Source organism: Vidua macroura, chromosome 3 (genome assembly GCF_024509145.1).
Source record: "Vidua macroura isolate BioBank_ID:100142 chromosome 3, ASM2450914v1, whole genome shotgun sequence".
NCBI classification, from domain to species: domain Eukaryota; kingdom Metazoa; phylum Chordata; class Aves; order Passeriformes; family Viduidae; genus Vidua; species Vidua macroura.
In genome coordinates, this window is record NC_071573.1 from 90,844,874 (window position 1) to 90,979,689 (window position 134,816).

Consider the following 134,816-nt stretch of genomic DNA (forward strand, 5'->3'; position numbering starts at 1 on the left):
ATTCAAACAAAATTAAAACTAATCACATTCAAAATAAACTTAATTAATCAAATGCTATTATAACAAGACAATACACGTGCTATTCATGGTAACAGCTGAATAAGAAACAGCAGTCCATTATTTTGTGCTCACCAAAACCAGATTGTTACAAAGATTTAACAAAGACAACTCACTGGTAGTAAATAGAAGCTTAAATCTAGCAAAACAACTCAGCTATAGAGAGAAATCCAGAGCTCATAGCCACAAAATGGGATCCAGAATGGTGTTTAGGGACCATGACTCCCAGTACAGTGCAAGAGGACAATTAGGCACTTCGTGTCTTGCCTAGAGACAATGAATAGGAAACACAGCTGATGAGATGGGTCATGGCTTCTCTCTTGAGAAGCAGGCACTTCAGACACAAGTAAGTGACTTTCTCCACTGGGCATTCAGACCAAAAAAATGCTTCTAAAGTTATTGTATTCAAAGTGACAAACCCCACTCATTTCTTTTAGAAGCATATTGGAGGAGAAATTAAAAACATTTTCATCAACATTTTGGAGTCAAAGCATTATTCCAGAGAGTCATTTTAGTTCTTAAGGGGGTTATAATCCTGATCTCCTCCTACCCATCAAACTACAGGCAGCTTTACTGTGACTGCTGCTTCGGGTACTTGGTACCTGGGAGCACAAAACTGCCACATATGTGCTCTTTATCAGGTCTCTAAAATGTTTCTGAGTAGATTTTTTTTATTTCTTCCACATGAGTTGAGATCAGAAAGGGTGGGCTTCAAAGATTGCCATTGTTGATACAGCATTTATACCAGTGCCATGTGCATCTAAAAATGTAGGAAATGTACAGCTCAGGACAGATCTGTGATGCTACACAAGTAAGAGAGGATGCAGTTTTACCATTTTTACCCCCTTTTTTCAGCTTTTGAAAGGCTAAAAATAAGCTAATAAATATAAAAAATATTTTGCATGCTTAACTACAAAATTTCATAACTTATAGAAGTTTTTCTAATATATATTTTATTATCACATATGTACAACAGGCTGGCTTTCAGGAATAGCCTTAAAAAGCATAAGCAACAGAGTAGTTCATCTGTGACTTTTATAATGGGCCATAAATGTTTCAGAAGAATGGTCTGGCGAGGGACTTCTTGACTCATATTTTGTTCTGCAGGCTCTGAAAACAAAGAATGTGCATGTATTTAACAATAAACTATACAGCTTTTGGTTTGAACTTTGGCTTAATTGAAATCAGTGGCAAAATTCTCTTCTTTTTATGATGAACACTGTGGTATAAAATAATCCCCTTTGTTGTTATTAATGCATTGTTCTTCCATTTTCTGTATTCTTTAAATCTGATTTTTTTTAATATGCTGATATTCTTGTAACTGCAAACCTAAAGGGAAAGCCTCTGTTCCCATATATCTTTGACTTGCCTTTTGCATTTTTCTGCAATTCTTCTTTGATCTGCCTCGGAATTTAATAATGAAATTTGACTCAATATCCCTCCCACTATATATAGCTCCTGCTACATCATGTTCTGTTACCTATCATCTGACAGTGTAATTCTTGAAATCTAGCCATTTAATTTGGTCCAAGAAAATGTATCATTTAAGAAAAGGCCATGTTCATTTAACTAAGTGAATGCACATTTCTGTTTTCTTACCAAGCATTGGTGTATGGGCAGTTTCTCATATGGAGGGAGGGAGGGAGGGAGGGAGGGAAGGAAGGAGAGAAGGGGGAAAAGGAAAGGATGGCAGGGACAGTGGGTGTTGTTTACAGACTCCTATGAACAAAAATGGCATTTGGCAAGAATATTAACTACAATAGCAGCATTCACAACTTGGTTTCTAAATATGTTATAATGCAGAATATTCTCATTTCCTTTTTGCATTACCCCTGCCTGCTATGGGGCTAGGAACGTAGTCTCACAGAATTTTTGAATTCAGATTTCACCTTCCCCTGCCATGGGACAGGAAATGAAACCTCCCAAAGCCTAGGATCTCTGCATGAATGGAGGGCATTGTAGATACATATCGTATTTCACTCTTCCCTGCTGACACCCGCAATGTCAGTTCTTTCCATCACTGGGGCATGCTGGACTGTTTTTAAAGACAATCATAATGTCCGCCTTTTAACTAAGTCAAAACGTTTTATTTTCTGTTTTTTCAATTTCCTAGAACCAGTGATTAATATTCCTATCAAATTACCTGATCTTTAGGAGAGTCAACAGGACTATTCCTAGGATAAGAGCTATGCAGGAGGAGTAAGCAATAATGTAGACAGTTTCACCTAAAAATAAAAACAGAAAACAGAAATGAAAAATTTGCTATTTTAGTAATAAGAATCAGATTTGAGATCTGTATTGGAAATAATACATATGTGAGCTAAAGTAGCTATCAATTTTGACAAAAGTAATTAAAAGGAGGGAAAAGACCTACATGTATGTCAGTGGGAGGAATAACTCTACCTTTGCCATTTCATCCAATGTAATTTTCAGTCTTCTTTTAGTAAATACCACCTCCAATAGCGCTTCATATATATAGCAGTACCTTTCACTCTGCTACAGGGGAACAGCTTGTTACTATGATTTTTATTTTGGAATATTCTCCCTATTGATTATAAAATGTTAATTTTATTCTGTGTATCACAGCAGACTTGGCTCTTACTTATCAACTAGACTTATTTTTCTTTTTCACATATTACTGTAATTACAGTGTGAAGCAATACTCCACCTAGAATCAAATTAACATGAAATGGGATCTAACAGTGTTTTTCTGGGCCCCATTCCCAAGGAGTTTCCTTTTTCTATTAGGTTTCTCACCAAAAAGTCACATAGGTGGCTTATGTACTAAAAATTCCAACTGTTGAAAAACTGGGAGCTGTTACAAATTTTATTTTCCAAAGGAGGAGTAACTCTTTTTCCCCTGATGTATTGAATCCATTGGTTTTGATCATGTATCTGAAGGAAACATTTCAGTTGAGAGTGCAATATAAGCCCTGGACACAGGACAGAAGAGGTGTGACAAGTGGCCACAAGTGCAGAGCCACAAGCATAAAACATGAGACCTTTTTGTGACTTTCCTGTTGCACTGATTCTGTTGTTGTTGTACAATCAGATAAGTTTTGTTTATATAGGAATTCAAATGCAGAGGGTCCTAGCTGCTCCTGAGCTTCTCTGTCTTACATAGCCAGTGAAACATTCACTAAGGAAAGGATGGATCTCTGGACTCATCACTGAGCCACTTATCTGGGCTGTGAGAAGGCCATCTTCTGGTCTCTGAGTAAGTTATCAGTTATTATATGGTCCATGTCTTATGTATGTGCACTCACAAACCCTAAATGAGACATTTCTGTGTACACTGCATACATGCAGCAGGTGTAACATATCATATAATACAGGTACAAGTGGTGTGGATGCTGGAGGAGCCCTGGGAAGAGAGAGTGAATATGTTTTCCACAGCAGTGAAAACAAGGAGCTGAGCAGGGCGTTGGACCTGCCTGGCCTTCATTGTAGGACGGTGCTCACTTTTTCTCAAAAAACTACCCCAAGTTCAAGTTTTCCAATGTAAGAAAATGAAAGCAGTGAGTGAACCACCACAGTTTTCACAAATGGAATGAACATTCCATTTATTCCAGTAACCTACTGGAAGATACCTAATATGGTGAATTTTTGAAGAAAGAGGGGTGAGGTCTATCTTAGAGAAGGACTTCTAATAATGTATATTAAAAACCACATCAGCAGTTGGCCTAGCTCTCAAGGTACAGCATTTCTTTAATATGATGGGTTTTAGCAAAAGAGTAATTCGTAGGCCCTTTTTTCAGTTTTGGAGTCTGAATTGTACATGCAGCTATTTTTGAAAACTTTTTACAAGTGTAGGAGCAGTTGTAGGGGCAAGAGTTTCTTACCTTTTTTGAAGTGGAAAGTGACTTTCACACATATTTTAGGCAAACAGAAACTTTTAAAGTATGTCACCACAAAAAATATTATATCTAACAGATTATATATTGTACAGTCATGGATGGTTAAAGATGGGCTAATAAATTTTCAACAGAACATCGTGATCTTTTTCTTATTAAATTCGTAAAAGGTGCTTCATTTCAATCAAACAAAACACTGAAGTGATTTTTTTTCTATTTTTTTGACAAAAGCTGAAAAAAATGCTGTGTTTTTGATAAATTGCTGGATTCAGTTGTATCAAGAATAAAGAGGGATTTTGGTGAATCTTACTCTATTGTGGATCTACCTGCTTAGGTATAGCTAGTGCATATTCATTGAACAGATTAATCCCAGCCTCTGCTCAGAGGTTTCTTGGCTACCTGTAGCTTGTCACGGGCTTTTTTCTACATTTATAAAACTGTCAGACTGACAATGTTTGATACCTTACACATTAAAGTCACTGGAGCTGAACTAATCTCAGTTCCCACAGCAGCTGGTAGACTTACAGATAAACCCTGCCAATTACTTGTTTATCAAAATACTCTACCCCTCCGTAGGAAATATATGATAACACTACAATTTAAGATGAAATTTCAACAGTTTTGGATCAAGTCCAATTTTATTGTATCTCACAAGAATAGGGTAAGTGTTCTGTATTTCTAGCTTCCTCTTCCATAAACAACGCACAACTTAGCCTCAAAGCTCCATGGTGATGAAAATAAATCTTTATCTTCCCACATGAATCATTTTTCAAAACAAAGTGCAGGAAGCAATCTTTTAAATTATCTGGATCTGTAAATCATTGATATCATTTGCATAGGATAAAGCCAAAACCAGGCTGAAGATGCATAATTAGGTAGGCATGTTAGAAGTTTAGAGAAATTTTATTTGATTTATAACTTTTTGATATTGTTTCCAAAATGAGATCAAATTCAAGCTTACAGGAAAAGTCTCATTAACTTATATGGTTCTGACTCTGCCCACATCACATCTTGTTAATAGAGTTGTATCAGCCCAAAGATGACTCTATGGGCCTGTTCCCTCCTGAGAATGTAAAGAATGTAAATGTGTTTAAATCCAGTCCAGATTTTTACAAAATCCTGGTATCACATTTTTTCCACCAAACATGGAATAATAATTTTTCAACTTCCATGGTTCTATTTATTTACAAATATATTCAAATATATATATATATATATATATATATATATATATATACACACTTAGATTTATTACTTATTGTGAAAGACTCCTTATATTAAAGCAATTTTATCCAATTGAGTGATTTGCAATGCTGCTAAGTAGAATAGAGAAATCTAACTGTTTTTTTGAACAGTAAGCTATATTTTAAAGTATAAGCCTAAGAAAAAGCTGAAGACATCAGCTGATGACTGAGTTTCTTCTGACCATATTCATCTGTAGATGGCCATTCATTTCATCTGGTAAAAGAGTTCCTTGTATCTTTCAATTAATAAGTAAAGGATCCTTCTGAGATTTTAATGTAGACACATCAGTAGATTTTATCTCATGGTTTTTGAGAAAAACATAGCTAAGAAGCAAATATCTTCAAAAGTCTTCACACACATGAAAGGCCATATTTGACAACTTTTTTGCCTCTGTGCCCTGAATTCTTCTTGGGATTTGATTTCCTGAAAGATAAATACTTTGTGAAGATGATAATTCCCTTTGCAGCCTGAGTAATGCACATTTATTAGCATATGAATCTAGGACACTAGTTAGATTTTTGACAGTGGGATTTATGAAACAATTTGCAGTATGGTTTTCACCATCAGGCAGATATCCTGAATCAAATTCTTCTTCACCTGGCTTCCTATGAGACTTATGGCTTAAAGTTCCCATCTCATGTACATGACAGCTACAATAGAAAGAATATTTTATTTTATGGTTTAGGCTGGTCAGCATTCTTTTTATTTTTCTAAAACCATCCAAAGTTATTTTAAGACTTCAAGGAAAGGTTTTTGGAAAGTATTCAGACTTCAATGTGAACAGAATTAACTGGGTGCAGGCTGCTTCTTGCAAATATTTATCTGAATCCCTGAGTGAAACATAAAATGCATTTTACTCACTGAAAAGGTCTGCAGTTAGAACTAGTCACAGGGGTGCAATATCTCACATTTTGCATTTTCTCACTTAGTGCAGTATTTCTTGTATTATGATCTGCATTATTTAACCACTAGAGTCTCATTCCAACTAGGGATTCAGGCTCCCTCTGTAACTGGCAAGGAGAAAATACTTTCATCAAATGCAGTCCAAAAAGATTGGACTACTCCTCCTTTGAGGGTTCCTGACTTTCTTCTCTGGCTACACAGAGCACTTGGATGACATGCATGATTCTTAAGTAACTTTAATGCTAATGCTACAGCCAAATGCTTAATTATGCACACACAGGTCTCAGGAATCCCATTCCCTTAATTCATTTTTATATCCTTTTTATCCCCTATCCAGGTTGCCCACTTCAGCAATAGTTGAAGGATGGAGAGGTTAGAAGTCATCGCATTTTCTACTGCATGCAGAGATTGAATTATTTTTTTTCACAGTTAAAAGTGTTCTGTAGGAACAGTTCTGGGAACTAATTTGTAGTATTAGTCTAGAGAATTGTAATCTGCCCTGCACAAGGTAGAACAGGTCATTCTCATTAGAGGTGATATTTGTGCATTAAGCTCTTTAGAGTTCTCACTCTGTAATTGGGACCCTCAAAAAGAGGTATAAAATAATATTATTTCAGCAATGAAAACATTTGTATATTAATTCAATATCCTTTAACTTTATGTTGCTTAATTTCTTACTGTAAATGCATGGAAATAAAAGCAGTTGCAGCTCTTCAGCCCATGGGATACTGTGTGCCCTTCTGTTGTGTAAGAAGGTAGAGTCTGATGGAGTGTAACTCAAGCCCCTTCTCAGACCATTTAGTGTGGCTTCTAATTTTGTTGTTGTAACTACTACAGAAAGTCAAGAGAGATAGAAGTAGGTGTGACATCAAAGATAATAATTTGTATTACACATTATGACTACTACTATCTAATGACTGTACAGAGAGTCAGGCTCTGGCAGGCTTAATAGCTTAATTTCCCCCAATTAGAATACAGCAATTGTGAGACATCTATTTCAAAACCATTTGTCAGAGTAATTGGTGTAGTCTGCTAAACTTTATTTTGTGGATATATAAGCTAAGCCAAACAGGTAGGGGGATTTCCAGGCCAAATGAAGGAGCAACAGGTCGAGCCCACTTGCCTGAACCCACCCAAGGAGAGCAGCGCTGCGGAACTCATGGAGTGACTTGCTCAAACTCACCGTTAATTGCAGAAGAATGCAGCTGTGCTCCGGAAATCTTTTCCCCTGGCATTTCTGTATTCACCCAGTGAAAACCCTTCTTCTGAATAGAAATTTGACCTGGACATTGGAAAGAAAATATCCATTTAAAATATTACATTAAAATAATAATATAAGTGAATATTTGACATTTTGCATCCACTTCTGCTGGATTGGTCTGTGTCTCACAAACGGGACGGGACCTTGACTGGTTGTAGACTTAGGATTTATTATCTGTCCGTACCATACAAGCAAAAAGAAAGAGACACAGGGAAATAACAACATCTATACAAATCTAGATTAGAGACAAGAAGGCAGCTTATGCAAAGCCTTTTTCTACATATTTTTTGAACTAATAGCGTAAAAGAAAAGGTGTAAAGTCATTATACTTTAACTAATAAGAAAAGGACTTACGTGATTTTAACATTAACAAAAGGACTTCTATGAACTTCAAACAATACACAATAATTCACTATTTAAGATTGAAACTTTTTCTATCTTTGCAAAGCATATATCCAGGACTTTTCACATCTTGAACTATCAATAAGTTTTTATTCATTCTTGTTCTTTATGATAAATATAAATGTATTTATTTGGCTTTAAACTTCCTAGCTTCTCATGAGAAGGTTTTGAAATCTTTTCTTAGCTTTCTGTCTACTTTCTGGGGCTTTTTTGCACTTAAAGTCTTTTACTTTTTTATATTCCTACAATAGCCACATAATTTATAAAGGAATCTATTTGAAATATTATTTACTGATATTTGATGAGCAAATTGAAGGAGTGCATAATATTTTTTCCTTCCACCTCAGTTTTTCCTTATGGATGACAAGCATGCTTTGAAAATATTCTCTGCCACAAAAGAGCTTAAATTCTCTTTTCATAGAAACTGTTTTAAAAATAGGCCCATCAAAAGAATTTGGTCCACCAAACCATTACAGAAGTGGTGAGAAAGGGGTAGCAGTCTGAAGTAATTTCCACAAGGCAGAGTTTATTCTCCAGCTGCGTTGCTAGACCTCAACAAATTTTTTCAGAAAGGTCTGTCCTCTCAGTGGGCATAATTTCATGAATATATCTGAAAATACATATCTTCTGTTGAAATAAAAAACAAGAGGTTTACGTAAGTAGTATAGTTTATAGAGTAAAAGGCTAAACCATCTGCTCACTCACATGAACAGCAAGCTGAGAAATTTTTGTAATATAGGAAAGGCACATATTTGCAGCATGGAACAGTGTCCAAATAACAATGTACTAAACCTACCTGTAAGTTGAGTTTTCTTCTGTGAGATCCAAAAGTACAACTGAGACTCAAAATATTTTGGAAACCTAAATTTTTTCTTTCCCTCACTGACATTTTTTCTTATTCCTGTTGAGACAATGATCTTACATTGGCAATGATCCACACTGTGTTTCTGCTTCACACTGCAGTAGTCAGTCACAATTCTTGCCTTTTACTGAGTCTGCAGCAAATGCAGTCCTGTGAGCACAGCCTCGAGAGCAAACACTTGTAGCAAAGGCAGTGCCATGCAAGGGTAGGAAGATGAGATGGTGTGAACACCACTTGTGGGTCTGCTCACACCAGTTCTAGAGGCAAAGACCCCCTTCTCAAACCCTGAGTATTTACCTAATCAGAAATATTTCAGAGTTAAAGATCACTGCCATTGTAAGAGTGAAAGTCAGCCAAAGATCACCATCAGGCCAGAGGAATAAGTCAGCACATGCAATTGGGTGGGCACTGTAGAGTAGTCACTCCACATCTCTGTACTGCCATGCAGAGAATGGCATTAAAAACATGCTTTATAAGAAAAACCATAATCATCACCATCATTAGTTTAGCTGCATTACAACTAGACATCTAGGGGAAAAAAAAAACAAAAACACAAGAATAACAATAGCTGGAAGTGATCTGTAGCGTACTGTTCTGAAGAGACCGTTCTTCAGTCCCAGTTAGATTAGGGGAGTTTCAATCACAAAAACCCTCAAACCATTTTATTCTGAGACTGCTTCAGGGAATGGCAAAAGCTCGTCAGCAATTATTTAATTATTCAGACATGAGGATCATTTTTTTTGCTTTGTAGGTTAAGAAATAACTAACACAATGATGTGTTCACTCATTTTGACTGTTAAATTTAGCCCTAAAGCAAGCAAGTAAATAATATTAATCAGCAAAATCACTGTGAGAAGTCTGAAGTCTCAGTGTGTTACTCCCCTTTTCCAGGGGAGTTGTTATAACATTTTTAATATTTTCTTTGAGTCTGAATTTGAGTAATGATTAACTAAACTAAGAGCAATGTTTCAGCAACTTGATTTTAATTTTTGGGTAGCCTTTGAATGACATGAAAAAAAATGACAACTTTAACAGTGGCACCGTTTCGGTTTCTAGAACTAAAAGAGTAGCTACTTCATTCAATGAAATGCATGCATGCAATCCATGTATGTTTTCAAAATACTGTCCATCAGTATTTTGAAAGAACCATTACTTTTCAATGAAATCTTTAGGTATCGCCACTTCTCCCAAGTTAGTTTAAAAATATATATATTTTTGGAGTATACATGTAGAAGATAGCTGGTATAGGGCATGATGCACTAGAAAGTAATATTTTCTAAAAGGATTTATATTGCAAAATAGTTAGTGTGATAAGTCAGAGATTTGAGGAGAAGAGAATATTTTGGTCTTTGATCTGGGTAATTGGACCAGATGTTTGCAAGCAGCTGGAGCACTGCAGAGGCTGCAGATGAACCTTCAGGTTCAGTTTATACTGCAGGAGACCAGGAACCAGCCTATGATAGAGAACCCCCCTGTGATATGACCCGTGACAAAAGTGGGGACAAAGAGGAGCTTTGCTTTAAAGGCACTTTGCAGATTCAGACTAAAACATTAATATTTGCTCCCATATTGCCATTTATTGCATTGACAAATCTCTAAACCAAAGGCTTGGCAAGCACATGTATATTTAACAAAAATATTTAGCTTATTAAGCACATGAAAGTTATTACTGGATCTGAGAAAGTACATATAGTTCACCTCAATTACACCCAGTGTTTTTACTGAAGACTAAATCCTAAAGCCTGCTTTAAACAATTGAAGCTATTTTCTGCAGAATGAATTCTGTTGCTAAATATGTGTAAGGTTTATTAATATTCAGACTCCAAGAAGACAAGGAAAAAACCCCAAATGCTAATTTGTAAAAACAGTGTACTGAAGTACAACATTAAGCCAAGAACAGGATGACTTTCGACTTTTCTAATCTGTATATTAATATAGACTCTAGAAATTATTTCTTTATTTCAGAAAATTCAAGTAATGAGATGGGTAGTCAATTTCATTGGTTTACTACTATTATAATTTTTCCCCATAGTAGAGGAAGAAAACTCTATGTCCAATTTTTGTTTTGTTTTGTGTTTTAAAAAACCCACAGCTGTAGATCTTACTGAAGCCAGTGGTAGCAAAGATATAGCAAAGATTTGATGTAAATTAGGATCTTAATTCTCTTTAAAACTATTTATTCTGTCAAGTTGTAAGTGTTACTCACGTAAGTCACTGAAGCAGGATTTGCTGTGCAGCATGTGATGGAAGAGCTCACACAAAGGCTGCTCCACAGGAGGCAGATTTTGGCAGGTGCACTCCATGTGCAGCATCGTGCCCCAGTTGCTCATATAGGCTGCTTTGCAATCAGCGCTGGCAGAACAGGGCATGTCATCCTTGAGTAAAGTTTCAAGACAAGCTTCATCATTATAACATTTTTTTGTCACATGTCTCCAACACTTTGACTGAAAAGTTGTGTATTTTTTCCTGGTAGGGAAAAAAAAAGGGAAAAACGAAGTGTACAAAGACACTTTAACAAATGTAATTTCATAAACAGATATTTAATGAACACCACTAAAAGAGAGTGTATTTCCAAGGTACCACTTAAGCCTTAAAAATCACAATGTTCAGTAATAGCTGTCATAAATTCTGCTCTGATTTTGAGAAAAAGCAACTGCACTTCTAATCAGTACCTGTTTCCCAGAGTTCAGAAAAAACAGTGTGAATTCCAATAGTCTCAGATACTTAGAGAAGAAATGTGAATACAGGAATTAGACCAGCCATCACAACAAAACCACACCAGGTGACGTTCTAGGGAATCTGTTTTTGAGCAGTGTGAAGGAAGAATAAACATTCAACTTATTTTGCATTAAATAATCTACATCCAATGTCAGCCCCTTGGCCCCCCAAATGCTCAGGAAAAGTACAACTCAGTGAACTTCAAGATAAATTGATAGCAGAGATAAATTACATTAAGAAAAAATGTGTTACCCCGTTCAATAATCTCAAATTATTTCCATTTATTTGCTGTTAGGATGGAATAAAATGGGCCTTTAATGCACTGTATATGACAATAGAAAATATCCATTATAAATTAACAAAAAAATATGTAGGTAATAATTAAAAATATATAATGTTAAATTTTAGGGGATAATAAAGGTAAAGTCTAGTATATTTTACACTAAGTTATTAAAATATTCTTCCTTAATCATATAGATTGGTTATTAATTTGCTGTTGATATTGTGTAGTAGCCACAAGTATGTCACATGGAAAAGCATGGACAGTTGCAATACTGGCTAGAAAATGTTTGTAAATATTTTCATTCCACAAGCAAAGGTTTCAAAGCAGATGCCACCTCTGTTCTAATGGAATTATTTTCATTCACTTCCTTATTTATGGATGTGACTAGCCATAATTTACAGACTAATTTTGCTAATTATATGCATTTATTGTTAGTGCCAGGAAACATTAATGTTCCCAAAATGATGGGGAATTCAGCTATAATGACATTACATGTCTATACATGTACAGACATACATTTATAGCCCTGACATCAATCTGAATAATCTGCACAAAACCAAAACCATCTCTTGTCCTGGTTTATTGACTGAAGGTTAATTTGAGCACAACTTTGAGGTAAAATTCAACTGTAATCCACAAGGTGACTACACTGAAAAACAGAGTGGGCCAATTGACCATCCATAAAAGGAGGCAATTAAGTTGAACTGCAAATATGGGTAATAATGTTGCATGTTTAAAAAAAAAAAAAGCCTTTGAAAAGGCATTATCCTTCATGAGTTTGGTGGTCTGTGCATGTTTCAGGCCAGATTTTTGAAAGCTTTTTGCAAGTATCCTTGAGAGGAAGAGAATAAGATAAAAGTTTTTTGAACAGGCCAAGCTGCTTGCATGGCTGTTGGGTACAAAGGGTCAGACTCTGCCCTTGAAAGGTAATTGCTTTTACCAAACAAACTTTGTCTGGTCTGCTGCACAACTTGGGCAAATTGCTGGAGGGCAAAAGTGCAGACAGGCAGGTGTTATCTGAAGAGAGTGGTAATGAAAATATGCAATAGCACAGTTTGTCCAGCAGAAGTGGTGTTAAGTGTCATGATACAGGCAGAAGAAAAGCCCACACTAGATTCTAAACCTTTCTGAAAATTAATCACTTCAGTTTACTTGTGGGATTACTTCTGGAATTACCACAGTTGAACCAAACATCTGTGAAGATGTCAAACACAGCAGATACAGTGCAGAAAATAATTTTGTTATACCTGGGATATATAGAGTGTAATAAAAATCACTTGACCAAATCATTATTGAAAAGCACCTTAGTGGGCAAAATACTTCTGCTCACCTGCACAATTCATTCTCTTCACACATGTGGATTACATTCAGACATGATGGGGGTGGAACTACTGTAACTGCACAGGCCTTGCCATGGAGAAGTTCTTTGGCTCTGTGGCAGGATTCATCATGCTGGATACAGTCACAAAATATCATCATTTGGGCAACTTCAAAAGGCATGTTTCGATAGAAGAACCTTATGGCTGCTTGACATCCTTCCACATTGCACTTCTTATTTACTGAGCAAACTTTAAGGTACAGGGACAACTGTTTGTTACACACTTCATCTTCAACACACTCCCTGTTCACATCCAAACAGCTCCTGTTTGTTGTGTAACCTAAAACAAATGACAGTTTTTAAAATAAAATCTCAAGAAAATTTTTCTCAAGTGATGACTGGTAGGTATCCTGTCTACAACATTTCCTGTAAATCAAGCTTGAATCCCAAAACTCTGATTCAGTTCTTCCTTCTTTCTTGCTTCTTTTAAGCCTATTGAGTAACTGCATACTTCTTTCTTGCACTGCTTGCACTGCTCACAAGCAATCCTCCTGAAACAGCTGAAATCTTCAGTGTGTAGTCTTATGCTAGGCTAAGTAATAAGTAATGAAGAGAATATAAATGGCATTTTTGTGTTTCTAACATCAGTTTAGGTATTCTGAGACCATGAAATAAACCTTCCAAAGTTATCTGGAAAGTTCTAGACCCTAAAATGCTTATGGGATAAGATTTGCCTCTGTAAATCTGACAGAATCATGATAGTTACCTGACTTACATTTACATTACTTGATCGCTACCTGTTACATTTTTGGGTTCTTCTCTACCCAGTACCTTAACTGAAGATATGTTGGATCTATTAACTCTCTGCTCATCCATTTGAATGAAAAGTATGAATTTTAATCTGAAGGTACGTTGTACACTGCCTGAAAATTGAGCTAAAATTATTTATTAGGATTCATAAGTAAATTCAGACTTACCTTGTTTGGAGAGAGTAGATAAACCCCACTGTAATTTTGTTTCCATACTAATATTGTCTAGAAGAAAGAGATACAGGTACAAGCATAAATTGTAAGTAATATCTTAGCTTTTTAATATTAAAGTATTGGCTGTCTTGCTGGCATAGTGCCAGGAGTAAAAAGAAACAAGAATAAAACAAATTCATTTCACCAAATAGAACCCACTAACAAATTATAAACCCGCTATTACATATATTCATAAGTTTTGGGGTAAAAGCACAGTTTATCAAAGGCTGCTGCTAACATTTTTAAAATAATAATAGATCCTATGAACTCAACAAGTTTTTTAGAGCTTCTCAGTGTATTATAAAGTCAGATTTCTTGTGAATAAATAAAAGCTAGGGTACTTAATGTGTTTATCAGTTTCCAAGTTCAACTAACTGCTTCACATGACTCACAGTCAAGGCTGGCAGACAATTCTTGCTATTAGAAAATTATTTTTTCTAAAAATAATGTTTCTAGTTATAGTGAAAAACTAAAACTGACTGATTTAGATCAGGTTGTATCAAATTAACACATTGAAGAACAACAGTATTTGCACTCAGGCTATCATTTACTATCAGATTGTGAATTTATTTATAGATAAACTTCCTAAAATTATCTTGTTTCCAATGTTGAATTGCAAATGGGCAAGAAAACCTTTTTCATAGACTGGACACTACTGCTATGTACAAAAGCATTCAGACTGCTGGAAGAGCACTAACCTGTGTCAGTGATCAGATTTTTCTCACCATCAACATCAGCATTATAGTCATCATCACTGCCATCATTTTCACTTGCTCCTGAGGCTTGGCTCTCCTGAGAGTATTGTAAACAAGGGTTGTTAAATATTCCCTTCCAGATTTTAATGCATCTCGTCTGAAGTGGCTCTGAGCACGTGCACTTCCCCAGAACTGTTTTCCTCAGTTCTTTCCAGGCTGACAAACACTTTGCAGGCACTGGGAAGCTGCAGGTGTCTGCAGCTGCCTGGCACGCCCGCTGGAAGCTCCTGTGCGCGGCGGAGCAGCGAGGCTCCTCCCGGCAGCGCCGCTTCGCAGCGCTGCACTCGCTCTCCGGTTCCTCAGAGCGACTTTGCTCTTCAGGGTTTCTGTGCTGCCTAATACTCAGTTCGGTGTCCGACCTTGAGAGAGACTCCAAATAGTCTGCAGAAATAGATACAGAGTTATAAATTGAATGGATGATGGATCATCATCACAGCACAAAAACTCAGGAGAAGGATACTTGTCTTAATGCATTACAAAGAGTGAAACAGCCCTAGTTTCATTCTGAGTCTTACAAACTAATGAATCTGTGTGCTGTTAGCTGTACAGTCCACTCTAACAGCTCAGCTGCAAAACAGTAGTAAAAAATCCTCACTAAAATTACTGCATAAAGAGTTTAACTTCACATAATTTTAACCACCTACAGTTTAGACATATAATGGATTATCATCTTAAGCAAATGCATCATTTTTAAAGAGAGAATGACAATTCCAGAAGATGGTTGATTCATTACCTAAAATAAGAATTTAAGTTAGACAGGGAGAATTACTCCTGAAAGTGCCTAGCAACACCATATGCTATCCTTTGTAGGTAAACTCAACACTACTGTAAGTCCATCCAAACTTGTTTCTACAGCAGTGAGAAATGTAATCTCAATTGGCAAAAAAATAGAACATTACACCATTTTGCTAGAAGCAAAAGCAACTGTGACATCAACATTAGGCTTCAGATATCCATCCTTCTTGTTTGAGGCAAGGAGTTTGGGGCAGATCAGGATGTTATTATTCCCTCTTCAATAAGGCCATATAGCCTAGTACTAGATGAATGTCTAGTCTAGTACTATGATCAATGCTGTGTGATGGCAGTAGGGTGTGATGGAGCAGTGCCAGGAATCAGTTTGAAACTCACTTTGCAGACTCTCATTCACCGGCTAATTTTATCTCTCTTGTGTCAGCTTTGCTAATCATTATTCCAGGAGACTTTGGACCAGAAACTGCAACTTCTTCATGTACTAAGCAATTCTAAATTACAGAGATAAACTTTCTGCAGGGATTAGAGTTCTCAGAAAAATAAAAATAAATTGAGTGGAGCTTGGCCCATTGATTACAATAGAATCTTTAAAAGATGCCCTCTATATATTATGCACAGCTTTATGCAGGTGGTGACTATGATGGTTTCACACATCCAGTAGCCTCTCCAAGATGTAGTGAAGGTCCTTCTGCAACACAGTGTGACTCAACTACACCCCTGTGCATCCCCATTCACTCATCCTCCCATTCAGAAGTTACTGAATGTATCTATCTACACAGCCTAGATCCATTGGCTCTCAAATTTCCCTGAGCATTGAGTAAGCCTCAACACACATTGTGTATTAACTCTTGCTTTCCAGTGGATTCAACAAGAGTTTTAAAAGCCATTTGAATTTCACATATGCATTTTATTGCTTTTGTTCGTGGCATTTCTTTCATATGCATGCTGGAGCATGAATATCACAGAAAAGACAAGAGTAATTTTTTTGGGGCATTTATCAGACTTCAGAATGTGCAAAGAAAGTGGAATCCACTTAAAATGGTGGTTACAAAATTACTGGGTTTGATCTTCATAATTACAACTTTATATTTAGTTACCTTTATTAATGCCACACAGTTTCCCAAGCAAAGTTGTGATGCTACAGATATCGTCTGTAGTGCAGACACAGTTTCTAAATTCTGGGTATTCGTCAGCCAGGACCTGGATTATTCTATTACATCCAACATTGTCTTCTGCCGTGCATCTATTACCTAGAACTCACCATTAAAATTATGATTTCATTAATGTTTATGAATGCTTAAGGGATATGGTTACATAAAACAATTCAATTAAAAAACAAAAATAATATGCTTTGTCAAGAGAAGACGGTTTGTCATATTTTACAAATTTTAAATAATATTCAAAGTAACATAATAAAGCTGTGGATACATATTGACTTCTTTTATTTGATCTAATCCATGGCCAGAAAATCTGCTCTTGTTTACAAAGAACATAAAACCTTAAACTCACACCTTTTATTTTAGGCAGGTAAGGCATTGAGACCAAACTAAAAAGGTGCATAGGAGTGGAAGGGGCACAGCCTGAAATGAGAGACTTATCTTGTTCCTGTGTAGTAGAAATGAGGTGCCTGGTACAGGGACAGGAACACACAGTGCAGGCTTGAGGCATAACCTGTGATGGAGTGAGAGACAGGACACAGAAGGCAGACCCAGCCCCATGATAATGGTGATGAGAAGCCCAGGCTGAGGAGATGCTTGCTCTGGGTCAGATTCTCTCTCTCACGTGAGGATGGTGCAAGCCTGCAAATGCCCTTTGCATATTCCCTTGAACCTCTACCCCACAGAACAACTTCACTGCCTAAGTTTAAGAATGAAAAGAAATTTAAAGTAGCCCAAGAACAGTCTGATTTTTAGGATTTTTAGAATAAAAATAAGGGAGAAGTTAACATAAAAAAAAAAATGTGCAGAAACTTCAGTGTGCTGGCCCAGTTTCAAGTCTGTTTGCATGTGCACTTGGACTCAATGGTAAAGACACTGACACATTATGTCAGGTCATATTTTCCACATATGTGTGGTGAAAATAAAGAATGTGTACTAGTTTGTGGTACAAAGGTAAATCAATCAAACCTCTACTTTATGACTTAAAAGCTTTTCAAAAATCTTATTATTATGATGATAGTGGGATTGAGTGCATGCTCAGCAAATTTGCTGATGACACCAAGTTGTGTGGTGCAGTTGGCATTTTGGAGGGAAGGGATGCCCCTGGAGGGACCCTGACGGGCTTGAGAAGTGGGCCAATGCAAAGCTTATGATGTTCAATGAAGGAAAGTGCAAGGTCCTGCACCTGGGTCATGGCAATCCCAGACACACCCGCAGGTTGGGCAGAGAAGGGACTGAGAGCAGCCCTGCAGAATAAGATTTGGGTGCAAAGGTTGATGAAAAACCCATCATGAGCTGACAGTGAGTGCTCACTCAAAGCCAAGTGTGCCCTGGGCTGCATCAAAAGCAGAGTGGCCAGCAGGTGAAAGGAAGTGATTCTACACCTCTGCTCTCATGAGACCCCACCTGGAGTGCTGCATCCAGCTCTGGTGTCCCCAGAATAAGAACATGGAACTGCAGGAGCAAGTCCAGACAATGGCCAGGAAGTTGGTAATAGGACTGGAGCTCTTCCCCTACAAGAACAGTCTGAGAAAGTTGGGGCTGTTCAGTCTGGAGAAGAGAAGGTTGTGTGGAGACCTCACAACAACTTTCCAGTATCTGAAGGGGCCTAAGGAAAGCCTGAGAGGGACTCTTTGTCAGGAACTGTAGTGACAGAACAAGGACTAGTGGATACAAACTGAAAGAATAGAAATTTAGGTTAGATTTTAGGAAGAAATTTTTTACTGTGAGGATGATGAGACATTGGAAGAGGTTGCCCAGGGAGGCTGTAAATGCCCCACCCCGGGCAATGCTGAAAGCCAGGTTGATAAGGCCTTGAGCAACCTGGGCTAGTGGGAGGTGTCCCTGCCCATGGCAGGGGAGATTGGGACTAAATGATCTCTAAAGTACCTTCCAACCCTTAACATTGTATGATTCTATGATTTATTATTGCTTAAGAAAGTTACACATTACTTAAGAATGTTACATGTGAAGCAGTTTAATTTAATTTAGATAAGTTTTATTTTCTGAAAGCCATGATCTACCTTGTCAAAACAGGCATGTAAGTGCCCAAACCAGCTCATTTCCTCTCTTTTCCTCATAGAAATTAAATGTCTGACAATATGTAAGAGAAGCAGTATGCAGCTTACAAGATCCAGCCAGGTCACAGAGCAGCATGAGGATTGGTTTCAGTCTACTGAGCACACAGGCTGATGTCTCTGCCCTGCCAATGGTGCTGCCTGGTTCCTGCCTTGCTGCTTCTCCACAGATGTGGAGCAGCAAAGACTCTGTACTCAGTAAAACTGCAAAGTGTCAAGAAGTCCTGTGTCAGCAGCGCCATGGGCAAGTTTTGATGTGATTTTAAATCACTTATATCTTGTTGACACAAATAGCAGTGGAAAGCAGTGGAAGCAAAGCTCTGCAAGAGGAAACAGTGCATTTTGCCAGTGCCTGAAGTATTGAGAATCAGCTATTCCTGACTTCACATGCCTGTCCTGATCCCCTTCTAAGGAGGGTTTGGGGGATATATCAAATAATACACTACTAGTGCAGAATGTCATAGGCCAGCAAGAGCTGCAGGTCCCAGCCTCTGCTCCCACTCCACCTCTTGCATCAGCAAAGAAGGTGATGATGGCTGGGATTGCCTGTAACTCTCCAACCCCATCTTCAACTTTCCTTCTGCTTTTTCAGAAGTAGATCATGACCCCTACCCCTTAGCCCTCACAGTTCCAGAAATCAAGGAACTCAGGAGATTTATCAAAGGTCACAGACATAGGATTCTCCCTGACCATAAAAATGGGATGGAAAGGATGTAGTGACATGGCCCATGAAGATGAGTGTGTGGATATTCTACTCTGTATTTTATCAAATAAGTAAGGGATAATAAAAGAATTTCAGGAAAACATATTCCAGTAGAAAGAGAGCAATAAAGATCAGGAGGGACTTGTGTAAAAATTAGTTTATTCACAAAATTTATGACTGTCTTTTTCAAGGTCTAGAGTAGACTTCAAGGGTGAAGGTGAGTAGGACTAGAAGAATAAACCCCCATACCCCAGTATATTTTGTGCAGCACCCCAGCCTCACTCAGCTCACCTGTCTTCATGACACTGACCAGTCGTGGCCAGGAGTCAGGGGCTTGTTCAGTGGCTCCCTGCGCTGTGATCTCATTGTGCTGAGTCAGCACCTGACAGCTGGGGCTGGGGGAGAGGTTGTGGGGCTACCAACATGCAAAGGGCACAGACAGAATCAGGAAGCACATCAGATTTATGGGGCTCCCTTGCATGACTTCTTGAAAACTGTGTAGAAATAAGCTATTATCAGTATTGCTGTGTTTGTACATGGTATTGATTCAGCTGTGACGAACAGCAGAAAATATTTTATTACTGGTTTTCAATTATTGTTGCTTTACCAGGGATTAATTCTAGGTAATATATTTTATCTTATACATATGCTTCTAAGGCATTTACAAAAAAAAAAAATGCGCTCTCAACCTAATGTTTGGCAGCCATTATTCATGATTTGATTTATTTGTAGGTACATAATTCATGTACACAGGGCCACAGATAGAAGCATGACAGAGTAGAAGCTGACACTGCTAGAGTGGTAATCTCTGCTTTTGCTTAATTAGCAAAAGTCATCTCAGTGGGAATTGAATTTGAAGACTGTGGTGTGAGGTTTTCTTCTCTAGCACTGGTGAGACCACAGTTTGGATAGATCGCCAAGAGATCCCTCTAACCTCAATGAGTCTTTTATTCTAAGAAAAGTAAACTCATCTAGATCTAATGCAAAATGTGATTCCTTAAAATTTAAGTGATCTGAGTTGTTTTTTAATTTGGAAAACTTTTTCTGTTTCCCATTCAGAAAAGTTAAGAAAATTAATACTTATGGTTAAATAAGAGTTCAGAAATATGGTTTTTTTACACTGAAATAACAGAAGGAAAACAAACAAATAAACAATCCTACAAACAAACCATAAAAGCCCAAATCTAAAAGTCTTCATTCTGCAATGCTGAAAATCTTTTGATCTTTTCAAAAAGAAAAATCTTATTTCATCAAAATTTAATATTTCTGTCTTTTCTATCCTGACCTGGAAGCTGATTCATGGACATTTTCACAATCTGTTTTTTTCTTTTCACCATATTTTGGCCACAGAGGCGAAAGAAGGATTGGACCCTGAAGATTATAAACTGAGACTCTGGAAATGTTGCTGTAGTAGTGGGGAAACAGTGATAGAAAATTTGACAGGAAAAGGAGTGACTTAGGCAGTAGTTTGGAGAGTGTTCCCAGACCTGCACTGAAGAGCAAAAGATGGAGGTCTTGATAATGTACACATTTAACTTTGAGGTTACAGTCTGACGGACTGAGTTACTGAACTTGTACCCCAAAGGAGTTTAATTATAATTTGTAGTTAGGTTTTGCATAAAGAATCTAACAAAGCAAATATTTACCCCATTGTCTATTGCCTCCAAGCAACATATTTGTGCTCAAAGGATATTTTCCATTCCTACAGCTCATCCATGAAGTTTCTAGACCTGCACATGACAGACAGTATAATGTTATTCTTACTAATGACGCTGCTGGTAGGTTTTCTATCACTGTTTCTGTGGGCTGTCTGAGAGGTACCATCAGCTGTCTGACTGGATTTACATGCTCTGGGATCATGGTACCTAATAAGCACATTTAGTATAATTTGTCCTAGACCCGACACAATTTCTGAGTTCTCTGCAATGCTGGAGAGTCCTTGCCAAAAGCTATTATCCTAAGGAAACCTACAGATGCAAATCCAAACAAGCAATCACAAGAGTAATTATTTCTGGAAGGCTTCTCTGGTCCAGTTACAAATATCATTAATATCAGTGAATAAGTACATAGGACAATAAGAGAGACAAATGTCATATTATAGGACAATGTTGTACATCCAAAGGGGGGCCACAGAAGCAATCATGCTGGCCCACTTCATCTGGCTGCAGGGTATCAAGATTAACAGGCTACTGCACAAATATATATCTTTGTGGTAAGTAGTCCTGGTGCTAATGTGCTCATTAATCATGTGAGGGAAACAAATTCAGCTTGTTCTGTTTTGATTCTACAGAGCTCATCTTTAGGGCACTTGAGCCAGAAAGTACTGCATATTATCATGTATTTTTCATTTACTTCATCTGTTCTTAAAAGTATTCAGCCATTCCATGCAAAGCAGATATGTGTCTGGAAAAGAAGACACTAAGAAAGAGCCCTAAGAGAATTTTCTACTCTAATTATTTTAAATATTGTCTTGTGACTTGGGACATTTGGGACATCAAATACATGCAACTGATCAGACAGACAGAGGCATTCATTCAGGTAGCTCACAATACAGGTGAATGTTTTATCTGTTTCTTATTCTAGTACAAGAATTAAAAATTACTCTAAGTAACTACTACATTGTTTTGGGTATCATGTTAGATTATAGAACCATAGAATGGTTTCGATTGGAATGGACCTTCAACCCCTCTGCCATTGGCAGGGACATCTTCCACTAGACCAGGTTGCTCAAAGCCCCGTCCAACCTGGCCTTGAACACTGCCAGGGAGGGGGCAGCTCAACTCCTCCAAATTGTGTAAAACAAAGTTGGAACTTTTCCAGTTGCATGCAGGCTTTATTTAACAGGATCCCACAAGAGCCTAATTTCTGCTGAATTCAGACTTCTTGAGTTGATTCAGGGTCTGACTTTGTTCATAGTTCAGAAATTTCATTTATCACTTTCTTGAAGAGACAGTGTGACTGTTACTAAAAGTAACATTGGCCATTGTAAAAGATTTCAGAAGCTCTTTTGCCATAATTTTTCTCTTTGAAATCTCTCTGACTTCATTTAGTTACCACAGCAATATTGTAATAAACTATGAATATGCAACCATACAGCAATTCAAAATTAAGCTGTGTACACCATACAGAATTACCTGAAATATTGCAGGCCTCTTCAACCACATTCCAGACACTCTCACATCTGCTTCCAGCATTAATACATTGCTCCCTCAAGTGCAGACAGTCAGTAGTCTGGACAGTAGATATACATGTGAAGTAAATGAACAACACTGTAAAAACAGAATATAATGACTATTTAAATCAGTAGATACTGTACTGACCCTTTTCCTTTAAACATCGATTTTAAAAATATAATTTACTATAGATTTTCTATAGATTCAAATTTGCTATCAAATTACATTTTAGCAGAACAAAGCTTTTCCTCTAGTTTGCAACTGGAAAATTAAATTTATATGTTCAAAGTTTCAGTGTGGCATATTTTGCATTGGTTTTACGCCAGTATTATAACAGCAACCATAGCTGTATATGAAATCAGTTCATGGATATATAGAAATTGCTGCAGTTCTGAAATCCACAATAAATTACAGAAAGGAAGACAGTATAAGTTTCAGAGGAAACAGCATTTTATTCACATGAAATCTCACCAAGCTAGGCTGTTTAGGAATTCCTATGTATAGAGTGTGTGAAAGAGATTCAATAACTACACAACTGTTAGATAATAAATTTTATTTTATAAATACAATACTCTTCACCCTCTTTATTTTTACTTCACAGATGCATCATTTCTTGAAAGTAACCCCCACATGTATATCTTTATCTGCTTTCCTGAGTGCATTGAGCCTGCTAATTACATAAAAAATTCTGGAGGTTCCAAGGCAAAGTATTTTAAAGCAGCACTGCCTGTGACTTATCAGTGGAAAATTAAATTGCCTTATTAAGAAATGGTAAATCAGCTGGATTTTATCTCTTTCATTAACATTCCCATGGTAAGACAACCTCTAATTTGTAATCATGTGTCTTTATTTTCTATAAAATTAAGTTTCACGCACTGATTTCAGGCCTTATCAAACTACCTGCTGAACACCTGATGTGTTTTCTTTAGTTGTTGAAGAACACAGCATCTCTCTGACAAAATACCTTTTTTTTTTTGCCCCCCTGATGTTCAGGTAAGTTCATGTGGAATTTGAGTGATTTCCAGCATTGTTTAATCCCTTAAACATAATTTGCAAGATGCATAACATATTGCTTCAGGATTTGTTCAGACTCTATCCAAAGAAATTAAATTTTTCCAATGATACATTTTAGAATAAGAAATTATATATCAAATGTTCCTCTTGATAACCTCAAAGAGCCACTACTGTTTAGAGGTGATGCCATCCCTTCTGGAAATTATTTGCCAGTGATATAATAATGCTGCTGTACGGAACACTTTTTGGATGCATGTCGATAAATATGAAGCAACATTTAATACTTTATAATTGACATGTGCAACAGCATCTAGTGTGCCTACGAGACAACAAAGAGGCCACATGTGCTTATTATAGCTGGTGCTAATCCTTCCTCAGTTGTGCATATTCCTGGCAGTTCTCAGATCTCTGCAGGACTGGTGGTGATTTCCAGCCTGAAACGCTCCTAGGCTGTGTCTGTTCATCAGCCTTGAAGACTTTGATAGGAACAGCTCCTCTTGACCTTGAGGTGTGTGCTGCTGACTCTATCCATAGGGACAATTATGGCTTATTATGACAGCATTTTAGTTCTAGGACTGTCTCCAAAGGTCATTACTCACTATTTATTCAGATGACAGAAAAAAAAAGGTGCCAAATATCTTACAGGGCAAAATGACTGCATATATAAAACAATACAAAATTATAAAGCCACAGATTTATTAAGAAAAGGTATTTTACTGAAATAAAAAAAAAAATTTGCTGGATAAAAAAAATTATCTCTTTTTTAGGTTCTTACACAACAGAAGATTTACTCATCTGACTAGGATTCACAGCACAAAGTCTCTGTGCTTTCTTCCTCATATTCAGACAGTTTTCAAACACCAGTGGCTGAGAAAGTCAAAACAGGACTGATTGCACAGCCTTCCTGCTACTTTTTAGGGAGTATTTCACACTGCTGCTAATTTTGAACCTACCTGGAAACTGGCCCCAAAATAGGAGATGATGTTTTTGCAAAATAAAGAGGTGAGTAGCATAATCTATGATTTAAGGCACTTCAGCCAAAGAAAGGGCTTCTTTAGCTCTAATGACATATTATGGATGGGTCTTTGATTCCTCAGCAGTACAGAGGGGGTACACTGCCAGAAACCTACATGAAACAAACTGTCCTATATGATTTAGGAGTCCAGGGCACTGTAGCTTATGCAGTTCCTTAAACTGACAGTTATTACTTTAGTTGCTCACTTTACTTATTTACTCTAGTGTTTGGAATACTAAGTGATTCTGCATAGAAGAGCTGAGGGTATCTAAGAGTTAGCTTGTAGCTAAAATTTTTAGAGGGATCCATATTGACAAGACATACATTTAAATTTCTACAGATATCTGTATTTTTATGCAAAGGCCTATTGATTCACTGGGTAGGTGTAAAATTCTCTCTTCTCTGTAGAATTTGGTGCCTAAAGGTAAAAGGAGGAAGAAAAAGGAACATTTTAGCACCTTCATTTTGCAGATTGGGAACTGAGGAATGGAGGAATTACATTTTCCAATTCTGCAATCCCTAAACAATGTAAATAAGCAATAATGAATATTGGGAAACCAGGCTGTGGTTTCTATCCAATGGCAAGAGCAGTGGGATAACCAGCTCCGAGGGAAAAACAGCAAAGTATAGCTGAATATACTTTGAATATAGTTGAAAAGTGATAAAAGATAACTTTATTTTAACAAAACCTGGGGCAGAACTACCTAAGGAATACTTTTAACACAGAAATATAAGTTTAGAGTAGTGGGGTGTTAAAGAGAGAAGCAGCATGTATACAGTATATAGTGAGGAGAAAAGGAGAATAACAAAAATTAAAACATACTTGTCTCATCATATTCCCCTGTACCAAATCCTTCTGTACCAGCTTCGTTGATTTTCCGCTTTTCTCCACTCAAACCCAAAGGAAGTGTCAGCAGCCCTGCGCGCAGCACTGGCAGCACCCAGCGCTCCCCAGCCAGCAAACAAGTGGCTGCTCATTCAGACCCGGCGTCCCAGCCGGGCTGTCCCCGCGGTGCCTCCTTCCCGCCGCCCTGCCCAGCCCTGCCGCACAGCGCTCCCGGGGCTCGCCCTGCCGAGGGGCCGAGCCCGCGCCGCGAACCCCGGGCCCCGCGCCCTCCTGGCGACCCGCGGGAGACGGAGCCGTGCGGGAGAAGGAGCCGTGCGAAGGGAGGGAGGGAGGGAGGGAGGAGGGCGGCCGGGGGCGCGGGGCGAGAAGCGGAGCTGCCCGGAGCTGCCCGCCCGCCGCACTTACCGGGGCCGAGGAGCGCGGCCATGGCGGCGCGGGCGCTGCCGCTGCTCGGCGGGGCCGCAGGTGCCGGAGCGGGGCCGCCCCTTCAGCACCGGCCGGGGGACAGCGCCCGCCGGCCCCGCCCGCCGGCCCGGGCGGCTCCGTGCGCGGCACAGCCGGGGCAGCGCCGGCACCCGCCCGCACAGCGCTGCCTCTGCCTCTGCCTCTGCCTCTGCCTCTGCCTCTGCCTCTGCCCACCTCCTGCGGCCAGGGGCAGGGAATGAAGCTTCCCACCCCCGGGAGCGGCCTTGGCCGCCACTGTCACACCCTCTGCTTACATTTCTTCTCCTGCCACAAACGCTGAGCCGGACCGCGTCCAGGTGAGAAGCATGAGTTCTTCGGCATCTTCCACGGGATCTGGCACTCCCTCCGCACTCAGTTCTCATTTGATCTCCAGAGAAACTAACAGAGCAGGACTTTGGCTGCTGCCTATAAGCTCCTTGGAAAATGCCTGTTGCTATGTCCTATCACCTTCTGTAAGCACTTTTCAACGCATTTTAGAAGTGAATTTGTTTGTTTTCATCTCAGATGTGGAATGCAATCTTGATCAGTTAAGGAGAGACAAGACCTTTGGAATATGTTGGACGGCAGACCAGAGGAACAAATAATTAATCTATAGTCTAGTCCCAGACTGGACTATGAGTGTAATCTCAGGTGTTTCACTAAAATACCTCAAAATCCAGTTTGCCATACAAGTCAGCAGCTGACTTGGTACTTAACAATGAAGCAGTCAGCCATAAAGGATGCAATCATACACCTGCTGGCTTCAGTGTCTGCTCTTTGCTTTTGCAGTGGAAGGAGGAGGAAGCAACAGATCCCTTCTGATTTCTCCATGCTACTCATGAATCTTGTTTTCACAAATTTTTAACTGTATTTGATCCTTAAATGCCTAAACAAAAAGATGTCATAACATTTCCAGCTTATCTATCAGAGAGACAGATATAGTGGTTGAAATCCTGTCCCTACTGACAAAGAAAAACTTGACCCAAGTCCAGATTTCTGTTATTTTTCTTAGCTCAGGAAAAATTGGTCTTGCATGTAATTTCTCTCTTTTTTTTTTTTTTTTTTTTTACACAGTTTTTTAGCTAGTTTTTAAAACTGCATTATTTTTGTAAACTCTTAATGACAAAATTACTAAGTATTTGTTTGTGGGCTTTTTAAATTGTTCAATAAATAATATATTACTTCACCCAATATATCCAACAGCCACAGAAAAACATAATTGTCAAGTAGAAAGAACAGCCTGAGAGATTAATATAATTTGAGCTGTGAGACAAATTCTAGGTTGGAAAGCTAAATTTGCCTTTGCCTTGAGCCATTGCATTATGCAGCAGTAGGTTATAATATGTCATAGAGTGAGGGCTGACTTAAAGTAATGTTTGCTGCATTCTCCATTGTATAAAACATTCTCCAGGTTAATAACACATACCAATTTTACTAATATCAGAGAATGAGATGGTTCTCTCTATGTAGTCCAGCAGAAAAGGAAAAACATAGTGTTTTGGAGGTGGAGACGGAGATATTATCTTGCATTCATAGTGACTGCAAGGCACAAGCTTATCACTACAGTGACAACAGTAAAGGAGAAACAGGTCAGGATATCAGACCTTCAAGACTGTGAAATATGTTGAGAGACAAAGCACCAGAATGATGGTGGCACAACAACTTATATCTGCAGGAACAAATATGCTGTGATTTAAACCCTATGTTTAATGCTGCTGTGGACAAGCAGAAACAATGGCATGAGAAGTCAGTTTCTCCATTTCTCTCCATTTCCATAGTGGAAATATTAGAATAACAAAGCAGCTAGAGGTAACAAAACCCAATTAAGGCTCAGCTTTTAGATAACATTCAGTATTCATATGCTGGATAAGAAATGTTCATTCATTATATCCTCTCTTCTCACAGCTATTTCTATCTCCATTGCTGGCTATTGCTCACTATTGGGTTTATTTCTCCCAGTGATTATTTTAATTAAAAAACATATTTCTTGAATTTTGTAAAACTAAAGAAATAAAAGCATAAGAATATGTTCATCAAAAATATTTATTTTTGAATGAAAAATATTTTCATAAAAATAACCAGATATTTATCTTGATAACCATATTTCACCAATATTTAGCTTGATAACCACAGTCTATGGCAAAAACTAGTTAATACTCTCTAGCTAGCCTTGGAGTTTCAAATCTGATATAACATCTGATTGTATAATTTGTGTCTGAAAGATATGCTGCTTACTCAATAGAAATTGTCCAGAGAAAACCCAGAATCATTTTCTAATGAATGTCTCATATTTTATTTATCTTCTCCACACAAAAAGTACTGCTAAGTTAAAGTTGTGGTTAAAAGAAATTCCTAGAAATGTTGGAACATTTTAATTCTGGAGATCTAGGTGAAAATAAGAAAAGATAAAAAAAGAACCAAAGATATGCTTTCTCTTAGACAAAATTAAGGCCAGAACCTCCCTTTCTAACATGGCACAGAACACCTCCAAAAACTGCCATTGACCTTTAGTGATGTTCTTGCCTCAGAACTACCTCAGCTAATGCAATTTATCCCCCTGGCATTAAGGTAGCAGCAAAAAGAATACAAATTGTGTCAGCAGGTGATATTCACCCCCTCTTTAGAAAGATGTTAATTAGGATTTTTCCTTGAGCATCACTAACATCAATATTTTAGTTCTTTGCTGGCCCAGGTTAGGGGTATTGTACCCTTTTTATCTCTGTTCATCTCACAGGGATCTGGGCAGCACACCTGACAAGACATAAAAATTTTGCTGGTCTTCCACAGTGACCCATGACCTTCTATGCTTCAAAAGTATCCCCTCATACTCCCCTCATGCTCTCCAAGTTTTCTTAAATAACATTGCTTTCTATATTCTTTCTCTTTCTTCAAGGAAACGTTAAAAATACATTTTCTGAAATAAAAATATAGCTTTGCCAAATTTGGGCATAGTAGACATTTTTCAACCATGGGCTGAGATATTTTTCTGTCTCAAACAAATGATAACTGATAATTATTTTTCAGCTGGGTTGTTATACTAGTCTTTAACTTTTTGACTATTTATCTACTTACAGCTAAACAAAAGAAAAAATTAAATGACTTTCAAAATTCCATTTTCCCATATCTGTAATGTTTTAATTCAGCAGCTGTTTGTTCAATCATTTCAAATTATATAGAAAAAATACATATCTTGTTCAACACTCTCTAACAATTCTGCATTTTCCATGGTTGAAAAGTAAAAATAGCCTTCTCATGGTAAAGGAATTGCAACATCTATGAAATCAAATCCTGCTGTGCTTTCCACAGTTATTTGAGTTTTATTTTCTTAGAAAAAGAAAGCAAAATAATTTCTTAAAATAACATTGACATAATATCTATACTTAAAAATGAAGCTTACACATAGGAATATTGAAATTCCTATTATTTTATTTGATATTTAAACATACTGTCCATTTAGAGATTTTTCTTTATTCTTGTATAATTAAAAAAAGAGTATTCTCCTCTCTTCTGTTCTCTTTAAATAGAAAACTTTAATATACAAATGAATGCAAATCCCTTTCTCTCATTTAACACCAATGTAAACTAGGAGGAATTGCAACAATGTCAAGTAAAACAGCTGTTGGGGAAGGTTAAAGCATAAAGTGATTGAGGACTTCATAAAACTATAGTTGCCATGATACATTGCATGACATTAGGATAAAGAAAAAACTAGAAAAAATATTTACAAAAGATAATCAAATAACACCTAGTTGATTAATAATTGGCTTTATAGAAACATTTGAATACATGAAACTGTCTTCTTTCTATGCTAAATCCTTTTTAATGAAAAAAGTCCTCCCTCTCATATTACTTATTCTTTTGAAAAATCTGTACTGAAATGCAAGAATAGTGCCACAGGGAAATTGTATCTCAGGTTCTGATAATTAGCCTTTTTCTAACCAATAGACAACATTCTTCTAGAAGACTAAGTCTCCACTGATGCACCATGTTCATCCTTTAAGGAGAAAAAGACAATACATAATAAGAAGCACTAGGTCAGAGAGATTTTCCCATGAATAGGTACATAGATTTGTAAATTGATTGTATCTTTAGTATTAAATGGCAGTTGAGAGAGAAGTCATGAAAACAAAAGACAACTAATGTTTCCTAAAGATTTTCAGAGATCTTCTGGAGCAACACTTACACATTCCAGACTAAAATGAGCTACCAAAGTAGAAATGTCCAGTCCTTCAGAGGTGCTGACACTTGTTATTCCTATTGGCCTGAGTAGGAAATTTGAGCCTATAGCACCTTTAAGCATCACATAAGTTTTCTTTAAATGGTTACTTTTTAGGCACCCGAATCTGGAAAAAAAAATGCTGTTTAATTGTAATCTAATGAACACGTATGACTTTCAGCACTTTGGATTCACATCTTAGAAGTTGGTCTGTACTTAGATTTGGACTCTCTCCAAATCAATCTGAAGTGAAAGTTCCATAATAAACATAGAACTTACTACAAGTGGATTTGCAGAAAAAGAAGTGCAAAGTAATGCCAGAATATCACTAGTGCATAAGTAAGCATTCCTTGTACATGAGTCACTCATGTATAGAAAGAGGATATAAATAAATGATGTTTGAGCCTTCTTTCAAATACTTAGATTTCTTTATATGATACATTTTTGAACGTTTCACAGCATCTAAAATATATAAAAATAAATATCTACAATATTTACAAAGTATGATATAGTCCAATCTTTAAAAATAATTGTAAAGACATGTTCTTTAGCTCATACTGAGGTAAGTAGGTTTCTGTAAGACTGAGAAGAAAGAGGATAGGCAGTTACTTTGAAGGAACCCCTTTGTCCAGTTGTAGTCTGTATCACAGCTAAAAGCATGTGACACTCTGGCAGTTGTAGTGTATTGAGCCAAAGTCATCCTTGCTGTAACTCCATTGAAGTAAGTTTAGTTATGCTAGGGACAAATTTATCCCACTCTGCATTCTCTGGTTTGACAGTGTCTTCTGTAGAAACCCTCATGGCTTCATCTATATTTGAAGTCACATTCATCCCAGGTATGTGGAGATGCAGTTCTGCTGACTTCAATGGGCTGAGCATAGCTGGAATATCTGTAGATAGAATAAAGATTTTAAGATCATTTTACTGCTTGTATCAGGTGGCTGGCTAACTGACTCTCTGATTATCTCTCTCTCTGAACACTGTGCAGGTGATAATCTATTAATAAAATGGTCTTCCAGAGAATGTTTCAAATTGCATCTGTAAATTTTAAGTGAAAGCTTCTTGACTGAAAACTAAGGGCATTTCTGATGCATAAATCTTGATTTTGTTTGTTTACTTTTCAACATTTTCACGTGTTCTACTACTTATTAATATGCACTACTTAGTAAATTGCCCTGTGGTTCCTTATCCAGATGCCTTTCTGACCAGCAGAGCACCACAACATCCTGTTTACAAGTCTGTCATGGAATCATTGATCGTTTGGGTTTGAAGAGAAGTTTAGAGACCATCTAGTCTAACTCGTCTGCCATGAGCAGAGGACAGAGAGAAGAGAATGATGATAAATGAGAAATAAAGGGTAAAACATTACAGCCACATTGTCATATGGGTCCCATATTTGTAACTTTGCTTGTGCCATACATAAAGGAATGGCAATACTACTGAATTCAGTGAAAAACCCCATTCCTTCCACATTAAGCAAAAAGTGGCTTCCCAGCTGTTCCTGAGAATGTGCAATAGCCTATCTAACATGAGAAAGAACCGAAAATTTTGGAAAAAAAATTAATATGAATTTCTTATTTGATCAGCCTAACTCACACCAGAATGCATGCTAAGCAGGTAATTTGAAATAGTAAAGGACATTACGGTAGTTCAATCTCTACACCGATTTTGATTAAAATATTTGTTATAAAATATACCACAACTTCAGCTAATTAGATGAAAGTAGAGAATACAGCTGTTCATAAACACAGTCCAATGATAGGGAAAATAATTTTCATACTTTCAGGTATTTGTTCTTTATTTACTTAGGAGTCTAAAAGAAGTAGAAATCAAAAGAAAATATTTGTATAAAATATGACTGCTTTACTTCCTCCCTATCTGCAACATGACTTTTGAAATAAAAGTGATTAAATTTTCTTTCCACATTATATAATCAAAGTTATGGCATATTCTATAAAATATTTTTTTTAAATTTTCTTTTCTTACATTCAGTTCTTAATTTTAAACACCCTTCTCTCTTTGTGCTCAGATCCCAATATTGATGGATGCACAATTAGAATTTACTTCCATGGGATCAAAAGGCATAGGGACAAGTATACTAACAGTGGGTAATAGATGCAGTACCATTTGATGGAATTGTGTTTATGTTGGTCAATACAACGTGTTCTGAAAGTTTTGAAACGTTATCAAAATTGCTGATCTGGGTGGTCAAGGATTTCCGACTCTCTGTACTGGCACGACCTCTGTTGAACCGTTCGTCATGGTGGCTGCGAATGCCAAAGATGCAACAGGAAAATGCTGCTTTAAATTCTTCTCTAAATTTCCCTGTCAACCACAAAAATGACTCATGAAAAAATTGTACTATAAACCGCATTTCATCAAACTTTATCGATTCGGATATAAAGGAGTTATCTAAAGCAAAATTAATGTGAACCACCCAGATGCTCTTCTAATGCAGAAGCAGAAAATCACACTTTTATAATCTGGGAGAAAGACAGAAAAAAGACAAACTTTCTAAGAAGACATGTGAGGTGTGATGTGAAGACTGAATTATTCTTGGCTAGACAGAACAAACTAGAATGATTAATGAAACTACCTCATAGATAGTCTGCTGATTATTTACATATGTAACAAAAAAAAATTGAGTAAATATAGGCTTGAATCCTTACTGATATGTGAAATGAGAGAGCATCGCTAATTTGTGTTTTATCATAAAGAGATTTTAAAAGAAGATTCACAATATTTGACAGTCCCATGCTTTTGGGGCTTAGAGGATATTGTTCAGATCATTCTCATACTACACACCACAAAAAAACTGCAGTGGGCCAATAAGTAGTGAGGATCAATAGAGTTTTGCCTCCCTGTGTTTAGCTGCAAGTCCCGATTCTGCTCTCCAAGCCAAATTACACAAACTAAGACAAATCTATACTAGTAAGTGAACAGCATCCTGCCTGGTTCTTTGAAGCTGACCCTACTTGGCACCGTCTGGCCTTGCAGGTACTATTAAAGACTCACAGCCTCCAAGTCCCAATACTTGAATATAACACGCCAGGTGGGGACAGGTCCCGGACTGTGCTACCTGCCAGAGAGCATCCAGGAGTGTTTAGAGGAATGGCAATTGTTTCAGGTCAAAGTCATGCCAGGAACTTCTCTACCACATTAATATCAGAGTCAGTCACACTCTAGCACTTGGACTCAGGCCCTGGCACACTCTAGGTTACTTATTGGTAGACAGCCTGAGGGTAATGGGATACTTAAGAAACTTCTAGGAAGAGGATCTAGCTCCCACCGGAGGAGCTGAGCTGAAGTTACATGGTCATTAATTTTTGCTATGGCTCATTGCATTGAAATTATACATTAAACTTGAATTCTAGGTAACTGTAACTTACCACTGAGGAAGTTATAAATAATAGGATTGGCTGCACTGTTTGCGTATACAAGCCAGTGTGAGAATGTGAACCAGGCGTATACAGTTTCTCTGTCATCAGCATGATTAAACATCCCCAAAACCCTACAGAAAGAGAAGAGAAAACCTGAAAGACGGCAAAATTAGAATTCATTTAAAAGGATTTTACAACTTCTAGCCTGATTTTATATCTGATGACTTATTTGCAGTACCACAAAAAGGCTGATTCAGCAGTGCTCTCTTACTTGAGAGACAGAAATCCCCTCCCCAACCCTCAGCCTCCTGTCTTGGTGGTTTGGCACAACTGAGACTTTACTATGGTGAAGAGGCACAACTTTTCTGCCAAGTAACTAAAGTCATCTGGTGTCAGATAAGCCAAGGAAAGACAGGAAAAGTTGCTTTTGATGTACTCTTGTCACTGAGATTCCTGGCTCTAGGCCCACTCTCCAAGACACTCTCCAAATATCTCTGGAAATGAAAAGGCATTGAACTGGCCCCAAACCTGAGGCTACCGTAGCAGCTGCTGCCCTCCAGGGAAATCTGCATCTCCCAGACTCTGCCATTTAAATGAAAATATAATTCTGAGCTGACTCTGCTCTTGTTGAGGCAGCCTGTGTATTTCCTCTGTTTCAGGCTGTAGGTGGCCTGAAATAGTTTTCTCTCCACATTTTCTACAAAGGGACTTGAGAATGAAAAGTATTTAAATTAGGCCTTAGAGAAGGGCCAGAATTGAGTGGAATGTACTTAAACCTTGAAACTATCCCTTAAAAACTAAAATATTCCAGTAACACTCCAATTTAAAAAGCACCAATAATATGCTCATTATTTTTAGGATATTCAAATCTTCTGCTATTATTTATTGTTATTCCAGAGGGCTCATGAGGTGTAACTTTACCAAAGCCTCAGTCTTTGAGGCACTGTACAAAAACCAAGAGTGTACATAATTACATACTAAATGCACAGAGAGAAAAAGAAAAAAAAATAAAATACGGCTTCATAGGACCAATGGAAGGGTTAGCCTAAGGTCTCAAAACTGTACAGGAGTAGCTTAGGTTTGAACTCAGCATTTCACAGTCCTTGGAGCCAAGCCACAACACTGCTCTCTGCTGCTAACCTTCAGCTGCTGCTTTAGCTGCTGCACTTCCACGGGGGCATTTACAGCAAACAAGCTGTAATCCCATGTAAATGATGAGGTTTAATGAGGAGATAGGTTAGATCATTTTCATGAGGCAGATCTTGTCAATAAGAGTTCCACAATCTGGCCTCTAGTTTAAGTAGTAGGGAAGGGTTATATATATACATATATATGTTATATATAATATTTTCTTGCAATGGTATGATTATTTTCCACTTCTTTATCATGCAATAAGTAAGCTTATCCTTCAATAGTATCTGCTGAAATAAAAGGAATCTTGTAACAGAGATTTCTGGTTTTAGACAGAAAGTTTTACCAAGTGTTTATATTTTGAGATAAACTTTACCTTTTCAAGACATTGAGGATGCTAATTGGTAGGTAGCAAAGTGCAAAAACTAGAAGGACGACCATTAGCATACGTGCTGTTTTCCTTCTTGCACGAATCTGTTTTATTTCAGCTGCCACAGCACTAATCTTTGACTTTGTTGATTGTCCCAGCACTCGGGGCTGTGCTGAAGGCTGCTGAGGCTTCCATTTCTTCTGAACAACAGAAGAAGTTCCTGGGATCTAAGGCAGACAAAATAAGGGGCATTTTGAAAAACATTTTTTAAAACAAATTTTATCTGCAGGTATAACAAGAAAGATAGATACCTTGATATACACAATGTAAGTTCACATGGATAAAAAGGATTTTTAAATTAAATTATTTGATGTAGCTGCAGGAAACAAACTGAATTTCAGACACACTACAGGGAGTGCATAAAAAATTTGTTTTATACACAAATATCAACAGATGGCCTCAAATTTTCTTTACTTCCCACATACCTTGTCTTGCTTGTGTCTTCAGACTATCAAAATGACCAACCCTATTGCTGCACTTACATAGTTATAAAGTTCTCCATTAAATTATTTGTTGTGTAGCAAAGTAGTTTTTCCCATTAATATGCTGCTAATATAAGATACTAAACAGTTTTTTAATACTGGAAAACAAGGATTTAAAGCCTGCATATCTTTAAGTGCCATAAAACTTCCATACATGCAACCCAGATGACAGTGAAGTAGCTAAAGAAATATTCACAGCTGAAGTGTGGATCTCTCTGCAAAGTTCTTCTAAACTGAGGGAAATCATGGAAAAGTGCCCAAGACACAGGAAGAATTAGATTAGTCAAAGACATGTTGCAATGAGTTGCATGTAGAACCATGCTATTAAAAAAGAAAAAGTTTTTTGTTTTCTGTGCCCTCACATAAAACAAGCCAAGTAAAACAATTTTACTTCAGTTCTTTTAAATTACTTCCTGCCTGCAGTGAAATGTGAAAGACTGCAGATGTCAAGAACTTTCTTAGAGAACCCTATTACAATTACATTTATAATATTTTCAATGTCATAGAGTGTGAAAACCTTTTGGCTAGAAATACAGTTTTATTTATGTTTAGTACAATTGTGTGTAGGGTGACTAATCTCATGTGAAATATTTCAAGTTCAAAAGCATCTGAAAAGTTCACATTGTCTATTTTAACTTTTTTTTTATATAGGGCTTATCGAGACATACTGACCAGAAAATAATGAAATTTTTTGTATTTATTTAAGAAAGATAAAAGTAAACTAAAAAGCATGCACATTCAGAATAGTTCTAGAAAACCTACTATGTTGGGGTTTTGGTGGGGTTTTGTGGGGTTGGGTGGGGGGTTTTTTGTTGGTTTTTGGTTTTACTCTATTTATTTATTTGTTGGCTGGGGGATGTGATTTTGTGTGTGTGTGTGTGTGTGTGTGTGTGTGTGTGATTATCTTCAGACAAGCCCTTAGTTCAGCTTTTATGTACACCCCTAAACATGATTTACAACTATTGGAAACATTTTGGCAAACTTGCCATGTAATGAGCAGGAAATCCCTGAAGCAAAACTGGGGATAAGTTATAGCATATAGTTTTTACTAATGTATCCATGGATTTAAAACAACTTAGCCCCTTGCACTTCTACTGTGGATTCCCACTCACACAGCTGAAATCAGTAATTACCAGCTTGACAATTGCACATCAGTACTATTGCAAGGGATTTACCCTACTTGGCTGTGGGGTGTAGCAGAGAAGTGACAGAATGAGAGGAAATGGTCTCAAGTTAAGCCAGGGGAAGTTTAGATTGGATATAAGGAAAAATTTCTTCACAGGTAGGGTAGCCAAGCCTTGGAACAGGCTGCCTAGGCAAGTGGTTGAGTCACCACTCCTGGAGATATTTAAAAAATAAGTAGATGTGGCACTTAGGGACATGCTTTAGTGGTGGACTTGGCAATGTTATGGTTGTTATGGTTGAATTCAATGGTTGTTATGGTTTAATTCAATGACCTTAAGGGCCTTTTTCAAGATAAATGTTTCTATAATTCTATGATTATGTATGTACAAGTATACACAATTGGACACATGGGAGCATAATGCACATATTTGCTTGTTGGTAATTAATCAATCAGAGAGATAATTTTGAAGCATTTGTGTAATTCCAACATTTTATGAAAAGCCTATTAGCTGTGAATAAACAAGTACTAATATTTAGAGTTTTACTTTCTTATGCACCTTTTCTCTACCCCCTCAGAGAGTTATCAAGGGGCTTATAACCAAAGAAAATCTCAAATGTAGTATCAACTTGCAAAGATTGGAAGGGTATATTTCAACTACCAAAAAGAAAATGGATAAAGTTCTTAATTATTAATACAAATGTTCTTTAGTGTCAATGCATTCGGACATCAGAAAATTGAAGCATACTAGGAACTTGATATCACAAATTGTATATCAACATTTTAATCATATTCAGTTAATTCAGTTCTATTTGTACAGAAGCTGTTTTTAATCTACTTAAAATCCACACAAGAACATGGACTACTAAATTACTAATTCCTTGCTAATAATTAAAATTAATTACTCAAAATTTCTAGTATTTTTGCATGATGGTACTTGTCTTTATAAAGTTGAATCATTAATTCAAAAATCTGCTTGATTTATACAATCAGAAATTTTAAGAGCTATTACACAAAGTATGGCAACAATAACTTGCAATTCAGTCTTCTATTTTTCATCTGAAAATTTGCATGCACAACACATTGCATTTAAAAAAATAACCTTTAGAAAGAATGTAGGGCATAGAAAGCATCTACTTTTTGTTATGTTTTTTTCTATCACGTACATCTGGAAGGCTCATTGTACCTTGCAATAAGATCACTATATTTAACTGAATTTCTGATAAACAGCATGTTTTTTTTATTGAAACTGTTACCAAAGAATACATTAGAGCACTTCTATAATTTGTGCTACATGGCTGATTACAGCACACCTGCTGCACTTAGGAAAGTGCCTGATGCCTGCAGCCAAGTCACACTTGATAATAGATGTGCGCTTGTTTTAATTTCACTTAGTGCAGCCTCTTATACACAGTGCTACCATCCATGCCAGGCAGAGAGACAGCTGTAATTTGGCAGCACTGGTAGCACTAAGCCTGTAGTAGAATTTCTCTTTTTGTCACTGAAAAACAAAGGATCATTCTAACCTTGCCAGTGTGCAGAATAGGGAGAAGAAACATTGTGAAGAACAAATAGACCAGCTAAAACAACTGGGGAGTGGAGGTGGGGGGAAGCCAAAAAGAAAAAGATTGGTTTTCAATCATTCAACTTCTGCTCTGCTTCTGAGCCAGCAATTTCAACTATGTGTAGGTTAAGAACAACTGCTTTGCATTAACTTAGTTAAATTAAGAGCTTGAGGGGGTAGGCAGATTGTAAAGAAGGTATAAAAGAGAAGGCTGAAAAGGATTATGGTGATAAAGTCATTGGGTGATACAGGATAGTTTCAGCAAGGCAGAGCATATTAGAACTATGTTTAGACTGAACTTAATAACAAAACTAAGCAAGAAATCCTTTGCTCTGGAGAAGAGTCCCCTCAAACTGTAAAGGTTAAATTTTATCTCCAAGCCATCTTGTTATTTAATCTTATGAACCTAAGAAATTAAAAGCAAAAATAATAATTTAAAGCTGACAAACAGGATAAAAAGCAATTCTGGTTTAACCTAATCTGATTAGAAGTGACATATATGACTTATGGATGGTAACAAAAAGTCTTAAAGTGGATTTGGTATTTCCTGTATATGAGTTACTTGTGAGATATATATTCTGTCATTATAAGATTTAATTTTTAATTTTATCATATGTATATTCAGAAATATAAAGTCTATCTGTGATTTCTCTGATGGATCAATATGAACTGCATGAAAAATGTTCCTGATGGGCCAGGTATTATCCCCTGCCCAGGACAGCCTCAAAATTGGATGGTATCAAACATGCTGGTGAGAGAGAAGTGATTCATGCCCATATGTCAATGGAGATATGAACTAAGTTAGAGCCACTTGAGATGGAATATCTTGAATTATTTCTTCAACAGGATGAGTATTTTGTCCTTTTCAGAATGACAGGGCAGCTAGTGGTGGACTACAGCTATAGATAAATCCTGGACAAAGCAGAAGACATCAGAGAGCACCATAGACTGGTGCATGGCAAATTACAGTTCACACACACAAAATGATTTTTTAAAGATTCCTCAAGAAAATGGCATCATTTTTCGCCACCTAAATTCAAAATTTCTTTCTTTGTCTGCTTGGTTGTTTTTTTGTTTATTTAGTATTCTTGGGTTTTTTTCCCTGTATTTTTTTATTTGAATCTTAGAGAAAAAAGATGTTCACATTAGAAATTGTGTCAATTATTTGCCATTAATTCACATCAAATGTTATTGGTAGCAGCCAGCTTCACATCAGGCAATTCCAGTCTTCCAGTACTGATAGTTGGATCTTCTAGTTTACATTTTGTTCAGATTGGACCTGCCATCAACCTGAGTAAGAAAAATAAAAATAAAACTAACAAAATGAGAAGGTCAATCTTAAATTTTGACTGCTACAAGAGATTTTAGCAGCATAAATAAGGTCACCTAAGGTATTTTGGTAAGCATTTCAGATACAGTGAGGGAGATTTTTCTTCTACCTATAATCAATTTTTCAGCTGCCTTTTGCTTTCTTTCTCTCTAAGAGAAAGCCCTTCACAGACACGAGAAAGCGGTTTACTTTCTGCCTGCCTTCATTTTTCAATACATCTCAATGCCTATCCAAGGTGGCTGCATGGATGGAAAAATCAAAGTCCTAAGTGACAAAATGGAGTTTGTAAAGGAAGAGGCTGTACATGGGAATCTGCACAAAGTTGCAAGAGCAAGTAAACAGAGCCAGTGCTAAGTGACTTACCTGGCGACACCACAGCTTTCGGAATATTTGCAAATAGGCCAACACCATAAGACACAGTGGGGCCATGTACGTCACCAGAAAAAAGCATGTGTGATACATTTTGGGATAAACCTCAGCTGGAAAGAGAATTCAAATAGGAAAGGTGCGTTTAAATATATGTACATTTCAAAATCACCTTAAGAAAAATTATTCATATAGATATGCATATTTTTCAACATAACAGAAAGATGTATCAAATAATATTATGGTCAAGATTGGTTTTTTAATCACTTCTAGATACATTCTGTTAGAAACATGCTTTTTATCCCAAGGAACTCCTATATCACATTACTGATTTCTTATATTATTACTTTACATATGGAGTCTTAAGAAGTTTTACTTTTTGTTAAAACAGTGATGGATTAATTTTGTTATCTAAAAATGAAATGTTATCTATAAGTGAAAAATTTTGCTATCTAAAAAAAGGTAATTAATCGGCCAACCTACCTCATCCTTGACATACTGAAAGGTTGTGTAAGTGTCATTAGTTTTAATTCTGCAAAGGCTACTATGTAGCCCTGAGTAAACTGCACAATCCCTCACCTACAAAGACTGCAACTGCAAACTACAGGGCACAGGACAATGATGGGAGGAGAGACAGACATTTCATAAATTACTCGTTGGTGGCAGAGTATATCTGATAAAGATGCAGTAATTAATTAGTATGATTAAATTTTAAAAACAGAATCAATACATTCAAGTGCTTTAAACCTAGGAAATCTCCAAGATGGTTTTAAACTCAGATTTAACAATAATGAGTTTGGTAGTGTTATGTCTAATTTCCCATGTATCTCTTTTCAAAAGACAATTTATGAATGTTATTTGCTTAGAGAAAACAGAAGTGCTGTTGAGTGTATTGAGTTTTAAGTCTGCTGCATCTTAAGTTCCATCAGTAATTTATACCAGAATGTGCAGTGCCTGAAAGCTTGTCTTCTATTTTGTAACATTAATTGTAATGTGCTCTTACCAGTTGTTGGTACTAATTACAACTTAACATCTGTGGATGGCCTCAGAAACGGAACTAACATTTTGGGCAGTAACAACACATAGCAGAAGAGAAACTGCACCCCATGAACAGTTAAATTGCAAGGTCATCCTAAGCATTGCACCTTGGATAAAGAAGGAAATTTTATGTTAATTTCCAGAATTTCCAAATGTTTCAGGATGATCAGATGTGCAAGATCTGATTGCTTTTTTAATTAAAAAAAAATTAAAAAAGAAAAAAGGTGAAAAAAAATAAAAGAGAAAAAAAAAAAGAGTTGCATGAGATCAAAACTTTGGTGCATCAAAATTATTTTCTGCCTTTTAAAGTGACTGAGACTGTGGACCCTATTAAAGAAGAGCATGCCAGGAGAATTTCAGAGCTTGTTCAGACAAAGATATACAAAGACTTGCCCCACAACTCTCACAGCAGGGAGGAGAACACCATAATGTAAATTCCAGGCTCACTCTCAAATGCAGACTCAAGTAATCTCACGCTTGCCATAGGACCTGAAAGTGCCTGCTGGTACACCCAGAAAACCTTCAGTATCAAGGAGATGGAAACCTGCTACAGCAAAATCCAGCCAGTGTTCATTCCCAGTAAAGGTAATAGAGATGCTGCCACTGACATTTGATAGCTTTGATAGGTCAGGGTTCAAAAAATTCAGAGTAGTATTTGACTTCTTACTTGCTCTAAGAGCCTGTAGCAAACCAGCTTACCAGCTCCTAACTAGCAGCTGCAGCTACTAACTCTTGTCAATGTCCCTGGGGGAGACAGACCATTTGGGGCAGGTTTTTTATAATTGGCATTAACCTGAGATTATATGTTGATCGATGATCTCAAAGTTGCTTTTGCATTCCAGAAAATGCAGCCTCACGGCAGTCCTGCTATCCAGGGAAGGATTGACATACATGCTTCACAGGTGGAGAGATTAAGGAGAAACTGGAGTAACGTGACTTACTGGGATCACAGGAGGTCAGAATTGAAAGTACATTCTTTCTGCTCAGGAGGAGGTGCCACCTGCCTCATCAATGCTCTGCCAGCAGCCGGGCCCCTTTCAGGTAGAAGGACGGTACATATTTAAAAGGCCATCTGGAGTTTATGACTTCCAATTTAGCATTCCAAGTAAAGGAAAACATTAAATGAGCCTAGCTATCTACAAAGAACTGAGGACCAGGTTGGAGGAAGATCCTAACACTTGCCTTTGAAGTTTAGCCACCTGGAAAGTGCCAGCTGCTAAACATCAAAGAAAACCTGTCCCTCCTCCACCCAGGGCAAAGCCCCTTGCAGAACTTTTCCCTAAGAAACATGACTCTGTTTAGCTTCTCAAGCCAAAGAAAAGCTTTAAAGCTGTTTGACAGTCACAGCAGCAAGAAGGAGGAGGGCTGGCTAAGGATACTATTCATTTATCAAGTGAGTTCCAGGCTCCTTGAATACAAGCATCAATCAGTTTGTGGTCCTGCCTGACTGGGATGGCTGAAACTCTTACTGCCAAGCAGAAGAGGAGAAAAGTGTCCTTGCCTTCTGTGGTCACATATTGGACTTCAGGACAGGGGGAGATTTTTCTTAGCTGGAGTAACCACCTCTTTAAGAATAAAACAATGACTTTCATGTCTCTGGCTGCTAGTCTATTGAAAAGAGAGAATAAAACATAAACAGGTGGTCATAGGGGCTGGACTGGATTCAGATGAGCATTCATACACTGTAATTACCCCACCCGATAAAGGATCAGTACATTAAAACAAGCTTTCATTTGTCTACTGTAGTGGTTATTAAACACATCTTGAATTTTTCTAAAGCTCCCCTCTCCACATGGTCTTCCAGTCCCAGCCTGAAATTGGTAGATTGAAACTATGGCTTCTGGATTTTTGCCAGAATTTTACTATATTTGTGTAAAAACATATATGCATACATGTATACATATGCATACGTAATCAAATTGAAATAAACACTCAAAATGTTTTGATATGAAATAGTCTCTTTAGCCATAGTGCTTAACAAAATTAGTACCCCTGACAGTTTCCTTAAGAACAGGGAAAAACAAGACTATCAAGTTTGTTGAGCATCAGTAGAGTTCCCAGGTTCCCTACTCTCAGGAAGATACCTATGAGGTTCTGGAGTTACCAACATAGAGGAGCAATGCAACTAAAAGAGTATATTTTCCAAATAAAGCTTAATAATTAAGGATGTTAGAGAATGGGTGCCCATAGCCCAATAAAATCAACCACATAATGCAGTGCTTCCAAGCTAAGTTCCTATGTCAGAGTACTTAGGGTTAGCTAATACTAAAATTACATCTTGAAACCTAATATATTGTGCTTGAGTTATCAACTTACAATAACACCCAGCCTAATTTTAATATTAGAAATATTCTGACTTCCTTCTACATTAAAATATCCCACGAGTTTTTAATTAAATTCTGAACACTTTGATAAACAGGATGTATAAAGCTTCTTGTAGTACTGAAATTTCCAGCTATTTGTTTTCCAGAATTAAGACAATGTGGTTTTGTACTATTGTATGAATAGTCTAAGAGGAAAAGGAACACAAAGTCTTCCCTTTGTTTCCATTCAGCCATGCAGTTTTGGGAAAGAATTATCTCCATATTCTTTTTATCATTTGCAAAGGACTTGGCTAATGCACTTTGGCTAACACTCTCTTCTTGAACAGCTCTAAGACAATGTACTTAGCTGACTTGGACACATGGTGAACTCATTTTAATATACATTTCTTTTATTTTGGCACTTTATCATCAAATTCAGTACAGCAATTACAGACTATTATAGAGCTGTGGCCAACTCTGGCTCCTTAAGTGAGCCTGCATAGGTCACATGTTGGATCCTTCTGCATTCCCAAATAAAATATTGTTATTAGACAGTACTCAAGATGAAAAACCCTCAGCCTAGAATTGGCAATGAATTTTACATTCAGGAATGCCAGAAGCAATTATAAAGAAATTGAGCCCTGTTTTAGGCTGAACTATTGCTCCATTTGCAGTCACTGGCAGCTTTCCAACAGCATGCTCAAATCTCATTAGGCAGGGTGGCGACTGTTTGTTCACCATTGAGGAGCTCAAGTGTCACAGTACTGATCAGAACTTCCCTCCAGACACTCATCAGACCTTTATGGTCTCCAGCAGCTGGTCCTACATCTGTGTAGGGTACAGTGTTGTCTCCTGCTTTGGCATCTCTGACATCTTCCTGGACACGACTTCCAGTTACTCTTCCATAGCACCTCATGCTTCAATGGCCCTGGGGTCCCAGAATTACAACAGATTTCCAAAACACTTTGGAAAGTGTTACTAAACATCCTCTTTTTGCAGTCCCAGTCTTTAACATTCACAGTTTAACATCCTCAGAACATATGGTGTACATGATATTCTGCAAAGATTTTATCAGATGAACTGTAATTTTAGACAGCATTAATTGTATACAGTTCTAAACAAAGCAATAAACACCCAAAATACAATCTCTTTCTCGAAATTGAGGACTTTCTCAGGGTGTCTTGAGTGTATGCAATGTCTACATCTCCACTTTCTCTTTGCAAATATAGGTTATTTGTAGCAGCATTGATTTCTTTCTCCTTCAATATTCTCCTAGACAGCTCTTTCTTTAACCCTCTATATTTGTATAGTCAAAAGAGGCAAAACAAAATCCAACAAAAATATAGCTATTTTCTTTAAAAATACTAGATGTTTCTTCTTCCAGCTTTAAGGCTCACCACTCTTTTCAAATCAATGCCTTACCCTTTTCTTTTGTTCTTCTTTTTCGGGGCCTTTGTGATTTCAAGCCCTATTTTTCAGTAGGAAAACTACATGTTCTATGCTTTGAACTAGCTCAGAGTCCTTAGACACTTTCAACAGAATGGAAATTATTTTTTAATTACACTATATTCTGTATAGTCTGAAAGGGATGTATATGTATATGTGTAATCCTCATTGATAAAATACAATTAACTCTACTTTTACTGGGCAATTCCATGATTTTGAGAAATCTGCTTGTAATTTAATGCATATAAAGATTCTTCCTTCAAGTTACTATGATGAGCTATTATTAGAACATGGAGATTTTTTTTAAGGATATCTGAAATGCATCAGCAGACTGGTGCAATGATGGTGTTTTGCCATTAGAAGAATTATTCATGAAAAAGGCAGCAAGATAAAAATAGGATTCTTATCTTTCAGTGGAGTGAAAACTTTCCCATTTCAGAAAACTTTTTAATATAAAATTATTCTTTTCATGCTCAATATAAATAATAATTTTAAGAAATTGGAGTGTTTGTTCTCCCTTTCTGAAGCCAGACACAAAAAAAATTGATTCTATACACGAGTACTTGCCTTTATTATAATCCCGTTTATCTCTCCAAACATCCAAGTGAAGGCTCACATCATAACCTGAAGACCAGTAGACTTAAATTTAAACAAATACACTCCATAGGAGTAGAGTCTTGCAAGCACATGGTAGTTTGGGTTGGTTGTTTCTTGCTGGGGTTTTTTTTGTATAGTGGGTGCCTCACCTCAGGCTGCAACTACTTCAGCACAACTGAACAAGATGCACTCTTTAAAATAGTTCTAAACCTACTACAGACTCTGTAGCTCAAAAGCAACACTTTCCCATTGGGAATCAAAAAGTGGCCAATGCAGATCTGGAAATTCTGAGATTACATTCCCTGATGAAATGCTCTCTTGACTTCCTAATTAATTAAGCACATCATTTCCTAGGCTGAGATTAAAAGAATCTTTGCTGCAGAGTTAACCCTGAAGTGATAAAGGCATGAATAATTAAGTTCTGCGCCAAAATGAGTGGACAAAAATTGTACTTGGAATGAATGCTGTGAAAGAAAATAGTCACATAACTACTGCAGTATCCTGCAGCAGAAAGGGATACAAAATTTTTCACAGATGAAGGAAGATCACTAGAAGAGCAGATTTGCCCTCTCCAATGTTAAGCACAATACAGCTTAACAGAGACTTCCTCTCAGCTACAAACTTAGAGCACACCTTTGTCAGCAATGAGTACCAGCGAGCTAGTGGCCACCTCTGCCCGCTTGCCTTGTCCCAGAAGACTAACAGGGATGAAGGAGATAAAGAACAGGGAATGTGATACCCAGTGTCTTCTCATGAATCCTCTGGTGCCTCTGTGAAAGCCGTTAGCAGGAAAGGAGCTTCCAGAATAGCACATGGAAGAGCCCTTAGCAGTTAAGGCTGTTTAAGCTAATTTATCATGATAATTAAGCACAGGTGAGCCAGTTGTATTTTATCACAATTGTTCACAGGACTGGACTCTTCTTCTACAGAGACAGCTCTAGGAGAATATCTGATTGTGTTTCAGCCGGACTCAAGGCTATTAAACAGGCACCTTTTAGTTATATGTTTTGGCAAACTTGGCTTTATTTTCCTGTGTGTGAATAATGGTATTACTGATGGCCATTATATCCAGTGTCAGAGTCACAGCATGTAACTCATGCACTCTGTTAGCATTGGAGGTGTGCCAAGGCCCACCAGAGTCGAGCCCTAACCATCTGAGTGGGCGGCTCACACCACTTGCTGTGAACGAAGACAAAATAGAAGTAGTTACTCCCTGGCAATCCTTACAGCTTCCTACAGCTTCAGTCAGACACAGAACACGTTAGATTCAAAGTTAATCTGGAAAGGCAGGGTTACACTTCTTGTATAGATTAATTTGTAACCGATTACTTTCACGAAGTTATTTAAATTATTTTGTCCATGACAAATTTCAAATTTTAAATTAACTCACTACCCTATATTGATGACATCTCTGTAAATGACACATAATTTGCATTGAACTCCCAGGAGATACCTATAAACACTAGTCAAATGCCAGCAATTAGCAAAATATCAGGTAAACAGAAAACTGTTCTTGCAGAGTTACTTCTTAAGGCTAAGTACTGAAGTCTTTGTAAACCTTCAATGTACATCAGTCACAGAATTATATAAGCATAAGCATTGAAGGGTGGGAACATTTCTACTCTGTGGGAAGCATTAACATGGTCAAGACACTAGTCAGCCTCATTCATTTAAACTTCATTTAAAATGTACTTTAAGGCTCAACAACACAAAAGAAATCCACAGAAATGTCACAAAATTTGAAAAAATTATAGCTCTAGGAAAGCTTACATAATCAAGAATATTTTGTGTTATGTTTATACAACTTGACTTCATATTAACATCTCCTGATATTTTGATTACTTTATAGCAGTACAAACCCAGCTTGTATGGTCAGTGACAGACTCACCTCCCCAGTGCTCATCACACACTGTGAACAAGGTGGTTTTATTGGCTAATCCTGGGAACACACTGCTGCACTCCATAACAATAGCCTGAGGAATCATTATGATGCAGGACACAATCCAGATAATTATAATGCTGTTCCTTGCTCGCTTGGCTGTGCTTTTAAACATCAAAGGGTGACAAATTGCATACCATCGATCCAAAGCAATGCAGCTGAGTGTTAGGACAGACACAGAGACTGAAACTGTCTAAAGAAAAAGGAATATTATGTAAATGTAAATGTAGGGCTTTTTCACACAGTTTCAAAAATTATTTATTGTACTTTTCCCCCAGAGTTTTAAAAATTATTTATATTTTCAACATAGTTAGTTCTTTATCTGCAGTTGTTAAATAGACTCCCCCCAAAAAAGACTCCTTTTAAAATATCTTCTTACAGAATTAAAACAGATATCCTTATCTGCTGTACTCCTACTAGAATCCACAAGACAATTCACACATTAAGATGCTAACTAAACAGAATAGGTGTTGCAAAATCAAATTTTGAAATAGAAAATGTAATCAACTGGGAATGTATAAAACTTTATCTGATAAAAAGCTTTTAAACATTAGACAGTGAATTTTATATTTTTTTCTTTGTAGAAAAAATTATTTGTTGGTTTCTATGTTATATTAGCATACCAGAGCCAACATTTTGCTTTTTATTTTTACAAGAACAATGAAACTCAGCATCTCATGAAAAAGTCCTTGACAACAATCAGCTTAAGGTGAACTAAGACATTTTACCTTTTATTCAGTAAAGGAAATAACCTATCACTTTAGTTTTATTGTTTCAATTTGTATGCTTGGTGATCACTCACTCTTCAGATTTTCTTTCACTAGAACGGAGGTTTTGAAAAAAAAACAAAAGTTTTGATTTTGATTGTATCAAGTAGAGCTCATAGCTGCTGGAGACCTTTGCCTTTGACAATGTGGTTCTTTGGCCATAGCGGTATCTTCTGCAAATCTAAATCGTGCTGGAGGCACAGAGCTGATGATCTGCATACACTGTGAATACTGCTTAATTCTTCTGAATTTTAATGACTACAAAGCCAAGCACTTGTCATTCTAGTTTACCCAGTCAGTTCATCCATACACCTATTCTTAGAAAAGGTATTTATCAATAATTTTGATGCAAATGATTTCAAAACTAGTTAAGCCCATGGTTAAATGAGAAGCAATTATTGCTTAAGGCAGACAATCTGATCAAGTCCCAGTGAACCTGGATACTTTGACACAAATTCAGTAAACATAAAAAAAGCCCATACTGCCTTCAGAAGTTGGATTCTCTGTCCTGGACACTTGTGTAGCTGTTCAGATCCATACAGAGAGAATATTAATGACTTTATTTCTATTTACAGATATTTTAATTGCTTTACATCCCTTCTGAATCATTAAAAAAAAATCACAAAAAGTAAAGAGCATCAGAAAAATGTCCCAAAAGATGTATTGCCAAAGTCCAACAATCAGATGGATGAAAACCAGTCTTTATTATCCATAATCATATTCCAAGTGGAACAGTCTTTTAGGCCTCAGCATGTACTCTGAGATACCTACTAGGTATCAGGTATGGACTTCCATTGGATTAGAAGTATTAGGAAGATGCTATTGTCATTTCTGGTTTTCATAACATGGGTAATGTGTACACAAACAGAAAAATAATACCTGTAAGTAGGGAATGACTTTACAGAGGGTCTGCCCAAAGAACCATGTTTCTGTGATGTCCACAACTAAAGTTGCTGGAAGACAAGTAATTGTGACCAGAATGTCAGCCAGAGAAAGATTCACTATGAAATAGTTGGTAACGGTCCGCATGTGATGATTCTTCCACACTGCAAGGCAAACTGAATTTGGAAAGACAAGTTAGTGAGATGGAAATGACTTAGGAAATGCTTTAAGAGGAAAACATTTGGCTTTGTGGAATTAAGGAAATGTTTGTGTCCTTTGTTCAACACAGAATATCTGAATATGCAGTTCAGTGCAAGAACCATGTGTTTTCTTTTACAGTGGAAACAAGAGGGTACATGTAGACAGATTCTTGATACACAAAGAATACCTTTCCACAGACTGCAGTGTGGGAAATAATACAATATATAAAGCATCTTACTTCTCTGGTAGTTAATCTTCACTAACTGCTCATACAACTTTCTTCATTTCTCTTTAAAGCCGTTGGCTCTAGTCTACAGCAATACACATCTATACCTGTAATAGTTTATTTCTTTTCTTGTGATAGCATGATGCTTAAATCAAATTACTACAACACAGAAGCTTGCAAGCTGTACAAATATAATTTTATAAAATGTTTTGCTGGATTTAATATATCTATTGCATCTGCAGAGAATCTGTAACAATTTTCTGGGTAACTGTGATTTTAATTAAGTTAATAAAAGTAATTTTTACTGTATTAACTGTTACATTTTTGATGACGATCAAAAGCAGCACATAGCAGGCACTTTATAAGATGTAACTTTAAACCTTGTTTTGTATATTTTATGTCACTCTTTTTCAAACTGAAAGACTTTTAGAAATGAGGCAAATCAATCTACACTAAATTCATAAGCTGCTGAATTAAAAATACCATAATTAAGTGTAAGAAAATAGCAGAAAAGTAATTTTTAAAATAATTTTGGAAGTCAAACCCTGACTGGTGCAATCAAAAGCTTTTGAATTATTTAGATTTTTAAATTCATTCACCCAAAGATCTTTAAAAACTGATGCACAACATTTTCCAAAACCACAATACTTTTTCTAAGACAAGAATGCAATTCACTGTACATCAAAGGATCTTCCCTGCAAACAATTATCCATCCATCATGCACATCTAGATGAAGATTCAAAGTCTCCTAATCTGTCAGGATATAGCACAATGCTTAATTTAGATATACTAAACAGATCAGAGAATGTTAAAAAATTGAGCTAAAAAGGTCCTCAAGATGTTGCCCAAATCTGAAATGGAATCTGCCAGAGTTAAGCCACTCTCCTATAGTCATTAAACTTGCTAAAATAGCTGGGGAAAAAAAATACACATACTTTAAGGCACATAAGCTTTTGAGATCAGATGCTTCTTTAGATCCTGAGAAGGATGACGTGCCTGAAAGCTTCTGTCTATCTTCCAGCTATATCAGTTGATCTCATAAAATATATCACTTCACTCCACAAATCTTGTCTTATGTCTCTAGTGCAACAGAACTACAGCAAGATTACACCTAAGCAACTGTTGTCAAGTTTACATTTGAAAATGTGTTATATTTGAAGATACCACACATCTCTTAAATGTGTTGCACAGTTAAATTATCTTCCCTACAAAAAAAAAATTCTGCTCATCTCTAATCTACTTTTATTTTGCTGCTATTTATATACATTTTTTTTTTTTCTGCAGATAGGCAGGAAGTTTTTTTTCCTGGCAATGTTTCACATATGTAAGGATTTTTGTTATATATTTCCTCAGAACTTCAGAGTTCTTTATCTTTTACTCTCAGTCATTTCAAGAACTTCTGCAACCATCCTTGTTGCTGCTCTCTGGACACTTTCAGACAGAATTGAACCTTCCTGGTGAGAGTGCAGTGACCAAAACTGGCAGAATATGCTTTCAAGCTCTTACCAGTGCAGTGGCAGGAGCTGAGATTGCAGTACTTCTTTATGAGGGCTATGTTTAGACACTTAGACTAGGACACAGAGAAAGGGAGATGCTAGGTGGCCTTTAGTTTCTCTAAGACCAGGTGATTTTATTAACTACCTTAAGATATAGGCTTCCAAGGTTCATCTAAAACCTCTGTTGTGATGCAACATATGCTCTTCATATATTTTAATGTGTTGCAGAGATAGCTCTGGATTCTGTAGCTTGTATAATTTTAATTTTTGCTAAAGATGTATCATCCTGTCATAAATGCAAATGAAAACCTCTCTACAAAGATCTTCATTGTTCGTGCACTGGTTTTGAAAAGAACACAATATAAATTTCTTCTGTTTTCTTCCTGAATACAGAATTTCAAGTTTTCTTAGTTTTGGCCTCAGACACCTAAAAGGCAAGGCTTATAAATTAAAGGCTTAAAGGAAACATCATATTGATTGTATTTTCTTCCCATTTGGAAGATTTACAGTACCTACCAAAGTAATTATTTCTACAGCATTGCATGATAATTACAACATAACAAATCAGAGCTTTATCACTGTCACTTGTGCATGGGTTACCACAGTTACAGTCTGATAGTACAGAGGCAGCACCTAACAGGGAAGTAATACATAATACAGTAATCCCCCCTGGAATGTTGTTTGAAGTTGGTAATGCAATGCTGGGGGAAAAAAAAATGCAAAAACCATTTCACTTTCGATAATTTTAATATTTAACTCTAAAAATTTGAAGATCTGGACATTTACTTATGGCTGGTTCTTTGTCTTAAGTGCAATTCATATTGAGAGTATGGTCCTGTCTTTTACTTGGGCAAAAGTTGATATTAAGTGGCAATGTTTTTCTGTACTTCTTATTCTTTTTATCAACAGGCAAAAATTAAATAAAAAGTTGCTTAAAAGTTCAGAGTTTGGCTACTTTTTTCTCATATTATGGTTTCAACAGTCCTGTGTTCTACCCAGTTCAGACAAGTACATCATTTACAGCCATGGATGTTAATGCCTAAAGGTGCAAGGTTTAAGCAGATATGTTTGGTCTTTGACCAGGCCTATTCCCATTCCTGTGCTGGTCTATGTGAAAAAGACCTGAACATAAACATTATTTCTGGTAAAATAAATCCATTAAATTGACAAATATGAGGTCAATCTCACTGACAGCCAGTTGTATCAGAAATCAATTCATAGCATTCTGCATGTTGAGTTCAAGACTGTATGAGCAAATGAAACCTTGTGATACCCCAGAGATCTAAGAATTACTACCATTTTCATCTCTGACACAAAGAAAGTGAAGTGCAGAACAGAAGTCATTAAAGGCCCTATAGTAAATCAGACACTGGATGAGAAACTTGGACTCCTAATTCCCTGCCATGTACTAAACCTTCCAGATCCCACTGGCTTAACATAGATGGAATTCAGACGAACTTCAGTATTTGCTGTTCCTCAGAGTAACATAAAAGACCATGCCTCTTGTTACTCAGGGTGTAGCAGTGTTCAGGAAAGCCAAGGTACAGAAACTACCCCTGAATTCCACTGAATTCTAATCTGTGGGGATAGGCACCTGGAAGGTGAAAAAGCCCAATAGCTAGCAAGCATAGAAATGCAAGATAATTTGTTACTTTGTATTTCTCTGCTAATGCTTGTGCTATTTCACATAGCACAAGAGCACCTTAATCAGCTTTAAGTTTACATAAATATTTACATATTACCATAATAATTAAATATCTCAGAAACTCATTCCATGAATGTATTGGGAAAAAAAAAAAAAAGAGAGAGAGAGAGAGAACTTATGAAAAAAAGCCTCTAAAGAGGGAGTAATTTAAAACCAAGTCAGCTTTCTCTTCCCTTATTGCCCTCTGCTGTTTGCAGCACTGTTTTCAACCGGCCTCAAGCATTGGTAATGTTTTCTTTCAGTGCAAGGCTAAAAAGCTGTGAAGATCTGCTATGAGTTATTTGAATAGGACAGATGATAAAAAGTCATAAATAAGTCCTATATGACATAAAGTTAGTTGAATACCTTCCTTCCAGACTCACTCTTTCTGAGTTTACTACAGTCCAAGGTTACTCAGTAGTCTTGGACAATAGCTTCATTGATAGTGTTTTAGCAGCTCATCAAGAAAGATTCTCTAATCTGTGCTCAAAACCTGCTATTTTATAGGCATGAAAAATAGTTTGACTATGCCACTGAATATTGTGCAGCTAGTTAAGTGTCAGAACAAAAGAATTTCATATACTCTTCACTTGCACTCCTTTAATTACATATTTTCATCTCAGACAGTTTTACAGAGAGGCACTGAGCTCACACAGAAACACTCAAGTAACGTGCTAGGGAAAGTTCGTTCCATAGAGGTGAAATGCCATCTGCCTACCCAAACAGAAATAGCAGAGAGCTGTGAGTTTCCACTTATCTCAAAGAACAGAAGAAAGGATATGAAAGGTAGTAAAGATTCTCAGTTGGGAGTGTATTTTACCAAAAAGCACTTCAAAATCATAAAATAGGAGATGAGGCCAGCAGCAGCCTTCCCAAAAAGCTTGGGAGATACTACAGTGTTAACAGGGTTCCTGTTTAGTTGGAGCACAGGAAAGTGGCCCAAACTAAGCTCTTTAGACCTCCATCAAAAAATCTGTGAAATAGAAAAATAATTTAATAAAACTTCAATTTAGCATTATGTGTAAAGCTTTTATGCAGCCTTTGATGTTCCTAACCATAAATGGGACTGAGAAAGAAAGTGGGGAAAATGGTGTTAACACAGACACTGAAGAAAAGAGGATTAGAAAGGAGAGAAATGTAAAAAAGCAGTTATGAAACACGCTTCTGCTGTGCATGATTTTCCCTACTGCTAATGGAACCTAATTACCTGTCCAATGTATTGTATTATTTTCCATATTTTTGCTTTTATTTTACAAAACCACTCAGAGTTAGAGCTATTCCTGCAAGTGCAAACAGGCAGGCCAGGTTTCACAAGGAACAGCTGTTTTTCTAATGGCTGTTAGACTGCCCAAGATACTTCATCTCACCGGGGACACGTTCCTTTACTTTTTTCAGACTTCAGCAGAGCTTTAAAAAGCGAAGCACTTGTTGTTCCCACCTCTTCCACATAGTGTCAGTAAAGGCTCAGAAACCAGCTGAAATCGCCCGGCTGAAAGCGTCTGGAAAAATTTGTGGAGGCTCTCCATAAGCCAGGACAGTTCTGTGATAACGAAGCTTTTTTCTGGAGCCATCCTCCAAACACTGATGATGTCCCGCTCTCCAGAAAACGTCTCACAGGAAAGTCCCAACAAGGACAAAAAAAAAAAAGGTTAAAATCAGAGTTAAATTTTAAGATGGATTGAAGTTAAAAATCCATCAAGAAAGCCTTCACATCATATTCCTGAAGAAAAAAACCTTCTCTAGTATGACAATGTAGTGAGATTGGTATTTTTCACGTACAAATTTAGTCCCTGTGGTTTAGTGTCCTGAGGCATTTTAATTAGAGGCTGTAATGGTGTTTAATCAATTAGCACAGCTCATTGCATCTCAAGCTGAAAATGAAAACAATAAAAAGGCTCCATCTGGTATAAAGTGCAGCTGCTTGCCTCCTGGAAGATTTATGCTGTCTTGAGCATATTAAACACTGTGCTGCAGTCCTTCCACTGGTGGACTCCTGGGTTAGCTGTCAATTTGTTTTCTACATGTCAACCCTAAATCATGTCCCTTACACTCTAGAAGTCTTGTCATCCTCTTATTCAATGGGTCATCTTTCAGTGCAACTTCCTGACCAAAATAGAAATGTAATTTCCATAACCAGCAATAACTGACATTTTCATATATAAAGGAATGACCTTATCTCTTATCTAGGTTTGATGAATAATAAATCCCAGACGGAAGTAAACAAAGAATTATCATCTTTCATTCTAAACAACAATGATTTTATTTTGCTTTGGTAATTCAGTCTCACAACTGTTCGACTGAAATATCATAATATAGTCATCTAGAAGTCATTTGGTACCCCCCCCACCCCCAATTATTTTCTCCTCACAATTAATTGGTTCTCCATATGGAATTCTTCCTCTTGTTCTCTTTTGGTGATATTACCTGCTGCAAATCAAGATCTGAGTGGTGGGGTGTCAAGCAACACAAGGTTGAAAGGAAAGCTAAGTAGATATGCTACCAAAGGGAATTCTGGAGAGCTAGGTCCCTGTGAAAACACTGAATGTATACTGCTGGAAGGAAAAATGCTGTCATTAAAACTACCTTCATTATGAATGATTCCTGATTAAGGATTCTTCTGCTTTGACTTAATAGTCTAAAAATTAGGTGCTTAAGATTAAGCTTATTTAAGGAAGGCTTCTTGTGAGTCTTTCAATAATTTCATTGATGATCTTGATTAAGGGGAAAGTAGCACTTTAAATTGCAGAGGATATTTAATTAGGGGTTTTTGAAACCAGCAATGAGAACAAAAGATCTAAAACAAAGCAATATCTTCTGTGAATAGGGAGCTATCTAATCCTTAGGCTGTCCATCTCTTACCCACTATGAAGCTCTAAACTCACACATTATTTCATTTTTACATAACTAATCTTATCTGAAAGAAAGGAGACCGACATTACCACCAGGCTTACATTGAAAAGTAATAGAAAGAATGACACAAAGAAAAGAAAATACACTGTTTTATACAATGTTTATTATAAAGGCAATACTGAAAAAAAAATCCTCTGTCTGGTAACAATGCCTGGCAGATAAGAACTGTCCTTGAATACACGATGTGATAGCTAAAAAGACAGACAATACTCTGAGCAAAGGAATGACATAGCCTATCAGTGAGGCAATAGCTCCTCATCAACAGGAAACACCAAATGTGTTCAAACATGTGTGAAGGAATCGTTAGAACCACAACAAAAGGAGCAGGTGGCTAGGTCATGCTCCCTGTGTATCACATATAAACAAGTGTGCATGTGTAGGTTCCATCACACAGGAAAAATACCAAAACTGAAAAAAACGTAGTTGAATAACACAGAACACATGAAATCCCAAAGTAATTTGTTGAACATCAGCTTCACTGGAATGTACTAATGGGGAACTGTCACCTACAAAAGACAGTGAGCATCTACATAAATAAAAAAACACAGATAACAGCAACTAGTTTGCTTGAAGCAATATGTTTTCTGAGGTTTTCTACCTACCACGTGTTCTATTGTACCAAAGAGTTAAGAGTTGTGGGTTTTGGGTTACTCATTTGCTCCAGCACATTTCTACATCTTAAAAACTGGATTATCAAGGCATTAGAGAAGAAAACAAGAACTTAATTCAGTGTACTGGAAGCTTATTTCTATGGATCACAACTGGGAGTAATAGCACAACCATCTAATTGGCACTGGAATAATTTTCTAACTCGGCCACATTACGTAATCTTAGGTATTCAACAATCTAATGGAAATTGAAGTTATTAGCAGAGGATCAACTATGCTATAAAAACAGACTGTCCAAAATACCTGGTTTGGTCATCTCTGGAGGAAGCAAAAGGTTCTATCACAGAGCTTTCCTAATCTAACTGTATGGATTAAGACAGACAGATTGGTTTAAAATATCCACCCTCCATCCCTCAAATCATTACCAGTATTAACTGGTAAACCCAGTAATCTCTGCAGAGCTGGCTATAATGATTGACTAGACGTTTAATAATAATAATTGATATTATTACAAATAAAGGCTACAAACTCTTTATCCACACTTCCTATTACAGGTGGAAGAGTCAGAAATTTTGATGTCATACTGTATATGACATTATGACAAAAAGATTTCACACTTCACTGATGCAATTTAAAGCTGCATGACATTAAAATGAAGGTGTGTTTCATAGCTGAAATGCTGTGCAACTTTGAAAAAATATGCTTCAAAAGGCATCCATCAGTCACTGCAACATGAGTTGCACTAGGAGAAACCTTTCCATGTCCATGTCTGTTTCTATTGGAGATGTAAGACATAGTGCCTTATCTGCAGGACATACAAAGAAAATACAATTCACTATGCTAGTGACATGTTCCAGCAAATATCTTGCCTATTATACAACTTCTGAATCTGTATCACAGATCCTTATTGTCAATATAATATTCCACAAACTGGCTAAAATCCTTGCAGTCTTACTGTGCTAAGAACCAGGAGAAAGAGCACAGTTCTGTCAGAGCTGAGTGCACCCCCAGGTTCTGCAACCTCTGCCCCTGTCTAGGAGCTGGCTGTCCATGCTGGAGGCCAGCTCTGGTATGGGGCAGCATGTAAGCTGTGACCAAGCTTCGGGGAACAGAGTTTTTGGAGTTTTGGAGTACTCTTTTGGGAGTCAGCCTTTTGCCCTAGAGCTGCATTTAAGTTCAGGCTCTCACACTAAGCTGAGGCAAAGACCAGGTTGCAAGTATGGTTTTGCCTTGCTGAATTTGATTGCAAAACTCATCCACTGACTTTTTTTTTTCTGGCTTAACCTCAGACCTGTTTCATCACAATAGATTTGTCTGGTGATTGCTGGGAGGTGACAGAAACCTGGTAAACATCCTCAGACCTACCCAGCTCTCAGGCACTGTGGGACTGTGTTGGTGAGTACACTGCCCTGTCAGTCTTGCTGCTGCCTTCAGCTCCTGGCACCCCTTCCCCTGGGGAACAGTCCATTATAGTTCTTTTCTGACACATTCCACTTGTGAGACAGAAAGTAAGTCAGCTGCTTATGTCCAAGAAAACAAAGAAGGTTTCTCTTGACATGCAACACAAAAAATAAAATATGCTTTATAAACAAAAAAAAATCCCAAACCCTTCAATTTTTTTTGTTTTGAAAGATGGTGAGTAATCCCTATATTATGCAAATAACAATGATATCAGTTGATACTCAAACTCTTCTATAAATTGAGCTCCTACTTTCTCTGTCTTAGGTAGAAAAAAAATATATACATATTGTTTCATTTATGTGCTGTCTTCTTAACAGTGATAAAGCCATTCTAGTTACTCATCCAACAGATAAAGGTGACTCTTATGCTGGTATTATAAAGTCCTTTCAATGCCAGGTTCCCCAAGGAATCTGAAAAAAATGAAATGTAATAATTTAAAATGTAATTAAATGAAATATGCCTCATCTACAGCAACAAAATGGGATTCATGAAGATCATTTAAGAGAATACATGACTCATCCAATTCTACCAACATAGGCATGTATGCCTAGACCTCAGTATTCACTGGATATCTTTAAAATTACAACAGAGCAGCATTTGAGAGAGTTGCCTATTCATAGGCATTGAGCAGGACTCTGGTATGAGAGCCGTACACTGATTTTTTTCTGCTCTAGCCCTAGAAAAATCAAATGGAGACTGTTGAACTCTATGAGTCAGACTATGAACTCTTGGAAGAAAGGAGTATAGTTGGGTCCTTACAGATCTCAGCAAAACTAGCAGTTACTGTAAAATAGATAATAAATAATACATCTATCCAGAGAAGGGTAAATCTCTTACAATCTCTTTCTAAGTTGGAATGAAAAACAAATATCACCAAACTGTGTGAGTAAATAAAGTTTCTGAGACTTCTCACTGATATACTGCATGGTCTCTTACCCTTGGAAGCCAGCAGTGTTGAGGACTTTCAAGCTGGGCACTGGCAGCCTGTATGTGCTAAAGATTGCAGCTCCTGCCAGCTCTGAGAAGGCCTGCCAAGAGCCCAGCAGCCCAGCTGGTGGGATGCCAGAAGGTTGCTTGCTTTGCCTTCAGTCTTTGATCAAACCAAGTAATTTCTGCTGCACATTTTCATTTTGATGAATGCATGTTCCCTGAGAGAAACCATTTCATTAGAAAACTCCTGACCCACATGAATGAATAACTTCAACAAGGGTCACTTGCATTCGTCATATGTATAAACAGAGTTAAAGATATGTAGTTGTACATTACCTTTCAACCCCTTGTAGTCTTACTCCAGTAAGACTTCAGTACTAGCAGTACTCCAGTAACTACTTCAACTGATCAGTCTGGAATGGTATCAGTAACCAGAGACCTCCAGACATCCTAAAAATACCTTTTCTTCTTTAATTATCTAGTTTCCTATTTTCAAGCAATGTTTTTAACGACATGTTTTCAAATAAAGAAGAAAAAGGTCTTTACAGTCAACATCTATTCTACATTAAGAAGTTCTATGTTTTGCACTAGATGTGCAAAGAAATTGCAAGAGTTTCATTGCTCTGCAGTAGTGAAGAAAATTTTTGGTCTTACTTGCAAAACAGAAAATCCTTACCCTCCACTTGTTCTGCTTCTAGTGATAAATAGTGACCAAGTGAAGTAGAAAATAGGATAACTCATCATACTGATATTGCCATCTAGATTTCAGATTCCCTTAATGTTCATGTAAATATGTCATAAAATAATCTTAAAATCTGTTTCTTTTCCTTGACTTACACTGAAATACCTGGTGAGCAGCCAAGCCAGGCATACAAGAAAATCATTGACATGAAGCACTGTGTTCAATACTGAAATCTGCATTCAAATACAGAGACTTGCTCGTGTTTTTCACTTTAGCTGGTTTGTGCCGCAGCTCGGATACTTTGTGTCAACTCTCCTAATTAAATTGAAAGCTAAATAGCAATGCAGATCTTGTTATGTGCTATTATTAGTGGAATTCCTGCTGAATTCAACTAATAATAGCATATAACTCAAGAACCCAATAGATGTCAATCAAAGTTCAAGCTTCTGATTCTACCCTTGGTTGTTAATTAACTGTCAGAATGCTTCAATTCAGTTTGTTACTAATATCTAAGGGATGTGCTATGCCTTCCACTTGCACAGATACAATTTCTGGGACGCTCCTTATCATATGTGAGTGCACAAACCAAAATAAGAGGCAGAAATGTAATTTTCAGCACCCCACATGGAACGGGAGGGTTTCCCCCAGTTGCTTAAGTGTTATTTGAACAGGATGTGTTAAAAATAGAACCAAAGCATTGACTCCCCATGCCAGGAATTCTGCAACACTGGGCAAATATAAGCAAAGGAACTCAATGCATCATTAAGGATGATACTATAAAGCATTAGTAGTCACTAAAACACTCTTTAGAAGCACTCCTGCTCTTCTTTGAGAAGGTCCATGACTAAATCCCAGATTAAGCTTGAATATGGATTTTTCAAGAAGCAGAAATCAGTTTCTCAGACATATCAACATGTGCACTGTCCTATATCAGATTTCACTGGTAGTAAAAAAGATCCTCAAAAATGTCTTTGTAAAGAGCATTAGACCACATCCATTTCTCTCCTCAGAACCACATGGGCCTGCAATCAGTGCAGTGTGAGCTTTCTTGAATAAAGATGAGACAGTATTCAGCTCCCAAGCACCTGCAGACACCACAAACAATTCATCCAAGAACAGAACCAGCAATATGGAGCAAACAGCTTGAGGAGGATCATAGAATCATTTAGGTTGGAAAAGACCTTTAAGATCATTGAGTCCAGCTGTAAAGCTGAATGATCTATTGTAGGATTTACTGTGATTTAGAAGAGTGGATAGAAAGGTGTTCAGCTACTCTCTGTCCATTTTAAGACAGAGATTTGATATCACGTACTACAACTCGGAGAGATTTCAGAGGACAAAAGGTGGACATTCCATCCAGTAAATGATGGAATTCAGGTGGGTGCAGAGCCAGATGCCAGTTTCCATCCCAAGCAAAGAGTTAATGTGCTCCAAATGCAAGGAAAGAACAGCTAAACATCCACAGTGGAATAATCTCTATTTGTGGGTGCACAGAGAGGAAAGTTTTTCTCCTCGTGGCTTCAGAGGGGAAAAGTGTAAACAGGGCAAAAGCTCCTATAGCTGAAGATCTGACCTTGAATTCTTACAGGTGAGAGGACAGCTTGTCTACAGTATCAGTGGAGGATAATAGGCAAGCACAGGTGGTTCTCCTAAAATAGTCTTTGCTCAAAATCATGAAAAAGGACAGCTTTTATCCTAGTTTAAAATAAAGCCTCTTTGCAAGGGCTGTTATCTTTACAGTGTTGATCAAGCTGGCTGCCGAGCAATGGACAGAGCAGATGCGCTCACAGGCACTTAGGGCAACGCTACAGAATTACTAAGAAAAAAACCACCATCATCAATCCGTTGAAATTTTAAAAAATGCCTCTAAAATATTGCCTTTGGCTGCAGTCTCATTTGCATCTCACTTCGGGAAACCTGTAGAGTTTGCAGTGACAGCCCTGACATGCACAATTCCTTCTGAAAAACATGAATGAAAGACCCGTATGGCGGGGCGGGGCCCAGCGCGCTCCGTTCACGGCAGTATCACGGGGATGGACACAGGGAATGCCAATGGCCGTGACCGCAGCCCAGGGGTTCCTCCTGGCGGAGCCGGCTCCCGGCACCGCGTCCATTCATAAACGCAGAGCTGCTGAGGAGCAGCGCCTGCTCCGCTGCCCCTGCCACCCGCAGCCCGGGAGGGGGCCCGGCCGCCCCGGGCGGGTGTGTGCACACGCGTGGCCACCTTCCTCACTGCCTGTTCCCCTGCCGTGGGCGGCAGCGGGCTCGGGGGAGCGAAAAGGAGAGACGAGGAGCGAAGAGGAGCGGTGGGGGGCAGCGGGCGGGCTGCTGACGGCCAGACCCCTCTGGCCCGCCGCCCCAGCCCACCCGTGCCCTCCCTCCCTCCCTCCCTCCCTTCACTATCCTCAGCTATCCATCTCACTCCAGCGCCCCTACTGCTCGCTTCGAGGCGGCCGCGGAGCAGCGCCGCCGCCCCCGCCGCCTCCTTCAAGGATGAATGGAAGCGGGAGGAGGCGGGCTCCAGGAGAGGCGCCGCCCCGCCTCGTTCCCTCAATGAGCGGCCGGGAGGGGCCGCCTCGCCCCCGCCCCACGTCCCCGCTCCGCTCCGCTCCGCTCCGCTCCGACCGCGGGGGACGGAGCGCGGCCGCTGCGCCGCCGGGGAAGGCGCCGCACGTTCCGCGCCCGCCGGCAGCTGAGGGGACCCCGCCCGCTGCCGTCACGGGCCGGGCGCCGTCCCGGTGCCCACGTCCCGCGCCCCCGTTTCTGTCCCGGAGAATCACCCCGCGCTCGATATGCCCAGCGCCGGGCCGGGGCTGCGCGAGCGGGGAGCAGCATCCTCCGGAGCGGGCTGAGAGGCGGAGCCGCCGCCGTGCCGGGAGGGTTCAGCACCTCGGCCCGGGGGACAGGGGCGGGAGCCGGCCGGCAGCCGCGGCCGTGCGCTCCGCCGCCCCGCTCCCCGTGCCCGGCCCTGGACGCCAGCGGCCGCCTCCGCAGCCCCTCGCCCGCCTAGGGGGAGCGCTTTTTATGGCCCTTTCCGCGCAGCCCGAACTTTCCCCTTCGGCTGGGGACTGCCGCCTTTCCAGCGGGGTGTGCCAAACCCACCCCGGTTTCCAGCCATCCTCCGTGCAAAACCCATCTCGGGAAGGGAGAACGGGAAGTTTTGGGGAGCTCGACTCACCCAAGACGTTCCCAACGAGAGCCACAATGAATACGACGATGTAGCCGGCGATCAGCGCCCATTCATATTCCTTGGGATGCAAATACTCCTTCCAGAGATATCGCAGGAACTCCTCATCATCGTAGTCGGAGGAAGGGGTTAAAAGAGCCTCCCGCGTTTCATTTAGTTCCGACCCACTCGTCCAATTCCTGTACGGAGGGGAACCCTCCTCCGGTTGAATCCCGGACATCCCTAGTGGTTGTTCCGGAGGCTGGGAAAAAAAACAACAACCAACAAACCCAAACCCAGACCCTCTCAGAGCATCCGAGCTTTCTCCCGCCCGTCCATCGAGGCTTGTGGTTGCCAGTGCGAAAAGCGGGGTGTGGGGAGAAAAATGACGCGGGAACTTACGGGAACCAATGCGGGAACAGGCTGGGGATCCGCGTCGGTCCCCAACCCGCCCTGACGAGCCTTTTCCCGACCGGGCAAGGGGTGCAGCCTCCACGGGGGAGGCTTCACCCCCTGCACTACCGTGGAAAAGGCTGGTCAGGGTAGGTTGCATGCCTCAGGTGCTGGAGTGCACCCGCCCCGGCTGGAAAAGTCACGTCCGTTTCAGACGATGTCGATTTTTGTTCCCCAAAACATGCACACGCACCCTCACACACCCCCGCATCTCTGCATGCCTCCCCCGCTCTTCCTCCCCCCCGTTTCAGCTCATTCTCAGCTCCTCATCCCTCCGCGACCCTACTTCCAGTTTGCCTGTCCCTGTTCTGACTCTGCTTCTCATCGGTTTCTCACACAAGCACTTCCCTTTAGACCTTTCTACATTAGATTCCAGATATATTCAAGATATTTGTAAATTAAAGGCTGTGGAAGGCTGCGGAGGGAGGAAGCACAGGCTTAAAGGAGCCATTAAAAAACAGTGGCTAAATGAGGATGCCTCATTTCTGTGCTGCTTTGAAAGTTACACTAAAACAGGAACACTGTGGGTTTCCCAACACTAGTGGGAAAATCTCTAAGAGAGCTGAGCAGATAAATGGGAGGTTTCAGTGGATTTGAAGATTGTGAGACCTCACTGTAGCTTGAGTTTAGCATACATTCACTGCGCTGAGGATGTTTCAACATCCAGCTTGGGATCTCGATACAGCAACTACCCCTCAGCTATTCTGAAGCGGGCTCAGCTGGCAGAAAGCAGTTCAAGAGAACCCAGAAGTGCTAGTTAAACAGCATTTCCTGGCTTCTGGTCATTACTTCTTGAAATATTTTCATACTTTGCCAAGTGTACAGTCTCTGAAGGAGAAGGGATAGGTCTGAACTTGTCCCTGCTTGACTGATAAAATCCCCTCTTATTCAGGCAATCTGATCACTTCATATCTGAATAATTTAATGAGTCTGATAAAAGCGCCATTTCTATTGGGACATGGCACAACTAGCTCAGTTAAGCATTTCAGTGCAGGGTCTGCACCTCCATAGAAATGGAGGAAGTGTTTTGATGCCACTCTACTTCCAACACAAGCATAATAGAGAGGCAGATATTCATTCATTAACACCGTGCATAGAGTGCTTAGCTCTAGACAGTACTTTAGGCTACCCAATTGTTTTTTAGCAGTGTGCAGCCTTCTCTACTGCCTTCAAAGTTCAATGCAGCATACCTACACCTGGAATACCTCCTCCTATTTCTATAGACCTACTTACCTTGCTTTAGTTCCTTGTTAAACAAAGAAAAAATTTCTTTCTTATTCCACAGGGAACTTGAGTGAACCTTTTAGTCTAAATATGTTACAGAGTGAAATATACTCAGATATACAGGAAGGATCAGCATCTGTCTTACATAAATTAGAAGGGTAGGGTTTGAAAACACCATAAACAAAGATTAGATACTCTGCAGCTAATGAAAACACCTAAGGTTATATTAGTTGAGGAGTGCGAAGAATATTGAGAAGTGATTTAAACTCTCGTGACAGTGTGGAACCCTATTTAAGGAGCTTGTCATGGTCTTTGCTAGTGGTGAAGAGATTTAGAGAATGACCATTTGGTAATCAATAACAGACTCACAATCACACTCATGGTCCAGCTTGTTTCCTCTGCTAAAATGTTTGTAATTCTACTATTTGCTTCCAAGTTGCACAAAAAAAAAAATCTTGTAATGTCTTTTTTGACATAAAGTTTCTTCTTCTGACACCAGTAGTGACTCCACCTGCAGTGCTGCATGCAGCTCTGAGGTCCCCAGCACAGGAAGGACATCGACCCTTTGGAGTTAGTCTAGAGGGCCATCAAGGTGATCAGAGGGATGAAGCACCTCTCCTACCAGGAAAGGTTAAAAGAACTGGGATTGCTCAGGCTGGAAAAGAGGTGGTTTAAGGGTGACTTAATTGTAGCTTCCCAGTAACTGAAGAGAAAGATGGAGAGGGACTTTTTACAAAAGTAAGAAGTGATAAGACAAGGTAAGGGATGGATTTAACCTGAAAGAGAATAAGTTTATATGAGCCATCAGGAAGAAGTTGTTTACTGTGAAGGTAGTGAGGAACCAAAACAGGCTGCCCAGAGAAGTTGTGGATATCCCATGCCTGGAAGTCTTCAAGGCCAGGTTGGATGGAGCTTTAAGCAACCTTGTCTGCTGGAAAGTTCCTTGCCTATAGTAGAGGGGTTGGGACTAGATGATCTTCAAGGTCTTCCATACCAACCCAAGCCATTCTATGATTCCTATGAATAGTAAGGAATGGAATTAAAAAGGCATAAGTATTTAGGAAAAACATGAATTTGTGAAAAACTTGTCATAAGACTCATTCTTTCTTTCAACAAGATTACAAATTTGATTGATAAATACATAAATAATAGATTATGCAGATTAATTAGCTGCCTAAATTCAGTATTCCTAGAGAATAGGAAGACTTGGTTTTGATTGATACCACACATTCTGATCAGGGAGCAGGCTAGTAAATAAATCAACGCAGCATGCATTATAAAGATTAAAAATGGGTTAGCTAACAGATCCCAGAATGAAAAGGTAGACAAAAAATCATTGCTGAGCCCATGAACTCCTACTGTTAGTTCTTGGTTCTCTTATTCTTCAATGACCTTGAAGAAGCTGGCAGGTGACCCAAAGATCAGGTGTGATCAGCTAAACACACATGCTCATCATGCATCTGTAGCCAGAAAGCTTAATTTGATCCTTGGTTGTATAAATGAGCATGCCTGTGAAAACAGATTAAGTTTTAAAGTATGAGTGAAACTTAGTGAAAATATTCACCATGTACTCTGCTACCAAGGAAATGGTTTTCAAATGCAGCCATTTTTGCTATGCATTTTAAAATCAAGATCAAATGTCTTTCTAAAAGATAAGTGCTAGATGAGATGAGAATTAATTCAGAAAAATCACATGACATGGAACGCAAGAGGTCAGACTAGATGATTATGGCTGTCCCCCTCTGGCTTTCTAATTTGTGAAAGTGTGTTAGCTAAATCAATTCTCCTGATGAATTTTGGTTCTGATTTATCTTTTCTTTTAATTATACTATCGGCATCAATCTTGGTGCAACAGTTTAAATCTGTTCCGTTCATATGGAAGTGTACAGCAAATGTTCAAAATTATGTAATTCTTATTTTAACTGGGTTTTTTTTGGTTTTTTTTTTCAGTTCAAAGCCTGCTTAACATGTGGTTTTACAAACTTCTATAACCAAATAATATACCGGTGACACAGCACATAAAAGAAGCTTAAATTCAATGGTATATCTATTAACCTTCTTATCTCAGAGAGTACTTTCTGGTACTTTATTTATCTATAAGATTCACATACATTGATATCTCTTCTATTCCATAACTTTCCATCACTAATCCAAAAATTAAATTACCAGCCCTAGAAGATATGTCTTGTGGCTTTCAATATCACTTATTATATGATATTAGACCATGTGAATATAAATCAAACAGAATTTTATGCTTTATTGCATCTGATAGCTCACAGGAACTGACATTCATAGAGAATAAACAAACCCTACTTCAGCATCCAAGTTTATAGCTTCGTCAAACACATTTCCCCTTCCATAACAATAATTTTATTGCAGACCTACATTTTTATTAATCACACAAATAGGCAGCATTTTTTTCTTCTGTCAGAGACTAACCCTTTCATTTAAAAATCTATTTGATTCAGAGGATTAGTTCCATAGTAGTCAAATACCATATTAAATTTGGAGCCCTTTTTTCAGGCCAGAATTAATTTTGAATTTTTTGCAAGTTGGTTTAAGAGGCAGCTCAGCTGTGGAGTTTCTCTTCTGCCTTTGTTGAACATTTTAGCAGGTGATTTTGTTGTCGGGAAGCAAACCACATGAACACAAGCACTTAAGAGAAACAGACTGCTGTGCTAGCAGTAGAGATAGACTCCTTTCCTTTCCTTTCCTTTCCTTTCCTTTCCTTTCCTTTCCTTTCCTTTCCTTTCCTTTCCTTTCCCTTTCCCTTTCCCTTTCCCTTTCCCTTTCCCTTTCCCTTTCCCTTTCCCTTTCCCTTTCCCTTTCCCTTTCCCTTTCCCTTTCCCTTTCCCTTTCCCTTTCCCCTTCCCTTTCCCTTTCCTTCCCCTTCCCCTTCCCCTTCCCCTTCCCCTTCCCCTTCCCCTTCCCCTCTTTTCCTCTTTTTTTCCTCTTTTTTTTCCTCTTTTTTCCCCTCTTTTTTCCCTCTTTTTTCCCTCTTTTCCTCTTTTCCTCTTTTTCCTCTTTTTTTCCTCTTTTTTCCTCATTTCTTCCTCTTTTTTTTTTCTCTTTTTTTTCTCTTTTTTTCCTCTTTTTTCCTCTTTTTTTCCTCTTTTTTCCTCTTTTCCTCCTCTTTTTTTCCTCTTTTCCTCTTTTCCTCTTTTCCTCTTTTCCTCTTTTCCTTTCCTTTTCCTTCCCCTTTCCTTTTTTCCTTCCCTTTTCCTTTTTTCCTTCCCCTTCCCCTTCCCCTTTGTTTCCTCATGTAACAGTTTTTTTCTGTTCTTTTGTCTCCTGAAATATGCCCCTGAGACTAGAAAACTACCCACCTTAATGTTTATTTACTTGAGTCATCCTGGCCAGTCAAATTCCAGATATTGCCCATGAAGATCCTCTGGTATCTTTCCTCCTATAATGGTATTTCAAAGTGGAAGTGCTGCTCCCTGGCAGCAGTACTAAGTAGTTTCTGAGAAGCAGATGGACTATTATTAACTACATAGTGAAGACGATAAATGAGCAAGTAGAAACAAGGTAAGAGCAAGAAAGGAAGACTGAAAGAAAAAGCCAGGGTTAAAAATCTATACAGCCATAAATTTCATTGGAGGGATAAGGATAGTGGCCATCAGACAGTGAGGTGAAAAGGACCACAAAAGATAAATTGGTATTTTACTATACTTTTTTGAATGAATTAATCAGTTACCCTTATAAGTAAACAATGATGTTCCATCACAAAATGCATTTGCAACACCATGCTTCCTTTAGATCTGTCCTTGTCTTAGCATCAATTCGGTGATGAATTGTAGGTTAAAGATTTAAAACTAATTTCAACATAAGAGATAGTCCTCAAACATACTGCTAAATTTTTTGAACTGGGGATATGAGAAGCATTCAGCAATTACCCTTGTTTAGGCAACCTCAGGCATTTTTCTCTTTGAATGTAGAAAGCAGGATCCTGTTAAGCAGGGTCTTGTTTTAAACAATTTAAAAACTTGCAAAGGTATTATTCCCCCGATATAACAAGAGTATGAGCAACACTCTATTGATTTATTAGCTGACTAGCACCATTAAAATAAGTCAAAGCTAAGATAATTTGCTCTGTTTCTAGTAGTGATCAGATAAGAAAAATTAGCTGTTGGTTAGCTCATGCCATCTTCATTATTAATGTCCACCAATGCAGAACATATTTGAAGTGAAAAATCCTGATTGTAGTCTCATTCACTCTACTGTAAATTAGAAGTATCTTCATTCATGTCAGTAGAGTTATGCTGCTGTAATACAAATTAGAATAGTAGAATGCACAGTTCTTCAAATTCAGACAAACTGAAAGCAATATGAGAATCTGATTTCCTCTGCTTTCCAGCTGGGAACAGAATTGCCTAACATCATTCCTATATGTTAAAGATATCATTTCCAAGGGTGTGCAATGCAAATATATAAAAAAGTGCACTGCTGTACCATGCTTTTCTTGGTCCATGTGCTTATTAACAGCCAAGTACTAAAAGGGGTTTTAAAACTTCTTTTTATTTATTTTACAGAAAAAAAAATGTTTTTGATATATGAAAATGAACATGTACCATCTGCAGTATTCTCTCCTCCATCTAGTCTACAAATATTTAAAAGAAAACACATTTAATGATCAGGGCACAAATCCAAATACAGATAGAACAAATTACAAGACACCTTTCCTGAAAATGTCTCTGAACCATATATGGAAATTGAAAAGGGGATGTCTGTTTACTTTTTTTTTTTTTTTTTTTTTTTTTTTTTTTTTTTTTTTTTTGTTAAGTCAAGGAATGCCCAATGTTAATTTCAGTCAGCAAGTTTAAATATGTTAAAAAAAATTCTTCTTAACTTCATAAATATATGTGAGCCCTGAAAGTAATTTTTGTAGAAGCGAAGATAAATTTATTACGACTCCATAAAAGATGTTAAATTTAGACTCCATAAAAGATGTTAAACTGCTTACAATTAAGCAGTTTGAATGCTACATTGCAGTCAAGAGCTCAGAAGACAGAGAAAATAGAATTTGAAATAAAACTTTTTTCTTAAAATTATTTTACCTGGAATATTCTTCTCACCCATTTGGAAATAGCAGAGGACCTTTGGTGTGATCTGAAACTAGATAGATGCTTTCAAATTAAATATTTTGAGGAACAAAAAGGAAGAGGAACACAGCTTTTTTTTTTTTAATAAATAATTTGGTTATTTAAAGGAAATAAAGACCTTTCAAAAGCACAAAAAAAGACCTTTTCAGCACAAAAAAAATGTATGATTTATTGCAATGTTTTCATGGTGATTAGAGTATTGGATCTGCCCTTAGCAACATGGTGCAAGGAACAGTCTCTGTTCTGCAGAATGTACCTTTTAAGCAGATGAGATAGATTAGGAATGGGAAGTGAACAGTGACAAAGATGACTTTTAAGGGACTTATCACTTTCAGTGTTATCAAAACTAAATGACACCAACATGTATCACAGGTCTGTGACCTGTACTTTTCTGTTTGGGTTCACTGGCCTCTTCAGAATAAAAGAATGACATTGTGCTATTGCTTTCATCAAACTGGCTCTTATTTTGTTCTCTAAGCCCTCCTGTTGCATAAGGCTAATGAACTCTCCAATCACGGTTACATCTCTGGCAGTGGCCAGGAATAGATGAGTAGAGGAGAACAGAAGGGTAAGGCAAGTTCGCAACGATGCTTCCCAACTTTCTGTCTTTGAGCAAGCTGCCAGTTAGCAGCTTCCTGAGGCAAGTCATTATGTCTGGCTAATAGGTCTTTACGTGTTTTTCCCAACAATTTTGCTTAATTGTTTTCTGAGCCCATCTGAACCTCTGATTTCCACTGAAACTAGAAGCAATGACTTCCACAGTTTGTTACAGTGCTCCTCCTTTTCTATTTTTAAAAGTGTTCCTAAATAATTTTATTGTATTTGGTTTGTTGCTCATACAGTGTAAAAATGGAGTATTTCCCTTTCCAGTTTTTCCATACCATTTATGATGCACTTTTCTTTAGTCAAGTCCTCCTTGAAACTATCTCCATTTCAAGAATAATTTTATTTTTGCTAATTAACTTAGCATAACAGAAAACTTTGTTACCTTTTATATTCATGCCCTGAATCATCTCTGATCTGTTTAAATAAAGTCCAATTAACTCAGTGGGGTTTTTTTTCTGTCACTTGTTTGAATTTTGTTTGGTTTGTTCTATACACTATGCTTCATTTGAGTACAGCATTCTGTAACTTCACCACCAGATGAATCATCTCAAATGACACACTTTTTGGCACATTGGCTTTCTGATAGTAAGTTTAAAAACTTACCCATTTTTATTTTAAGTTTCATCAACAGGTTTCTTTTTCCTTGGATAGACTGTGTCCCTATTATCAGTTCAATCTTTTATTAAAGTTTTCCTGTTCTTAACAAACTGACTCTGCTCTTTATGCCTTTTCTCAGACAAACTGACACTGCACTCTGTCTAACCCTGTTCATGGTACTGAGAACACTTCTCAGGTCATAGATTTTCTATAATCTGTTGCTACTATTCTACAATATGACCTCTTGAGATTTCAATTTTAAAGTTAAGTTTTCAGAGAACAAAAGAGAAGTACTTTGTCATGAGGAAAGCATCAAAAGCATTTGTTTTCATGTCATTGTTCACCCCTTGCTATTTTGTTTCTTGAGGTGTGATTTTTTATTCTGTTTAGGTATGTCTATTTTCACATGGCATTTAAAGATTTTAGTGCTGCCTTGATAGTTTATTCCATGCCTGCTTTCTTTTTCTTTTTTTTCTTTTTTTTTTTTTTTTTTTTTCCTTAGCCTAATAAAGTATTTCGGTTAGGTAACAGGGAAGAGCTTAATTTCCTCCTAGTTTCAATGAACTGTTGCAGGAATATTTTTCTCATTCATTCTATGAGCTTGTAGGTGGCTATACGTTACTTTGGACTGCAACATGCAGAATTTTGCAATAATTTCCCTTATTGTTACAAGGTTTCTTGTTATAGAAGAACATGTTTTGTGCATCAGAAATTGAAGAAATAATGGCATTCAATTCCAAAAGAAAAACATAGAATTTCTTATACATTTTGTCATAGAATCATAGAATTGTTAAGGTTTGAAAGGACCTCCAAGATGATCAAACCCAACCATTAAACCAGCACTGCCAAGTCCACCACAACACCATGTCCCAAGCACCACATCTACATGTTTCTTGAACACTTCCAGGGATGGTGATTCCACCACTTCCCTGGGAAGCCTGTTCCAGTGCATCTCACCCTTTCAGTGAAGATATTTTTCCTAATATCAAATCAAAACATCCCCTGGCACAACTTGAGACCGTTTTCTCTTGTCTTATCACTTGTTACCTGGGAGAAGAAACCTCTCAGTCTACAGTGTCCTTTCAGTTAGTTGTAAAGAGCAGTAACATCCCTCATGAACATCCTTGTGTCTGGACAAAGCCCAGTTGTCTCAGTTGTTCCTCATTAGTCTCGTCCTCCAAGATCTTTCAGCCTGCGGGTCCAAAGTGCACTGTTTTGCCAGCACAGACTGCACTGGTTTATTTCTCTTCTGCACTTTGCTACTGCATCTATAAAATGTATCTTTACTGGGGATATTGTTAGAGAGAAGTCGGAAACTCAACACCAAATCAGTGTGAAGAACTTGATTGTTCAGGCTGTAAGATATGCTAGGCCAAAAAAAAAAAAAATTAAAAGTTGCCTGTGCTACAAAATGACTAAAACTAGAACCTTTAGTGGTCTTCTCCCAGCTCCTCAAATACTGGTCATTGCTTTCTCTTTTCGTCTCATACTGTCAGTTGCATGTTTCAGTAAGTCTTACCTTGACTGGCTGTGCATTAAAGAATATTATTATTACCCAATGTCCTATTAGACAGTGGCTGGCTCAGTTTTTTAGTCTGCTAAACACCGTAAGCCAACAATTCAGCTTGAAAAAAGAAGAAAATAAAATAAAAATGCTGCAAAATGCCAAAAAGAAAAGGAAATCTTAGAATTTCTAGATACAGATCAACATTATACTGCAGAAATTAGCCTATCCTGAATATCAGATGAGCCTTTTAGTAAATTAAACCCATATTTTTTAATCTCAGCTAAGTCATCTGTCATTTTAGAAGTCAAATCTAGCTTCAGTTCTCATGCCTGAGAATACCACTACTTATTATTATGGGCAGATTTTTCTCTTCCCTTTGCCACTTGACCATATTTGAGCCTCAGATAATTCTAGTTCTGCCTTCCTTACTGCAAAGATGTGCATATCCTTTGCAGGAAGAGCCTATTATCTATGGAGGAGTGAAGGAAGAAGTCATTTAGGGACCATCTTTGCTGCTGGTAAAGGCAATTGTGGAAGAATCAGCCCTGTGACCAAGCCTATGGAGACTTACCCACCTATTGTGCAGCACCACTCTGGGGCTGGCAGGGCCCTGAATGGGCTCAGATGTGTGACAATACACACATCACTGTTGATTTGGGTCATCAGATAGAAACCCATCAGTACAGGAACTTCCCTTGCTTTTCCTTGTAGTTATAAGCAAGCTGCCAGCTCAAAGTCACATTGTTAAAAAACTATTTAACAACACTGAAAAGGAGAAAGACCTATTTTCCTGTGAAGTTAAAAATGTGAGGCAGTGCTTAATATGCTTTGAGTGATGAGTATGAACCAGGAGATTGTAGCAGACCTGCACCTTTAAGTTCCTTTCATCAAGGCTTTAGCGGTGAGGATGTCTCAGTATCCGCAATTCTTCCAGTGATTGTGAAGATAAATAATCCACTTCTGTGGGATTCAAGACTATAAACAAGACTGAGTCTGTGATACTTTTCATTCTTTCCTCTTCCAAAATGTAATTATATTGGCTGCACATTTTTCATTTACTGCTATAGAACAGCTTGCAAACAAGGCATCCTTGTCTCAGTTTAATTTCAGCTGGATCAGATTAACCAAGATATTCAACTAAAGATCTAAAAATCTCATGGCAAACCATGAGCAGAGCTTGGAGAAGTATCATTTGAAAAAGCACTATTCACTTTTTTCCTTCCAAGTTTGCTGCCTGTTTAAATGCTTAGACCTTCTCAGATGTTTTTTTGCTGTTTCTTTAGTGACTTTTTCTTCTGACTACTTCAAAACTTCAGGTGTGAAGACCATTTCTGGTGAAGCACAGCTGAACTCTTAGAATTTTCACCTTCATGAGGAGTCTATATGTTTATACACATCATTGTCTGTTGCTTGTAATCATCTATAGAAAATTCTGTCACATTTAACCTCATCTTCTAGTTACTCATCTACAAACTGAGTTCACAGAATTTCCTTAGTGTAAATGTCTGTAAAAACATAAATTTTAGGTGCTATAAGTGAAAGGGGTGAAGGATGGCAAGTTTAACACCTAAATTTATGAGTTACATAAATCCTGATAGTGATGCACTGAAAATATGGAGACTGAGTCCACTAAGTCCAAACTAAGTGTCAGAACATGAGAAATCTGTCCCTTCCTTTAGCCATTTTGTTTCCTTTCTGTAAATTTGCTTAGTCATTCAATTTGTGTAAAAAACCCCACAGATTTTTCTGGCTTCAGTATATCTACTCACATCTACAATTACCTAAACAGAGTTGATTTATAACCTGTGTAAATATTTATGTATTTTTTTACAGGACTTATAAATTGCTCCTTCATTTTCCATTGTTCTTCCCAGAGGAAAAAGACTGAGCTGGATCATGAGATGGAGAATCTACACTGCAAAACGAACTGTTGTAAATGCACCCCAAATTATTTGTTACTTTGTTGTTAAAGTTTACTGAAGGTCTCTAATTAATATATATATGCAGGGAGAAAGGACAGTTAGGGGAAAAATACTAGAGTATGGTATAATCACACAGATTAGTGTTGTCCCATCAGTAATACTGTTGGAAGTGCTAGTGAATCTATCACTCAAAGAGCACATTGCAGGTCTTGAAGATATTTGCAAAAAAGTGGTGAGAATTATAAACACCACAAGAATTTCTTTGCAAAATTATAATATTTTACCATAGGAAACAAATCAGAAAGAATATCAATACGTGTGTCAAAAATTATCAACAGGATGAAAGCAAACTACGTGTCTCTGCTCTAACTCATGGCAAAAGAATCACAGAATGAAAATAGTAGTGAGAAATAAAGGATAGATCAAACAGCTTTTCTTCCAACAAGATAAAAATAGAGTATAAAATTAATTAAGGTAGAAAAATTAACTACCTTTTAGAAGGTCTCATAATCAATATATACAACAAGAATATCCAAGAATATCCAGGCTTGTCACTGCTAATTGTAACTAAAGGTTTGGCTCAGCTTTCCTGTATTAGAAATTAGGTGAGATTTCTGAAGTTTCCTGTGGAAATCCTATTGCCCATAAATTAACACACTATGGAATCCACTAATAATGTAATAAGATGCACCTTAAAATAAGCTAAATTTCTTTTCTCCACAAATCCAGCTTACTGTAAGTAAGTCAATTATACCCAGATAAACTATACAGCTCCTGTTGTCAAAAAATCACATGGATGATTACAGTTGAACTGAGAGTTTTTCAAGTTACATTATCTTAAAAAAAATTAAGAAAAATATATTCTATCTTGAATATAAGATTGGAATATCTGCGAATAATTAAGAAAACAGGCTTCACTTCTGGATAAAGGTGAAAAAATATACCCATCAGAATGATACCAAAAGATTTTTGCTATTTTATATATTTTTAATATCTTTGTAGCTCTGTATGTGGCAAGCACATTTCTCTCTCTCTCAGGATTTTTCATAGAGGCGCACAGAGAGAAATAAAGAAAATTTCTATTTCTGCTCCTTGTTTTTCCTATGTGGAATGTGTTTGGAGAATTGTTTACCTGGGGTGATTGCTTGATTGGATTCTGGTGAGGATTGTTTGAGCCTGATGGCCAATCAGATCCACCTGGTTCTGGACTCTCGCAAGAAGGTCACAAGTTGTGAGTGAGTTAGATATGGCAGGTAGAAAAAGTAGGTAGGTAGTTTTAGTATCTTCCTTTATATAGTATATTAATAAATTATAACATAGTTATAATAAAGAAATAATTCAGCCTTCTGAACTGGAGTTGGACATCATCATTTCTTCCCACTGGGTTCGCCTGCATTTTACAATATCTGTAGATTATTATTGTATAATTATATAATTTCTTAGCTAACTCCAATACTTTTCCTACCCTGTTAGACAAACACATTCCTGGAATCCTATTCTAATCTTGCTTCTTCAGTGAACCAAGGCCGTTTCACTTTCCCATTTATTTAGACATAAACAATGTAGGGCTAGAAGCAAAGGGGAGGCTTCAGTAGAGGGCTGAACCAAGAGCGGAATTACTTCATTAACAGTACTTTTAATTGGGGAGTCTTATCAATTATGCTAATTTGCTAAACTTATAAAGGTGTTGAAGCCCTGTATCATGTGTGCATTTTATCATCTTAATCTTGTTTGGCTCTTAATTTTAGGGGCTATCAGGCAACAAGGACATAAAATTTCCAATTTAGATACACAGATTACCACCCCCACCCCCCCAAATTTGTACCTGTGTGGTAGGTAAAATAACCTCACAGAATTGCAGTAATAATATATTCTTAAAGTCTGTACTTGGGTCTTACTCAGCTCTCCTTCTACAGAGAATATGAGTCTAGCATAAGTTACCTGAAGACTGTCCTATATTGCTATTCAGTAATACAAGATATTTGCACAGGAAAAAGTTTCCTCTTCCTAGATCCATTGACAGAGCTTAATATTGTAGGCTGAGAGCACACTGGATAGAAAGAAAAAGGGTTCACACTGCCTTCTGTACATCAATGCATCTCCTAGGAAACTAGTATTTAATTCATTACCCAGAAACTGTTCCCTCACTCTGCTAGACACAGCATAGTCAGATAATATTTCTCCACTCTGTGGAAAGGAATACAGTTAAAGAGGGAATATAATTTTTGAAAAACATATAGTTATCTCTGCTGACTTCTGTTTGTATTTTTAAAGCAAACATTTTTAAAGCAGTAACAAACAAATCAAACATGAGTTGTTAAAGATTAACAAAGTACTCAAAACTGCAGTACTCAAGTAATCATATATTCATTTTAGAATTAATGGTTTGAACAGACATCTGGAAAATATATCACATAAATAGGGATGTACCACAGATAAAAGGTAGCACCTTTCAGTTCACCTCTGCTCCACATGTTCTGCTAAATAGTTGTTAAACAGTTTAAGAAAAGTTCTGCTGCTTAGAGTAGAAGGTGACTTCAGGTGAGCAAAGCATTTACAGCCTCCTTGTCTATGTGCTTGCCCCTGTAGTTGCTATGTGTGCATTTAACTAATAAGTGAAGCAAAGAATGCATCTATAATTTATTTAAATAGAGCCAAGGACTCTTCTCTGGTCCTGAGTGAGTAGGGCACAGACTAGATATGTCAACACTCCTTTGCTCTCAGCTTTGGGTCTTTTGATGGCCTCTCTACTGGTACTGGCTGTATCTATACAGTAAACTAAGCAAAGCCTTTGCAGTGCCTGAGTATGATTTGGAGGTTAAACTAGGGCAGGAGCTATTTCCAACATACAGTTTTCAGGACACCACACATTTTCCAAACTCTGTTGACATGAGTCACTCCAGGTTCCTGGCTTGTGTATTTGTCCCTGGACCTTCTTTGTTGCACTTCTTGAAGATAAGTGTAACATTTTTGATTTGTTCCTTGATTGTCATGACTTTTTTAAGATGGTAGAGGAATGAAATTTGCCAGTCAATGTCAATGACGTTAGCTGGTTCCTTTAGCATCACTAGATTCATCCCATCCCAAATAATTAAATTTGTTTAAGACTTCGTTAAGCTGTAGCTTCCTCTGGTGTAAATAGTGTCATTTTCACACCCTCTCCAACTAGATGCAAAAGACCTGAAATCAGACCATGCCAGAAAAGACTATGAGAAAGATGTCATTGGATATTTTTGGCTTTTCTGTGTCCTTTGCCATTAGATGAGCACACTGAGCAGCAAACCCACATTTTTCTTAGTTTTCCTTTTGCTGTACATAAAGAAACTCTTATTTTCATCCACTTCATGAGTTTCATCTCCAGCTAACATCTGACTTTGTGAACTCCAGCCCTAGATGTTTAGGCAATATCTCTATAGTTCTTAAGTAGCCCATCCCTTTTCACCTTCTTTGTATTTTCTTCTTCTTTGGCTCAACACAATGGTAAATCTGCTTTCAGACCTGGACATGATAAAAATGTTCACAGTCACCTGATGTGAAAAGCTCAACTTGTACAAACACTTCTACTTCAAATGTGCTCGTAATTTTTTGAGGAGTTTTAAGTCAGGTGAGGAATCATCCATTTTTCAGAGCTAGCATAAAACATTAATAAATAACCCACTACATAGAATCACAGAATCATCAGAACTGCATTCATATCCTTATTTTTCATCTGTGCATAGCTGGTACTGCCAGGTGACCCAGAAGCACTCAGATCTTGTGTGGATAATGGTTGAACCATGGCCTACAAGGACCTGAGAAGTAAGAAGCAGGGAGCTGCTGGTTGCAGCTGGAATCCTGTTGATTCCAGCTGCCTGTCCTGTCACCCATATGACAGGTTGCTATGTCAATATTTATTTCCTGCTGGAATACACACTGTTTACTTACTTAGGATGGATTTTACTTGGAAGAGAAGTGCCTTTGATGTTTTCTGTGACAAGTACTACATGCATTGTGTTTGGACTGAGTTTTCAGTTAAATGAAATTAGGTAGTGCAGGTAATAAATCATAGCCCTTGAAAATTAGAACAAACTGCCTTGTTCTTATTCCAAAATGCAGCACTTAAAAGAAAACCACAGTAGCCTAGAAAACATTAAAAAAACAGAATTAAAAGAAAACTAGTCATGTCTTAGAAAGTTATTATGGGAAGAGACACTAAAGAAAAATGTGGGAGGGCAAAGAGGAAAATAGAGATGTGCAGACCTATCTAATGACCCAGAGTCACTACTCATACTGTTGGAAATCAAACTCATGTCTCCCAGTTTCAAACCTTGTATTTTATACATCAGACTTTGCATCTCAGAACTACAGAACTGTGACCAGTGTGGCAATGTGGCCCATAACAAAAAAATAAAGAGGTATTCACAAGCCTGAGCATTTTAATATATTCTTTACTTCAGAAAGAATATTCTTGAAGTAGTGGATCACAGCAGAGCTATGGCTGTGTGTGCCATATTATTTCAGCTGCTAATCAAAGCCTGCATTCCCTGTACTGGATACCTGTTGAGGGTTACACACAGGGGAGGCTACTGGAAAGGCTTGAACAGATGCTGCTCTTAATCAGCACCTATTAAGTTTTCTCCTGAGCTCAGTTTGGCTCCTTGGAACATGGAGGAGTCACTTAGCTATGTCTAGGTCAGGTGCTCACAGGGGTGATGTTTAATGTAAGACATCATAAGTGCTGGTACAGAAAACCACTGTGCTTCAAGGCAGGCAGCCAAGTACCATCACCAACAGCTTACAGCCCTTTGTGGGAGCTTCCATCTGAGTAAACAAGTGGTATTTATCATGAAAGTGAGGCTATGCCTATACTAAAAAATTAGTATTCCACACACAATTCTTCAGAAATTGCATCGATACCACTTAACTATTTTACTCTTCAAATCAGGACGCTATGTCCAAACTGTATTTCAATTCACTAATATAAGCCCAGGTATAGTCTGAATGTGTACAACTCCTGTTAGTTAGAGGTCCCTGGAAGTTTGATATAATTCTGAATGAAACACAAAGAATGACTTGTGTTTGAAGAAAGGTGTGTGGTGTGGCATCACATGAATATTTCCATCGATGCATGAGCATGACTAGACAGATCAACTATTATAACTCAAGGATTTATGTTACAGAGGTTCAACAAGGTTCTTAGAACAAGAAATAGCTTAGGGCCATTTTAAATTCTTCCACTCGCTCTGAGCCTCAAGGCTTGTTCAATACCAGAAACTACAACTGCAGGAACGTGTCAGTGGGTCTAGTAAAGCCTCAGGAATTGTCATTTAAAAAATCAGGAAACATTCTCAATGTTTTTACTTAAAGCCAATTGTTTTTGGTTCCTATCCAAGCATTCTGGAAATTTTTCTTCAGTGATGCAAGAGATGGCACAAAGTTCCTAGGGAGCAACTTGAAAAAAATTATTCAGTCAGTGGCTTCAACTATAAGGAAGGAGTACTATAATCTGTGTTATAATCCACATTTTTCTCACATATATATTGCTCCCAGGAAACCAAGGACTGTTATCAAATTCTTTGAAGGATTATAACTTCTTACAAAGATGTGAGCTAAATAAACCAGCCATGGGAGATCTCACCTTATCAAGTACTGGCAAAGATGGGGATGGTGCTGATTCTTTCTGGGATATAAAACTTCAGGTGATAAAATTCATAGGGAATGCTTTATGGGGGGAAAAAAAGCCCTCAGCAAAATCCCCAATAATTCTTCACTTCTAGGAAGGCATCAGAGTTGAGAGTCACATCTTCAACATAAAACAGATAGCTCTAGGCACAGAAGGGTGTACATACTACATTTAGCACACGAAGATTTACTTCCCCTCCCCTCACCCTCCCTTAAGGATTAGCCAATAGAACCTTAAAAAAATGAGCATACTTGCATGGGTGCAAGTGACAAGCTTATATTATCTGGAGTGAATAAGAAAATAAACCCTCTGATTTTCTTTTTATTTTTTGAATGATTATGTATAAAAGAGGTGACAGAGATCTAAAAACAAAAAGGGCAAGGAATCCAAATTATTATGATTATGTATTGGGCTGACAGCAAAAATTCAAAGCCCACAGAGTTTCCGTGTTAGGCAATAACACAGGAGGCAATAATGTCTCCTGGGTTATAGATGTTTGGATACAGAACAGATGAAGACTGAAGGAAGTACCATCAACTCATGGGCAGCTTACACCATGTGTCTGTTTGTGAAGAATTTGAAAGGTTTCCAGCATGCTGATGGCAGACATATTTCAGACCCAGCATTACACCATTTCATTTGAAAATAAAAGCTCTTCTATACATTAGGATACAGGCTTAGAAGAGCAAACTGTTGGTTAAAAAATTAAAGAAAGATCTTACCAAAGATCTCACCAATAGGTTTTGTCTCCATGACAAAACCTATTCAGACAGTTATCTATGCCAATGTCTGAGTCCAGGCACTGGAACCTCAATGTCTACAATTCAAAATGGTTAAAATTGTTCTGGAACTGGTTTTTACTCAATAATTCCTCCGCTAAAATATTCTGGGGAATTGTTCACCAGGTTGCACAGGCAAAGAAATATTCCCAGTAGAGTCTATGAATAAAGAATCCTCCTTTCCTGCAGTCAGCTTAACTATACTAAGGCAGCCTAATCCTGTCAGTTCTATTTGGGACTGGAAAATGAACCTGGACATTGTCACTTTGGTGACACAGATGCAACCTGACAAAATTTTGAACATATCACCAACGTAGAATTATTTTATACCTTTCCATCTAGGAACAGGCCCTGTCTTCCATTTTGTACTGATACACAGAAAAATTACTTTTCAGATCTTCTGTGAATATGCAAGTAGCATGTGAAAATAGTTACAGTTGCTGATAGTTAAGATGCTTCTGTTGGAGGAAGAAAGATCTCCTGATCTCAAGGGATATAACTTTATCCTTAGGATAATGTCACTTAAGTATGATTAAAAACAACCCTTGCAATTCTCCCACCTTCAGCACAATTATATTTCAAAAATAAGGCTCAAACTGTAGCACGTTTGATAGTATGTGCTAAATAATTTGCTTTTTCTGACAATCACATACTTTAACTGAATTATTTCCTAGACAACCTAGTGAGAGTTCTGTGATTTCCATTATTCATTACTTTTTTTTGAGCTGAGAGTAGACAGGAACTCCCATGACTGTCTTCATTTTGAGAATAAATGAATAATAAAATAATAATGTGAAAAATAATAAAAATGTGTTTTTTTTTTTTTGTCCTACACACAAAACCCATTTTTCCTCAGTACAAGAGGGAAAGGACATTTTTAGTTTCTCTGGTCATCTTCTCAGTCAGTTTTGCACCCAGAGAGCACCCTTCTTTGAATGACGTGTATGACTGCTTTTCACCCTTTTTTTCCTCATGCGTGTGCATTCTTCCAAGAGTCTTCAGGCCTGTTCAGTTGCACCCAGTCAGAGGGAAACCTCTCAAAAAGTATAGCTCATCTTTGTCCTGGTTCTGATATTTGGCTAATTTTTTTTAGCAGTTGTTAATTTTTATAGCTGTCAATCTGTAAAGAAGGCTGAACTAGACATGTTTTGTTTAAACTGAGTTTGTTATTGTCTGTTGACCCATTCACAGAAACATGTACCACCTTTCAGTACAAGAAATATCTATAACGATCTCATTATTTCCTGTGATTATTTATGGTCCAAGAAAACCATTGCAAGTTTGATGATAGTTAAATTCAATCCTGTCTGCTGGAATTCCAACATGGCAGTTCTGCTGGCATCCCTGATACTTGACCCAAACTTGAAAACTCCATCATTTTGTAGTTGCTATGCCAACAAATTACTGGCTATGAACCAGCTTCACAAACTGTCAGCAGAAAACCCTGGGAATCCTGTGTGACCCTGAAGGCCATGTGAGCACCTGCCATTGGGGAAGTAAGAACAAGAACCTGGAGCATGCATGGGGGTTAGAAGAGTTCATTATCATGAAAATCTGATTTCTGTTTGTCTTAAAAGTTAATGATACTAGCATTCCCTTTAATCAGAAATTGAATGGCTCATTGCTTACACAGGCACAACTTTGAAAGGATTAACAGGAGCTCCTCTGGGCAAATAGGCCAGCAAGTCCTTTGGCTTTGCACGACAGTTGCAGGAAGTGTTCAAAGTGTGGCTGAATGAGTTAACCTATATGCCTCTGAAGATAGAACACAGATGCCAGATTCTATTTAATAGAGGGCGTTCTCTTGGCATATGCTTTATCTATGGCATGACAAAATAATTTAGATGCTGAACTGGAATATCCAAGTCAGGATTGTCATCCTCCTAGAGTCAGAGTGGAGAGAGAAAGCAAGGCAGAAAAGTCTCTAGAGAGCTGAAATCTTAGACTTGTCTAGAAGCCTTCACTGACCACAGAAGGAACTTGAAGAAACTGTGTATTAAACCTCAGTGTCTTTGTCAATTGGTTAAAGATAGGCAGAAAGGTTTTACCCTAGTGTAAGGCTTGAATAGGTGCCAAGTAAGAATAAAAGATTGTTGCGTGCCTTCTATCTGGAACTTTAAGAGTGGTAATCGTTAGACCCCAACTTGAACTTGACACACATAACTCAGATCATTCTCAAAAATAAAGGTGGAACTTCCGAATGCTACCTAGCCAATTCTTACTAACATATGGAAGAGAATGTACCTCTGAATCTACTTTAGAAATATCTTGTTTTCCTATCCTGTGCAGAAAGCTATATTCACTTCAGTTTAATCCAGAGACACCAATGTAAGATTTCCCTTTTTCTTCTGATAATTCTTTATGTTTAAACGATTTACCTTTTATGTAAGTCTGTTTGTGAGGTTTGGATATTTGAGTTAAAGAGCTACAAGCTGAAAATTAAATATAATTGAACAAAAATTTAATCTTTGAAACCAGATTTAATTTTACTTTTATATTTTTAAACTAAGATTCTAAACTACTTACAGCAAATATCTTGTTCTCCTAACTTTTTCATTCTACTGCTACTCTTAACTTGGCCAGTTACAGCTGATAAAATAGCATTAGACATTCTTGTTTATTTCAAGACTAATCTGCTTTTTAGATGTGGTAAAGTCTGCTATTTCAGACAATTTTAATTAGCATGCAAGACAAAATATCGACCACAAGATAAGTGGTTGTCTTATCAGTAATAAACCAACTTAATAGAATGTGATGATATTACATCAATTAATTTTTTAAAATGCAAAATAATATGTACAGCATACTCCTCTTTGGTAACCTGTTCCTTGAATTTCCATTGTTACTAAGTGGATGCTAAAAATTGTTTTGATAGGTTATAAGGTATTTCATGGTCTTACTTCCTGATTAGTTTACTGCTATTTTTAATATTGGTATAAGAATTTGCAATATGTTCTTCTCAGTATTTTGTCTAGGTTTTATTTATCAAGCAGTTTACAAAAAAAGTTAACTGATAGAAAAGAAATGGCAGCTGAGCAAACCTAAGTGCAGGACTACTCAGAACAAATACAGAAGTATCAACATCTGAGAGATTTGCATCATTCTTTTTGTTGTCTATAGTTAACTTGTACTAATCCTGAATCTTGAGATCATGATCATCATCACCTTCACCATAAGCAGGTGAGGAAAATGCTCAATAATATGAATGTGTTGTACAAATTCAAACATAGCTATAACTGAAAATGCATTTGATAGGTTTTGTGATCTGCTAGTTCCCTGAAGGTAAAGCATTGTCTACAATGAAAAATTCTCCCTTAAAAAAAATTAAATGCATGGAAAAGAAAATAAAATAGGTGAAAAATGAATAGTTGGGTAAATATTAGGAAAATTACATGCCTACAAACCTTTGATTATTTCTATAATAAATTAATCTATAATATCCAAGCACATTTGGATATGTTTGGCTTATTAGTAGGCACAATGATTTAGCCATGCAGATTTTCATCTTAAGAAACAGATGCTGTCAAACTGGAGTTTAAAATAACTGCTTCTGTGCTGTTTGTTTTGGGGTGTACTTCCCAAAATGTGTCATTAACACAGTGACTTAAAGGTAACCCTCAGAATTATGGGAATTGTGCCCATATAATGTAAAAGTAAAACAAAAAAACTCCACAACAGTAGCAAAAAAAAACCCACCCAAAAATCAATACCATCAATATATATGTATATATTTGCCTTCTTTTTTGTTCTCAGAAGTAGAGTATATAATAGAAACTTAGTAAATATCTGATATTTTCTGAGAACTAACCAACATCCTCTGACACATACTATGCTATTTGAGACTTCTTAAAGTGGCTAAGTGTATGTTTAATGAAATCAAAAGAGAAAGTCTATCACTATTTCTCTTTCCCTTTTAATTTTCCTGGGGTTTTTTTTTCATATTTAAAAGGTATTTTTATGCAAGTATCTCTATTATATTCATCTGTAGCCTGGCACGTCTTATCCAGGTTTGTAATACATCAGCCCTCCTTAGGGTAAAATCTATTTTTGTGATTGTAATAATTTTCTGGTGTGTAGAACTTGGACTTTGTGCTTGTCTTTTATGGTATAATGTCTCAAAGAGCACAGATGTGGAACCCAACTCACAATATGCAAGCAAGAATCAAATTCTGTTTTCTTTTACATCCAGACAGCCCAGAAAAGCCAACAGAATGAATTACATGAGTGAAATGTTATCAGTAGCAAATTGCTTTAGGATCCTCACCGGATTACAGCTGGTCCCTCCTTGGATACAGCTAACACTGATGGATCATCTAACTCTGTCAACAGAGCTCATGGATTTTCTGAAGTTCCAGAGCTGATCCCTGCAGGGAGCAGCAGGGTATAAAGTGATGTTATATTATCTATATACCACATTATGTATCTGTGGCTCAGTGCCACACCGGGGCTCTACACAGAGCAGTGGAAGGAAAGCATCAGTGCTGAGCCAGGGCCCTCAGGTGTGGTGCTCTTCCTCAGCTGCTGACAGCCTAGGAAGAGCATTAGAATACATCAAGCACATAAGGATACTTCTTACACATAAAAACTCAACTTCTAGTGATTCTTGAGCTGGGTTATTGGTATGCAATAGCGCATTGGGTTTTGTTCCATAATATTGTCATTTAATCCTATTGTATTTTCGATATGCACTGTCTGCTTTGAGAAGGATTTCCTTTCTTTACAGCTATACCATACAATTGTTGAAATTACTCTGTGAGAGATTGTGTGTAAATACTCCATTTATATCCTGTTTAGGTCTATCAGATGTCCTCGTGTGTAGAGAGATGTAAATGGGAACAGAGGAGCTGTGTCTATGAAAGTTCCTGTCCATATTTCCTTACAGGAATGCTGTCAGTACTGCCTTGTAGAAGAAATACAGTGTGACTGCCAAAGATATTAAAATTTGTCAGTAATAGCTATTTCTAAGGATGACATTGGATAAAATTTGAGAACATGTAGAAAAGTATGACATGGACATTTTTAACAAATTTCTTTAATGTTTGTCTCACATATCCTTAATGAAATCAATTACTGCAGTTAATATCATAAAAACAGAATAAGAAACAGCAAAGAAATAGCCCATACATTAAAAATAGTGATCTGCATATGCAAAAATACTATGTTTGTAAATAATGTGGTTTCTCTGAAGAAATGGAAGAGTTGCCATTTCTGGCATTTGGTATACAAACCTCCAGTTTTAAAAATACTTTTATTTTAGAAAATAAAGGAATGGATGATCAGCATATCTGGCATATGCATGAGGTAAAAATGGAAATTTGACTAACAGATTATTTCATAGAAAACCCTTAACTTTGGCTAAACTAGACTACTTTGTATCAGGCTTTTTCCATACATTAAAAAGAAAGTGTGGTTTAAGAGGAAAAACACTTAGAGGTCTATTGAACCTTGACTATTCAATGCTGGCATAATACCAAACACACATCATTACAGTTTAGCACGTGCTTAATCTAGTATTATTGCTAGTCAACTGCTTTGAATTATCCTGTGAAACACATTATATGGTCAGCTATCGTTAGATAAAAATAATTTGATATAGTAATAGCTTCAAAGTCCTTTTTAGACATCTAAGGTTTGCCAAACTAGGCTGAAATGAATGATCTGAGAGATTATAGAAGTTCCTGGCATTGAAAGTTTAGGCATTGAAAAATGAGACAGAAATATACTCTATGTCTGAAAACATTGACATTACTCAGTGTTTTCTTATCTCAATATATTCACTAGCTCTGTTGTTTTTTTCCTACATATCCCTGAGCAGCTTACAGTGAGCATTTGATGATTGCTATTTTAAAACCAAACTCTGTGTTTAACACTACAAATTACATTTTATATCCTTGCTGTATAATTTTAATGTAGACTGTAGAAGTTCATATCCAAAAAAAACCAGCCTAGAAATCTTGCATTTCAGAGGTCCCCACCTTCACTTGGCACATTCCTAGTCAGTCAGTTTTCTTAAAGGATCAAAATTAGGTACCAGTGCATGCTCAGAAACATGGTGGGGTAGAGAGCTAGTTATTCCTCTCACCTTTAACCTCTTGTGTGACTACCTGAAAAGTGTTCAGAAAAAGGCTTAATAGCTCCAGAAGCCTGAAATCTAAAATACTGAAAAACAAACCAACAGGCACAAACAAAAACTCACAATATTTAGAATGTGTTTTTTAACTTCAAACAAATGCTGGGCTTTAAACCATTTTCCCAGAGGACAGTAATCATAGACAACATGTTTTAAAGCTCTGAAATATTGTTTAGCCTATCCCTTTTAAGAGATTATTTTTTACTTGTCTGTTCTGAAGATTGTTTAAATCTTCACTATGGTCACACTTTCTCCTTTTTCTACTAAGCAGTTTTTGGTTTATGAGCATTTACTTATTACCTGGAGAGTATTAGATTCACTAGTTTCTTTTTTCAAGGTTGAGAGATTACAGAGTGCAGTACTCTTGTGTTTTCTCCTCAAATTCAGTATTTATATTTCTGTAGCCTTATTCCCAGTTACAGACCAATACTTAAAAAAAGTCCAACAATGCTGAAAATAAGTAAAATGTTCCTTTGTTGAAGCATCATACTGGATTATCTTCCCAGATATTCTTGCTGTAGGAGCAATTCTAATCCTTTCTTGTTTGATTTGTTTTTTATGGGTTTTGAATGAACATTTTGTGGTTCACTCCAGTTTGCCAGATGTTGCTCAGCTGTCTTCACTATGTCCTATTTTCTCTTTGGTTCTTTTAGATTGTTATTTATTCCCAATATGCTGTACAAAATGGCTTTTCTTTTGTGGACACATGGAGCCTCAATGTGCTTTCCTCTTGACATGAGCTGCAAGCATCACTAAGTTTTATATTCAGCTTAAAAGAAATACCCTATGCCATGTTACAGCTAAGCCTCTAATCAATGACCCCAGGTGACTTCAGTGAGTCTTCTAACAAGAAAAAGATCTTTTTTTAATACTGCCATTTTACAGATCCAGTTTAAAGCAAAGTAAATTACCAACTTAGAGGCACAAGAAATGTGCCTCTATGAAGAGGTGAAGATGTAAGGGACAGAAGCCTATAACTGAAGGTAGGAAAAGGAAGGATGGAGCTTAAAGCACTTTATAAGATCTTAAAGATTCATAACATAGGCTCAAACTACAGGTTCCTTCTTGGGGAAAAAAAGCTTTTGTCTCCTGGTTTTTTGTTTTCCATTGAATAGAATCAGCTTGTGATGACATAATTTAGGTTTAGTGTCTATAATCAAATAATCACTGAAGCTCTGATGACTTTCTAAGAACCAAGTCTGAGGGAGGATTCCACCCCCTCCCAAATTACTCTGCTTCCCCAGCCTCCTTGCTGCTGGGGTGGTGTGAGGGCCAGAGAAGGCCTTGACATTGTCTAAGCGCTGCTCATCAGTAACAAAAACACCCCTGTGTTATCAACACTGCTTTCAGCACAAATCCAACACACGGCCCATACCAGACATGAAGAAAACTAACCATGGCAGCCAAACCCAGCAGGCATGTGCTTCTGAAATTTGTCTCTCCTTGGGGTTAATTACCTCCCTGGAGGTCTGAAGTTCATTTTTTAATGAAACAGAAATAAACATAGCAAGTCTTCTCCTGATTCCAGGTGCCTTTAAGTAAAGGAAAAAAAAAAAAAAATCATTGTTTGAAAAGGAGGCAAGAGTAGACTTATTAAATCTTGATTATTTAATGGTAAACTTGAACTGTAGACCTCCTTCTGTTTAAAGAGGTTTCCACCACTATTTAACTCCTAGGACAGAGACATGATCAGTGGGCTAAAAAGCTTGACAGACTAGGAGACCAGCCCTGTTAATCTGAGAAAGCACGATTCTTCAGATGGAGGAAGCAAAGAAGACATCTCTCATTCTGGTTTTTCCTGCTAGGAAAATTTCTGCATTTTGTATTGAAGAGTCTCTAGAAAATTACAGTGACAGGACTCAACCTCAGGCTCCTACACACCCTTAGTTAACTGGTGGGTTACAAAGTCAGCTTCCTTCTTTCCGTTCCTATTCTAGTACCAATGCTCTTGGCTGCTTGTTAATCCAATTTCTGTAGGCTATGGAAGCAGATTATTTAGGAACTCCCTGGAAGTGGATTTGTGGACAGATCTGTAGACTTGAACTTCCTTGGGACATACAGAAACTGGAAGCAAGTTTCTCACTTTGCCAGCCTACCCTCTTACCCTCCAGCCCCACTTACAGATTCCAGCAGCACAGGAAACTGGCTGTCCTACAATCTGCTTTAGAGCTGGTCAAACCCACATTGCCACTAATGTCAGCAGTCAACAGAGCTGGATAAATGTTTCAAATATATGTCTGCTAAAAGCTTCCACCATTTTTCAACATAAATAGCCCAAATATATATAACAAATATAATGCAATATTTTGCATATTATTTTTTAAATTATAAAAATTTATTGTGCTCTTTGAAATCTTGTCATATATAGATACAGACTGCCTTTAGAAAACAATAGTTTTTTTTATCTCTAGCTGGGTCACATGTAGAGCAAAGTTCATGGTCACACAGGCAAATTGTAAAGTCTTCCATTTAAACACAGCTGAAAAACCCATAAAAACATATATATACCTTTTTGATTCTGTATTTACTCTTAATATTACAGTCATTCTTTAGGATAACTAGCACTACCAAGTTTGGAACATATTGAGTTTATAGGCTTACTATCAGTTCTTGGAACAGAACGGGTTTCTGATTTAGGCTACTACATTAGGCTGATTCATGTGATGCATCTATAAACTATGTTTATTCTAACAGTTTTCAGTCAGCTGGTGAACTTCCAAAACATTTCCAGGGAGATTGAGATTTTTCAGCATCAGCAATTTTAGACTGTAATTGCTGCCCATACAGTTTGGGAACAAACTGTGCATCCCTACAAACCTGTGAAAGTCAGTGTTGTAGGTCATGTCAAGCTGGAATAGAATCAGATGTTTTGGCAATGAGGATCAAAATTTAAAATAATTTCAACAAAAGAAAGATGTCACACAAAGTAAATGGGATACAATTCAGTGAAGTTAAATGACAGAAAAGGACTATAAAAAGCACACTAACTAGGCCTCAGGTCTTGAAAACAGGGCCTGGAATTTATGAACAAAAAATAAATAAATGCACTAACCCTACAGTGAGAAAAGGCAAAATTTTAGCCTAGTATTACAAATACAAGCAGCATGAAAAATAATTGACCTGTTCCATTAGTTATTGGCAAGATGCCAGCTGGAGAGGTTTAAGAAACAGTGGATCAGCTTGGGAAGAGCCAAAGAAGAACCACAAACAGTTAAAAGGGCTAGAATATGTGCCCTCTTAAGGAAGATTGAATAAGTTATTTTTGCTGAAAAAAAAAATAGATTACAGAAAACGTTATAACAGCATTCAAGTACATAAAAATCTATGGCAAGGAAAAGAAAAACATCTATTTTTCTGCTCTTTCTATACTCAGGATAGAACAAAGAAAAATGACCTTGAGTTATAGCCCTGAAGATTCAGATACAGGGAATGTTCTTACAGTAAAGCTAGACAAGCACTAGAATAGATATTTTAGTAGGGTATGAAATCTCCATCTCAGAATGCTTATTAAAAAAGATTAACAACCTTATCTGAGCAGGATGAATGAGGGGGTAATAGAACATGGATAGTATTGGACCAGGCAATCTCTGAAGATCCCTTACAGTCCTATTTTATATTCTTCTCTGCACACAAAATTTTATCAATTAGAATTATGTGACTAAAACCTGAAAAATAAAGAATCTCATCAGATAACAAAACTTACTCAGTGGAGGGATACACACATGCTATTTGCTGACACTGCCACTTCAAAACTGACAAAACCCACATCACATTTGGGATCACAGAATCACAGAATGAACTAGGTTGGAAAAGACCTCTGAGATCATCAAGTCCAGCCTATGACCTAATACCTCCTCATCAACTAAACCAGGGCACTGAGTGCCACGTCCACTCTTAAACACTTCCAGGGACAGTGACTGCATCACCTCCCTGGGCAGAGGATTTCAGTGTTCACTCTTTCAGTGAAAAATGTTTTCCCAATGTCTAACCTAAACTTCTCCTGGCACAGCTTAAGATTGTGTCCTCTCGTTCTGTCAGTGGCTGCCTGGAAGAAGAGGCCAACCCCCACTTGAATATAACCACTCTCAGGTAGTTGTAGAGAGGGATAAAGCCACTGTAAGTACCATTCTGGGAGACTTAGTTTAATTTGACTGAATAAAACTCAGTTCCCGCTCATACAGTGATGGATTCAAAAATATGAGGGGAAGAAAATTACTGCAATGTGGTATTTTCACTAATTTTTGGCTGTGATTCACAAGATGTGCATTTCTTTTGCACAAAAGGAAGTTAAAAAGCCCAGAGTAACATTACTGACAAAAGTGCAGAGAAAGAACATGACTTTCTTCTATCTACCTTTGTCTTTCCCTTCATCTTGTGACAAGGTTATTTTCTTTTTAAGAACAGCTTTTGATCTGATATTTCAACAAAGAAACATTAATATTTACATTTTCAAGGTACTGTTTTGAGACTTGTCTAGAATATTGAAGACCCACATGGCTCCTTGACATTCCAGTCATATTCTCTCTTTGGTAGATAAGCACACAGTTTGATAAACTATAGTGAAAATACACCAAAGAAATAGTATCTCTGCAGGAGCAAACATGCATCCCTGTGATGAGTGGAAGACTAAATGACAGGTATTATTTATCTATCATAAGGATATTGCCTGAACACTGGCAGCATTGGCTAGTATTCTACAATACAGACAGGGTGTCTGTGGATGCTGTATTTAGGAAGGCTTTTGGTTTCTTTTTAGCTTTCAGAATGTCTTAACATCTCCCACTCCCTACTCCTCAAGTGCATCATTGGCACAGGGAAGTTTTAAAATGCACATGATAGCTCTTTTATTGTTCACAACACTGATCCCACAATTGATCAATTAGTACATTCAGTATTCTTGCATTGTTATGGAACAACTGTGTTTCAGAGGCAGGACTGGGCAAATTGTTTTTGTCAAAACTTTTTCCCCAAATTAACTGAGAGTTAGAAGTGTATTTCCAAATCTTATGAGAATTCTACATTCAGAAGAAATATAAAGTGTCTCTGTTTTGTTGCAGTCATCAGCCTTTAAACCGTTTTGTCTGTATAAATCTGGGGAATGTTAATGGGGCTGCCTACACCCCCATTAAAAATATCCTGGGAAGGCATGTTCTTGCTCCACTGAAAAGCCTGAAGCCTTTTAAAAATGACCAACAAAATAGTGAGGTGCCTTTGCATTGGTTGTTTCACTAGGACTATAAATGTCATAACAGGGAAATGGGAAGGCAATGGGATTTAGGGCACCATAGGAACTCTTTCTGACCTTGTAGCCTTCAGGGCACATGTTTTGTGAATTTCAGTATCTCTTAGACTGTAATTCAGTAATGGCACTGGCAGTAGGCAAAGTTGATTGGAGAAAAGGACCTCAAGGGTAGGATAGGGGTAAATCAAGTTTGAGAAAGACAAAACATGACACATCAAAGTCAGTGGTACAACAGTGGACAAAAAGGTATGAGCTGTGTCAATCTACCTCCCCTACACAAGCTTCAAAATTAATTCCATACTAAAGCAACTGCAATTCTACTTGATTTAAGACATTAAATTTAGCATATTTATGTGGTGTTACATTTTAGTTAAATGGTATGCTCTGTCTCAGCCCTTGAAAATGTATGGTTTATTCCAAGCCTGTAATCCCCCCTGAAGTATCATGTGTCTGTAATCCCACTGGCCCAAATCTTGTTCTGCACCCACTTTGAATCTCCCTGTTAAGTGTGCCGGTGTGACAGGGCTCTCTCCCTTAGCCGGTTCTTGTGGCCGGTGCTCTCTCGGCCCCTCTCTCCCCTGCCCCTTTCTCCCTCCTTCCCCCCTTACCCCCACTCCAGAAACCATGCTGCTCCAGGGTGTAGGACCCCCAATAAACCCTCATCTAATGAGTGCCCTCAGAAGCCGTGTGGGGTCTCCTTGCCTGCCTGCTGCTACCAGCGAACTCACAGCTTAGGGGGACCCCCAGGGACACCCCGAGGGTCCCCCCAAACGCGCCACAACATATTTATGCATTGCATATGCATTTAGCATATTAAATCTCCATGGGTTTTTTTTTCCTGATGCTAGAAGAAGGAAGGCTCCACCTTTTCCCAGGTAAGGATGGGCAAGAAATTCCTGTTTTGAAAGAAGTATAAAGAGGAGGAAGAAAATTGATGAGTAGGAACTGAGTTTGGAAAAGCCTCAGATTTCTTTATTTGGGCTTGGATCTGCAAGCAGAACTCACAAAGCTTAAGCCAGAAACTGAGTAATAGTGTTCAGTGGCAACTGCTTTATTCTCATAAATAACTGCTTTATTCTCATCACTACTAAAGGAAATGAAGGAAGGACCATGATAGAGGCGGTAGACAGTTGGAAAAGGATGTCAAAAAGTAAAATGCTCTTGGAAAGGAATAGGTCCATGAAGCTCTCTTGTGGCAAAGCAAGCCAGTGGCACCCTAACTATTTTAGGAAGACTGCTGCCATTACTTCTAGGGAGACAATCCTATCCCTCTGCTTAGATCTGGTGAGACACATCTGGAGTGTTATTTTCATTCCTAGAATTCCCAGTACATGAGGAGAAACATGGGCACACTGCTGTGGGTTCAGTGAGTGACACAAATATGACCAAGGGATTGGAGCATCTGTTATACAAGAAAAGGCAGAGAGAGATGGGATTGTTAAAGACTGGAGAAGATTTATACACATGTATCAAATGTGTAGGTCAGGGGTAATAAACAAGTTGGAGCCAGACCCTTCTCAGTGGTATCAAGGGAAAGAACAGGAGACAAGGGACATAAATTCAAAATTCAAATACAGGAAATTCCATTGAATTTTTTTTTTTTTTTTTTTTTTTTTTTTTTTTTTTTTTTACTGAGAGTCATCAAACACTGGAACAGGCTGCCCAGAGACATTTTGAAGTCTCCATTCTTGGAGACATTGAAATCCTGATTGGATTTGGTTCCAAGTAACCTGTTCTACCTGACCCTGCTTTGAGCAGAGGATGGGACTAGATGAACTCCAGAGGTCTCTTCCAGCCTCTGCAATTTTATGTCTCTGTGAATTGCCCTTCTTGACTCCAGGGGAATGGAGATGTCTTATGCCTTCACTGCTGCAGAATTGTCCTTGCAGTTATGCCAACATGGTAGGCTGCCAGTATTAATTTAATCAGATTTTAATGCTGAATAGTCAAAGAACACATTTCTCATTTTAAATATTGGATTATTCAGATTGTTCAAATTATGAAGAAGATTGATGAATTCAAAGGCTGAAACTCAGACCTCTGTTTAATACATGTGGATAGGCATGACAGCATGATTTTGCATTTTAGGAAACAACTAACACATTAATAAACTTAGCAACTGTAAAACTCTAAACACAACTCTGATCTAATATAAAAATCAATGAAAAATATATAGTGCTTTTCAAATATATTGTACTTGACAGATTGCTCTGCTGTATTTATAAGGAAAATGGAAAAAAAACAGTATTAAAAATTACAGATCTGAAGAAAACAAAAAAGGATTTGTACTTTTCAATGATTAAATGATCTATAAATCAGAAATGTTGAAATGTTACTATTTCCAGGTAGAGTTTTCCATATCAGCAAAAAGGATCTGATAGTTATTAGTGGTTTAAAGGAGGCTGTAGAACTCAGAAATGTCCACTGTTATACTCTGCAAGTCTTCTTCCAGCCCAAATCTGGCTCCTATTTGAGCAGGTGAAGTGCATTTCATTACAGGTATCAAACCCTGGAAACATGGTTAAAACTGACTTTTTAGATATTCGTTTTACAAAGTTCTGCATCCAGCATAATTACAAAGATTTGTATGTGTTAAGAATATTACAGCCTACTTGAGATTGGACTTTGTGTCTTTAGTGGTAAAATGGCATTGAATTTTAGAATATTGGTGATTAAATAAATGATTGTGCAATATGAGTAGGTGACACATCATAAAATGAATTATTTTATATATATTTATACATATACCTACAGATAGATGTAGATAGATATAGATATAGATATAGATGATATAGATATAGATAGGCATACATAAATACAACAATTTCCTGGTGGTAGAAATTTATAATTAAAATGTAGAAGGAACACGTGTAAAGAATGAAAGACTCTACTTCCTTGAAAGAGAATTCTTTAGGGGGAAATTCTTATTCATTGAATATTTGTTATTTCTTCTTTAATAAAATCATTCAAGTTGGATAAGATCTTGAAGATTGTTGAGTACTACCATTAATCCAGCACTGCCAAGTGCACCACTAAACCATGTCCCTGAGTGACACATCAACATGCCTTTTGAACACTTCCAGGAATGGTGAATCACCACTTCCCTGGACAGTCTGTTCCAATACCTGACAACCCTTTTCTTGAAGATGTTTTTCCTAATATCCGATCTAAACCTCTCGTAAAATTTGAAGTCATTTTCTCTTGTCCTGTTGCTTGTCACTTGTAAGATGAGGCTGACTCACAGCTCTCTACAACCTCCTTTCAGGTAGTTGTAGAGAGCAACAAGGTCTCCCTTCAGCTTTGTTTTCTCCAGACTAACCCCAGTTCCCTCAGTCCCTCCTCCTACGACTTGTGCTGCAGACCCTTCACCAGCTCTGTTGCCCTTCTCTGGACACTCTCCAGCACCTCAATGACTTTCCCATAGTGAGGGGCCCAAACTGGACTCAGCACCAGTGCCAAGCACAATCACTGTCCTGGTCCTGCTGGCCACACTTATTGCTGATCCAGCGTGTCCAGATGCCTCTGCAGAGCCTTCTAACCCCCCAGCAGGTCAACACTCACAGATGACTTGGTGTGATCTGCAAACTGACTGAGGGTGCACTTGATCACCTCATCCAGATCATCAGCAAAGATGTTAAACAGGGCTGGACCCAACAGTGAGCCCTGGGGAACACAACTTAGGATTGGCCACAGTATTTATCACCACTCTCTGTGCCTGGCCATCCACCCAGTTTCTACCCAGCAACCATGTCCCAATCCAATCCATGACCAACCGGTTTCTCCAAGAGAATGTTCTGGGAAGTGGTGTCCAAAGGTTATGAAGGTATAGAAATCCAATTTACCAGCAGATAGGAGAGGAAAGCAGTCATTTAATTTGTGAGTTTTTCAGATCAGATTTAGGTAACAAAAAGAGAATATAATCCAGTTGCTTAAAAGTGAGAATATAATCCAGTTGCTCAAACTGACTTCTCAAATTATTAGTGAATGGAATTGACACAGAAATTTTTGTGGTTTTGCTTTGTATATTTAGTCAGTGTATATAGAAGTCCATGCCAAATTGCAAACATTTAGGAGTTAGACCTTTTGAAGTCATCCTTCATTATGGTAACATGATTGGGAAAATCAAAGAAATGGGCTAGTTTTTGCTTTTGGTTTAATATCAAAATAAATATAGGGGAGAAGCCTCTGAACAAGAAAGCAATGAGACAACAGATGGATGAATCATTGCAGAGGCTCTGATAAAAATACACTGACCTCACTCAGACATTCAATCAAAAACCCAGTCTTTTGTTGTTTGTATGAAGTTTTCTTCAAAATGTGGCAATTAAAAATAAAACAACCATTGATTGAATGTTATGTAAGGTTCTTAATATCTCAGTTCAACTGATTTGTTGTCTTACGTATTAGCATATGAATTTACAGAAAATTAATTGACAATTTTTTGAGTCTATGCAATATATGTATAAATTATTTTCAATAGTATTTAAGAGTCCTCCTGTGCTACTACAATCAACTAGGAAATCAATTTATCTATCAGTTCTAGAAGTCTATATCTATTTTAAAAATGGAGAAATACATTTTAAGGAGTCATTATTTGAATTCTAAGCCCATCACAATAAACTTGAACTTCAAAGCCCCATTTCTGTGCCCCTGGATAACTCATAAAAAAACAACACTCAAATTGAAGAGGTGCCTAAAGCTAGCGAAGAAGAAACTCACTGAAATGAAAGGGTTTTAAAACCCACCCCTCTTAGAATTTTGGCAATTGAGCCAGAAGTTATTTTTTATCTGTCTACATTGCAGCTAGTGAATTCTGTTTTCCTCAGGTGCTGAGGATCTGACATTCACACTATAAATGTTTCAGAGGGCTTTTCCTAGGAATAGGATGGCTTAGTCCCTGCTAAGGAACCTCAGTCTAGATTCTTTGAAGAGTTGTTGAAGAGCTGCATGGATGGTGCTGGTGATAAAGGGCATGGTTTCCATATCTTAGATGACAGGAAGCAGTGGGCTACATCATCATGCTCCTCTGATCATCTCATCTGCTTGTTTGCTTTCTGATACAAAAGATATTAGATATTTTGCCACAGTGGCCCTGCTTTACTGTGGATGAAAAAAATCCTTCTCTAAGAAAATATCCTGGCAAAAAAGAAGCTCAGAATTATAAACTTTCATTCTAAAGAGGGCAAAAGCTCCTAATTCCTTGGTGAGTAAAAGCAGTTCCTCAGTCCCAACTGAAAACATCAGGAAATTTATTATTACTTATTGTTTCCAGAGAAGCTGGACCCTGTGAACACATATTAAGGAATATTCGTTGCATGCCACATGAATTCCCTCTGTAGATACAAGCTTTCATTCACCCTTTTTTCAGATGGGTCCTCACAGAAATGTGGCACTGAGTGTCTAAGACTGAAAAAAAACTAGCAGCATGCCCCAGCTTCAACAAACTAGACACTTACATAGCCAAAGTGGCAGAGGATCCTGGTAAATTGAGGTACTGTCAGGTTTGGGTACTCTAAGCAACAGTTTGGATTTTAATTTTAACTGTAAACACAGAAACTTAAAGGCTGATTCTGAAAAGGGTTTATAGTTTACATGTATAACAATTATCCTTTGTGAGAATGAATGACTAGTACAAAAACCCCAAAACATTAATTTATAACAAGCAATATTCTTTCCTTGATATTAGAACTTTTATTGACAAACATAGCAGGGAGGTTCAATTGATTTTTTCACTAACATTCTTTACCAGCAGCATATGCAGTCAAGTATAACTTCTGTAGCTCAACCATCAGTTCACCTTAAACCTGTGATTTGATCCCTGAAATATCATCAGAAGTGTGAATTATTTCAAGACTCCAGAACTGACTGAAAGCAAATACTGCAGAATCAACAGTATGTTGAATATGAACTCATAACCACACCAGAACATCTGCTTTTAAAAAAGTCAAATAGAAAATATATTTTTATTTATATTTTGAAGAGCAACTTTCATGCTGCCAGACTGTATTTTAGGAAACTTCTTGAGGAGATTAGTCAGATTAATTTTCCCACCTAGTGAATGGGGATATTTCCTCTGAGACTGAGTCAAGATATGTGTAAATTGGAAGACTGAGATTACCCCCATGTTATGTCTCTGCTGATTAGAGTGAAGAATACAAGTGTGCTTCAGTTTCCTAATCCTGCTTGCCCCTCAGGAGAGAAACCAGGCCATGGAGACTTACAGATATGGAAGTATCTGCTGATGAAGGCTCTAGCCAGGGTTATGTGAGGATACATGCTTTACAATCAGTCTAAACAGACCTTTCCTGAACCCAGATTGGGTACCTGGTACTCTTTGAGTTTTCTCGTACCTCAAACACTGATCATAGTCTCTATTACTACCATTTAACTTCTCTTCCCACATTTTTCCTCTTTCTCACCTTCTTTGTGGTGCATTGTTCAACCCTTCATATCCAGCTATTTTTTTTCCAAAGGTGACTGACACTGGTGTGGTACTTTTGACAACATCTCTTGGAAGGTTAATGTTACAAGGCTCCTTCTCCAGAAAGAGAAAGGATTTCCCACAGGGGCGATAAGAGTAAGTCTGAATAGCTTTCTGAAGGCACTTCTTCATTCACTGAGGATAGAATGCCTTTAGAAAGATTAACTGCCCTTCAGTGAAGTGAGCCTTTCTTCTAATTACCTTCTACCTAAATGCCATAAACTCTTCAAGTCAGGGGCTTCCTTTCATGTCTATAAATGCCCAAAACACTAGGCAGTAGTAGGTTAAATGCATATTTGGATATTATAATTAATATGATACCTTGTGGCAGAATTAAACTCCCACTCAATATTCTGAACTCTTCTCTGTTGAAGCCTGTAAGGAACAGACATGTGATCCAGCCAACCCATGGAATAAACTTCAAGTATGTATGGAGGAGAGAGCATCTTCTCCCTTAAGGATGTGTGGTCAAGAACCTTTGCAATGCAAAAAAGGGATAATACGAATAGATGGAAGACATAAACAAGAAGATGCAGAGGCACAAACCTGACAGACAAGCATAATGGAGACAAAGACAAGAAATAAACCTGTCCAGTCACAGCAGTTTGTGGGCTATCAAGGAGCTGCAAGCAAACCTGGACTTTGCAAACCCAAGGGTGAATGAAGATGGAAGGGAGTCAATGGAGTTAGGCATGCTGATGAGGGAATATGTAGGGGAAGGGGGAGCAGGGAGGAATGAAGGGGAAAACTGATAGAAAGGGGTATAAAAAGGGCTCATTGTATGTAAAATGGAGCCATTAACACACTTGTCTGATGGAGCCCTGCAACTGATCATCACAATTCATCCTAACTTTTTATTATATACTGTAGCTCTGCATGATCTCACCCTCTGTTCCACATGGGCAAGGGCAAGGTCTGAGTGCTACCTACTGGGTTCTGGTGTGGGTGAGACACTGTGGTTCAGCAGTGGCAGCTGAAGCAGGACCATGGCTCACAGCTCACATGCGTGGCACCAGTTTGGGGGTGGGGGGGCCAAGTGTCTCTATCACTTTCCAGATGTGTGTGCATGAAGTGTGCAAACTCCAGCAAACTCCAAGCTGGACTCAGCAACAGTCAGATGCCCCATGTTGGAGCAAGAACATCAGGCATGTAGAGTCCATGGGGATGGGGGGCCGTGGGGTGCCTGTACGATGAGAATGTGAGTCTGTCATTTTGCAGCAAGCCCTGAGCTAGACCAGCTGGCAAATAAAGGACTCAAGGGGTGGGTAAGAGGGTCTGGAGTCTGAGCAGGGGCATCAAATGGACAGAAGGGTCATGCTGTACTCAGGGAACCTGTGACTGTGTGTGTGCTAGTGAGCCTGGACACTGATGTGTGTGTGCCCACACAGGAGACCTGCTGCCTCTGCCAGTCCCAGGGGAGGAGGGCATGGTGCTCTCTGTGCTTCTCTGATGTGATGTGAGACCTGTGCAGGCGCAGCACGTTTGTGCAGCCAGCCATGTCCATGTCCTTTAAGTGTCCCGTGTGCCTGGGACAAGTGTTGAGCTTCCCTAGGGGATGAACCTGAAAAGGAAAAGGGGCAGCCATATCTCACAGCTGGGCAGAAACCCCAGGTCTCTGGGGCATCAGGTTGGGCTCCAGAGGTCAGGCAGGAGAAAGTCTTGGGACAGACCTGCTGGAGGTGGAAGCTGCCACTAACAACTCTTAGCAATAACTACAGTCAATTTTATAATACAAATTTTTGATCTTTAAATCCTCTGTTAGTCTATGAGAAATAATTACCCTGTTTTTGGAAGTTATTTGAGAAAAAAAAAATCAATATTAAAGGTACTTTCTAACTTATGTGCATCCAAAATGACTTTTGGAAAAGGTCTTTAACATTTCCAAGAAACATTAGTTCACATAATTTTTATATTTAGGAATAATTATACAGTTCCACATACGTAAGAAAAAGGAAAAGTAATTATTTCTATAATAGATCTAATTACAGAAAGGTTTTGTGGAAAATGGAAATGTCAGCTTTCAATTTAGTTCATATTGGAGTCAAATTCCAAAATGCTTGTTTAATCAAAAATAAATATTCCCTCAATATAGCGTATACTGAAGAGTTATAGTAAGAAATTATCACCAAACCAGAATAGGAAAAGGTAAGTTCCTACATTTTATGAGATTCATTCACTGTTTCTGGTTTCATTAATGTATTCCTGCAAGGAATCATTACATAGATTAAATGATCACACAGAAACATACTTTTTCTCATTCACTTCTACTTTAATATCAGAGAAATATTTTCCAGTTGTCTAGATGCAATACACCAGAAAAAAACCCTAACAGATGTCATGATAGCTACCTTTCTCAGTGTCCTGAGCCACCTTATGCTACAGTATTTAAAGAAGGAAAGAGAAAATCCTATGTTCATCCTACTAAACCTTGAGCCTCTCATTTAGGAACACTAGACTTTCTGTACAATCATGTAACCCTCAATTAAAATCCAGCTGAGAGGAGATGTGCAGAATACAACAATCATCTCCAACATGCATTTTTTTCAGAGTGCAGCCCACTGGTATGGGATGAACTGTGGGACCAAGCCTTCAACTGTTGATCTTGAAATAAATATATTAATCTTATCTTCTTTTCTGTTCCTTAATTAAATTCTTAGTTCATTACAAATTACAGATGCACAGGTGCAGAATACACCTTTTTGGTATGCAAGGGCTGTCACATGAAAAGTATATCAGGGGTGTGTGATTGATGGTTGGGCTCTTCAGCACAGCTCCTTAGCACTTCAGGATGGGGTGCAAAGCACCACAGTCTTGGAGGCACATGAGACATTGTTCAACTGAGAACAGCAGGCAGGAATATTAACACTTTTGACAACGATTACTGAATTTTAGATGCCTATCTGCAGAGTGAAAAAATGAATAGGCAGCAAAACTTCAGTTTAAAAGTTCTGAAACTGCCAATTTTTAGCACTCTAGAAAACCAGTCTGTAGGCCTATGCAACCCGGGAGCTGAATCTGAGAAGGACTACTGATTGTATCAGTCTCTACTGGTAAGACTGGCCTTTGATTCTCCCAGGTCCTTAAGATCAGTAGGAAAATCTGGAACAAGCAGGACCTTTCCCTGGAGGAGGAGGACCAGGTTAGTGAATATTCAAACAAACTGGACATCCATGAGTCTAAGGGGTCTCATGTGATACAACAATGATTACTTGGAAGTTAGCCGATGTCACTGTAAGACCACTCTCAATTTCAATTGCCTTTGAAAGGTCAATCAAGAGAAACTATTGAGAGCTAGAAGGGACCAATTATAATTCCCATCTTCAAAAAGGACAAGAAGAAAGATCTGGAGAACTACAGGCCAGGCAGCTTCACCTCAACTCCTTGGGAATATGACAGAGCAGACATTTTCAATAAGTATTAGAAGAAGCTGGTTCAATCTACTCAGCATAGATTAACAAAGGAGAAATCCCTCAATCCCTCCTGACACTCCGGATAGCCTTCTGCAATGAAATGTCCAGCTTAGTAGCTGGGGAAAGACCAGTGGTTGTTGTTCATCTTGTTGTTAAGAAGATATCCCACACTTCCATTATATCCTTCGCAACAAACTGGTGAAATTTGGATTATGTAACCAAAATGAACTGTTTGGCTCAAAGTGGTTCGATCAGCAACATGACGTCCAGCTCAAGACCATCACCTGTGGTGTACTGGAGGGGTCAGTGTGAGAACCAGTATTGGTTAACACTTTCATTACCTGGACAATGGGACACAGTGGTCTCTCATCAAGCCAGCTCTGCTGAGGTCAAATCTAAAGTATTGTGTCCAGTCCTGGGCTCTCCAGCACAAGAAAGACATGGTCATAATGGAACAGATCCCATTCAGCACCATGTATATGGTTAAGAGACAGGAATATCAAATACACAAAGGGAAGCTCAAAGAGATGGGATTGTTTAGAGAAGAAAAGGCTGAAGAAGAGGAATCTCATCAATATGATGGGATATATAAACCTGATGGGAGGATATAAAGAAGAGGGAGTCAGGCTTTTTCACTGGTATTCTGTAAAAGGAGAACAAACAATGAGCACAAATGGAAATACAGGAAATTACATTTAAACATGGAAAAAAAGTTTATTACTGCAAGGATGGTGCTCTGGAACAGGTTGCCTAGAGACATAACTCATAACGCCCAACATTTTTTCTGGAAAATGCCTGTAGGGGACTGGGCCACTGAAAGCAGGTCAGGGACCTGACCAGTTTTACTGTCCTTGGCAAGTAGGGAAGTATTGTTTCAGCAAGGAAGGATGAAAACATGTTTGCCTTATTTTGAACTTATTTTATATACTTGAATGCTGAATCAAAGGACTCAGCTGTGAAAGTAAATATAACCTGAGGCTCTACAAATCAGGTTGAGTTCACAGAGAATGGCAAAATAAAAATAAAAGTGAAACAAAACCCAACCAACAACACCAAAAATTTTCTCTGAAGGTTTGTTGAATTCTCTCGTCAACTGAAATGCCATTTTTCTTTTATGAATAACATTAAAACATATGACTGTCATAGTACTTAAAATTATGTTGGCCTTGTGTGGAAGCACTGATGTCAATTCCACTTCTATTGACTAGAAATTAATCAGTGCAGAAATGGTTGTTCTTTCTTCACCCAGCTAATTTAGAGAGATTTAGCAACAGAACATTATGTATTTTTTGCCTTTCCTTTTCTGTTCCCATCTGATGGCATTTGCTCAAAAACACAGAGAAACTGATTTTCTGTTAGCTCCTGCTGAACACATCAGCTATCAAATATAGTAAGATAGCCATGAAAATCTGAAAGTAAAAATGAAGACAATATATGACAACAATATTTTTTAAATTGTGTACTTACCTTCATCCATAAAGAAAAGAAACATCACTGCTGGATTTACTAATATTTGGCCAGTAGATCAGAGATCACACAGGTAAATGATAAAAGCACTGGTTAAAACCATAGACAAAATTAAAGTATTTGGTGGAGGCAATTGCATTCAATATCACAGACATCCTGCTACATTCAGAAGGATACTGGAAATCTAATATTTTTTTCTATTATTATTTTTATCATGTCAAAAATGTATCAGGAATTAATTCCTCTCAGATTACTGAACCTCACCCTGGATGTCTCTTGATAGCTTTCTTTGGAGAAGGGGCAGGTTATCTGATTGCTTTCTTTTGGGTCTGCACCAACTCAATCTTGGTGGAAAGAAGCACTTTGATTGTCAGCTACAGCTGTATACTCATCTTTCCCTCTGAATTACCTACAGTACAGACTAGACATAGCCCTAGAGGCATAGAAGAAGTTGAGAAAAAAAGGAGAGGCATCAAAGAAGAGTCATAAAAGCATAGACATTTGGGAACAAAAGCAAGAAGGTAAAGCTTGCTAAAGGATAAGAAGAAAGGAACCCACCAGTGTACTAGTAATAAGAGGACATTCTGGTAAAATATGGTACCTTTTCTGGATGGTACTCTATACATTTTTTGGGTCTCAGTTTTCACAGTAAAAATTGGGTTTCAGTCATACTCATGTGCAGTCTGAGAACACAGAATCATAGAATTATAGAATACTTTGGGTTGGAAGGGATATTTTAAGGCTGTTTAGTCCAGGCCCTCTGCAATGACAAGGGACATTTTCAACTAGACCAGGTTACTCAGAGCCCCATAAAACCTGCCTCAAATCTTTGCAGGGGTAGGATATCTATCAAGTTTCTGGGAAACCTGTTCCAGTGTTTCACCACCTCATTGTAAAAAAATTCTTCCTTATATTTAGTCTAAATTTACCCTTTTCTAAGTATAAAACCACTGAACCTTGTCCTGTTGCAACAGATTCTCCTAAAATATTTATCCCCACCTTTTCATTACTGGAAGGCCACAATAAGGTCTTCCCAGGGATCCTCTTCTTCAGGCTGAACAGCCCCAAATCTCTCAGCTTATCTTCATACAAGAGGTACTCCAGCCCTGCTGATCATTTTCATGGTCTCCTCTGGAACTGCTTCAGTAAGTATGCCAGGATCCAGCCCCATACAGACCACCAACTGACTGACCATCAGTTTATCATCCTACTGTAAAACTTCCATACGTTCTCTCTGTGAGTTCCCACAGGCAGCTCCTCACAACACTGACTCCTTTTCTCTTTCTTCTGTGGCTGACTTCTTCCTGTCCCTATCATGACTGCCTAACCCTTGCTGTCCCTAGCACAACTACCTGACCCTTACTCCCCACAGCAGCACAGCCAACTGACTCCAAGTCTCTTCTCGACCACCTAGCCCACTCTTTTATAACACCCATCCTTATTGGACATCGCTGTGACTATTAAGGTCAGACCTGTTCCTACTCTTTGGTAATTAGTTGTCATGGTTTGACATGGAAGTGAATTTTCTCAGGAAGCTGGGGTCAAATCAGTGGTCAGGTTTGGATACTGGCACTTGGAGTGACCACTGAAGGCATGGACATGCCTCTGAGAAGACAGGGGATTTAAAAGCAAGAACCCCCAGGAGAGCTCTCTTTTGGTTCCAGTCAGAGTACAGTGTAGAGCTCCCCTGCACAGCCATGGGCTGGGTGGGGAACGGGAAGCCATGCGGCCTGGGAGAGGTAGGCCCAGGGCGTGAAGGGACTGGAACCGGGCTGGTCCCTGCAGATGGAAGGGTGGAGAGAAACTGAGATGCCTTTGTTCCCCCCCCTCCCAGAGGGAAAGAGACAGAGAGCCTGAAGGCACCTGGAAATTCGCTGGCAGCAGAGAAGGACAAGGAGGGGGAAGTTGCCCAGCCTTGGGAGTTGGAGTTCTGGGCCAAGATTTCAGCTGTCTGGAAAGTCCAAGACTTTTAACTCTTTCCTGGGAAATGAAAGCTTTATGAAATATTGGTCCTCCTCGATTTGAAAGAGAAGAGAGACAGTCTGGGACCTGAGATGTTAGAAGAAGATGGGGAAAAGAAATCCTAGGTGGGAGGAGATGATGGAGTGGCTTTTGGCTGGACTTTTCTTGTTAGCCATAGACTGAACCAATTTCTCCTGCAACAGAGACTGCATTTGTAGGGGGATGCAATGGTGAGCCAAGAGACCTGCTTCAGCGACTACCAACACAGGAGTGGAGTGAACAGAGAAAAGCTGAGGAGGGTTTGGTGATGCCCTTTGCCTTCAGGAAGAAGGAGATCTCTGTTCTCAAGACCCTTGGCCCCAGGGGAGGAGGAAAATGGGGGGGCCTGTGGTCCCAATATGAAAAAATGGAACTGTTGTTTCTTTTGGTCCTTGGCAAAGCATCCTTAAAGGAGCCCTATGATAAGTCTGTCCATGCACGGTGGTGAGAGCACTGTGACATGGAAAGGAGAGTGTCACACTGGCAGATTTTCTCTGGGCAATGCCATGTGTGACATGGAAACACAAGAGGTGGCAACTGTGTTTCCTGGGGGTCTATGGTGCAAGAGAGGCTTCTCTCTCCCTTGATGGACTGAGTATTGATTATCTGAAGGGTGATGACTTGACTGAGGGTCCAAGTTGTGTCTCACTGTGGTTTCATGGAGTTTGGGTGGGGGGAGGAGGAACGTTTTGGAAGGTTTTCATTATGGATTTAGTGTGTGTCTTTTATCATAGTAGTAGCTTAATAAAGTTCTTTCTCCTTTATTTCTGAGCTTGGGCCTGCTCTGCTCTGTCCCTGATTGCATCTCACAGCATTTATTTGGGGAAGGTGCATTTTCATGGGGGTGCTGGCATTGCGCCAGCATCAAACCATGACATTAGTACAGCTGGAACTCCTCAGGGGCGAGGTTGCCTTCAGCACTAACTGTATTCTCTTACAATTCACCTCCCACATAAGTACGTGTCTTTTCTGTGCAGGGGAGCCCAGATCTGGATGCAGCACTCCAGGTGGGGTCTCAGCAGAGCAGGTAGAGTATAATGAGTAGAGCAGAGGGCCAGAATCCCCTTCCTTGCCCTGCTGGCCACACTGCATTAGATGCCATCTAGGACGCAGCTGGTCTTTGGGCCTGAGAATATACATTGCCAGCTCGTGTCATCCATCAGCACCCTAAAGTCCTTCTCAGCAGGGCTGCTCTCAATCCCTTCATCCCCCAGCCTTTACTGATACCAGAAGTTACCCCAGCCTGGGTGTGGCACCTTGCACGTGGCCTTGTTGAACCTCATGATTTTCACTCCTCAAGCTTATCCAGGTGCCCCTGCTGTGTCAGCTGCACCACTCAGTGTCTTTGCAAGTTTGCTGAGATAAAGAACAACCTGAAGTGGGGAATCAACAGGTTAGGGGCTACTTAGAGAAGCTGATATTAGTGAGATACATGGAGCTGTAAGAGATTAATTCAAGAGTGTTGAAATGGCACATTGTTATGAGGAGGTTGACTATCATCTGCAGAAAGTAGATGACAGCTGAAGAAATTCTCTGCCAGGTAGAAAGTTTAAAGCTATGCTTATCTTCATAAGAAGAATCACCTTAAGAACAATAAGCTGATCAGCTTCACCTCAGTCCCTGGAAAGGCCTCAGAGCACATTTCCTTGCAATCCATTTCCAGTTTATTGAGAGAAGAAGATAACAAGGAACAGGCAGCCTGCAAACCCTGCTTAATCAACATGATTGTAAGTAGGTTGCCAGGTGAGGATAAATAAAGGGTAAAGGGTTAAACTGGTGGGCTTTAATCTAGAGGAGATTTGAGAAGTTTAAGGACTGAGCTAAGAGAAGCCTCACAAAGTTCAATAAAAAGAAGTGCAAAGTTCTGCTCCTGGAAAAAAATAATCCCTTAATAATAATAATAGGTGGGGAAATAGCTGAATGTATAGCAGCCTGCTGTAAAGGACCTACAGTGTATGTGACATTGTAAGCTGTTCTACATATATGTTACAGTTATACTGCAGACATCCTAAGATTAAAATGAGTCTTTCATCTCTCTTTATAAAGTATAGAAGATAACTGGTCATGGCTTTGGTAATCTCAATGTGAAAGACACTTATCTGATATCTTGCATTTTTTTTTTACTTCATGTGAACTTTTCATGTCATTGGACTGGTCAATAATATTTGAATTATCTTTAAAAAGTTTAGTTCTTACCTAATTAGTCATCAATTCTAATTTTGCATTTAATATCCCCATTAAAAATGGGGAAAATAATTTACATATTGAAACATGCCTCTAAACTTGCAAACTAAGTTTTGGGATTCCAAGGCTAACATTGGCATGCTATTTATTAAAAGTCCCCATCTTCTGAAAAGGAGGTTTGGACTTTACTAAATCCCAAACTTTGGGAAGTGCTTTGGGGAGTATTATTGTTTGAGGCTGCCAGGTAGGGTTATAACAACTAAATAGTATAGGCAGTTGAGTTGCCATCCTGCTCCTTTTACCATGCTGCTTAGTTTACTAATATGGAGGTAGCAAAAGGGCTTGAAGTAAATACCAGCAGGTGAAATGGCAAAAGAAAGTGTTTAAATTTTTTTTTTAAAAAGAAAATCTGTAGCCCAGTGTAACATCTGAACTATAAAAGGCTTTATATGTTGACAATAAATTTTTATTTATTTGTGTTTTATAAACAATAAAAGTGTTCTGGCATGATGCAACAATTTCTGGTCATGGCATCGTGTGGCCCAGACAAATTACACCTAATGGCCTTAAAGAAAGGAGCCAGAAAGCTCTGTGAACATCATATGGTTCATATAGTTTAAATAATTATATATTAGGAATTAATCTTTGAAAATGGAAAAAAAACCCTCTGGAAGACATCTGCTCATATATTTCCAATATTTACATATGAAAAAAAGGGTGAAATGAAGCATCACTTCTAAACAGTATAATAGTTAATTCAGGGCATGTGGCAGTGACTTTACATGTAACTGACCAACACTGAGTGACTGACTTGCAAGGTGTTCAAAGCACAGTCTTAAAAGAGGGCAGATTTAGAAAAAAAAAAAGGAGCCTTGTGATGCAAAACTTAAAAAGCAGACTCTATCCAGCTAGTCAGAGAGAAGCTATGGAGGTTACTTGTCCATAACAATTAATGTGTGCTTGTAATTTCCATTGTAGTATATCAAAAAATATTTCAGACCTACAGAAAAGAGCATGAGATAGCAAGTTGCTAGAAGTTGAAGTCAGGCCACTTCCCTGAAGATGAAAATTAAATGTTGGAGTAGTTCATAAGAAGAGATAGGGGAATGTTAAGCTCTTGCAGAGGTATTGAATTTCGTTTTAAAAGCCAGCCATTGATCCATCTCCTGGGAGCAATCCTGTAGTCAGTGTTCAGAGCAAGCCTGCACAGATCACCATGTGGTCCTGTGGCACCATATGAGTTTCTCTGTGCTGAGCTGCCCTGGTATAATGCCATGGCACATCAGACTGAGTCAGAGTCCTCAACGCATGTCCTGGCATGGCCTGTGCCCTGATCTTGGCTGTGATCCCAGTATGGACCAGTGTCTCTGGAGCTACCAGAGCAAGTTGTGTCCCACCTTGAGGCTCTCTGCACTTCTAGTGTTAGCCCTGCAGGGGGGATAATTCCAGTCTGTTTCAAACTCTTCATATGGAAACACTGTAGGCTTGTTTTGAATTTCATCCTGTCACTGGACAAAAAGCACCTCTCAGATTGAGAACCTCACCCATATCTCCCACTGCATACATGGTCAAAAGATAGCTGCTCAAGTTGTATGTTAAAAGCAAGTGACCCTTTCTACCCCACACTGACAGAATGTTTTTGCAGAGTCTTCACGATTGACTGTTGGAAAGCAGCTGAAAATACTCCTGTTGCTGTAAAAGGAAAATTAAACCCAACACTTTAATGATTATTAAGAAGATTAAACAATAAAAAAGGAAAATTAGCAATAATTTAAAGAGCTTGTTGTTATGAAATGTAATTCCCAAATCCTGTTCTCTTTCCTCTCTTCTGAAATAATAAATATTTTCTGGCTGTCCATGCCTAAGCTTCCCACCAGCTCCCAGAACATTGTGGCTGTGCTGGGACATAATTGACACCATTAACAATCTGTTAGTCAAGGTTCCTGGCAAATGGTGTTGGCAAACCTAGGGGTTGATAACATGGATTGACTGATACTGCATGCACTGAAGGCCAGCATGAACACATGAACACATAGTTCAGTCCTTATCTCCACAAACCCAGGAGATTGGGACATTTGAACTATGCTGGATGGATCTACAGCATGCACTGATTCCTGAGCTGGGGCTGAAACATTGCTGTTATGCCAGCCATGCCAGGGCCAATGCTGAGAAATGAATGGTGAGGAAAATACTGCCTGGGTTTGTCCTCTAGCCTGTTTAAAGAAATAAATGCACTTAGAGGTGTAGGCAGGTATCTCAGCAGCACTACACTAAGAGCATCACAATTACAGTGATTAAATTACAGTGCTATAAAAACACACAGTGTGACTTTGGACTTGAAGTCTCTGGTTTCAAGAGAGGACAAAATTTTAAAATGTTATTCTGGATCGCAGCCTTATTATGAGGGAAATATTTGGTGTGAACATAATGTTAGTGCTACCCAGCTGTTTCTTTTGCCTTTGTCTTCCATTCTGTAAGTGCTTATATAGTAATATAACACCATAAAATACATGAGAAATAGCTTAAGAGCCTGACTGGTAAAAGAGTATGCCAATACACCAATTTTTGGTAGTAGAAGAAGCCCAGAAACAGGAAAAATAAACAGAAGGCTAAGCAGAGATTTGATGAGAATAGAGGGCATGCTGCCTTATCAAAAACCTTTTGGTTTAGGTGCCTTATAAAGAAATTAATTTCTGGCATACTGAAAATCTGGGATGTCCAAACAATTGCATGTCTAAACAAGTAGAAAAAGGGTAAAGGATTCAGCCATAACAATGTGTAAACAAACTCTGAACAAAGAAATGTGAGCTCATTTCCTATGGCTCAGAAATCACAAAATAAAAGCAGAACATATTAACATGTCTCTACAGTTATTTCTGTTTACCATTCCCAAAGACTAACCAGGCTATGAATACTTCACATGCTTATCCCAGACAAAGATATACTTCATCAACTATGATAAATACGAAAATCAACTTGAGATGGTGGGGTGGTCTAACACCAGCTGGAAACTAGACTCCAAATAAGCCACTGCCATTCCCCCCGCCCCTTCTGATAAGAGATGGACAAAGGCAGAGGCTATGGGTTGAGGGAACAATTTACTGAAAGCAAACAGCCTTGGAATAAGGAACACATAGTAACAGCAGCAATATAAATAACAAAAGTATATGGAAAGAGAAGGTGCTTTACACACAAATCTGTTCACCACCTTGCCTTAGCTCTGTGTGCTGCCGGGACAAAGGCAGGATGGAGGACGCTCCCTGTAGGTTGAGTCCGCACGGCCCCTGGGACAAAGACAAGATGGCGGCCGTTCCCACGCAGCACCACATGGTTTGCCCAGACAAAGACAAGGTGGCGGGTGCTCCCGGTTTTCCCAACCCTGAGCCCAGGACAATGAAAAACAATGATTGACAAACCCCCAAAATCTCGACCATCTGTGCTGTGCCACATGTTGTTTTCCAGGCTGCTGTGCTCGGCTGGTTCAATCCCACATGGTGCCATTGCTTTGCACTGCTCTGCCCCACTCCACTTGGCTCCGTGTGGCTGCTTTCAGCTGAGCTGAGCTCAGGCTCACCTCTGCTGCTCTGTTGCCCATTGGTACTTCCCACACCAGGACCACTTTTCAACACCACTCATTGGAATGGGAAGGGTATAGGCAGCAACAGAGGACAATTCTGCAGGGCTGGTCCCAACAACCTCCCTGATGGGAGAGAGGGAGGCAAAATGTCACACTTCTAGTGATACGTTCATCATTTCTTGCCCCTTAAACCATGTCCCCAGTGATGATGTGGGTAGCATAGAATGGCACCCTGGCCATGCCACATGGTGCTGAGCCATGCCCCGTCTCTGCATTCAGAGCAGGTGCCTATCTATGCAGGGATTCAATATAAGATGAAGATATTTAAATTAATAAGTGTCTGTAGGCACATCTCTTTCTTTGTTAGGGTCCATGGAGGTAGAATTGTAGAGAAAGCAGCTCATCCTTCAGCAGTAACCTACAATGACATTCAGCTGCCTAGATATTGATGTCAGGTATTTTCTTGGTTGGTGTATGGTACAATACCTGGTTTCCAGTTTTCAGAGAGATGCAAGTCTCATGTAATCTATGCCTCAGTAGGTATAATGCACTTCCCAGTGTGTCTGAACTGGCACTAGGGGACTAGAGGCAGCTGAATCCTGCCCATAATACTGGTTCAACTAACTCACTCCACTTGCTGCAAAGAAATACTGGTTCAACACATACAGCACACCTAAATACCTAAATGCGAGTCTGGAACAGATTCTGCCTCCAAAATCTGTTACGGAAACTCTGTATGTGATAAGAAGCATGTGCTGTAACAGACTTTTTGCTGTTAGCTGATATGGGTAGATCATGGGTAGATGAATTATAAAATTACATTACTTCAGCTGAAAGATTAAGACTAATTGAGATGCAGTTGCATAAATAGTCTTATTTGGGATATATCCCATGTTTTCTTTAGTTGTTAGAGGTTTCAGAAGATTTTAGATCAAATAGAGTTGATATAGTAGAACAAAGTTGGATAACTCACATTTGAGAGATCTCAGGAGTCTATAGTCTTATCTTCTGCAGATCAACTGAGGTCTGACCAGGTTGCTCATTTCCTTATTTCATCCAGGTCTTGAAAACCTCCATGGATGGAGCCTGCTTGATCTTTTTGGAGAATCTGTTCCAAATGAAATAGAACTACAAGCAGAACTCATATACTTTGTGTGCACCTTTCAGAATGTTATTTAGAGTTTAATTTTCAGAAACACGTAGGCATTGCATGCAGTCCTGAAGAGACTGAGAATGAGGAAGAAAAGCATTTAATTAGACATTCACAGAAACTATCAAATTATGAGCAATTTTGCAATAAGTATCATTAATAAGATCGCTCTGAATACTATGCTCTTGTTTCAGGACAAGAGATGAGAACAACCTCACAACAGATGACGATATGTGCAGTGATCAGTACACAGCACCAGACCCCACCTTTGCTCATAGTTAGGACTGCATGGTGTCCAGCCAGCTGCTCTCAAGAAATTAAGTTGCAGATACAGAAAATTACCAAAGAGTGAGAAAGAGGAAACTAAACCCAGAAAGAGGAAATTAACCCAAAAGATGTTACCAGCAATATTTAAACCAGACTGAATCTTGGACCCTCTAGAGCTGACTAACACAATCCATTTAGCAAAAAAGGCACTATACCACAACTGGGGAAGATATGGATTTACAGTGATGTCCTCTTTAATCATCTGCAGGTATTAGATCTTTTCTAGTCACAATAGATTTCATTAGAGATGTTTGAGAAGTGTTTTCAACAAGGACAAGTGACACTTAACTGCTACCAAAAGGCTTTCTGTGAGTCAAACACGTAGTTCTTATGATATACATGTCATGTTTAAATTTGCTCATTTATAAGATCAGAGAAGTATATGCAAAAAGCCCCCAGTACCAAGAAATTAATCTCACATGCATCAAAATAATTTAGCCAGTTAATGAATTGTGGAGATGTATTCATGACCAAATAACTGGGAACTTTAAAGCAATTTAGTCAATTTGAGAAACAAATTGGGTTTGGCACTTTACACAAGTGTGTAATGGAATGTTTAATTAAAATTTGAGCAACTTGTCCAACCTTTGTATTTCTTGGCTCTGATTTAGCTAGGTTTGTTATATAACCTTTCCTTTATGAGAGCAAGTTACATTCTGTCTGTGAACTATGGAAACTTTTCCCACATCAGCTGTGGAGACAGAAGCAAGGTCACCATCCCTCATCCTTTTTCAATGGCCAAATGTCAAAGGAGCATGGACCTCAAGGTCACAATCTTTTCTCCTCTGCTACAACTCCTTAAAAAATAAAGGAATTTTTTATTTGAAAAATTGGGGAAACTTTTGCACAGAGCATGAAAATTGTCAGCATTCAGAAGAAATACATTTCTTCTTAGTCCCTTAAAATCACCCTCGAGACTCTCAATTTATTAAATCTGATCTTATGACTTAAAAAGTAAGCCACAAATGTTCAGATCAATGTGGAATCAGCAGCTATTAGTTCTTAGAACAGTAATTAGTGTTCATACTAGAATTTCCAAAAGGAAGACTATTGTTGCTGTTTATCATTTGGGATCAGAGGATTTAAAGTTAATTTTCATATGAAGTGATGCAGTACTTTGCTTCAGGCAATACTGATTCAGTACACTAGAGTTTCTTTAAAGCTGTCAATCTTCACAGAAAACACACCACTAATTGAGACACAAGCAAACATTGATTTTGGACATTACTTCTTGATTTCGTGGCTTGTTAGCCAAAGTAAATGATGAAGAGCAAAGAGAGAAAAGGTGGATAAGAGCTAGGGATAATAACAATATGATAAATAGCATATTTTAAAATTAGGTTTACTATTATTATGTGAAAACAGCAGCTGGCAAATACAATCAGCCCATAGAAAATATGAATATGGAATGGGAAACTCATCATCCATTCTCAACTACCAGCTGGAGCAGAGAGGTGTTGCAGCTTGCTTCCTGTCACTTTAAGTCCTTAGGCATGATAAAGGTTTGTGTACCCCTACAACCCCAGCAGTGAGTGCCTCCTTATAGATGCTGTACCTACTTTTGTTATTTTCAGACTGCATTTTAGTGCACCCAGACCAGGCCTTAGGGCCCAAGAGAGATGACTGGGAAGATGAATTAGGTGAAACAGCCTGACTCATATGAGAGATTAAAATGAAAAACAAATAAGGAATTGCTCACCATGTCTTCCAACAAAAGAATAAGGGCAATTATATAAACCCAGAGGGTGGCTGGTTACTCCAAAAGAGAAGGTAGTTCTTCTCAGTGCAGGTGTAAGCTGTGTTCATTAAATACATATCTACCTCTTAAAGAGATTTTTGACCTGCAGGGTAGTGAACATTCAAAGAGTGTCCTGATGTCCTGGTAATCTGTGCTTCTCCCCAAGGCCTTTGGTGATGACATGATGCAGAATCAGATGGACTGCTGTAGTCATCCTTTCTATTCCCCCCATCTGTATTTCCCTCATGCTAAAAATTGCCAACAGCCTTCAGATTCCCTCTTTAATGCTCAGATGTGTGATCCCTAAGAAGAAGCAGAAGATGAAGAGCAAATACACCTCCTGATTCTAATTTTCCACTGTAGCTGCCAGTAGGAGAGACAATGTGGCCCAGTATTTTTCCCTTAAGAATAAGCAAAAGAAAATGAACACTCTGACCAGACACATTCTTCTGAAATATATTCATTCAGGGCTTGAATTAATACTGATTAACACTGAAATCTTCACTGAATTCAGCTGATTTTTCTTGTGAAAAATGTCCTGGGATCTTGTATGGGAATGAAAACAGAGATCATGGAAACCATGGCTGCATACAACTAAGTGAAAAACATTGAATTTTAAGAAAGTTTAGCTATTTAAACATCTGCATAGCACTCTCAAATAACTTTGAATGAGATCTTCAAATATTTTGATGAATATTTTCAGTAAAGATTTCATAGTCATACCATGGAGAAGCTAAACATTAGCAGACACTCTATCAAACAACAGTTGAAATTTATCTTGTAAACTCAACCAAATCTAACAAATGCAGAAAATCCCAAGTAGAAAAATATATATTTATGCAAATGTTCCAAAATAAGATGCTTTTGCACAAAATGTAAAAATGTAATTATGGTTTTAAAAGTACAGTACCCCACAGAAGAAATCTTTATACTTGATAATTATGTTCCAGTAAATTGGATCATTTTCAGCATATGGATAGTTACATGTGAAATTCTACTGCATTAATTTAAAGGTCACGGCTTCGCCGGAGAAGTGATTTCTCAGCATGTGTCCTCTGCCCTTGACTTTATTATGGTTTGCTTATTCCTAATATCTCTGTTTATCATTCTGGTATCCTTGCTGGCTACATCATGCATTTTTACAGCAAACATCACAAGTAAAAGGATAATTTTTCATAAATGAAAGTCTGAAAATTTGAAAGATTTATTGACTAAGGAAAAAAATAAATTAATGGGTATCTGGCTCTTAATATTTGAATGTGTCTGCACATATTCAGCTGTAGGTTGAATCTGGCTATTTCATCTGAATATTTCATTTGGTCTTGACTAATTTTTCATAATTCTCTCCATAGAAAAACACATGAGGGCTGTATTTATATAAATAGATCTCATTTTCTGATCCAGTAGGTAAAATGGCAATTTTAAGAATGTAAAAAAGCAACTATTTACTCAAAATATAAAAGCATCTTAATCTGTTGTGTAGCTGCATTTTTAAGGATATTGATATTAAAAGTACATAATGTAATTTATAAAAATGTCAACCTCTGTAGCATGTAAGTGAAAAACCAACAAAAACTTATGATATTTGTACCAGTCTTGGAGAAAAAAGCAAGTGAGGGAAGACAACAAAGCTATATAGTCACATTTTTAATAACAAGCCCTTTTTACTCATTAGATAGTGATGGGCTGAAAACTTTAAGGCAAGGCTTCTATTTGTTTTTTTGGTTGGTTTTTTTTTGGTTTTTTTTGGTTTTTTTTGTTGTTGCTTTTGGGGTTTTTTGTTTGTTTGTTTGTTTGGTTGTTTTGTTTTGTTTTGTTTTTGGGGTTTTTTTGTTTGTTTGTTTGTTTGTTTTTTGGTTTTTTTGTGAATAATCCAATACAGCTAGTCAAATCTCTACTAGTCTTTTTACAGTTGTAAATTTTGGAAAAGTGTACCAGAGCAGTACTTCCCACTTCTGTTGTAAATTGCTGTGAAGAGATCTTATTGTTATAAAGTGATATAAATTTTAATGGTTACAGGGAGAAGAAATTTAAGTGATTATATGATGTTTTGTGCAATTTTGTGACAAAACCTTAAACATTGTGACAAAACTTAACAATGGATCTCATATGGGTACTTCCATTCTGCGAATGGTTGAGGGCAACAGAAAGGAAAAACTAGTAGAAAGAAGCAGTTCTTAAAATTAGACACCTCCTTAAATCCCTATTTAATTTGGGAATCACATTTTGACTCTATGTGTGTATACAGAATACATGTTATGAAGAATGATAATAAATTAGGTAGTCTAGACTGAACTGTTATACAAAATGCACTAGGCAGAAGGTGGTAACCTTATTTCTGCCTCTGTCCTCTGTCTGAGCTTAGTGTTAGAAGTCATGTATTACATTTCATTAAGACATCAGAAAACTGCAGACATGCTCCTAGGCTTGCCAAAAACCTGTTCAATTTGGATTAGCTCACCAGAGAGCGTAAGTGAAAAGAACTGGAGATGCTCTGTGGTGTTTTTTAAAGCTCAGAAAAAGTTGCAAAATGATAGCTCTGTTAAGCAGGAAGAAATAATGAAAGATGGGCAATCAGTTATTTGTATAAGGAACAGGCAGTACTTGTAGGTAGAAAGTGTGTATGGAGAAGGGAGAAGGAAGACTACCATAAAAGTGAGAAATTAAGTTAATGATCTACTGATTCGATTCATAAATTTTCATACAAAGAATGAAAAAAGGTTGTTGATGGTCAGAAGACATTCTGATAACTACTACATCAGGCAGGTAAAAATCCACCATTCCTTTGTACTGACACTACAGCGCAAAAGTAAATAAACTTACTAAAAATGAAAAATATCATCTCTTTGTAGGAGTGAATTTGCCCAGTTTGAACTAATGATCTCTAAGGTGCCTTCTAAACCAAACCAGTCTATGACTCTATGATCCTTTGAGACTCCTATTGACTGGGAAGAAGTGGATTACCTGATGAGTAAAGTGTGTGAATGTTTTTTGGGGCCTAATGTTCTGGGGGCTAACTCCATCTCTGTACTTGATTTTCAGTGTGACCTTGAATGAGGCATCCAAGGCCAAATGTACTTATGCTTTATTCACTGTTTTCATTAAGATGGGCCTTTCCCTTCAGTAAAGTAATGAAATTGGTTTCCCCCTTTTCAGGCATTAATTCCTTTGGTTGAAATATCTTTTTTATTTTCTATTTGTTCCATTGTCTTAACTGAGTTATATAAAAGGTTAACTTAGATGCTGCTAGACTGGGAAAAATTTGGCTCTGCATTGCAGAATTTCATGCACAAAAATGATGGCAGAAATGACAGTCTGACTCGGGGAGATACAGCAAGACTAATTCATTGGAGCCTTTAAAATGCTGTTTAGAAATGAGAAAAACCTGTGGGATCTGGTTTCTGCAGATACAGTAATAGTCCTTCTGCCTCCTAGATGGAGCTAAAGCACTTGTCTCCTGTATCTTGGCTTGTGGGATGGAGGAAAGCAAGTAACATGATAAACATAATTGTTTTCTCTTGCATTTCTTGATTAGTATTACCTGCAATTTTTTACAATCCTAAAGAACGTATTTTACTGAATAAAAATTAAAAATCTTGGTCTCCATTTTGCAAGGACAATCTTTTGTGAGTGTAAATCAGGATAAAATTTAGGATAAAGTCATTTTCTGCTTCTCTGCAGGCAGAGACAGTGCTGCTCACTAGATACGTGCTTCAGCAAGCACTGCCAGGTACTCAGTTCACCCTCCTGGAAGATTGATGTTCAGTTTTCTTCCCCCTAGTCCTCATGAAGGATAGATAGAGGACTTCTGTCCCCAGGCCAGAGACTGAAGAAACAGCCTAGATGAGACCTCTTCAGTGTTTATAAAGGAAGAGATGCCACAGTGTTGAAAGGGAGGAATTTGAAAATAGAACCCACAAGACAAGGTACCATCATGAGCTAAGTATAGACACAAAAGCAAAGCAAACCTTGCAGCTTTTTTTACATGTGAACAAACACAATTCTAATAAAACCTTGCAAAAACCCTACACAAGTGCCATTCAAACAGTGTATTCTGTTTCTGGGAAGGTCATACAATGTCAGGAAAAGGATGATCCTCTTTCAGAGTTCTAGTGAAACTTAAGTCAAGTCATAAGCACATGCATAGGTCTCTGTGTCTGTCTATGCAACTCAGTACCTGTCAGTATACTGAGACATTTAATTTTCACTCTCATTTGTGGTGAATGCCAGCAATTCACTCTACCTACCACATTTTGGGGTGATGAGACCAAAAGAAATGGAGGAGGCATATCAAAACAACCACAGAGTGAAAGTGGAAAGGGAAGAGACAAAAACTCTTCACACTGTACAGAAATATGGAAGACTCACAACAGATACAATCAGAGTCTAAGAACATTAAAAAAAATAAAACGACCATACCTAAAGAAGACTTTTTAGGTTTAAAAAGGGAAGAGGATGAAGAGGTGGCTGGTGTCCAGTGCACCAGCTGCAGCTCAGTGTCAACTAGCATCTAGGAAAAATATCCTGCCTCTCTGGAAGACAAGGTAGTTAGTGAAACTATTATAGCAAGCTGGCAAAGCAGAGCCACTGCAGAAGAGAAGGTCAGACCCTTTCCTCTGGGTTACTGGGCTTCTGTCTATGCTTTTGGACTGTGAAACAAACAGATCTGAAGTGCAGCCAAAGAGGCACTGCTGAATCTTTATGCTTGGCATCTGGCCTGTCTGCATTGCTTATGATTTTAATGGCATTAATTTATTGCAATATCTTATGATGGTTGTAAATTATTTAATTTGATGCTTGAGGTAATTTTTAATTATTTAATTTGTATTTGGTCCCTTATGTTGCTGCCTATATTAATCCGTGGCACTGATCCTACAATGACTTCCTTATTGGTGTACCTCTTTTCTACTGTGGACCTGCATAAAAGGTCTTTGCATATGACAAGGAATTTTCTCACTTTTTTTAATTAAACAATAATTGTCTATAAAAAACTCTATTTTTATTTTATTCTATACCTTATTCTTAATCTATCAAGAAACCATTGAAAAAAATAGGTTACTTTAATAATATTTGAGCCCTAGATATCACTAGAATCTGGTCCTTGAGCTTGCTCTTGTGGAGAGATATACTCTACACAATAAGTTTGTTAAGTTAATACATCTGTTTTAAAACCAGACCAGGTTCATATTTGGAGACTGAGGCCACAAGCCTAGGATTTTCCTGTAAGTCATATGTCAATTCCAGACCTCCTAGCTGAATGTTATTATGCTTTAAAACAACATTATGTAAAATTCAGGCTCCCCTTCAATATTTCAATATTTTTACTGCTCCAGGATGCCTAAGTATTGCAAATGCAGAACACTGGTTAACAGCCACATTCCATAACAACTCCCTAGTTTATATACTGTGGAATCCTCTGAAAAGTTACTTATCAAAAATGAAAATTTCCCATGCCCTATAAAACATGTTAACGTTCTGTAATTCTGTATTCTATGTTTTGGCATGGGACCGAGTATAAAGTAGACTGAAATAAGGAGCATTATATAAGTCTTTAAAGACTTATAAAGATTTATATAATACTTATATATAACATAAAAGACTTACATAAAGACTTTAAAGTCTTTAAAGAATATCTACATAGGCCATATTTTGTCATCCTCCTCTGGCAAAATCAGTGCTGAAGTCTTGGCCTGGTTCTCAAACTCAGCAAATGCAGCTCATACCATCTCAAAGACCTAGTAACACAGCTGAGAAAACTCTTTCAAGTTGTGTGCTCGTGTTTACATCTCTCCACAGATCTACACTTATGTATGCCCAGATGTGCCTGAAGGATTAAAATCAGATTAGTGCATGGTATTTGTTGGCATTCAAACAATTTATATGAAGAGATATTTTGTCCCTGTGCGTTGACAGAGCTGCCATGGAACCAGTTTGCACTCAGGAGTGTCACAGCAGGTTGAAGGCTTAGCTAAGAAACCAAGCCCATAGTCTAATCTATTGCTGAGCACAGCTGAAAACAGATGTTAATTAAACTGCAATTACTTCATAACAAGACTTGCATGTCAATTGAAGATAGAAGGAAACAACATGAAACTGGTGTCCTGGATCATTGAGCTATCCAAGCCATAATGCCAAAAGGATACAGAGCCAACTGGCTTTGGGATCACTGCAGCCTCTGTGAACTGGAGCATCAAAATCCTAATGGAGGCAAAAATAATAAGGTATTCAGAGGCTTTTCTTCATGACTGTTACTTGAACTTAAGCTGTAGCAAATTGACATTTAAATAAAACACCTGTTCTCACGGTGAAAGGGATTCCTCCTCCTTGGCATCACACATTTTAGCTAGACCTGCAAAATAGGAAGTGCGGTCCATGAGGAAGCCAGACAAGTATGAGAAGCAGAGAAAATAGATTGCAGGGAATGAGACCAGTGGGAATACTGGTCTTGCAGATTAAAAGGCTGCATGATTTTATGAGCTACAAAGCACTCTGGAACACAGATATGCCCATGGCAGATAGAGATCAGAAAATTAAGTTTAGAAAAGTAAGTAACGCTTTACAATTTCTTTACACCTTACAAAAGTAAGTAACAATTTACAATCTCACTTTAAAATCAAAGACTCATGAAACAAACAGATCTGAAGCGCAGCCAAAGGAATGATGCCTGGAACACTGTAACAGTGCTAAAAGTGTTTGGTGAGAGAGATTGCAGAGAGATAATTGGATGACTGGTTTGCCTTATCTTTTAAAACTAAAACCAAGAATCAGCAGAGACAGTAGTTATGCTGCAGAATTGGGTAATCTGGTATCCACAAAGAAAATCAAGGAGAAAATTTTAATAACAGGCTTATTTTGTGAGGTATAGCAGTCTAGTTTCTAGGACTGTTAAGAGAAAGTGAGTTTTGCCTCCAAATGTTAAAGAGAATTGACATGAAAATATCAAAACCATGGTCAAAATTATGATGCTGATAAAACACAGCAAAAATTTATAAGGGCAAATCTGAAAAAATCCAGGAATAGAAGACAACAAAACTATATTCAGTGACAAAAATAATAAATATTTTAGGTCAATGTGAAAATATTTTCAGATTTTTTTGGCTTTTTTTTTAATTGCTTTTTAATAAAAGAGCCATTTTCTAACTGTAACAGTCACAGAGGGGAGTTATGCTCTGACAAAAGAAATGCTTTTGGAAGAGGACAGTTCCACCAGTTCACTGTGAAGACAGACAACTTAGTCACAAACTGCCAAAGGATAAAAGAAGACATCTTGAATAACTTTTTCTGAATACAAGGACATGAATACGAGGCCTAATTCTATCCATCATAACACACTATGAAAGGCATTAATTAATACATTGCATTATATTTGCACCCTGGATGAGCAGTTCCAGGAAACACTAAGAAGATGTGGTACTACATACAGTAAAACAGTTCCCAAACTTCAGAGTTGGCCATAACCTAAGATATAATAATCACATGAAGTTGTTTTTTTTCTGTCAGCAAAGTGCTGCACTGTGGGTGGAAAAGTGTACCTTTAAGAGGATCCACACAGCAATAACATCAGATTTAAGAGGTGACAGTATTTGGCTGATGCATAAGTCATGCCTAGAGATAAAATAATGCCTAAAAGGAAAGAGATCTTGTATTTTGTCATGAACACCCATACAGGGAAAAATGCAAGGTGTGTAAAGAATACTTTGGCCACTCATAAAAGCAAACTTTTCAGACTTGAGAAATCACATCCTTTTTTTTAGAAAAGGTTGTGATAGGCCTCTACAGTTTTAAAGTAAAGAGCTACAAGGTCAAAATTATCAGCCTTTGAGTGCTAAATCATGCCAGCAAAAATTATGATAAGTATTGACAGCAGATTCTACAAGTTGTAACATGCTGTTGCTTAGCATATGAATTAATGGGTCACAGTACATGCCAGCATATTCAAATGTATTTAATATATAACTGGAATTGAAAAGTAAAGTATGACCCCTCTGGTTTCCCTATCAGCATCAGTGGTCCAAGCTACAGACTAGTGTTCTGAAATGTACAGGAAGCTTATTGGCTTCTTTCAAGTTCCCATGGTGTGACAGGTTCTAGTTAGACTTGACCCCAGGAAGTACTCTGCAGACTGCAATCAAATAAAGGATGGGAAAGGTGTAGAAAAACTGGATCCTGGAGGGAGGAACTCAAACTGCAGAAAGGAAGAGGCTGGAAGTGTCACTATGACATCAGTATGAGTACAACAGGGCTAATGGGAACCTACCTGCATCCACACCTCAATTTGGTTTTATAAGCGCTGAGTCCTCTGATGTTATTATTCCCTGTGCAGCACACAAAACAGGAGCACTCTGCCCACGTACAGACAGACAAGGAAGATACAGTAGGATACAAATATCTGGGATCTGACTCTGATAGGGAAAAAGAACTGGATGTGGACAAAAGCTCATCTTCATCGTTGAGATTGAAGACAATGGCTTCTGAGGTACAGACATGAGAGAAGCCAATGGCTTCACAATAAATACAGTGGTGATCCAGGTAACATTTTTGTAAGAGCCTTACTGAATACAACATATAAAAAGTCCCAGATTAGCCCTAAGTGTTTGTTATATAAATATGGCACACATAGGGCAGCAGGGATGCACCAATTACATGTCAAAAACTTCTACAGCTGCATTTTCTCCACACTGCATCCTAGCAAGTAAATACCTTAAATAAGGCTGGTGCATACTGCCTTCATGCATCTGTCATTCTTCCAGTCTTGGAGCTGGCTCAACCATTTCTAGCCTGAATGTGCCAATGTGCTCGCACAAGCAGTCACTTAATTCACTTTCAGGACAAACTTAGCGTTTTTTAAATCCTTGTATTTTTCCTTTAATAATTATTGGGGCAGACTTCCTCATACCTATGTCATGCAGGAAACATTCAAATTTGTATCTGAGTGAAGTAGTAAATGTACCTAATTTTTTAGAAGAAAATCATATTCTGTTTTCATGAAAGATCATGAAAAGATCATGAAAACAGAATATCATTCTCCTCTGTCAATTCATGATTGAGAAATACTCTAATTCTTATTTATTGCCCAGTTGAAACATCAGATTTTGGAACATATTTAATGGGAAATATAAGCGTAGTCTACAGTGATTACAATTACTAGAATCATAGAAAAGGGTTTGATATCTCCAGGCTCCAGGCCACAAAACACACCTAACATGAGACTATTTGAGCAAAACTGTCAGGAATCAACAGCAACATTAAGAGCCCTTTTTCTCTAGGCAATTTGTAGGACAGGGCAGTGCTACACCACAGAATAGAACAGTACATGCACATTCCGACAGCAGATCCAAATGGCCCGTGTCATAACCAAAATGCTGAATATCAAGTAAGATACCATAACACAGATAACAAGAAGGACTCACATATTAGAACAACTTGCAAAGAGATTATTTAACATGCTGACCTACAGTCTTCTTCTGGTATCACAGAGGAACTAAAATATTTTTGGATGAATTTCACTGATGTGTATTGGCTTAAAGGGCTTTTCTCCTTACTGCATTGGTGTTGAGAGAAAATAGGTAAGTAATTTAAGTGACTCACACACCACATTGGGACATGTGTCTCTTCTGCATCAGTGAGCATCTGACTTTGAAAAATACAGATCTTAAGACTCTTCAGTCTTTGTGAAAACTGCCACATGAATCCAAATTATTAGATTGAAGAGTATTCTTTCATTTCGTGGCTGCTAAGTTGGTGTAAGGTAAGCATGAAATGTCTTTCAAACCCATCAGGTGACTGTTAGATACTTCCTCATTGTTCTGATTTTGAAAACTGATCTCCAGATTGCAGTAAGAAAGCACTTGTTATTTCACTTCTACTTTTGAGTCAGTGTGTTCTGTCTTTCTGCCCACTCTACACATGCTAGCATATATACATATGTGTATCTACAGAATCCTAAACACTAACACAGACAACTACTAATTGATTTTGCCTAGAATTTTCCTGAAGTTGATAGCATGCTATTTGAATGCCTCTGTTAGAATATTCTGTTATAGAAAGGACCTTGTTTAAAGTTATGATTAAATTAAACTCCATCTATTTCCTATTGAAAGGGAATTTTGATTAATTTATCTTTCTGGAAGAAAGAAAATATTCAAGAATGGGCAAAGAAGGAGCTTTTCTGAGACAAGCATGGTATAACAATACAAGTAAATGGACTTAGGACTTCAGTCTGCTGTAGTAGGTTTAAGTATTCCCTTTTAACTGTGGTATCTGGAGAGTCAGAGGTAGACCATAAACCAAAAGACACACATAGAGATAAAGGATATGTCTATATCCATACAAGCCAGGATTCAACCATGTTGCACTTGATATTTCTCAACCACAAACAGTTTTTTTGCACACAAATTCATAGGTATGTACAGAGATTGCCTCCACTCCAGAGGTCTCTGAAAAGTGAAAAGTTAAGGACACTTGGCACCCCATCACATACCTAAGATCTCTCTTTGTAAATAGATGGATCAAGCAGAGGCAAAGTCATCAGCTTTTCTACCAGCATCTGCCCAAAATCAGCTCTTCACAGGCATAATCATGGTTGTCTGACTAGCATAAGAGCTAGTCAGGAAGAAGATATATGAAGCTGAAAACATGCTTACACATGAGTAGTAGGAATATTATTACATGGTGCACATCCCTTCCCACCCCTCCTTTCTTAACCCCACAACTTCTGCATCTATACAAGACACATTTTTTTAAAGAAAAAAGTATTTAAAGGTTTTTTTAATTCATGTTAGCTTGCTCGTGTTTTAAATTATCTGACAAATGGCTTAACAAGAAAGTTGTATTTTATTTCAATGGCAAGAACACTCAAGGGAATGACCTGAACTTATGTCAGAGGAGGTGTAGGTTAGATATTAGAAAAAACTTCTTCACCCAGAGAGTGGTTGGGCACTGGAACAGACAGGAAAGTGGTCCCAGCACCAAGCCTGACAGAGTTCAAGAAACATTTGGACAATGCTTTCAGGCACAGGGTGTCCTGTGCAAGGCCAGGAGTTGGACTTTGATGATCCTAGTGGGTCCTTTCCAGCTCAGAATAGTCTGTAATTCTGTATGATGGTAATCAGTCTTAATTACCCTACAGTATTCATCATTTCAGAGATTCCACTTTAAAAGTCACCTTGATTCTGTTATCTGTAAGATAAGAAATATTATGGCTTATCTCTTTGTGTTATTGTCATGACACACCTTGGCTCGAGTTTTATGGGCTGATGGGTTAATAAATAAAATGAAAAACTATTCAGTGCCTATTCAGTGTGTTGTTTTAGAACAGTGTGCTGTTGTATTGCACTCTATCCTTCCTTTTTATTGGCAGAGCTGGAATGAGGTATCATACCAGAGCAGCCTTGTCTCCAATTTGGTTGCTGCTTAGAGTACAGCTTTCTCTAAGTTAGGAATAATACAGTTTGGGAACAATTTAATTATAATTAAGGATGATATTTACACATTCCTTCCTGAGGTAGAACTGAAGACAAACACAGTCAAGAAAATAGCATGTGCTAAGTTCAAGAAGACCTGTAGTAGGGACTAAAACCTTTAATATTCATGAAGGACTATGTATTTTCCTGTGACATCAGAAAATAAACTCCCTTCTTTAGCCAAGCAGGCTTGCGGGTAGGGAGAGATAAACATATGCCAATGAATTACACTTCTTCCATTGTCAGTAATAAACATGCCTGAGAAGTATTGCAAAGAGCTAGCTTTGGTCAGATTTCATACCTCATGACTTAATTGAAGGCCTCATTCTGCACTAATCTTACATCTATTTCCATGGAGATGAAGGTTTTGAATGCATTCATCCCCAAATGACTTCCACTTCTTTGTTATTAGGAAGGTGTGCAGCATGCAAGACAATCACCCCAGAGAAATTCTGCCTGTTCATTTGCTTCAGTGAATATGAGCCTTTCAGGACATTTTGTAACCTGCACTTTCAGGTGAGTCAGCAGGGAGTATGCTTAAGTGGATAGCCATGCCCATAATCAAGAGGCTTGGCTTGCAGACTTCAGAGTCCTCATTGGGTGTGACATCTCTGAGGAGAGCCCAAGAAAGTTCAGAGTAGATGAATAAAAAATGTCATTTTAGTGAAAACCGCTCAAAATATTTTAAAATTTTATTTTCTGCAGTCAAATGTTTTCTTCAGCTGTGTCAGTGTCATTACTATGGGCATGTTCTTGATTCTTCCTCTCCTTAGAGCTAAATATTTTGCTCTGAGGAGACCTCCAGGTCCCACTTTTTGTTGGAATATAGACATCTACTAGGCCATTTCAGGGTAGATTCAGAGAATAAATTTTAGAAAATAATTGAGCAATATCCACTTTGCCTTAGTGTACATTCCCTTAAGAGTTTATCTTGCAGATTAGTTATTTATTAGACTTTACTGATATTTGTAGGTCAGATCTGCACCAGGTGTTTTTAAGAGAAATACTGTGATTCAAATAAATCAGATCAGCACTTTATAAAAAAGATCAAAACATGTACTGAATTTCTGTTCATAAGCATGAAGATGTTATTACAGAATACACAAAATTTCCCAGACAGATGTGATAAAATGAAGACTCCCAGCACACAATAAGTCATATTTACTCTAGGGTTGAGATATTCACAACTGAGAGAACAGCAAGAGGGTATGTAGGTTAGCTGTAATTCAGATAGAAACATGAGAACTAAAAGCCTGATCAGTGGTGCTCTGGTCTTTGCTCTGTCCCCAGACACCCATACTAGAAGGTGACCAAGTTGAAACAGAAGTGGATACTGCTGAGAGTAGCAGGAACACCGAGGAAGTCCTCATTTTGCCATTTCTTGTAAATTACCTAGGACAAAACAGATGTCTGAAGCCTAATTTTTTTTTTTCTTGGCCCTACTGAGTCCTTTGAAGTATTGGTAAGACTCACCAGCTGATAGCTCTAAGGCATCTCAGCTTTAGTCCTATAAAACCACCTCCCTACTTCACATTTGACAGCTATACCTTGAGAACACTGAGTATGATTTTAATTGTGAATATTATATAATTACAACTTCACACAAAATAATAACATTAACAGCAGTAAAGGATTTATAGATTATGACTATGAGTTATGACTTCAAAGTGGGTGATCCTGACTTACACAATGGCGCAGTAAATCTTCTGTAAGGGACAAACACACATGAAACTTCTGTCCAATCTCACGTCACTGAAATATAAGAAAATCACTGTGAAGGCCAGTGGATTTGTTCAGATGCAAAAACTATTAGGAAAATAAGCAGTTTCCTCCAGATCCTGTGATAATCATTAATACGCAATATTCACAAACAATGCCCGGCAAACTTTGCACAATAGTTGCACATTTAAATGTAATAAAACACTTTGTCTTCACTATTTGTCTTCATTCCTGCTTGCTGTTTGTAAGAGGTTCTGAAGGGTTAACTACATAGTTAGGAGGCAAGGAGATGCAGGGAAATGTAGCCAGCTGTTGAATGAAGCATCAAGACATGAACAGGACAATTACTTGAGGCAGTTTTCCTGCCTAAAACAACAGGAAGCTTCATCTACTGGATATGAATTTTTAACAGGAGACCTTTGAAGTGACTTCAAAGACATCAGGTGATTAAAACAGATAAAGGGAGCAAAGGGAGAGGCTGATCCTGTGCCATAGGAGAGTCTGGGATGCAGAGAGGAGTGCACTGGGGTTTGCAGACAGGAGCCTGGCCAGCTCTCCAGCTCTCCATGCTCCCCAGCTGACACCATGGACTAACACAGCAGCTCCCTCAAGGACTGCACTATCCACTGCTTTCAGGCAACAAGTACACACTGCTTTGTTTCATAGAGAAATATGTTCTGAGCTGCTGATGGTCTCCATCTTGTGAGAGTGAACACCCCAACTTAACCTGAAGGAAGCATCCCAAGGCTCTACTAAAACCAGGTTTAGGAGAGGTTGTTCATCCACAGGAACTGCATCTGAGGCTAACTGCAAGTTTTCTCTGAGGATGTATTGATAAGATACTAGCTGAAAACAAAAGCATTGTTTGGGATAAGGGCACAACACCTATCCTTGGCACCCCCTAAGGGTTATTCTAACACATCTTTCCAAAGGATGTTCTTAACACGGACCTGAAAAGGAGCAATATTTTCTTTCTGTTTCAGAAAGTAAAGTCTTATGCAGCTGCTGTATCCTAGCTGCCAATTACAGAAACACTAGTGATAAAATTAAAGGAATCTTCTGAAGGTTTTAGCCATTACTCACAAACTTGTGAAAAATCTCATTATTAACATATTTGGTATTAGCAAGCTACACTTTTGAAAAAAACACTGCTAAGAAATTTTAAATGTCCAACTTGGGATTATATTGTGGCTGGAATATCAGTAAAGTGCAAAAAGCCTTTCGAAGTATCTCAAACAAAATGCAAATTAATTTTGTTTTACTGGCATGTCAGCCAAGCTATTTAGTTAAAGGACTGTCTACTATTTGCAGAGAAAAATGAAGGACTAATTCATAAAGTTCCAGCACAAAATTATTCTTTTGAACACAGAACAGCAGTTTAAATTTTAAGTCCTCATTTATTATTTGATTTCACTCACGTTGCTTCATTTTGTTCAACGCGGGAGGGTTGTTTGCAGCCTCTCTTCTGGGGTGGGAAGGAGGGACAGTCTGAAATTATTTTGTGGAACACCTGTAATGTTCTGTGGAGCAACAGAAATTCACAGGTCACAAGCTGAATAATGCTAAACTAAATCAGGAAACGCTGAATCTGTTAAAAAAAAAAAAGATCCCAGAGCCCACAGAGGTGGCTTACATAGACATAGTCTGCAAACTATCAAAGAGTCATAAAATGCACAGTGCAGCTTGCACATTAAACCCAAAAGTTATAATAAATAAATGCTGTGCATTCCCTGAGGATACTCTCTCAAGGAAGGAAGGAAGATTGCCACATGAGAAGAATAGCAACAGCTCCATGTGCAGCAGCAGTTTCAGGCCTCATGCAGGAAGGGGGAAACTGAGGTTTCCCTCTAGCCACGCTGCCAAACACCTTTGTGACTCCTGTATGACGTGCCAGGTTCATGCCCGACGCTGGGGGTGCAGGCAGGAGTGAGAATGGGATGCACCACACTGTTCTGCTGCACAGAAGGGCAGTTTCCAAAGCTTCAGCAGAGCCACAACGATGCTGGGCAGCCATACAAAAGTCAGCTGTTGTAAAATATCCCAAATCACAGAACAGCAGATGGGATCGTTTCAAGATGATATTTAAAAGTAATTTCAGTCAATCACTTTTGACTGCTGTTTATGTTTACCCTTTTGTACATGCTGTCTTCTTTGAAAGCAAATGTTCCTTTTTGAACTGGTTGGTCTGGAATTTCCACTTCCAGAATGATGGAATGCAGTGGTCAAGCTGCTTTGGAAGTTTTTCTAAGTATTTTTAAGTCGAAAAATTCAAAGAAATAGCTCACTCTGAAGGGGCAAAATGAAATTGAGGAGCAACAATGAGGAAAAAAGTCCTCCTTAAAATGTTGGGAGCTACTGACAGAGACTTGGGGATTGATTTTACATCTTCTACCCTCCTTTCTGAGTGGTTGGTCCAGTAGCCCCCAAGATCCTTCTTAGTTCCATGGGAATCACCAGCAGCCTTCCTTCTCCCTATAGCACACTGGCTTTGTTCTCAGTGCTATGAGGAGAAGCAGACACACAGATGCCTAGCATTTGTCAGCTCATTTTTCCATCTTGGCAGAAAATTGTGAGAAAAAAACAATCAACAGAGTGGAATGAATTCTACAATTGTTAAGTAATGTTACCTTAAGAAGCCACAACCTTAGAATTATTGTTTTGGTGCCACAGTAGATTTCTTAAACCAAAATGAAACATTTTAGTTTAAGAGCATCATTGAAACAAATACAATTATTGCAGAACAAGCCATGTACCTGCCTTCTTAGTAAAAATTCCAGAAATCCACAGATATTTATTCAGAGTTATACTGCTGCAAGTGCTGCAGATTGCAATGACCAATGTTAAACATATTTACACAGCAGAGTTGTTTCCATCTTTTTTCACAAACCTGTAAAGTTACACTCAACCTATTCAAATAAACCTAGCTGTAAGTTATAGGAGCAGTTTCACCTAGTAAAGAAGCAGGAGAAACTTCTTCATCACTCTATCCTGAAGGTTATAACTCAGAAAATTTTAAAAAGGGATACACTAAGAGGCAATTTAGGATTTCTTACTGTCTAGACAGAAAAGATATGAGACTGCAGCAGCCAACTGTACTATGGACACAGGAGATGTATTGTGTTTTGTCCCTGGTATGATGCAGACAGGTAAATGGAAGAGTGTTTGGTTTTTTAGGGGTTTTTTTGGGTCTCCTTTTTTGGGTGGGGTTATTTTTCTGTTTTGTTTTGCTTTTGGTTTTGTTTCATTTCCTCTTACAGTGTAGTTACTATGTACAAGGAAGAGCAAAAATGGACCAGAAACTACCCCAGTTAAGTGCCTCCAGCATAATACCCAATTTACTCACATTGATCCAAATTATTAAGCCTCAAAAGCCAGCCTGGTTTCTTCCAGAATAGAAAGTCACTGCAGACATATTAACTGTCAGTATTGCAAGTTCTGACCACTTAAATTCTGCTTTGGTCAACCGCAACGGGCCCAGATCTTGCTGGCACAGTGACAGTAATCTCACCTTTCCCATGTCTCTGCCTTTAAAGTTTCTCAGTTAAGCTTTTCTCCTTTTTTTTTTTTTGCATTTAAGGTACCAGGTTGTTCCATCTATCCCTGCTCTTTTTGGTCCCAGGTTGATAAAAGAAGTCTGCATGGAACTGAAGGAGAACCTGTATCTCCCCAGGATCACCCCTGCAGGAGCACCACTGATGAAGATGAGCAATCAGGTAGTAAAGAGGGCAAGGACAAGAGAAGAGGTATCTGCTGACTGAGAAATTAGATCAACAGAAGAAGAAATCCTTCCTTTTGGTCCTTGTATCAGTCTCTGCTTCTTTATTTTAGCTTAGAGGACAAACAAAATATAGAAAAATGGGTTTGCATGATGAGTTTAGAAATTGAATCCTAGTTGGCTACATAAAAAACCTGTGTAAGAGCTGCTGAATCTTAATCTCCCACATGCTAGTACTTAATTTAAAAATATTGCCCATCCTGAAAATCAGGACTTCGACTGCCCTCTCTCAGGTGTAAATCAGCATGGAAATTACCTCAGTGTTGTTTAGATGTAGCAGCTGTGGGCTCTAGTATTAGCTGGAAGTAATGAATACTGTTTTGCAGCAAGCAGAATGCATTCATTCATGCTACTTTCACTTTATGATTGGTTTGCAGTTTGTCATCTATACAGGTAATATGCATCATGTACATAAAAAGAAAATCCAATCCAGAAAAAAAAAAAAAACAAACCAAAAAGGTGTTTGAAAAACTCTGTCATCAGGTTGCTGTTTTCTGTACCCATTTTTCTGGTGATGATCCTTTTATTCCTTTTATGTCTGTATCATCACCATACTGAAAGCAATTTAATTGCATGTTTCCTAGGTGTCATTTCCTGTAATTGATTACTAGCTAAAGTAAAACTCAAAGAACACTCTGTTCCTACTTGAAGGTCAGTAAGGAACCATCTGCAAAAACAGAGTTGTTTGTTAATATGCACTTTATTCTGGGGCATTTGACTACCTTGTCAGATCAAACAGATCAATATTAAGTATTGACTGATTATTTATTTAATACTATAAATATTATATATATGTAAACATCATGAGATACAATCACGTATCATGTGCAGACTAGTATCACACTGGTACACTGACACTGAACCTCAAAAAACTGGGGGTGGTTTAAATGCCAGTTTTGCCATCTCTTCTGTAGCTATGTGTAGACTTTTGTCAGCGCTAAGGAGCAGAGATATCTGACCAGGCTGTGAACTATGGCACTTCAGATATGTTAGCAGTCTCATACCTGCAAAATTGATTGTAGCTTGCATATTTCTCTGGAGTATCATTATGCATTGATGCTGATGCTGTGCTGGACACATGAATGCATGCGTAACAGTGTGAGGAGGGAAAAAGAAAATTTCTGTCAGGAAATGAGGGAAAACTGAAGACCAGGTGCTTTATAATGATTGTGTGGTTCTGATCTGTGAAATTTTCATCAGACAACGAACACCACAGACTAGACCTGCTTGAGACTTCTCAGAAGTGCTTACAGGAATAGCTATTAACTCACTGTACTGACAAGGTCAGATTCCTGCTTCATATGGTTTTGTGTCACATTGTGTGCTTTCCAGGGGAGAAGTGACAAATCACACCACTGGTGCCTGCTCTGGCCTTCTCAGCACTTCTCCCTGTCACAATGGTCTGCTTTCACATGGAAAAAACCATTAAAACTATTGATGGGAGAGACTTTTTTTTTGCTTTCTCCCTTTTTGTGATATTCAGGAAGATTGTTTCAGTTTCTCAAACAGCCTCCCTGCCAGTAATAGCAATCTCGCTGAAGCCTGGTGTGGTCACTCATCAGCATCAAGAGAAATGGGTTTGGGACTGAATTTTCTAACTGCTTAATCTGGCAGTGCGTGAGTCAGAACAGGATACAGATCTTCTACATCTAGGTTTGAGCTTCACACGCAAATTAAACAAATAAAAGCAATTATATAGGGAGGCTAGGGGGTACATATAGAGCATTTGCACAGGAGTCCATGCAGTTGCTGGGAAATACTAAGAATGCCAGGTGAGGTATCCCCTGCACTGTGTGCTGAGCACCCTGCTGACACGGGCTCTGCCCCACCTCTGCTGCTCAGTGTGAGCAAACTCTGCTCTCTGCTCATGAAAATAACAGTGGGGTCCAGCTTTTGTAATTAGCTGAGATTTGTGTGAAAGACTAAAGGCACAGGTGAGCATAGTGCTCCGAGTGAAATGCTGGGCTTTATGAGATTTTTACTTGCCACCTTATTTTGTTTGTCACTTTGAAGCACTGCTGATTTGGCTTGCTGCTGGCAGGGATTTAAAATATGCCAATGTACATTTTGGTTGCCTCAAGCAAGTGGAGGGATTAATATCTCTTTCTGCCCTACGATTCTTTTTTGCATTTAATTAAGAGATGCACAGGTGTGCATACAATTGTTATGATATAAATGCACTGACCCACATTTCCTCTCACATTAAAAGTATTTCTAAATAGTTCAAGAGCATAATGGCTCTTGTTTCGCAATAAGAGAAGAGGACATTCCATTATTTGTGAAGGAAGATGCTAAAATGGTATACTTCTTGAAACTTCAAGTACATAAAAATTGCAAAGTCTGTCTGTTGTGTTTCAATAATTTTGGAACACAAGGTAGTCATGATAATGGAGTGAATTATTTAAAATTCAAAGGAATAAGATCTATTAATTAATAACATACTTTTGATCTTGGGAAATGAAAAACTAAAAGGTTTTTTTTTTTACAAAAAAACAAAAGCAATACTTCTTGCTCAAGGAAATGCAGGTGAAGTAAATGTTGTTTGAATTTAAACTGTCAACTATCAACTTCATTTATTATTAATCTCTCAAGGTAATGAGATTAACATTTTTATAAATAATTGATCTGAAAAATAATCCAAACAAATTACTGGTTTGTTGACTGAATAAAATGTTCCCTATTAACCTAAAGATTATAGACTGTAAATTTTTATCTACTGAGAAAGTAATCTCTTTTGAATTATAGACCATTGTTGAATATACTTGTCTTTAGAGCTGTCAAGCTGGAAAATAGGCTCATGTGAGAAGGTATGCATGGATATATAGATAACCCCTAAAATATTAGCTCTGTAACAAGTAATACTTCTCAGGAAAAATAGATTCCCATATAGATAATGCTTTTCTCAGTGAGGCGAAAGAAGTGACATGATGAGATAAAAGCAGGGCTAAACACAAGTCTGTGAAATGTGGGTTTGAGGAGCAGTGTAAGAAGAGCAACTTGAGCTCACAGGTTTGCAGCAGAGACATAAAACCAATAGCTAGCACAGCAGTCCTGTTAGGAAAAAAGTATGAGCAAGTATGAGATACAAAGGTGCCTTCTGGTTTACTTTTATTTTCATGGGTTTTTTTCTCTCTGGCTACATTTATGGTGTGGGTGGGGGGAAAAAAAAAGGACAAAAATGCTTCAGGCAAAACCTTCATTCTGCTTGTAATCTCCTGAAGTTCAGCACTTTATTGTTTGAGAAGTTTTATTGCTTGAAGTCTGCCCAATGTGTATGAAACAAAAAGGAAATTCAGTTTAAAAAAAAAAAAAAGCTAATTTGTGGAACATCTGTTCTTGAAATCTGCAGAGCAAAACAAGTTTCCCTTTCACAGCTGATGTCTTCCCAGCAAGTGAGAAGAATACTATTCTAGATCCATGATTTGTGATCCTATGTCTGCCCAAACATTTGAAGCATCAAAGGACAATGACACAATCTCTTGGACAATGGCACAATCCCTTGACAGTGGCAGTTACCTGGCTTAAGAGAGGCTGTATACAATGACATTGCTCCAGAATATTCCTCCCACCACTAAGAATTTGCAGTGCAGGGACTGTATGAGCCTGAGATGGGTGTTAATGATGTAACTAAAACCCAGCCGGTTACTTATTTGTCAAGTAACCAGTGACAGATGCTGTCCTCCTAAAGGCTTTTTACAAAGCATAAGAAAAAAGCTGCTGCCAAACAGGCTTCTGATCTTCCCAGATTTTTTTTTCTCCAGTTTTTTTGGTTTTCCCCAAACCCTTGCTCTGATCAGAGAAGGAAGAACAGAGGATATGAATCTTGAGGTGTGTATGACATCTTTACAGCACTTCTCTGGCTGTGAGAATAAATATATGGCAACACCTGCTTCCCTATGGCCTGCATTGATTGCTGTAATGTTTTTGGTTAGGGAAACAATCAGGAGGAGTTTCTGAGAACATCCTGACTCCAAGGCCTGTCTGCCCCATTGATTTATCCACTTACAGGCTGAGTCTTCTGCATCACTCTGGTGTAGGCATAAACGGACTTGAACAGACTTAAGCGCCAACTCCCTGTCCCA

At 38.1% G+C, this 134,816-nt stretch overlaps 2 protein-coding genes across 2 annotated transcripts; both read right to left on the reverse strand.

Moving 5' to 3' along the window:
• Window positions 1–941: 941 nt before the first annotated feature.
• GFRAL (GDNF family receptor alpha like) lies at window positions 942–25,844 on the reverse strand. Its single transcript, XM_053974288.1, has 10 exons — window positions 25,823–25,844; window positions 22,503–22,637; window positions 16,528–16,680; window positions 14,624–15,061; window positions 13,881–13,937; window positions 12,916–13,243; window positions 10,791–11,050; window positions 7,243–7,341; window positions 2,201–2,282; window positions 942–1,167 (listed from the first exon to the last, which is right to left on the reverse strand). Exons 1-10 carry the CDS (start codon window positions 25,842–25,844, stop codon window positions 1,080–1,082), a joined length of 1,662 nt encoding a protein of 553 aa, XP_053830263.1. The 3' UTR covers window positions 942–1,079.
• Window positions 25,845–30,773: 4,929 nt separating this feature from the next.
• Window positions 30,774–62,772, reverse strand: HCRTR2 (hypocretin receptor 2). Its single transcript, XM_053974251.1, is given in 10 exon segments — window positions 30,774–30,967; window positions 32,202–32,402; window positions 33,467–33,588; window positions 34,965–35,185; window positions 39,881–39,996; window positions 47,156–47,399; window positions 48,853–49,031; window positions 62,232–62,419; window positions 62,622–62,691; window positions 62,694–62,772. Coding segments are annotated over 10 exon segments (1,614 nt in total).
• Between the last annotated feature and the right edge of the window lie 72,044 nt (window positions 62,773–134,816).

Bases quoted from the DNA above. Each gene is read 5' to 3' on its own strand.
- GFRAL (XM_053974288.1), bottom strand. From the start codon at position 25,844: ATGGCCGCGCTCCTCGGCCCCG. The intron at 13,938-14,623 runs GTTAGTGCTCTT...TCTTTCTTCTAG, and splicing joins AAATCTGATCACTGACACAG to ACAATATTAGTATGGAAACA. The intron at 1,168-2,200 runs GTAATTTGATAG...CTTTGTTTTCAG, and splicing joins TTGACTCTCCTAAAGATCAG to AGCCTGCAGAACAAAATATG.